This window comes from Loxodonta africana, chromosome 6, assembly GCF_030014295.1.
Source record: "Loxodonta africana isolate mLoxAfr1 chromosome 6, mLoxAfr1.hap2, whole genome shotgun sequence".
Lineage (NCBI taxonomy): Eukaryota > Metazoa > Chordata > Mammalia > Proboscidea > Elephantidae > Loxodonta > Loxodonta africana.
This window is the reverse complement of record NC_087347.1, coordinates 74,811,885-74,927,130: the sequence shown is the minus strand read 5'-3', so window position 1 is coordinate 74,927,130 and position 115,246 is coordinate 74,811,885. Positions and strand designations below refer to the sequence as shown.

Genomic DNA, 115,246 nt, shown 5'->3' with positions numbered 1-115,246 from the left:
CCTAAGAATTAGTATTGAAATCAACCGATTTTAGCATCAGAGGAAAGAACTATGATCAGATCTTGATTTTATCCACTGAAAGTTGTCCATTTCCTTTACCCCAACCTTTATCCTTCTAAAGTTTAACTTCCTCTTTATTAAACAAAACATCAATTAGCAAAGAAGATTAGAAATCAGAATTTGAACATTTTTGTTTTGTTTTTGTTATTAATCCTAACAGATTTGATGGGAAAGAAGTCTCTAAGTAATATCCACACTTCTTAACTATGATTGTTATATAGCATAAAGAATAATTGACCTGGAATACTAGACCCAAGCTCTAATTCCAGCTCTGGCCATCCTGAGATGTGTGATTCTAGCCACATCTTTATGCCTCGTTCTCCTTACCCAGGAATTAAGTTTGGATTAGATGATTTCTAAATTTTCTTATAGGTCTAAAATAATTCATTCTAATTACTTCAGGCAGCTCTCCACTTTTGTATATTTTTCATAAATTGACACCCCATAATTGTCTATTATCTACCAAAGATGAACTTTTAATGTTAGCTGGTAAACATCTGAATTTATCTCATGTTAGCAGTGTCTGTGAATCAAAAGTTCAATTTTGCAGGGTCACACTGTATAGAAAAATTCATGTAATCATTGTAATGTTTTTTTGTATTTTCCCTTAGTTTGTAAAAATCACTAGAAAAAGGAAAACTGTGTTAAAACATAGTTGTGACTAAGGTTGGAAATCAAGAGAGATGGCTCCCTGGATGCTCATTGACTCAAGCCGATCAGTTTAGCTGTGAAAGAAAATAATAAAATTGATAAGTATTTACAAAATACTTACTACCAAAGGAGTTTTTGCTTTTTGCAAATCACTCCAATCCCTCCTCCCCTCAAAAAATAGTGATTTGGACCCTTGCCCATTCAACATTAGTCTGCATTTTTAGGAACAGATGAATATAATTGCCTTTAAAGGTTGACTGAAATAGCAAAAGACGAGAAGTATTGAGACTGTTGTTACAGGTATAAAATCTCCTGACAAGATTAAGCTGAGTAGAAGAGTGTATCACAGTTCTTTACACTTTTAGAAATGAAAACCTTATAATTCTGGAAAATATTCAACTACAGAAACTACCTTATTTGTTATTATCAGTTACACGTCTTTTCTGAGTGGAAAACAAGCCGTAGCTTTCTGGCTAATTCTTCATTTTTTGTTGTTTGGTTTTTCTCTTTTTGAATGAGAGGTGAAAGGTTATTTGTTACCCTGTTTGTGTTGAGGAAGAATACTCAGTTTTGCAGGTAATAGTTAACTTGTAATAAGTCTTTGAAATGATCATTTTGACATAATTATGGACTCTTGCCTATTAAGATTGTGGTATCTATACCATTTAGACCAAAAATTCATTGGTAGAAGCTGTGTTCCTGTTTACAGATTGAGTTCCCTAGAAGGTTTAGAAACTCATATAAAATGCTTTTGCAATAATACTGAGATTCCGCATCTCGGAGGAAAAGGATGACTTAGAACTTTGGGGGAGGAACTAAATGAAAGTAGCATCGGAGATGGTCCTGGTCTTGCAGTGTTGTGAGCATATTGATTCATTCTGCTTTACGCTAGTACTAATACGCTGTAACCTCTACCACTTTAACCACGTGGAGGAGGACAGACTTGAATGAAAATCTGTTATGAAGCATAAGATTTTTCCTCTTTCTATTGGATAATGCATTTTGGTATATACCTTTTCCGCTGTTGAACCCCAGTATTTCAACCTATTGGCATTGCGATTTTTCTAAATGTAAAAAGCTGTAATAATTAGGCGTGTGCTGCTGAACAGAATGAAACACTAAAATACAGCTTTAAAATGTATTTTTAAAATGGCTTTGAAAGGTGACATGGCATCCAGTTGGTGCGTGTGCCTGAATTTTACATCTGTTGATGATTTAGTGATAGAGTTCTGTTTTTTTTTTTCCTTTCATCCAAGAGGAAAGAAGTTTTTGCTTTCCTGCTACCATCTTGCTAATTGCTAGGCATTCAGGATGTTACAGGTTTGGGGAAAATATACCCAAGCAGAACCTTATTTTTGACTCATTAAAAAGTGCCAGGAAATTATTAGAGACCTGGGTTACAGATTTTGGGGGCTTCCTACCAAAGTATTGGAAAGTTAGTTTCACAGGGCAAGACTAAAACAATATCTATGTTCAATATTTTCTTTTGAAGTGGCGGGTTATGATAAAAAACAGTGTTTTAACCAATTTCTTCAGTCTTACACTGCTCCAGAAAGGTAATAACTTTCTTGTACTGAGTGTATTATATTTTTCAAGTCCTTTTCACATATAAGAAACACCTTATGGAGTCCATTTTGGAAAAAGATCCTACAATCCTAACCAGAATGCCAACTGGAAGGCTTTGGATAATTGTCACATTATAATGATTTCCATAGTAGGCCAATCCTCTCAGGCTTCTTGTTGGGCTTCAGTCGTATAGACTCTCTGTCTGCCATGTTCACAATCCCCCAACTTCTGAAAGTTTGAATGGATTTCAGGTATTTAAGTTTTCAGTATGTAGCTTCTAGCGACTGATAATTTCAACGTAGCCAATCAGCAACCTTTTACAAACTTTTATAAAATTACAGTATTTTGTGTTGTTAGTTTCATAGCAGGAATCTCCGTTTTGGCTTCTTAATATTCCATTACCAGTTTCCAGTCAGAGGATGGAACAGCTTGCACTCCGGTAGGCTTTTGGAAAGGTCTGTTTCACTTTGTGAGGTCACTTATTCAGGTCTCTGGTAATGTATTATCCTGCTTCTCTTATAATGTACTTGATTTGGTCAGAAAGCTGTGGGGCAGTGATTGTATGGGGTGTAGAACACACCTATGTTGCATTGAACATGCAGAGTCCTGACACTGTGACTCCAGAAATCAGGTATACCACCAGTAAGTCTTTGATGGCAAGTAATTTTATCTTTCGTGGATTTTTTGTACTAGGCATAAAGGACAAAAAAAACTTTTTCTGAACAAAGTAATGGAAATGCTTTGGAACAAAATTTCTTACACTTAAGGACAGTCTGGTATATGGGAGAGAACACTGGGCTCAAAAGACCCAAGCTCTATTCCTGATTTCTCCCCCCTTCTCCCCCATTACCAGTAAGGTATCCTGGGACAAGCATCAGTTTTCTCATCTGTGAAGTGAGGAAAGTATCTGCTTTCTGTGAATGTTACATGAAATAATGTGTGTGTGAAGACCTTTCTAAATTATAGAGTTCTACACAAATAAGGGATTATAAGGGATTTCTCTTTGTATTTTTGTTTTTGTGGTTGTTTCTTGTTTTTAAGAGTATGAGAATGGAGAGAGACTATTCTATGTAACTACCTGCAATGTAACAAGAGCTCGTCTTCTAAGGATTAAGTAGCTTGGTGTGCAAGAAACTATGTTTTTAATTCTAAGAACCAAACAAACCAAACCCTTTGCCATCTAGTCGATTCTGACTCATGGCAACCCTTAATGGGCTGCATAGAACTGCCCCCCAGTTTCTGAGGCTGTAAATCTTTACAGAAGAGGAATGCCACATCTTTCTCTTGTGGAGCAGCTGGTGGTTTTGAACCACCAACCTTTAAAGTTAGCAGCCAAGTGCTTAACCACTGCACCACCGGGGTGCCTCGTAATTCCGAGAAATCACATGACAAACCCTCAGATGTTTAGAAGTAGCAGTGAACTGAAGGAAAAATGTTCATTGCCCTAATCAATGATACTTTTTCTAAAGAAGTTTTATTACAATATATAGTAAAATTACAAATTACATTCAGTGGAAAAAAATGACCCACTCTGAATTTCCAACCTATATGCAGCTGTTGCTCTTATCTATTACTTATAAAACATGGACTGTGATATCTGCAACCTTTTTTTGAATCAAAGACAAAACAAACTTGGTTCAAGATTACACAGCTATATAGTAGCAGAACCAGAATTAGTCACTATCATAAAATCTGGTGAATAACAACTGTTCAACTGTTATAACTATGCAGTACTTCTCCTTCTTTCCTAGAGTACCCCCGTAAATAACATGTCTCATTGTGGGAAGATGTTCAATAGAAGGAGGAGTTTTGGTGCGTGCGGACTTGTGTGTACCAGTTAGAGGAAGGTGTGAGATCAGTCCTGCAGAAAACAGCTTTTGTCTAGCTCAGATCTGGATTGAGATCCCTGCTTTTTCACTCTCTCTAAAATACTTATTCCAGAAACAAGTCAAAACATGAAAATAATGACTTCCAATTAAGAAACTTGGTAAAATGACTAGGCCCTTACTAATGGGCATCATTTCCAATAATGTCTGATGCAATCATGAGTTTGTTGTATATCGAGGTTCATTAGATGGATTTGGAGGACTCTCATCTTCCAATAGCAAAATAATTGGCCTTACTCCTCCTGAAATTCAGGTCTACTAAAGTAGTAGTTGTATCAGATGAGAAAAAGGACTTTTGTATTCTGAGCTGAAAGTCAGGTAAGGAGTATAGTGTGATACAAAGACGACTGCCTCTGGGTTTTTCTGCCCTCGTCTTGGATGATGCCTTCTTCTCACTAGACCTTTCTTCCCTTTGCTGTAAAATGAATGGTGGAATTATCAGTGTTTCAGAAGCTTAACTGGAACCATACAGCCACATAGATCAAAAGCCATAAAAGGCTAAGCAGATGTTCAGAGTTTGTACTTCAGTATAAATTATATCAACTGACTACTAAATGTTAATTAATGTTGGGTTCGTGGATAACACTTTAAAAACATCATAGTCCTGTGATATTCTAGCTCTGTAAGAGTGTTGGGCTTAAAGTTAACTTGTGTGGAAACCCAGTTAACTGTGTCTTTGGGCGAATGGCTTTACCTCTCTAAGACCTTCCCCATCTACCACTTACCAGGACATTTACAAGAGTTAAACCAAGATACCTGTGAAAATACTTGTTAAACTATAAAGCCCCACACAAATGAGGCATTGCTGTTACGAGAGGTGCTGAGTAAATAACCTTCAGGTAAATGAAAAATCTACAAGTTTATAGGCTCTATGTTCTGGCTGTGACAGGTTAAAAATTCAGAGATCTCTGCTGACACCCCTGCTTTGCCACGCAGGGCTTTCTGGCTTGACCAGTTAGAATTCCCTTAGAATCCTTATTTTAGCTTTTTTATTCTGCTGCTACTGAGACAGACCAGAAAACGAGTATGAAATAAATTTCAAAGAAATAGAATTAGGAATGATGTGAGAACCTACACAGAGGTCTTGCACCAACACCTTAAAACTCTACTTAATGAAAACATCTGTTTCTATTTCCAAAGTCATGATTTCCTCTGCCACATAAAGAACTGGCCTTATACATTCTGAGCATGTAGTGTGAGTACACACACACACACACGTTCTCATTTAATCTCCTAGAACCCCTAATGGTGGGGGAACTATTGCGATTACTAATCCTGTTTACAAAAGAGGAAAGTGATTTGAACCAGTTTCTGTGGACCTGATTTGTAGCCAATTGCCATGGTATAAATACTCCTGTCATGACCAATTGCAAGCTACCAATGTGATGTAACTGACTCTGGAGTTGTGTGCTCGATGAGAGCACATAGTAAGCTTCATTGAGCTGGTGCAAGCCTGATCTAGCATACCACTGGGCTTGGGGATATGAAGTGACTCACAATCTAGGAACTAAACCCAGGTAGTCTGATTTCAGAGCTGTGTTCTTGACCACTGTCTCCTACACTGCCTTTATGATCTTAGTCAGCCAACAAGTCAGTTTTTTAATCAGATGAGCCTACACACTGTGCCATATGCTTAAAAGACCACAGAGCAACTCCGTAAGACAGGGTGGAGTTAGAATTAGTCTTACGGCTTCTAGGAACCTACAAAGTGATTTTAGAACTTTTTATTGCTTTTCTGCTTTTTTCTACTGCTTTTGACCCAGACTGCTGGAAGAACAGGTTAGATATGGAAATACACATTTCCATTGACTGGAGATGGCAGTAGCCTTATCTACAAACTGAGCAGGACTCCCTTATGCCATCTCTCTTAGGCATCACATTGCCTGAACCCACTTAGGATTTATCACTACCTTTCTCCTTCCTAGGCTATCCCCTAACATTTGCAGGCCCTGAGGCAGTAAGTCTAATATTTGGATGTTATAAATCAAGCTACTAAATGATGTTCTAGCTGCCTACCTTCACAACAACATACAAGTCCAGCTTGGAATTTAGAATTCTCAGAATTCTGTACCAAAAGGTGGCAGCCAGGGGAGAAGCAGTCCAGAACCCCTTTCCTCCCTTCTCTTCCACCAGCTCCTTCTGCACTATAACAGGCATCACAGGAATACTTGGGCCTACGTGCCTGAATTTTGTCTACAACCCTTGCAATTAGCTGCCCCTTGGCCACCCTTTGGAGCCCTGGTGGCACCGTGGTTATGAATTTGGCTGCTAACAGAAAGGTCACCAGTTGGAATCCACCAGCTGCTCCTTGGAAACCCCTATGGGGCAGTTCCTACTCTGTCTTACAGGGTCGCTGTGAGTCAGAATTGAATCAATACCAAGGGGTTTGGTTTTTTTTTTTTTTTGGCCACCGTTTAGATCTAAGGGTGTTCCTTCAGGAAGATAGATCCAGGAAAGAGGTCTGCACAGCCGAGCTGTTTGGGCAGGAAATTTCAGGATCTAAGGGACCTGGAACATGGTTCTATAAGGGAATATACCCCTGTGGGTATATTCCTTTTGGTTCCATAGACACCGTGCCCCTTGAGGAGGAGCCCAGCTAGATGGGAACTCGGATTAGAATTTTTGGTTCAAGGGCCTCTGAGGTGGCTAAGGGCAGTACTGGACCCTCCTTTTCTTCTAAAGTCAATTAAATCATTTTTTCAGATAGTCCTATTGTCACTAAAAAAAAAAAGTGTTTTTTTTTTTTTTAGTGACACTATTATTTTTCAATTCAAATAAAATTGGTTATCACTGAATAGCACTACTTCATGGCTTCAATTCCACAGCTAGGAATTGCTTTTTAATATTGATAGGTTTATCACAAAATTTTCCAGATTAAGAAGCAGAGAAAAGATCTGATATGATGATAAAACCTTGTATACTTTTCTGTAAATGGCAGTAGTACAATGCATTTTGCAACTACATGACCAAATCAGGAGCCACTCCAACACTAGTCCTTTTAAAGAGAATTAAAGGGAACAGAAGAATGACTGCGAAAGAGTTTTTGTTTGCTTGCTTAAAGTGGTATTAGTGAGATTGGATCAAGATGGAAGAAAAAAACAGAAACGTCTACGAGCCCTCCCAAGTCTAAAACAAAGTGCTAAAGCAGAAGAATAAGAAAATCTGTAACAGCAGTGAAAAGCAAGAAGGCTAGCAATGGAATAGAAGTTTTGAGGAATGCCAGAAAGAAAACAGATGGGATCAGAGTTATAACCAAATAAGGGAATATCACAACCCGAAACAGGTAAAAGACCACTGCAAAGGTAGGAATGGGTTTGAATCCAGAGTCAACGCATACAAAGAGCAGGAGGGTGTCACTGGGGCCCTGGGCAGGATGATTCATTAGCGAGTTGATTCAGAACCAGAGAATAAAAAAAATCCCATCCCCCAAACATGGGCCAAATGGCAGGCAGAGGGATGGCTATGTCCAACCTAAAACAATAGTGAGTAAAGCCGCAATTGCTGTAGAAGTAGGGAATGTTCCCCGCTATTTGCTTAACCTCAAGAGGAGAAAGGAGGCCTGTATCCAGGGCAAAATACAGGCATATCCAAACCTGATTCAAACAAATTCTTTGCGCGCGCGCGCGTGCATGCGTGCGTGCGTCAACTGAGGAAATAGTGTGGCTATGCTTTTCAGAAAAAGACCCCCTACCACTTAGAGATACATATGGGAATGTTTCTGGGTAATATGACATCTTACGTTTGTCTCAAAATAATCTGGCGAGGGTGGGAGAGAAGTGGGTGAAGTATAGTTGAAACAGGATTGGCCATGAGCCACTGAAGCTGAGCAATGGATGAATGGTTGTTTATTATACTATTCTACTTTTTATGTTTGAATTTTCCAGAAGTAGTTTTTTAAAAAAAAGTCAGTAGAGTATGTACCTTTGTCGAAAACAGTGGTGAGAAGAATCAATGAAACCCAAAGTCAGTTCTTCGAAAAGATCATTTTATGAGACTGCAAACTTTAGCTAGACTAATAGAGAAGATGCAAATTACCAAAATCAGGAATAAAAGAGGGGATGTCACTACCAACCTTAGAAAAATTAAAAGAATCATAAGGAAATACTATGAACTTTATGAGACAACTTAGATGAGGTGAACAAATTCCTAAAAACACAAATTACCAAAACTGAGTACCAAAATTACCAAATTACCAAAAAAATCAAAAGTCCAAATAGACTTCTAACAAGTAATTTAATTAGTAATTAAAAATCTTATCACAAATAAAAATCCAGGCCTAGATGGCTTCACTGGTGAATTCTATAAAATATTCAAAGAAAAAATTACTAATCCTTTACAAACTCTTCCACAAACAGGAGAGGAGGGAGACTTTCCACTCTTTCTACAAGGACAGTATTATTAGCCTTATATCAAAGCCAGACAAAGATATCACAAGAAAAAAAAAAATTACAGACCACTACTCCTTGTGAATATAGATACAAAAATTCTCAACATGTAAACTGAACCCAGCTACATATAAAAAGGATTACACACCATGACCAAGTGAGATTTACCCCTGGAATGCAGGTTGGTTTAACATGTGAAAAACAAGTAATGTAATACAGCATATTAGTAAAATAAAGGACAAAACCCAACAGACACTGAAAAAGCATTTGAGAAAAAAGACAATACTAAGGTGTTGATGCAGACAGATGTGGAGAAACTGCAGCACTCAGATTACTGATGGGAATGTTAAATGACACATTTCACATTTGGGGGGAGGAGGGATAGAACTGTACTAAAATTGGATGGGGTAAAGAATACCTCAATAAATCTGTTAATAAACAATTGCACCATTAGATTACTTTCACTTTATATTGCAACAGTTAGACGCCACCACAAAGAAACAATCAGATGAAGAATTTGGGACTTCCTACAAGTGGCTTACACCCTTCCAAAAAGACAACGTAATAAAAAGACAAAAAGGCACTATAATAATAGAGGGACCATTCCAAAATTAAAGAGACTGAACATGCACAAAATGTTTTGCACCAATCTTGATTAGACCCTGGATCTGCAAATCAAAGCTTTTTGGAGCAGTTGGGGCAGTTTGAATTTAGACTGAATAGTAGATGATACAAAGAAGTTCTGCTTAATTTTTTAAATGTGTGATGGTATTGTTCAGGTAGAAAAACATCCTTATTCTTCAGAGACATATGCTAACATATTCAGGGATGAAGTACCATGATATCTGCAACTTTCAGTTGATTCAGTAAAAAATAAATATGTATTTATAAAGATAAATGTGGAAAAACATAAATAAGTGAGCCTACGTCCAAGGTATTCAGGGGTTCATTTTACCTCTTTAAACTTTTCTGTAAGTTTGAAATTTTTGAAAAGTGGAGAAAAAACTCAATTATATTCCTGCGTAGCAGAAATGATGTTTAAAAAAGACAACATAAAACATCATCCAAATATATGAGATACCTAGGAATCTATATAATAAAAGATGTACAAGGTCTCTTTGGTGATTATAAAATTTTATTAAGACATTAAAAGACTTAATAGAGATATATCATGTTTGTGGATTGGAAGGCCCAATATTATAAGAACGTAAATTGTCCCAAAATGGCTTATAGATTCATCGCAACTCAAATCAAAATCCAAATGTGATCTCTTTTTTGGATGGAACTTGACAAGCTGATTCTAAATTTTATATAGAAGAGCAAGGAACCCAGAAGAGCCACACACTCTTGACCAAGGTGAAGGACTTGCTATACTAGATATCAAAACTTTTAAAAGAGTAGTTAAGAGAGAGCATATTGGTACAGGAAATGATCGATACAACAAAGTAGAGAGTCCAGAAATAGACACTTGACTATATCGTCACTAAATATGACAGAGAAGGCAGTGCAAAACAATAGGGAAAGAAGGTCTTTTAAATACACAGTGCTAGGACAACAGACTAGCCATATAAAGAAGAAACAAAACAAAAAGACTTCATGCTATATGCCAAAGACAGTTCCAAGTGGGATGAAACCTAAATATGATAGGCAAAACTACAAAGGATGTAAAAAGAAAATATAGACTATCTTCATGACTTAGGAGAAAATAATTTTTAAAGAACAAAACACAAAAAGTGCTAAGCTTAAAGGAAAAATTGATACATTTAAAATTATTAAAATTAAAATTTTAACATCTCAAAAACATTGTGAAAAGCAAGCCACAGTGTGTGAAAGATTTTTCAACATAAATAACTCAGAAAATTATCCAGAATATATACAGAACCCTTGCAAATCAATAAGAGAAAAAATGGACAAAAGACTTTTACCAGATATTTCATTCACCAAAGATGAAATCCAAATGGCCAATAAATAAATGAAAGGTGCTGTTAAAAGGAAAAAGCTAATTAAAATCACAATACCATTATACACCCACTAATTTGGCAAAAATTTAAAAGCCTGACAACACATCCTGGGGAAAACAGTTCGACATGATCTAGTAAAGTTGAATGTAACATACTCTGTGATTCCATAACTCTACACATAGATGTATATCCTCCAAAAAAAAAGCATACTCTGGAATACAGGTACAAAATATCCATAGCAGCACTCTTTGTAATACACTCAAATTGGAAACAACCCAAATGTCCATCAAGAGTAAAATGGAAAAAATTGTAGTATATTCATACAATGAAATAAACTATAGTTACATAACAATAATATGGATATACCTTATAATGTTTAGCAAAACAAAAACTCTTAAAAGAATATATATTTGATTTATATAAATTTCAAAAACAGGAACTCAATATAGCCATTAGGGGTGTGTGAGTACATGTGTGTGAGTGTGTGTGTGCGCACGTGCATGTGGTCAAACTACAACAGAAAGCAAAGAAATGAAGAGCAGGAGGCAGGAGGGGACAGGAACGGGATGAACAGACACAGGGAACCCAGGGTGGAAAGGGAAAGCATGCTGTCACATTGTGGGGATTGCAATCAATGTCACAAAACAATATGTGCATGAATTTTTGAAGGAGTAATTAACTTGAGCTGTACACTTCCACCCAAAACACAAAAAAGAAGAAGAAAAAAAAGAAATGAAGAGTACACTGGTATTGAGGAGAGAAAGAGGAGGCTATGATGGGGAGGAGCATGTGAGAAACCCTTGAGGTGCTGACAAGGCTCTATTTCTTGACTTGAGTGGTAACATTAGTGTTCACTTTGTTTAAAAATATGTCTACATATACAAACATATATGTCAGTATATATGTAGGTTTCATGTACTTTATATTCCTTTATAAAAGGAAAATATACAAATGGCTAGTAAATATGAAAAAACATTCAACCTGACTGGTAATTAGGAAAAAGAAAATTAAAACAACAGTGATCCCCTATCATGACCTGCCTCAAATGTAAGAGATTGATAACATTCATTTCTGGTAAAGTTGCAAAGAAATAGGTATTCTCATATGCTGTTAGGAGGAAAGTAAATTAGTAAAGCCTTTTTGAATAACAATGTAGTAATATCTATCAAAATGTAAAAACCATATATCCTGTGAATTATCAATTTCAATTTAAAACTTCTGTCCTAATGAAATGCTACCACATGTACTCAAGATGTATGTACAAGGATGTTTACCATTCCTATAAAATTAAAAAAAAACCAAACCGGGTACCATCAAGTCAATTCTGATTTATAACGACCCTGTAGAACAGAGCAGAACTGCCCCACAGTTTCCAAGAAACAGCTAGTGGATTTGAACTGCCGACCTTTTGGTTAGCAGCCAAGCTCTCTACCACTGTGCCACCTATAGCATTGTTTCTACTGGTGAAATAAATGAATAAATGTCAATAAAGGAGTACTTATGAAAAGTATAATTTAAAAAATAAATCTTTATGAACTGACATGCAAAGATCTCCAAGACATACTAAGTGAACAAAAACAAGTCACAGAACATATACATAGCATAATACTGCTTTTACAATATAAATATGTACATATGTTTCTATGTACTTTGGACATGTTACTAGAAGAGACCAGTCCCTGGAGGAGGACATCACGCTCGGTAAAGTAAGAGGCTTGGTGAAAAAGAGGAAGACCCTCAGTGAGATGGACTGACACAGCAGCTGCCAACAACAGGCTCAAACAAAGCAACGATTGTGAGGATGGCACAGGACTGGGCAGTGTTTTATTCTGTTGTATATAAGGTCGCAATGAGTCAGAACCAGCTTGACAGCACCTAGCAACAACAACCTGTTTATGCAGACAGAGGAAAAACAGTACAAATTTATACTCTAAATTGAATTTAGTTTTAGCAGTGATAACCTCTGAGTGGTGGGGGGGGGGGGGAGGAGAAGAGGACACTTCCACATCTTACTCTCTGTACATATTATGTGAATCTTGTGTAAGAATGTATCAATGTACTACTTGTGTATTTTCAACAAGCAGCAGTAGCTTAACAACTGTATTATTTGTCCCATTCTAATAAGAACAACCTTATACATTTGGAAATAACTTGCTTTTGAAGCAAATTCTTTTGTTCCTGGAGAGCCTTGAGACAGCCTATAACTGTGGCTATCGATGCTGTCAGGCATCAACTGATGAGCACTGTGTTGGATACTAAGTGACTTGGTCTCTCTCCAGGCTCGCCCCTTAAAGATATTTGCATACATTCTCATACCCTGGCTTACTGCAAATAGCAATAGTGGCTCCCCAAAGCACTTTGCTAAAGTAAATAAACTCTGATGCTACCCATCAAATCAGAACCATAGCAATATGTGGATGTGGCTGTCAAGATGCATGTTTAGATCCAAATTAGTAATCACACCGGGGTGAGAGACTTTTGGAATAAGTAGTTTGCACTCGGACTCATAAGTAAGAATCCAGATCCAACTAAATCACATGATGGAGCTTCCTTCTCTCTCTCCTTCTCTCCCTTCTCTCCACCGTAGCCCTTCCAAACCAAACTGTCTGTTTCCTATAAAGGTGACAGCAAGGGCAAACCTGATCACGAGATATTTGGAATCAGTACTGAATCTAAAGAAAAAATACTTTCAGTGTATTTATGAAGGAAAATCCAACTCCGTGCATACATTTTGGTGTTCAATTTATTTTTGATTGGAATCATATCCATATGAAGGGAAATCGTCCAAGTATTCTTTACTCTTTCCAAAGCTTGGCCCTCACCCTTGCTGTGTCAGAGGAAGGCAAAACTAAGCCAGTACCACTGGAGACATGCCTGCTTCCATATGCACACTGACAGGAGAGGAGCTGCCTAGGAAATGCCTTTTGATGGATGAACAGAGGATTATCTACACACACGTTAAATACAAATGAAAACACATCAGCACACACAAGTCGTCAGTCTGGTCCTCCTGCATCCACTGGCATGCATCTTTCCAAAGTACCTCCTACTCAATGGTGTCAGTACTAGGTCTCGTTATGCCTTTTATCAGCAAATACCTTTTTATTCCAGAATGGAAAACAAACTGTGAATTAAATACATCCAATATTGATGCTTTATTTCTATAAGTCACCAATAAGAGAATGAATTTAATTTTAATACATTTATTTTCATGTGATCCTTAATAAAACACTTTCGAAACATTCTGTACATTTCAAGCCACTCAGAACTGCATTACATTTCCATAAATGTGATTCGTTGGGATGAGGTGCCAAGATGTCTCTGTACAAAGATGTACAATATGTACAGTCACTGTTTAAGTGCAAGCTGTGCAAAGCAGAGTCTAGAACACTAAAATTCATGCCAAGACTTAGAAAAACATTTCAACACATAAGACTAAAGCTTGAAACTGCGTTGTGTTCCCCCCGCCCCCGCCCCCAGCCAATGATTACTTTATAAACAAATATATGTATATGTCATATAGAAAGAGTAGTTTGACTCCTCAGCTCAGCCAGCACCATGCAGCTGACTGGATACATTACAGGGCTGCTCTCCTAGGCCTCTCTCTTCAGGGCACCACTCGGCCACATGCAACTGTCGTCACATCACTGAGCTGTTGCCGCTGCTGCCTTTGGCTGAACTACAGCAACACCAGGAGGCTTAAATTTGGGAAGATAAAGGCCAAACGTGTTTTCAATGCCAGCAAAAGTGGCTGTGGCGAGTCTGTATCCACCGATGTGATCAGGATTGGCAGGAGGAAGGTCTGCAATGCGAGACTTAGGTATCGGTTCTGAGCCAGAGGGTTTGCTGTTGATTGGAAAAAGCAAATGGTTAGTGAGCTCAAGACTGATGAGAGTGGTTTACAACTGACCATTTTCAATCTGATCCATGTACCAAAAAGAAGAGGGTTTGTTTCAATCATGCCCATGTCATATATGCTGTATTAGTCAGTCATGATTTATATAGTTGCTTTGAAAGCAATACAGTCACATAATGGATACAGAAGAAAAATGGCCTCAGTTTCAATGCTTACAAACATTTAAACAGATTCATAGAAAAAATACACTCAAATATTAATACTCTGTAGGAAGTTGGATTATGGATGATATTCTTTATATTTTTTGTATTTTCAAAAGTTTCTGTACTGAGCACATATTAAATCGATCTTAAAAAAAGGTTACATTTTTTCTTTTAATGCTTTATTTTGACATAATTTTAAACTTTTTAAATAGCAGACTCATAGATTTTTACTACAATCATTTAAAGAGAAATAGATTTAATTCTTCCATTTACAGAATGCAAAAGCACCGAAAAGCCTGAACCTCAACAGTTCTCATTGGAATTGTAAGGCTGCTGTTCTTTCTTTGGATAGGTTTCTCCACTTCAGGGTTCAACAGCTAATTCCCTACTTGGCCTCTGAGCAGATTTATGAAGTGAAGACTCAGATATGGGACTTGGTCCTCTACTGAAAACTGTTAATTGCTTACTCTTGGTACAACATTTCCCACCCCGCAAATTCAGCAAGTAATTCCTCTACTGCCCAGCACTTGCTTCAAGCCATTAGGCTGTGCCCAAGAAGTCCCAGTTTTGGCCTAGGCCTTCCCAGTGACTATGTGCATGGGCACACCCTCTCTTTGAACTCATTGTTTTGTTTTTCCAATAAATTATATCTAAGAACATCTTTTAAAAAAAAAACAAACTCATTGCCATCAAGTCAATTCCAACTCACAGCAACCCTATATAGCACAGAGTAGAACTTCACCATAGGGTTTCCAAGGACCAGCTGGTGGATTCGAACTGCTGACCTTTTGGTTAGCAGCCATAGCTCTTAACCATCTGCCATCAGCGCTTCAAGAACATCTATACCTGCCTAATAATTTGAAAAATGAAATATCAGAGGTGAGAAAGGGCAAACGAAAATTCACAAAAATATTACTAATACAAATTTACATTACTACTGGTGAGAAGGCCATAAAGGAAAGGCCCTTTAAAATCCACACAATAAGGACCTAAATCCATATAGCTCAGTATTTGCTTTCATTAAAAGCAGACATTTTAATTTGCTGCCACCTTATACTTCCCCCAATACTATGTATGATGTCACCCTGTCAAGACACCACTTCCTCAAAATTGAAGCCTCTCAAGACCACCATTTGTTTCAAATGCATTGGTCCTAAAGGATTCTCCATCCTATTAGTAATCCAAGAATTCCAAAAACATAGTAAACCGAACAAAGATTTGTGTTGGTTTTGGTGCTGTCTTTATGTAAGATCTGCGCAGCTGCACTTACAGGCCTCCAAAATCAATGTAAAACCACCGCTGGAGAAGTTCATAGGTGACCAAGGTCACACCAAACTGGGGAGAGGATCGAAACACTCGAGCTGAAAAAGACAGATGGGGATAGTGGGTAGAATTAAGACCAGGATGACTGTGACATCAACAACCATTGAGTTACAGAGGAGCAGGTCATGAAAGCCAGTCAGCCAGCCAGCCGTGCATATGGATCCAGCCTCTACCTGCTGTTCCCTTCCAAAATGCTGACAGCCCTTCTTCCCGGAGTATCTTCCTAAAACAGTCAATAACACCACTGTAGGTCGTCTGGCCAGCACGGGCAGCCACTTGCAGTCTTGTCTTGATGACATCAGCAGGGGTCACCAGAGAAGCAGCAGGCACACCTTTCAGGAGAAAACTACATTTAATTTATCCGAAGTACCTTATCAAGGATAGACATACTGCTAACATCCAACAACACCAAAAAAAAATCAAACCAAAGCCATTGCCACTGAGTCCATTCTGACCCATAGTGACCCTATTGCAACTCTGACCACTTGACGTGATCCCGAAGTTCCTTAAATTGATGCCTGGGCTCTAACAGAAAGGAGGACATAGAAGCCTATTAGCTGTTTCAGTAGTCAGTACAAAATCTGTTCTTCTTTCTGAATTAAGAAAATGTCTCTACACTGCATGATCTAAAGAACTGTGAAAGAAAAAAAATGAAGTGATATTAGTAGGACAGTTCCCAAATGTCCCCCTTTATCAATTATTTTACCTCCTTTTGATTTTTCCCTTAAATATAAATATTTTCACGTATAATAAGAAACAAGAGGATAATGTCAATTTAAGGAGCTGCTAAACGTATCTAATACCAAACTCTACTGTTTTTTATCAATTCTTGTCAACCTCAATAAGCTCTGGTGGTGCAGTGGCTAAGTGCTCAGCTGCTAACCAAAAGGTCAGCAGTTTGAATACACTAGCTGCTCCACAGGAGAAAGATGTGGCAATCTGCTTCTGTAAACCCTATAGCCTTGCAAACCCTGTGAGGTAGTTCTACCCTGTCCTATGAGTTGGAATTGACTCATGGCAACAGATCTGGTTTTTTGTTTGTTTGTTTGTCAATCTCATTGTGCGAGATAAATACTAACACTCAGAACCACTCACCTGTTTGAGGGCTAACTTGTGAGTTGACTATGACTCCTTTCAGACATGCTACATGACAGAAGTCATTACAACTGGGGTGAGAAAAGGCCAGGCAACCAGTTAAGGAACAATAGGTGAGCTGATCATGGAAAGGCCTTATCATCTATCCCCTGTGCCTGAGCTCCCTGGGGCCATGTTGAGATTGGTCAGCAGCAGGACACAGAAAATAGATTTCACAACCACACCTTTTACTTATAAAACAAAACAGGGAACAAAGGAGCAACAGAGCCTTCCCTAGGGGGAAGAAATTCAATTTGGCCTATCACTGTATTATCACCAGGCAGATGAAGCTGGGGGACTGGTGGGAGGCACGGCTAGAAAACGAAGCAAATACCTCCCCGCAGCTCGTCCCTGCACCCCATTCAGAGGAAACTACGTAAATTGCCTGCCTTTAGAGGCAGGATTCTGAATGTTCTCATTCAGTACCTGCCAGCAAAGCTTTACTGGTAAAAATTAGAAAAACTCATCTCTCATTCTGAAAACTGACATCAAATGTCTGTGGGCAAGATGCTAGTGCTGACAGTTTCATGGTAATGTTTATTTGGTTCAGTCAGCCACTGGCAAAAGACCTGTCTACGACGGTTCTCTGGCTGCTTCCAGCTGCTGATCGGAAAGCATAGGGAAAAGCCTGAAAGGAAATGTTGCCTCTTTAAACTGGGAGACTTTGACGGGCACCAGAGAGGGGCTGGGCAAGCACTCACTCAGTACCAAGGACTGAGGAGATAACATTTGCCCAGGGCGGTGCAAATGTTTGAAGTGCTTGGCAGTTAGCTGAAAGGTTAGAGGTCAAGTCTACCCGGAGGCACCTCAAAAGAAAGCCCTGGAGATCTACTTCCAAAAAATCTGCCACTGAAAACCCTATGGAGCACAGTTCTACTCTGACACACTTGGGGTCGCTATGGGTTGGAATAGGCTCAACAGCAATTAGAGACGCAGAGGATGCAGGATAAGTGATCAAAGCCTCCTAGGATAGTTTCTTAATCATCACAAGTCATTCCTTGTCCCCTCAGGTTCACTGTCCAAGCAAGAAAGACAACACGGTCCTCCCCAACACCACCACAACCACACATGTAGTTTACATACCACCACACACCACACTTCAGGAAGTACTCAGGCTGGCCTGCTGGGTTTAGCCAGGGCCACCAGAGGAGAGAGAGCTCAGCAAGTTACAGCCATATGGTGAACAGAAGCCTAGCTGGTCGGAGCTGTGGGGGCATCTAGGGACCAGCCTTCAAGCATCATTCTCGTCCTTCACATTTCATCCCTGACTGGCAGTAAGGGAAAGCAAACACATGCTCCTTCCTTCCTCTGTCACTTCTGAGGGCTGGTCTGGCCAAGGTCACCTGGTTCTCCTATTCTATTCCAGGTTAGCTCCTTCATGACTCAAGACTAAGGCCATCTCCATAGGATCAAAGGAAGCATCTTAGTACCCCCTGCATTTGTTAGGTTCTTCTTTCAAGGAATGTTTTTGGTTAGGAATCTTTTCTGTGCATAATTTGGTATCTTAGTCTAGATGAAAGTTTTCATTTATTCCATTGGCATTTACTTGAGCACCTATTGTTGCTATGTCCCTGGGTGGTGCAAACAGTTTGTGCTCGACTACTAACTGAAAGGCTGGTGGTTTGAGCCTACCCAGTGGCATCATGGAAGACAGCCCTATGGAGTTCAGTTCTACTCTGTAACACAGGGGGTTGCCATGAGCTGGAATCGACTCCATGGCAGCAGGTTTAGTTTGGGTTATTATTGCTATACTGGCCAGGGTAGGGAAGGCAAGGATAAACCTAATGAGCTTCCAGCCTAATACAGAGGATACACCTTATGCAAACCACCTTTACACAAAGCATTAGGGTCAGAAGAGATGCAAATCGAGTTCAGGGTGGTTTGATGAGGGGCGGGCTGTTACTTTGGCCTAATTGAGCGCATGGTAGGAGGAACGCATGGTAGGGGGAACAGGAACAGCTCTGAGAAGAAAGCTCAGTTTTGAGCTGAATCATGTAGATTCCAATAGACAGAGATAGAGAGGGAGGTACGCTAGACCTCTGCTTCAGCATGAGGTACAAAAAAGCGACTGATGTGATGAAGACCTCTTCCACCTTAACGCTTGGTTTGGCTTCACCCAAGGTTTCAGGGGCACAGGAGGCTAAGAAACAAGTTAATGCTGAAAGCCCAATTTGGATAGGCAGATCTAATTTGGCTCGAAGTTGCTAAGCTGCATTAAGCTGTTTATCCACATTATGCAAATGTAATTAACTCTCATCAGAATTACAGCACATCCCACAAAGGAGAAAAAGTGATCACATTTAAACTAAGTCAGATACAAACAATAATCCTTCCAGAAATAAAGGGGAAAAGTACATGCAGATTCTATGCTTTTTAAGGAGAATGGGGTAGGGTTCTTTTTGTTTAAAAAAAAAAAATGTAGTTACCTGCCATAGCTCCAGCTGCAAGGAGATTTAAACCTCCCACGTGTCCATTTTCATCAGCCAAAAGTAGTTTGCAATGAGCATAAACAGGAAAATAGATTGCAGAGAAGGGAATGTCTCGGAGGAAACACGCTTTGGCACCCTGTCACACAATGAGGAAATAGTGCAAAACAGTTGTGTAAACAGAATAAATGCCCAAGTGGGATCCAGGGGCTCTGGGTGACAAGCCAGGCATCCCTCAAACAGTATAGAGACTGCTGTGGAACGGAAATGGGGGCTTAGCGGGGAGTAGGAAAATATGTGCGGCCCAAGGTTTGAGAGAGGATGGTCGATCCTGGAGTCCTAAAGTTAATAATTACGTAATGCTATTAATCTTACAACTAACCCTTTTCTGGAAATTCCATTATAGATTTGACTTTTAAGGTAAATAAAAACTCACTTCTCAAACCTAGTAGGTTGTTTGTGCTGTTTGGCTTTAGTGGTGGCCTCGAATACCATTGAAATCCCAAGATTAATAGCTTGATTCCCAAACAACTAGTAAAGTCAGCCAGAAAAGACTAATGAATGACCAATTCAACCCATGTCAAGTTAGAGTCCTCCCAGTGCCAGGGAAGAAGCTACAGGCAGTTGTGGTGGAGAGAGAGGGTGACTATTTTGAGAAGGGAAAACCACAAACCTTCTCTCCTCATTCCCTGTGTCCTAAATAGGACAGGGTAGGAAAAAAACAGACAAAATATTTCAGCAGAAGGTTCCCATGGAGGAGAAAACCACCAGGGACAGCTGTCTCAGTGACTGAGGTCTCACAAACACTCTCCTCAGCTTTGTCAGTAACCCAAGCTAGTCCACTGCCCAGGGCTCTGCTGAGCAGAATAGGCCACCTTTGGCACTTGCTTCCCTTAACAGCTCTATTTTTAAAAGGCAAACTCGTATATCAAAAAAAAAAAAAAAAAAATCCAGGGACTCTCTAACAGATGATAGAGAGAGAAACAATATTATTAAATTCAGCTCTCAAAGGAAATTCCAAAAAGGATAGAAGTTGAGGGAGGGGGTCAAAACCATGTATAAAACTCTCTGGAGTGAGACATCATCAGTTTGCTGGTTTCCAAAGAGCCCTATAGCCGGGAGATTCCAATCTACAGAATTTCTAATTTGTAGCTATAGAAGCAAATTTACATATTACTGCTGTGATACATCTATAGAGAAATCGGATGCTTTGGAAACACAGTTGCCTATAGTGGCTGCATTTAGGTATTCCCCCCCTTATACCAAGCAAAGGAATGGAAAGAAACACTCTTCCTTGTTTAAGAAAAATAATACCTTCTGCTCCATTACATCTGATCTGTAATGATGGGAGTAAGCGTACCTGCAGGGAAGGAATCTGTTGACTGGCATTTTGCTAAAATACAGTACAGTCTTTTTTTTTTTTTTAATGGAATTCATTATTGACAAATCCCACCACTTAACTTCTTAAAGACCTAAATCCTACCAAACTCTACTACTGTTTCACTGTGGTCAAATTATTAAGACAAAGAAAAGCTCCCACTGGGAAGATAACAAGAGAGATAACTCAAACTCAAAATAAACATAAGACTATTTTGAAGTCCCAAACCAGCCCAAATAGAACACCAAAGAAACCTCATGAACTCCCATCAAATGAAAAAGGCAGCGAGCCTGAGGCCAGCATGGCTGTAGGGTTGGCCTCCCTGCCGGCCCTTCGTGACAGTCAAAAAACAAAAAGAAAGAGTTTTTGTGCCTTGGTTTTTCCTTTTTGTTTGATTTTCTACTCCAGGAAATACCCTGCTAGACAAGACTGCTTTTCAATTCAGGAGTTAGGCTCTGGTTTCTGCATCCTTTCACATTTACATCGAGAGGTGACAAGCTCTCTACTGAGAAAGCCCATGGAATCTACCCACCTTATACAGACCAAAAAGGCCCAGGTCTCGGAGCACATTCACAGCACTGACTCTGGGTCCTGTGGTGATCTCTCCAGCCACCTGCAGGCGAATCTTCACTATCTCCAGTGGGTTAGTAAAGATGACCTGGGAGCCTCCAGCCTGCAGACAAGGGAGGAGAGACAGAGGCACTACTCCACATCGGAGCCAACTAACAGCTTCAACAAGAAAAATGTAGTAAAGCCTCCACATTTTACCACCTAAACACCTCCCTCCTTTACAGGGAACGACAGTTGGATGCTCTGGTGGACACTCTCACAGGCCAATCTGCGTCTGGGTTTGTTTGTATTTGAAATGTCAAGAGTTTTTCTGAGACTAGTCTTTTGAGGACCACCCCAACCACATCAAAATAGCTAAACTAATAAACTCATTTGGAAAACAAAAGCGAAGCCAGATGTTGCAGCGGGGAGCTCCCCCAACGAAAAGGAGAGACGTGGTGCAAGAAAAGTATAAAGCTGAAACCTAAAATTCCTACCTACAAGTGTTTCTCCTTAGCTCAGCCACTTGCTTCCCCCTTGTTGGGCTGGAGGTTTGGTCCCACAGAGGTACCTGAAGTCAGAGGGGTAAAGTCTCTGGCTCAAATCCTAAAACATATTATCCTGAGCAGAGCACTGAGACAGGTACATAGCTACGCCCATAAAAAAGGAGAGAACTTAGAAAGGCAAATTCCAGTATCATTTCAAGACAAAACCAGATAAAGCTTGGAAACAGAGCCTCTAGTTACCACGAATACAACACCCTCCAATCAAAGCCACAGTCCACACTCTCCAGTGGTGAGTGACAGATCTGAGTGTAGATAACGAGAACATATTTGCATCTGAAATTTGTTAACTAGTAGAGAGAGAAAAAAAACACAGTATTCAACAAAACTGCTACTCTTTTTTTGTTTGTTTGTTTCGGTAAGAAAAAATATGCGTATGTATGTGTGTATGTGTGACTATTAAAAATATACATATATATATATTCATTCATTTGTAAAGTGGAAAGTTCCCACTGGCACATCTTCATCTCAAACTGTAGCTGTTTACATTCTATAACCATAACCACATTCACATAAAGAATTTTTAGAAAAAATAAAGATCACTATTTGACTAGAACTTTAAATATTTATAACACTTAAAAGGAAACTTAGATGGCAAATGTGTACTGCCCTTTTTTAAGCTCTGAGGTTGAGTACTACCTCATACATAAAATCTGAAATTAGTTCATATATTAATATTAGTTCATATGTACATAAACACATTATATAATAACTGCATATCACATGCATATCACATATGTGAAAGGTATGCCTCTTTGGAACACTGGAAATCCAAACGTAGAGAAAGACCATCAAGAATACCCAGAAAGCCGTGTGCAGCATTCCACGGCACTTGAATACTCTGCTTCACCCACATTCACTCTTCTAAAACCAACAACCCTCCCAGATCCCCTTCCAAAAGGATGGCGACAACACCCATCTCAGCCCATTCTCCCAACAGTCCTAGCGCTATAAGCCCCCCCAACTACTCCTGTTCCAATCCTGACCCCAACTCCTATCAACATCCAGGGTCGCCAACACTGACACTAGATTCCTTTCCTCTTCATGAGAAGCCTACTGTCCCAGGTTCCCCAGGGCCGCAATCCCTTTTTGTCCACAGAGCAGGGAGATAGAGAGTTTGCTGTCTCCCTCTTAGTTGCCTGCAACTCCCCAACTTGATACAAACCAGACCACTGGTACACAGGTCCCCGAACAACGCACTGAACCAATTTTACAGGTTGATTTGCTTTCATTTCTCTCTCTCTTAATCTGCTGCACTGCAGGCAGGAGGAAGCATTTCAATGTTTCAATCTAAGCAAACAATACTTTCAAAAGGATTGTCAGGTGACAAATTATGTTAAAATGATAATCCAAGTAATTGCTCCTGTAGCTTGTATTAAAGACCAAAACCAATTGATAAAGTTTAAGGCTTCCCTGAAATCTCTTGTTTAAATAATGGTTGCAAAGGCCATCTTTGGGAAAAATGCGCTTTATGTTCTAAAGCAGATTAAAAAAAGAACAAAACCACAAATTTTTATTATAATTTTGAAAACTTGCCACCACCAGACGACATCAGTCCCTGGGTCCAACTCATTAAATGTGCACATTATGTTTAAACAAATACGAAGTTCTTTCATGTTGTTAATCCTGAGTGAACTGTGACATCCTGCAGAGCAGACAGCACTCCAACCTGCCTGCCCCCCACCCCCCACCCCACAGCCCCTTCTCCCTCCTACTCCCATGGACCCTTTGGAAATAATTGCCATTTTATTGAGATTTGTACTCTTCTAACAATTCTTCAGGTTTCTTTCTGAGTATACAAGCAATAGGTTTTCTACTAAAATTCAATACTGAAATGGTACAATTAAGGAAACGACTATATTTTAAAACATACATACGTTAATTGCTCCCCATAATATTAAGTCCCAACAAAGCACTGGACATAACCACAGAACTAGATACATACTCATGACTTTTAAATACATACTGTAGCGTGTGTGTGTGTGTGTGTGTGTGTGTGTGTGTGTGTGTGATCTGCCAGGTGGGGCAAACAACGACACTGTAGCCAGTCACATCTATGAGTGTGTTTCATGCCTACGTGCTCCACTATATTTGAAGGAGGAAAACCTCTAGCAATTACAGAGTTTGTAGATGCTTTAAAAATCAGTATACGTATTTTAAAATCTTATAACAGACCTAGGAATATGTAAGCAAATGTTATCCAGAACACTGGATAATTTTAGAAAAATAAAGTCTGCTATTTGTCTAGGACTTTAGATGTTCATAACACTTAAAGAGAAACATACATGCCAAAGGTGTACCGCCCTTTTTTAAACTCTGAAGTTATTATCTCATCTATATTAAACTGGAGACAGGGAAAGGAAATAAAATCTGAAATTAGTTCAGTTATTCTGTTAAGAAATCTAGTGACGACAGAATGAGAATTATCATACCCTTTAACTGAATATTCCCCTCTAAGAAATCAATAGAGGACAATAACATATTTCCTTTATTCCAAGACTATCAAATAGGAGTTCCTGGGTGGCACAAATGGTTAAGCACTAGACTACTAACTGAAGGTTGGCAGTTCAAACCCACCCACAGGCATCTCAGAAGTAAGGCCTGTCAGTCTGCTTCCAAAAGGTCACAGCCTTAAAAACCCTGCGGAACACAGCTCTACTCTGCATACATGGGGTCATCACGAGTCAGAACTTACTTGATGGCAACTAATAGCAACAACAAGACTATTGACTATGTTGTTGTCGTTAGTTGCCTTTGTGGCTAGTCCAACTCACGGTGATTCCATGAGTGCAGAGTAGAACTGCTCCATAAGGTTTTCAAGGCTGTGACCTTTTAGAAGGAGATCACCAGGCCTATGTTCCAAGGCATTTCTTTGTGGGCAGAAAAAAAATCACTTACAGTAAATAATCATTTAATACATGGAATTTCAAAAGTGGTAAATTATAAAGTTAAAGTGTGGTAACTTTTCAATGAAAAAATAGTACCTACCATATTTTTACTCAAATAACATGTGTCTTCTGCATTGGTTTGCTGGCCACATCCTCCCCCAGCAAGGTATTTTTTAAGTGTGCTATGCTAACTTTTTTTTTTACAGCCACACATGGAAAAGAATTGGCATGGCAGTGCTTGTGAGGGTGCCTCATGGAGGGAGGGCATGGCCAGTAAACCAACGCAGAAGGCATGTGTTATTTGCGTAAAAATATGGTATATTTGTACTAGTATGTTAATGTTTTCTATTTCTAATAGCAATAAAATTAAACAGAAAAAATTCAAGTGCCCAGTAGGAAATGGTTAAATAGAAACCATAATATGTCCTTAATCAAACAATATAATTAGGTAATAAAATCATGCCAAGTGACATAAACAGAACAGAAAATGTTAGGTACACATTGATCATAAATCCATCAAAATATACCTAAATTTATCAAAATCAGGATGGTTTAAAGATGAAAACATTGGCTGCCTCATGGAAAGAGGAATTGAGTAGCTGGGAGAAAGAAGTTTCATAGCATACCCTACTGTACCTTTTAAATTCTGTATCATATGAATGTATTAACTGCCCGCCCAAAAAAGAGACAACTGGTCTTAGAAACAATGGCTTCTTTATAGACTAGGTTCTCTCTTTCACATATTCTTTACCATGGTAAATTTGGTAATTTATATATGTCAAATGCATTTAAAAAAAAAAAACCTAGTTCACACCAAATCTGTGGATCCAAAATTAAAAAAACAAAAAATTTATCTACCTTATGTATACATGAACATCAAGAAAACCTAACCAAATATAGCTACCGATCTGAAATAACAGTTACCAAAACATACACAATTTTAAATTAAGCCACAATGATACACTGCTACAGTCTTAAAAGGTCACTGTCTAATTTGACATCTTGCTGCTTCTTGTACTGATGCTTACATTAGATAACATACCATTCACCACGGAATTTTTCACCAAAATTAGCTTTTCACCCTCTAATTACTGTATTTCCCTCATCAAACTTGCTGCTTATTAAAGAGAGGCAAGCACTAATATTAAAACAGGCTTAGATACTTTTATTTTTCAGCATTAAGTTGATATTTCTTTGTTCTAGAAGTGAATTACAAAAGGGAACAAATTTCATTTTGAATGAGGGCTACCCCTATATGACAAAAATGGAAAAACTTCCATTTAACCTGTGTCACTTAAAATTTTTTTTTTAATGAGAAACAAACTAAAGCCGACAGCAAAAGTTAAGAAAAAAAGGAGGTAATACTGAGATGTCACCACACCTCCGGGGAGCCTGAGGCTGAGGGGCTGCACACAGGATTAGGCCTGTCCGACCTCCTGCCCTCACAATCCCACCCCAGGGGCAGAGTCCACAAAGAAGCTGGAGACCAAGCTCAGCTTGTGCCAAGTGCCCTGTTTACTTCCTTCTTTGATCTGCTGTCTCCTTTAGTTTGGAACTATTTCCCTCCAACCACTGTATGTCCAATCTGAGCAACTCATTATAACATCTTCCCTTATAGAGACAGATGAAAATCTAACTTCAATTTGTTGAAGGCCACACGGCTCCTTGAATAGATGGACAAAATACGTGCATTTAAAATAACCAGACAAACCAATCCAAGTCACAGAATTAGTTGTCACTACTAGGACTAGGACTGACTCAAGAGGAACAGGAACAGACAGTGACTCTGTCTTACACTGCCAACCAAACATCCTTCAATACCCTTGACAAGCAAAGGGAAATGCTACTTTTCTTTCTAAAATCGTCTAGAATAGTGATAGTTTAAAAGGAGTAAACTGCAGCATGTTCACTGCTGAGTGATGATATATGCCAGGGTGTTAAGGACATGAACAGGTACAACTACACATGTTCCTAAATACCGTAAGGAGAGAGTCAAGTTCCTGTGTACCTATCATAAGCTACTTTTCAAAAAATGTTTTTTGTGGTAAAAATATATAATAAAACTTCTGCCGATTCAATAGTTTTTACAGGTACAATGCAGTGACACTGATTACGTTCATCATGATTACCATGATGCCTTTCCAAATTGTTCCACCACCATTAACAGAAACACAGTGTCCCCTAAGCAGTGACTCCCTCTTCCCCGCCCCCCCCCGCCCCGCCCCTTGGTAACCACTAATAAACTCCGGTGTCTACATTCTTGTTTTCATATTCTAACGAGACTATTGATTACGTTGTTGTTGCTGCTAGTTGCTTTTGTGCCTATTCCGGATCATGGCAACCCCATGCCAATTCTGACTCACAGACAGCCTATACATTTGCCTATTCCATATAAGTGGGACCATATGATATTTTTCCTTTTGTAACTAATTTCACTCAGCATGTTTTTAAGGTTCATCCATGTACCAGGACTTCTCTTTATGGCTGAATAAATATATAGCACATTTTGTTTATCCATGCATTTGTTAATGGTCATAAGCCATTTTTGACATAAATATATATGGACTTTTAACTTGTGTGCATATGTATGTGTATTGTGTGTTCACATAAGAATGCAGGCATAAAGTTGGGACCGCATGCATTCTTGGGGATGGGAATTGGAGGAGCTGTTTCCAAATAACTTCCTGGAGATATGCAAGCTTAGGTTGCTGAGAAAGACACAGAGAGACTTCTTCAACATAGGGATCTATTCAAGAACCTATATATCTTGGACCCAGGATTATTAAATACTCTAAATAATAAGTGGGCCCCTTGCTGTAGCTGTAAGGTTTGAGTGCGTGTGTGTGCATGTGTCAGCCAAAGGGAGGAAGCATAGAAGAGTGGAAACACTAGGTTTGGAAGGCTGTCAACCTAGACTGTTGTTAACTTTGTAAACTTGGATAGATCATAACCATTCCATTCCTTGGTTTCTTAATATAAAATCAGGGATCCCAACAACTGCCCTACCTACTTCACAGAGCTCTGGTGCACTAATGTGAAAGCAGGATGCAGACTGGAAGCAAGACACAAAGGAAAGGTGTGCTTGTACAGGACTGAGAAAACCTGCCTGCAACATGAGGGGATTACATTAGCCCTTTGCTGAGCAATAAATAACTTCTGGGTTTTATGACTTCTATTTACTGATAAGTAAACATCTTCTGAAATAGGTAATGTAGTCAATCAGGTAAATGGAAAACTGACCACTTGTTACAGTTTAACAACATAAAAACTGGCACTTACCAGAGAGATGTTTAGAAAGCATCAGTCAGTCCATTTAGACATTAACATTTTCTGCTCGACTGACTTGCAAGACATCTAAATTCATTCCTACTTAAGTTTCTGGATATGCCCAAGAAAACTCTACATAATTTTTCTTTTAAAAAAAACCACCAGAGACACCATTAAGAAAATGAATAGACAAGCCACAGACTGGGGAAAAAAATTCATAACATATATGTCTGACAAAGGGCTACATCCAGAATCTATAAAAAACTCCTTACAATTAAAAAAAAAAAAAAAAAGAACAACCTAATAAAAAATAGATAGAAGACGTGAACAGATACTTAACACAAAAAGATATATATATAAATAGCCAGTAAACACATGAAAAGATACTCAACACATTCTGGTGTCAGGAAAATACAAATTAAAACCACGCTAAGATACCATTTCACATAGATGAGAATGAATAAAATCAAAAAGACTATCAAATGTTGGTGAGGATGTGAAGCCACTAGAATACGTCACTGCTGATGAGACTATAAAATGGTTCATCCACTTTGGAGAACTGATTGGCAATTTCTTATAAGTTAAATATGTATCTACAGATATGTATCACTTAACATGCATGATAAAAACCCACTGCCATGAAGTCGATTCTGACTCATAGCGACCCTACAGGACAGAGCAGAACTGCCCGACAGAGTTTCCAAGGAGCACCTGGCGGATTTGAACTGCTGACCTCTTGGTTAGCAGCTGTAGCACTTAACCACTACGTAACCAGGGTCTCTAACGTCCATGATAGGTTCTGTGAACTAGGACATTATGTGATTTGGATGTCGTGCAAACAGCTGGTTTACCTAAGATTTCAACAAATTCTGCTGCCTTCACAACAGCACTCACAGACACACCACTCACTTTCACACTTTGCAGTGAAAAACATTTGAAGTGTTTGAACAACCCAGAGCTAGCACTAAATTCAATATTGTAGTCTCACCCTGCTTTTTCTTTAAGCATCTCAAACAAGCTTCACATCTTAACAGTGATCGTCAACGTGCTGAGAGGGATTCGCTTTTGTGTTTGGTCCTCATTTCACATCATTAGCAATTTCTCACATTTTCCTTAGCCTTGTCGCTTTCAGTGGAGCCAATCCATTGGAGAATTTCTTCTCAGTTTTTGAAGTTATATACACTATGTCTTGTTCTCTGGTCGGGACTTCTGAACTCTTATTATGGGACCTTATGGAACCACAGATGTACATGTGGTCGGTCATTGCTCAAACAGACATTATGCAGCATGTGACTGTACTCAATATTTAACTCTTAGATATTCACCAAAGAAAAATGAAAGCATGTTGACAAAAATATTTTTATACAAATGTTTATAGCAGCCTTATTTATAATACTTGCCAAAAACTGGAAGTGGTTTAAGTCTCAACTTTGCCATTTATTAGCTGATGGATTGCACTGAGGTTTTAGCTTCTTCAGTTCCAACTGGGAATAATAGTGAGACAATGCCTATGAAGTGTTCAGTACAATGCAAGACACTCAAGAAATGGTAGCTACATGATGATTAATTATAATCATAAGCACACATTTTCTTTGGTGACGTGCAGAATGAAGCAAATCATGTTAAAGAACTCTACTTTCAAGTCACCACAGTGAAATATGATTAAAGTTTTATTTGATGAGAATTAATAGGAACTAACTTTTTTCTGTAAGATATAAACATATTCTAAGTCTGCTTCCCTGCACAGGAAGGAACAAACTCGAAATATTCTCTGTCTTGACAGTCAGCTTATTGAACGAGGCAGTGTTCCTGTTGCTCACTAGGAATCTAGCAGACTGTTTGTTGTTGTTGCTGTTGTCAGTTGCTGAGTCGATTCTGACTCAAGGCAACCCCACGTGTGTCAGAGTAGAACTGTGCTCCATAGAGTTGTCAACACTGTGACCTTTCAGAAGCAGATCGCCAGGCCTGTCTTCTGAGGTGCCTCTGGGTGGGTTCAAACCACCAACCTTTCTGCTTGTAATTGAGTGCTTAACCATTTGTACCACCCAGGCAGATGAGCTACATTAAAGGCAAAAAACCCTGTCAATGATAGCAGTGACATTTTAGTTAAGTTGGGATAGGTTCATGGATACTCATTACCCGTTGCTGTCAAGTTGATTCCAACTCATAGTGACCCTATAGGACAGAGAAGAACTGCCCCATAGCGTTTCCAAGGAGCAGCTGGTGGATTCCAACTGCTGACCTTTTGGTTAGCAGCCCAGTTCTTAACCACTATGCCACCAGGGTTCCAGGGATACCCACTATTACTTTTTGTATCTATACAAGCATGTATTCTTTTGCATGTATCAAATATTATACTTTAAAAAACAAATCATAAAACAAAACAAAAAAACTCAGATAATGCCCAAGGACCAGAGATTTTTATTTCTTGGCTACTTCATGATCTTGTCAATGAATACCATTTTTCCTAAAGGGTAACAAAATCACTTTCATAGAGTTGGGGCCCAGGATTTTTCCTCCCACATATAGAGAACTTAAGCACCCAGCCCTAGCTAATCTTTCTGCTAAGAACAAACCTATGAAGTCGATACTGACCACTCCGAAGTCTAAGCCATTTCTTCGTAATTAACCTGCATTAGGTTAATGCACTGGGTACATCTTTAGAAGTGGGTACTTTTTGGAAGAACAGCAGCACTGTTCTCATCTGGTGACACTAACAGCATCTCAGTCAAACACCCACAGGGACACTCACATTGTATCACCACCACCTCCAAGGACAGTAAGGATTCTGATATCAGAATCAAGGCAGCCACTCTTCCTGGTGTTGACCTGGTGGATGCTAACCAAGTATCATCCAGGAAAAAAAAAGTCCCTATATTCCACAGTGCCTGATAGTCTATAAATGGAGGCTCTTTCTTTTTGCTGAAATACATAAAAGACTTTTGGGACAGGTAACCAATTAAGTTTTAACAATCATTTACACTGCAGTGTGATTCAATTCATCAGCAGAAACTCAATAAATGTATATTTTCTTTCCTCTCTAAGAGATTTAGAGGGGCGGGGGAAGCAGAAAATCATTTTGCCCAACCTGACTATTTTTCATGCTGTCAATTTCCAGCTACACAATCCATCAAAGCTTCCAAAAATGAGTCATGATGAAAGAAGAGACTTAAGAGTGTCAGCACAACCCTCAAGGCACCTCAGACTTCAATAGAAATTCTCGAAGTTCAAACCTATAAACAGGGCCCATACCTAGGAAGAACAAAAGGACCAAATATCTGATGGTGTTTTAACCACTTAGGTCACATGTCAGACATGAGAATGGGTCAGTTTCATGGGCAACATCAGGATATCAGAAATGGAAACAGAAATAATGAGCATGAAACAGAAAGAGCATGACTGAGAAGATGTCTGGTAAACGTATGCATGTGCTGTGGTAAAAATGAGGTAGGAAGCTTCCCAGTCAAAGGGAAATTAAACCACTGAGAAAAATATTTTACATTGTCCAAAAGTTCTCTCATTACAAGAGAAACAACTGCAGCATCTAATTGGAGAGGAGCGAGAGAAGAAACTATATTTTTGGTGATCCACCTAAGCAAAGGTCTAATTCTATATCCATTATTTGTCCTTCATGAAGCAAAATATTCAACCAAAAAGGTGAGTTTTCCTCCTAAGAATCTGCATGTGCACACACACACCCCAAGCCACCTCTTCCACAAGAACTTTGGTTGCAGACAGGTGAAGACTCAGGTATGTGCCATGCTGACAAATCACATCACCCAAAACCTGAAGCAGCCTCTCTCTGACCTCCAGGGGATCTTCCCTGAATTAAAAGCTGAAGAGGTCATCAACCTCATCACCTCAGGTTCCACAACCTACAGAGAAGATTTTAGCCAAGCCTGTCAGCCAATTCAACTGGAAGTTATCAATGTTTTCAGGAACAAAATAGACTAAATTGGTCTTAAACAAATTGTATATTACCAAATGTGAAATGAATTCCACAAATAAAATTAGTTGAGCTGGAAACTTAGATTTGAAATTTGATCTAAATCCAATATTATGCTCACACTTTTAAGACAGAAACCATGTGTTCTCTCTAAGTAAATATAATCAAATATCTGGGTTCAGGATTTTTGTCAATGGCCTCAATATAGTTAAGGTTGTTTGCCACACCCTCCTGTCCCTGAGGAAGGAAAGCATAATAACACCACAATGTCTTACTTGGTCCTACACCTGAAACATAAGAGCTTAATTCATCAGTCATCTCACAGTTGTTTTAAAGTTCCAGTCAATATAAATGTATGGTAACTCCATGTACAGTGCTCTATTTTCTGTGATATTTAAAAGGAATCAGAATGAGAACTTAAAAAAAGAAATCAGGAAGATTAATGCTTCAGAAGCAGCAAAAAAACAGACTGTTGAAGATAGTACCTCTTCTCTGCACTCCAAACCAGTCAGACTATGCAACGACATTAAAATGCTCATTTCATATGAGCAGATTTCCCTACATAGAATCCCTGGAGTTTAGGGTAATGTCACTCACATATCATATCCAATGTGCAGAAAGGTTAGAGGAATCTATTTGCCTTTTCATAGGTGAGAAAGGGCCCAGGATTCATACTTACACAACCTCCAGCCAGGATTTCTGCCAAAAGTGGAATGGATCCATCTCTTCTAATAAACTTGTCCCGAACAAAATCGTTAACCTAATTAAAAAGAAAACATTGGTTAACCAGAGTTGCCAGCCATTTCCTCTACTGCATGTTTTTGGTTTTCGAAGCCAATAAAACATCTGCCTCACAAAAAAATTAAGAATGGCAATGTCTACGTACAAACTTTAAGGTTTACAAAGCTTTGATAGTGTGCCAGTCTCAGCTGCATCAGCTTTATTTTTTTTTAGATTAATGAGAATCTAAACCAATGATGTAATTTGAGAAAGAAACTTACGGTCAGTTTAATGGCCTTTTCTGGAGCAACCCCTATCAGCTGTGGTATCAGACCTAGGTAAACAAAAACAATCATGAGCAAAACAGAGGTACTGGACATGCATACACAAGCCCAACAAGGAATTGTTTTCCCCCTTATTTTTTTACTCCTCAAACATTTTAGGGTTTTCATTAAAATAGGGAAAATTGGATTATCCTAAAAACTCTGTATACGTATGTAAATAACTATTTATGAGTTAAGTATAATATCATGTTTTCTTGGGACTATAAACCCTTTTCTTAAGGATGCTTCCTGTAAAGCCTAGTTATCTAATGCCTCCCAAAAAGCACAAGAGGAAGAAATGGAGCCTTGGGTCTTCTCTACCCAGGAACACTGCCAATAACAACGTAAAAAATTCCCTCCTTTGTTACAACCAACAACATACATAACACACACTGGCACTTCAGAGAAGCTAACGCTGTAGGCATGGAAAAGCTCTGGAAAGTGTACTGTTGAAGAGACCCAGACTTCACTGCAAATGACATGACCTATATAACAGCATGCAATGGCTTGGTTATTACAGAATATCAACTCCCATTATTTTTTTCTCTTCAGAGAAACCCAGAATTCAGTACTCATTTTGTTAAAAGGAAGCCAAAATGACAAAGAAAAATGCAGTTTTAAGTATCATCTAATGAATATCTTCTACAAGCAAAAACACATGCTTATTGTATCCTTATTTACTAATAGATGTCAAACTTAAAGAGATTTCAAAGGAATCCCCTTATAACAAGAAAAATCATTATTCTTAGGAAGTTAAATTTCCCAGGCTGACTACAAACTGGAAAAGAAAAAAATATATATAAACAGTTCAACATCTGTAGATATTCATAGGGCTCAACTTTCTAAAACACATAGCTTATCCAAATTGTTAGCATACACTTTTTTAAAGATGCCAGCCTTAAATGTTTTGTATCCCTTAAATCACCCAGCCAAGGGGGAGTTACGTGTTTGCACGCTCAATGCTGGTCTTAACCCTACTTTGAGAATGCTGCCGAGTGATTTTCCATGAGTTGAAAGCCAACAAGTATACATACATACAAGCTACTGTCAGTCAAACTGAATTATCAATGACAAACACACAATCTGCACACACCTTTAAAGGGTAGCAGGCTGACTTAAAAGAATAAATCAGCAGATGGCAGTCTTAACTTTCTAACCTTCACGATTATCAGGCCCTACTTCCATACAACCATGTCAGCATGTGTATTTGTTTTACAACTTGCCTCAATAAAGCTCATAGAATTTTAATAAAGTACTGATTTGTGGCATTTTATCATCTTATTGTTGCCTACAAAGAAATTTAGGCTAATCTGTCAACAATTTTGTCAATCACCTGACAGAATAATAGACTGGTTCTAAGCAATATATGACACTCTCAATAATTACAGCGTTCACATACAGGACTCCTACAATCTTTTCCCTAATACAAAATACTCTCGTTTAAAGGACTGATTTTATTAGCAGCCCACAATCCTCCCCCCATTGTCTATATTGGGCCCATTTAATTAAAATGACATCTCTCCCCAGTGAAATTTTCTGTAAGCAGCCATTCACTAAGAAGGCTAAACTGTGTAGTATATATCGAGGTTCTTTCTAATAGATGACATGTTCTTTGCAATTTAAAAGCATACCAAGGAGGACAAAGGTCATTATGCAACAAAGAAAAACTGAAGATGTCAAAGAAAAAAAAAAAAACACCTCACTGCCACCCAAACCCTCAGATTCCCCATTAAACAGAATCTAGATATGCAAGGATTAATAGTTTAAGACAAGCATTTACACACACAGATCTGCATTCTGGACAATGCACACCTCATACTATGGAGCATATGTGTACAGCTAAATTCAGAGAGGCTAGCGTTTCAGATGTTTGAGCAAAATAAATTACATGAATTCTCAGGAGCAGGGTATCCAAGTTTTAGTTTGATTTCAGAACAACTCTCTTCTCTTATTCTATATATAATGCCAAAAATAAACATCCTAATGACCCTCTCATTCAAATATAAGTGTATCAGTATTACATTTTCCACTTGAATATCTGTACATAATGCTAACCAGAGGTGTTTTTTCTCCAGTCCAGGCGAACAGAGCTTTGTTCACACCCAGGCTTTCTTTCTTAGGAAGAGGTCCTAAGCTAAACAGTTCAACAGGGCTCAGAATGCGCTGGGATTAATGAGACTGTGTGCAAACAAACAAGTACAGTAAATTACATAAATGCCCTGGACTTGAGCACGTGGAGGGTATTTCTGAAGTGGCGCCCAAAGGGATTAAAAAAATTAATCTCCCTCCCGAAGGAAACCCTAAATTCTAATGTGAAAGCAAGTACATGAAAGTCATTCCCTCTCCAAAGAGAACAAGTTCCTACAAAGCCGACGGGGGCGGGAGAATTCTGCTAGGGACGCTGCCTCTGATGCTGACAGCACAGTGCTCGGTCTAGAGGTGGTGATAACATTCCCTGAAAAAGAAAATCTCTCTGCGTTGACTCTGTGCCTCTGAGCCAAGGGTATGAAGGGAACAAGAATGAGACCTGGAGCCAAATGGTTTTATTTTTTTTAAACTTCAGATGACTCACTGGAAAAGACTTATGAATGGTCTCCTTGGAAGAGACAAAAACATGTTTTGTTATCTCTTTCAGTTGTAAACTCACCTTCAGGTAGCAGCCTGGCTTGTATTTCACAAAGAAGGGGTGTATTTCTCCTCTCTAATTCTTTGGGAAAAGAAGCTTTCTATTTCTTAGCTGTGGTCCTTGCATTCTACCTGCAGACATGTACCTCAGTTTGAGAGAGCAGTGACTACAGACCCACGCTGGGACAAACAAGGGATTTGGGGTCCAAGAAACAGAAATAGCAGAAAGAGGAAATGAAGACCCTGTTTGAAGACTAATATTGCTAGTCACCAGCAAGAACGTAAAACAGGAAACGAGCAATGAGAGAAAAAAAAAAAAAGAGAAACAGCCCTAGTCTGACTGGGCAGGCTACACATTGGTTTCCATAACGAGTGGGTTAAAATCTGCTGATGGTGAGTTAAAATCACTTAATCTTGGCGGCTGAGATTTGCTTACTCACCTCGGTACAGTCCAAAGAAGCCCTCATAACGCAAGACTTTCTTAAAACAGTCAAAGCTGTTTTTGTACATCAGCTCACCCACGACAGAGCCAGAGCCACGCTGATTTTGCATGCGAGTCTTCACCAGATCTATGGGATACACTGCAGTGGCCCCCACAGCTACAAACAGAACAATTTTTAGGCTTCAGCAACAGTACAACTAAAGAGAGACCCACAAGGAAAACAAATCCCATCTGAAAGGACCAGAAAATAAAACACAGTATCTTTTCTCACAAAATAGACTTCATATTATTATTTTTCCTTCTCCCATACACAGTTGAGGGATGACAGGCTAGCAACCATTTGGACCCGTAAATACAGCTGCTTCAGAGAATAACTGTCAAGAATGCTTTTTAATATCTCAGGCTCATAAATCAGAGAGTAGATTATCAAGTAAGTCATCACCAACATCAAATAATCAACACTCGGTTTTCTATAACATCAAACTATTATCTACAACATACTTATATTTTCCATTAAATGACTAAATATTGTACCATTTACCTCTTAAAATGACTATAGATGTTAGCTTACTAAAGCAGTTGGTAAACTGCTTTTAGTTATAGCCATATTGGAAAAAAGTATCGATGTTACCCTATTCCTATGTACAGATTTTAATTAAAAAAAATTAACTAATCGAGCTTCAGGATTTCTCAGGGACTAAAAAATTTATTACATGAACTGGAGTATAATATTTTTCAACTGAAAATCAAAACATGCTTTGCAACTGCTAAAACTGAGACTGAAAAGGAAAAATGTCAGTCTCATCAGTTCAGGCTTGTTTTAGAAAAATCAGAAGTATTTTAATCTCACCTGGTAGATTCTTCTCAACAAAGCAACTTTAGATTCTACACATTTTCTATGTAGAGTATTTAAGAAAGAAAAAAAGTTTCTCAAATTTCGGCAGGGCAGGGGTTCTTCATTTTAGCAAATAAACATGCCTAAATATTCTTTTTCTTTTTTTCTTAAGCCAGTGAAAGGGGAAAGGAAAAAAATATAATCAGAAAAGCAAAGTTGACCCACTTTGAGAAGTTGTTCTATTTCATGAGGTTCTAAGATTTGTAGCCCAAATTTTTATGCTTCCCACACCCCACACCATAACCGCAGCCTTGTCCTCCATTTCTTCACAATGGCCAGCGCTGGTATAATTAAGGTGAGTGCAGCACTGCATCCGAGACGTTCATATCATTACAGAGGTTGTGTCCTGAAGACAGACTGGAGCCAGAGGGGCCACAGTCATGCTGTGACAAGTCCGCTGATCAGAGGTAAAAATAAAGAACACTTCAGAAAGCCCTGCAGTCATGACCCACAGGAACAATGAGGTGCACCTCTGCTGATCGGTCCTGGTCTCCTGAGATAATATTACACTAACACAAGCTTGAAACAGCACAAAGACATGTCACTTACCTCCAGCAACTGAGCCCAGAGTGAATCTGTAAGCAGACTCGGCAATCTGGAGCCAGATAGGCCTGCCTAACCCATAAGATTGCTGGGGGAAAGAAGAAAACACGTTAAAAAAAAAAAAAAAGGAAAACCATAAAGCACATTTAAAAAGGTATTTGGTTATTTTAAGATAACGGAAAACGAAACCTAAAAATGAGGTGGTTAATGAGGTAACATCTTTTCTGAAAGGAGAAAATAGGATATTCATGTAGTTAAAAAGGGAAGGAATGTATTTTAAAATAGGTATCTCCATCATTAGCAATTAAAACCATACCCAGTTGAACAGACATAGTAACTTTCTATTTTTTATGAGCCTATTAACACCTCATCTACCTGCCACTATTGGGGAATATACTGTTATTCTACAGAAGTGAATCTTTTACACAAATATTTCAGGTATAAAACCTTTTTCTTTACTTTAACCAACTTAAATTTAAAGATCCTTCTAAAATGAACACAAATTATCTTGATTCCTAAATCAGAGAATACTGATTATAATCTAGCATCTCTAATGACTTACGGTCAACATTATGCTCATCAGTTACTGTATCAAGAGCTAATGCAGCTGTTTTTGCTATCTTCCCTCATCCCACAGCTATTACTTCTTTTACCAGCAGCCCTCCTAGTTTGATTTTTGCCACCTCTTTTGTTTTTATCTTGGAAACCCTATGGGGCATTTCTACTCTTGTCCTATACAGACAGGAGTCGGAAACGACTCGATGGCAATGAATTTGTTTTTTATCTGTTTAAAAAAACAAAACCAAACCAGCTGCTGTCAAGTCACTTCCAACTCACGGTGACCCCATGTATGTCAGAGTAGAAACGCGTTCTGTAGGTTTTTCATGGCTGTGGCCTTTTGGAAGTAGATCGCCAGGCTTTTTTTCTACAGCATCTCTGGGTGGGTTTCAACCACCAACATTTTAGTTAGTAGCTGTCATGCACTGAATTGTGTACCCCCAAAATGTCTGTCAACCCGGCTAGGTCATGATTCCCTTAAATGATTGTCTACCATTTTATCTTCTGATGTGATTTCCCCATGTGTTGTAAATCCTACCACTGTGATGTAAAAAGATGGACTAGTGCCAGTTATACTGACAAGGTTTATAAGATTAGTGTCTTATGCCAATCTCTTTTGAGATATAAAAGAGAGAAGCACGCAGAGAGACAAGGGAACTTCTTATCACCAAGAAAGCAGCGCTGGGAGCAGAGCGCGTCCTTTGGACCTGAGTCCCCTGTGCTGAGATGCTCCCAGACCAAAGAAAGACTGATGACAAGGACCTTCTTCCAGGGCCGACAGAGAGAGAAAGCCTTCCCCTGAAGCTGGAGCCCTGAATTCAGACTTCTAGCCTACTGGGCTGGTGAGAGAATAAACTTCTCTTTGTTAAAGCCATTCACTTGTGGTATTTCTGTCATAGCAGCATTAGATGACTAAGATAGCAGCCCAGGGCTATTGTGCCACCCAGAGACTCCTCTCATCTATTAAGACAATAAAAAAAACAAACCCATTGCCGTTGTGTCGACAGAGTAGAATCGTCCCATAGGGTTTCCAAGTAGCAGTTTGGTAAGATTCAAACTGCTGATCTTTTGGTTAGCAGCTGAGCTCTTAACCACCATGCCACTAGCGCTTCTCATCTACTACCCAAACTTGTTGTCTTCGAGTTGATTCCAACTCATAGAGGCCCTATAGGACAGAGTAGAACTGTCCCATAGGGTTTCCAAGGAATAGCTAGTGGATTCGAACTGCTGACCTTCTGGTTAGCAGCCAAGTTCTTAACCACTGTGCCACCAGGGTTCCTCTCATCTATTAGAATCCAAGAAATCACATAACCAGTATTGTCAAAATTATACATAAAGTAAGTGCAAGGGCTTCTCTTTTGGGTAAAGTGAGAAATTTTAATAACTATGATTTCAAGAGTTCAGAGCCTTTTCGCCTTTATTGCTGGCTTTGCAGCGCAACCACGGAGGTTCCCTCTAATAAATACAGTGTTTCTGACCTATGCTACTGAGCATTTGATTTTCCAGAACTACATTCCACAAGAAGCCCTGGTGGTACAATGGTTAAGCCCTCAGCTGTTAACTGAAAGGTTGGCAGTTCAAACTCACCCAGTGGCTCCGCAGGGAAAAGACTCAGCAATCTACTCCCATAAACATTAAAGCCTGGAAAATCCCATGGGGCAGTTCTACCATCACATGGGGTCACTATGAGTTGAAAATCACTCAATGGCACCTAACAACTATGCATTCCTCAATTCAAGGGAAATCACCTACAGGGCTTTAAAAATTAAATCCCTGAGGCCCAGACTTTGGTATTTTTAAAAGATTTCACAAATCACTCTGATACATATTAAGAGTTGACAGCCACTGTCCTAGCCATATTCATAGTTCTAACATAAAATCTATGATAAAAATAAAGCAAAGGGAAAATCCTATTACGATTCAGAATGCTATTTCACAGGTATCCCATAAAGAGGGGACCTGAAATAATAATTTATCTACATTAGTATATCTGTCTTGTCCTTCACTATTTTCATCATGAAAATGTTATACTATGTAAATGGTCTGAAACAAAAGAATAATAAATATTTGCTTTATCATAAAGAAAACTTAAAAAATACTGACTTGAAATGAGCTTTTAAAAAACCAAACACCTTGAGTGGCATCTGGGGTCTTAAACGCTAGCAAGTGGCCATCTAAGATGCATCAGTTGGTCTCAATCCACCTGGAGCAAAGGAGAATGCAGAACAGGAGAATGAAGAACACCAAAGACATAAGGTAAAGATGAGCCCAAGAGACAGAAAGGGCCACATAAACCAGAGACTACATCAGCCTGAGACTGGAAGAACTAGATGGTGCCTGGCTACCGACGATGACTGCCCTGACAGGGAACACAACAGAGAATTCCTGATGGAGTGGGAGAACAGTGGGATGCAGACCTCAAATTCTCAAAAAAGACCAGACTTAATGGTCTGACTGAGACTGGAGGGACCCCAGACGTCATGGTCTCCAGATCTTTTGATGGCCCAAGACTGGAACCATTCCTGAAGCCAACTCTTCAGACAGGGATGGGACTGGACGATAAGACAGAAAATGATACTGGTGAGGAGTGAGCTTCTCGGATCAAGTAGACACAGGAGACTACGTGGGCAACTCCTGTCTGGAGGCGAGATGAGACGGAAGAGGGGGACAGGAGCTGGTTGAATGGACATGGGGAATACAGGGTGGAGAGGAGGAGTGTGCTGTCTCATTAGGGGGAGAGCAGCTAGGAGTACATAGCAAGGTGTGTATAACTTTTTGTATGAGAGACTGACTTGATTTGTAAACTTTCACTTAAAGCACAATAAATTAAAAAAAAAGAAAGAAAGAAAACAAACACCTTAATGGAAAGCTCAGATACACTCATCGGAATAAATAATTTAATGGAGAGGGAATCCATGCACAAAATCTAAAAGGAGGATGAAAGTGAGTGAGTCCACTCTGATTTGCTTTAATGTGACACAACCTCTTCAAACTTCAATTAACTGAGCTACATATGACAAAGCCAGATATTTCAAACAATTTGGAAAGCAGCCTATAGGAAGGTTATATCTGCTTCTTGTTTTGTAAATTTTGCACCACAAGAAGTAGCATTTCTGTTTTAACAAAAGCATCTGATATTTAAATATTTAATATTCATTGTCATCTCTGCAGACAGTTCTTTAAAAAGCTATTACGTTTACCATAGTGTTGTTTCAATAAATTCTACAGTAAATAAATGTTTGATGAAAAGAAAAGATGAAACCCTTGGAAAATTGGACAGTTAGTGAAACAATATCAGTACATACTTCAAACAGTATCAGTACATATTTTATAAATCTCAGCTATCCTAATATACCAATTTTATAATAATCCACTTATGTGAAAACCCAGATCTATTGCTCCAAAACTGAATTTAAGACATGGAAAAAATCATTTAAAAAAGTAAAAATTACACATAGTAGGCCATAATCACAATGATCTTGTAGGAAATACATTTTTCCTATCCAGTTAACCCATGCAACTGCATGGCCATATAAGTGTTTGATTTATATGCAGTAACAAAAGAGAGCCATTAAGGATTTGAAATTGATACTTTTATTTGAAATCTAGTAAGAGAAAGAGTAGCATAGTTTAACAGAACCTTTACTATAAGTCTAATTTTGATTCATTCACAAAGTAGCAGAAAATATGCTATCCAAAATGATAGTAAACACTTTTGTTCTATTACTATAATTATAATAACTTTAGACTGTTTAGAGATTTACTATCTCCCAAATGGTGAACGTAATTTACCAAGTATTCAGGATCTGTGCCATAATGCAGCTCTCAGGGGTCAGATATTTTTCAATCTTCTGTAAATAAACTCCCTTGTGAGGACTTCAGGAGGACCTGACTCTCAGCAATTTCTACCCACAGTGGGACCACACTGTGCTGTTCTGTGGTCCACTGTGCATCAAAGGTAAGGTGGCCATGCTTCCTACAGGTCAGGTCACTTGCCAAGGTCTTATTGTAGATAGGAAATAAACTGAGTGGTAGCCCTAATCTCCCCACATCATTCTCCGCCATTCTTTTAGGTCAATGGGCTCTAACAATTGTTTATGATCAAACACTCCTAGCAGTCAAATTTTTAAACGCCTAACCCCAATATATGATTTCATTTATAAACTATATGTATATTCTATCCTACTACTTATATATATATATATGCACACATATATAAATCTAAATAATATACATTATAAAACTTTTTAAACATATGCAAAAATAGAAATCATGAAAGAACAGGACAAAAATGAAATACTTTATAATTTTATTTTTCATTTATTAATACAAAAACCTTTTTGATATCACTTTAAAGTATTATATTGACCAAATATGCTTCAGTTAGTTTTTAAATGTTGACTGAACACTGTGTAATACAGTGATGGCTAGCTTTAGTTAATTCTGGTACTTTGTTTCAAAGACAACATAGCTAAAAACACAAACACAACCTGTTCCTTCAAGGCAAAGATGATGTTTAAAATCATCATTTTGAAAGAAATTCAAGTTATAGCATTTTGACTTAAATTAAAAATCCTTATAAGTCAATGTAGCTGTTTTGTTACCTATTAAACATATATTTATATGGCAAGAACATACATACAAAACTTTTTTCCAAAACTGGAACTTCTCAATCACAAATTTAGGTGAAAATAAACCTCATTCTCATAGATATTAATTATTTTCAATCATGTGTCCTCTCAAAAGAATATGTTGAGTTAAAACTCATAGAATAAAAAGGACTATGATCCCCAATAAGCATCAAAGAACCACTAATTCCCTTCTTCATATTAAAGGGTTCTCCTGGGTTCAGTTACAGACATTTTCCTTTATACTCTCTTCCTTTAATGAATGCTTATAAGCTCTACAAAATCCTATGAAAACTGACGGATTATATCGTGCTTTAATTCTTAGCTAAAAACATCTCTTACCCATAAATACCCAAATGCCTTCTGAAAGAAATGTCACCTCCACCCTATTAAATAGCATCTATAAGAAAACATATAATATATGATTACCAAGATTTTTCTTTTCTTTTCTTTTCTTTTTTCCTTAGGTTTAGTTAGTTATCACTATAACTTATGGTTCACTTGTATTCAGGTATGTAAATTAATGTAATTAATGCTATGGATTTCATTTCATGAATATTCATAAATACAATGCTTCTGTAGCTGTCACCCCTATTAATGACTGTGTACTGAAATTTTAGCATTTAGGCTGAAAGAAAATACTCAGCACTAAGACGATCACCTACCGTGAGCAAATAGGCTAAAGGAAAAGGCACCCTTTCTCTTAAGGGTATGATTATGATCAAGAAGGTTGATATTTAACAAGATTAATTGTTTTTCAAAGCAAAACAAGGTTGGGCTTATTAAATGATCTTTAACCTGCTCCCTGAGTGTACGTATATGGTAGGAAATGAGTTGAAACATCATTTGGAAAGAAGAGGCTTCTTTGCTTTTTTTCTTGGTTTAATGCACCTCATCTTAAAAATGAGAATTAGATGTTGGTTAACAAGTCAAACAACCTGCCCAAAAGCAGATGCTTCATGTAGCATGTCAGCTCAATAAAGAGAACTGCCTCTTCCAAATATTACACTATTAATGGGTAGAAGAAAAGGAAGGAAAAGTTCAAGTCTTTTATGCTGAGCATAAAACAAAAAAGAACCAAATTTGTTGCCGTCAAGTTGAATCTAATTCATAACGGCCCTATAGGACAGAGCAGAATGGCCCCATAGGGTTTCCAAGGAGCGGCTGATGGATTTGAACTGCTCACCTTTTGGTTAGCAGCTGAACTCTTAACCACTGGGCCATCAGGGCTCCTAACTGAGGACAGGAGGGAATAAAAAAAAAAGCTAGATTGAATACCAACTAGACTTATGATTGAAATGGCAAAAGAAACCTAGGGAAAACAAAACAAAATTCTTCTGACTGCAAACCAAAACTCTGAATTCAATAGTTTTAGATTTGAATTCAATATTCTTAGCCTTACAAAGCAAGATTAAAATCTAAAGCTGTGATAGTACAGGAGATGGAGGTGAAGATGTAAGATCTACCTACCTACCTACCTATGTATAGAGAGATCTCTATCTCCTTGAATGCTGAACAATATATACTTTTTTCTCAATAAGAGGGGAGTCAAAATGTGTTAAAAACTGTAATAAGACTTGAAATCTAATAATTTAAATGAGTTAAAAGGCTAGTAAGTAATACCTAATATATAAACCCAATTTCCTTCTTTTCGAGAGCAGACTTCTATTTATGGTAAAACTATCACAGATGACAGGCAGAGGTAAGAAGTTCCAAAAAAGTAACGAGTAAATAGGCTGTCACCTAACAACAAGTGGAGTGTGATGCTTTCTCTGTGTGCTCACGAGTCCAAAGTTCAAAGAAGGTCCCTGAGAATGCAGGCTATACAAAAGAGACAAAGTTCTATGTCTAAGGAATGCCGTACGTGAAATAGAGATAAAAATCACTCCAACAATGTTTTGGCAGAACACAACCCAGCTTATAAATTTTTTTGAGTGAGTAGCTTGAAAACGACTTCCAATAAAAACAACACCTTTTTTTAAAAAGTACATATATGCCCAAGCTGGTTCATCAAAGATCATTTACCCCACATAGTTGAAAAATTATTCAATTTTTTTGTAGAAAATGTAAAGAAAAATAAATTTATTTTCACAAAGGGCCAAAATTGGTCTTTAACCTGATTTTAACCTCCAAATTGCTCCATGCTCCAAAACAATGTACACTTCTTCTCCTCTCTATAACCCATCCCTCATTATTTAACTCACTTGCCCCAGATCAAAATTTCCCTTTTCTTCACTGCAGGCTATCTCTATACCGCAACATATGTTATCCATGTCAAAGGGCTATTGGGATTGTTTCCAATTATTTGCTATTGCAAATCATGCTGCTGTAAACATTTTTGCACATGTCTTTTAATGCACAATTGTACTTATTTCTCACCAAAGAGAGGAACTGTGAGATCACAGGGTATGTGTCTCTTCAATTGTACTTGATTCTGCCACACAGATCCCAAAAGTTGTAATGCCAGAGGTTTATGAGAGTTACCATTTCTCTACCCCCTGAACAACACTTGCCATTGTTCCTCCTCCCCTCTCTCTTGTTGTTATTGTTGCTAGGTTCCATTGAGTCAGTTCCAACCCACAGCAACCCTATGTACAACAGAACAAAACACTGCCCGGTCCCATGCCACATTCATGATTGTTGTTATACTTGAGCCCAGTCATGCAGACACTGTGTCCATCCACCTTGCTTAGGGTCTTCCTCTTTTCTGCTGACCCTACACTTTAGCAAGCATGATGTTCTTCTACAGGACCTGGTCCCTCCTGATAATACGTCCAAAGTATGGGAGAGGAAGTCTCATCATCCTCGCTTCTAATGAGCATTCTGGCTGTACTTCTTCCAAGACAGATTTGTTCTTTTGGCAGTTCATGTAATATTCTTTGCCAACACCACAACTCAAAGCCATCAGTTCTTCTTTGGTTCCTTATTCACTGTCCAGCTTTTGCATACATAAGAGGTGACTGAAAACGTCATGGCTTGGGTCAGGTGCACCTTAGTCTTCAAAGTGACATCCTTGCTTTTGAACGCTTTAAAGAGGTCTTTTGCAGCAGATTTGTCCAATGCAATGTGTCTTTTGATTTCTTTTTCTGGCTGTGATCTTTTTTTTTTTTTTTTTTAATTGCACTTTAAATGAAGGCTTACAGAACAAACTAGCTTCCGTGTCACTTGATTTCTTGACTTCTATGGGTGTTGACCGTGGATTCAAGTAAAATGAAATCCTTGATGATTTCAATCTTTTCCCTGTTTATCATGGTGTTGCTTATTGGTCCAGTTGTGAGGATTTTTGTTTTCTTTATGCTGAGGCGTAATCCATACTGAAGACTGTAGTCTTTGATGTTCATCTGTAAGTGCTTCAAGTCCTCTTCACTTTCAGCAAGCAAGGCTGTGTCATCCACATAACCCAGGCTGTTCATGAGTCTTCCTCTAATCCTGATGCCACAGTCTTCTTCATATAGTTCAGCTTCTTGGATTGTTTGCTTAGCATACAGATTGAATAAACATGGTGAAGAGATACAACCCTGAGAGACACCTTTCCTGACTTTAAACCACAAAGTATCCCCTTGTTCTATTCAAATGACCGCCTCTTGATCTATGTACAGGTTCCTTATGCGCACAATTAAGTGTTCTGGAATCCCCATTCTTCACAATGTTATCCATAATTTGTTATGATCCACACGGTCAAATGCCCTTGCATTGTCAATAAAACATCTTCCTAGTATTCTTTGCTTTCAGCCAAGATTCATGTGACTTCAGCAATGATAACCCTCATTTCACATCCGAATCTGGCTTGAATTTCTGGCAGTTCCCGGTGATGTACTGCTGCGGCCGCTTTTGAACAATCTTCAGCAAAATTTTGCTTGTGTGTGATAATAATGATATTATTCAATAATTTCCACATTTGGTTGGATCGCCTTTCTTGGGACTGGGCATAAATATGGATCTCTTCCAGTCAGTTGGCCAGGTAGTTGTCTCCCAAATTTCTTGGCATAGATACGTGAGCACTTCCAGCACTGCACCATTATTTGAAACATCTCAGTTGGTATTCTGTCAGTTCCTAGAGCCTTGTTTTTCACCAAGGTCTTCAGTACAGCTTGGACTTCTTCCTTCAGTACCATCGGTTTTTGATTATATGCTACCACCTGAAATGACTGAACACCAACCAATTCTTTTTGGCACAGTGACTTGGCATGTTCCTTCCACCTTCTTTTGATGCTTCCTACATCATTCTCTCTTACCACTTCAAAATCCTCTTTTGTGAGATTTCTATTCAAGTCTTTTGCTCATTTCTCCATTGGACTGTCTGTCTTTTACTAATAAATTTGCAGTTCTTTATATATTCTGGATACAAATTCTCTGTTACTCAAATATATTGTAAATATCTCCCCCTATTCCATAGCTTGTCTTTTCACCCTCTTAATGGTATCTTTTAATGAACAAAAGTTATTAAATTTAATGAAGTTCAACTTACTAATCTTTTCCTTTATGACTGCATATTCATGAAATTTTTGCTCATCTCAAGATCATAAATATACTCTGTGTGTTATCTTCTATACACTCTTATCTTTCACATATAGAACATACCATCCGAGATAGTTTTTTGTGTATGATGTGGGGTAGGGATTTTTTTCTATATGGATATCCATCTGTGGAAGGGGGGTAGTCAAGTGAAGGCAGCTGCGTTTCCCTGTGACCCACAAGTGAACGCCGTGTTTAGGACCAGGTGCGTCAGCCTGGCCTTTTGAATGGGATGAGACTGAGGGCTGATTCCCTTTCCCAGAGTTTCTTGACCTAAAACACATTCCACAGCAGCTGGTGGACTATAGGCACATCTCACCCCTCTTGCCCTGAGCACATGTCAACATTCCCAGGAACTGTTTAGCCAAGTGAGTGTGTTATATGGCACCTGGCCAACCCCATTTCTACATCTGTTCCCAGCAGGAGAGAATGAAGTCTCCTGGCTGCAGCATGAAAGAGGGGTGCATGCAGACCATCAGTCCTGTGTTGGCCATCAAGAGCGACTCACTGACCACAGGGGACCGATGCCCACTCCTGAAGATGACCCTACTTTATCTAAGTGCTATGCCATCCAATGCCTATACGTGAGTCATGTCTTTCTTGGTGATCTCAGACCTTGGCTTGACAGTAAGCAGGGTCAACACCATCATTAATTAATTTTTTTTTTTTTTAATGTAACTGGTAGAATTTTAGCCAGTGTACAAAACAAAATAAAACAAAAAAACATTTCACGCAATACAGAACGAAATACAAAGATACAATTCCTCCCTTCCTTCCCATTCTGTTCTACCTACAGGAAGCAGGTGTGGGTAGATGAACCACTTGTGTCATATACACGTTTGAGTCCATTTTGGGATTTGCTCAGATAGGCTTCTTATATTCAATAATAGTAACAGCCACAACAGTAACAGTTAACATTTGTTGCATGCTTAGTAGGTGCCAGGACAAACGTAAGTGCATTATCTCGTATAATTCTCACAATAACTTTACTAGCTGGATACTACTGTTCCCATTTAACAAATGAGGAAACAGAATGGAGAGATGTTATATAATTGGAGCCCAAGCTCTTTTTTTTTTTGGTGCTTTAGGTGAAAATTTACAGAGCAAATTAGTTTCTCATTCAATAACTTACACATAAATTGTTTTGTGGCATTGGTAGAGTCCAAGCTCTTAACCACTGCCTCTCTCATAACTTCTATTTCTGTGCTAACAAATTCTCTACCATGCATGAGTGTTCACATAATGACTTTCACTGGGTGAAAACAACTAACATTGCAATAATAACAAGACATGTTCTTCATCCTACTTTATATTTAAGGTTCAAGTAGATTCCTACAGGGGAACACTCTAAAAACTAAATGTAAAGAATTATGTTTTCCTAGTTTGGCAATCTAGGAAAAATTACAAGAGAATCAAATAAAGACATCTTTTGGAAGCGAAATAAGAATAGTAATGTTTGGCATTACTGGAATTATGTACGCTAAAGAAATTTAAAACTGAGTCACTAAACTTGCAGTCTATACCGCTGTCTTAGAATGCTTCATAATCCTGAAACATGTTAACTGGAAAAAGTTTTTCAGGACCGAAAACTGCAGAATATTTAGCCTATTACTTGGGTTGCTGAAAGAACTTAAGCATATTTTCATATTATTCTACTTGCGTCCTAGTCTGTACTCCTTACAAAATTTTAAATGCTAAAAAGGAAAAAGGAGGTTAAAGTTAGAATTTTTAAAATAAAATCCATTGATTTATACCATTTTACAGAATGCAAGAGCTTGAAGGGATTTTGAAAATATCTGAAGGTTCTCACTTTACTAAAGAGAAAACTGAAGCCCACAGAAACTTGCATCAAACCCCAAGGATAATAAGGGTCAGGTTTCACAATGGACATAACTAGGGACATTAGTTTAAATTTCTCTTAAATAATCCTCATAAATCTGTTTCTGTCAGATTCTAAAAATCACTTATGGCTTCTACTGAATTTTATTTTCTCAGTTATTGCTTTTACAATAATTTACAAAAAAGAATGCATTTAAAATACGAATTACTTCTCTATACCTATCTCACAGTAGTAAGACTACCCAATCTATCTGATATGTAAGAGTAAAAAATAAAAAGATGTAGGCACTGAGGTTCTTCCTTTAGGGATGGTACAGGAACATCCAAAGCCTCTGCCTATTCTCCAGAAGCTCCAAATCCCTGTGCCATCCCACTGGCTGGGGGAAAAAGCAGGAGAAGGCACTCCACCACCACTCTGGATACCAATCAGAGACCCAAGGAAGGAGAAGAAAGTAGTGATTTTTATCACTGTCCATTCCCTAAGCATCTGACAAGACCTTTGAGGTGATCCATGCTAGCACTGCCACTGAAAGCAGGCAAATCATCTCCTAGTCTGTCTTAAAGGGAATTCACACCAGTAGCCAAATTGTATCACTTTTCTAAGGACTAAGAAATATGAGGGATGTAGATTTCTGGCACCAAAGATTATAAAACAAGTTTCAGACCTGACCCCTAGGAAAGTTGCTAGGGGCAAAAGAGGTGAGTAAAGAGGAAACTGAAAACAGAAAAGCCGAGAAAGGAGAGAATGAGACTTTTAAATTCAATTTACATTATTTTTAATAAGCTAAATGAAATATTCCCCATGTACATATATTAAGGATGTCCCCAGGCAGGACTTTATTAATAGAGACATGTAACACTAAAAAATATCTCTTTAAAACGTAATTTTTCTAAATTCAAAAGCAAATTTCACAAATGTAAACTACAAAATATAAAATTAAATTCAATAAGGGTTCTTTAAATATTTCAACATGTCTCCAATTTTAATAAGTTTATAAAATTGTATTAAGATTCACTGAACTAAAATAAATCCATCTATTTTTAAAAGATCTGAGAACTTATAATGGAAGTAAACTGTGATAGGAGCAGAGAGAGGTTTGTTTTTGTTTTTGCTACAAAAGAAGCTAAATTGCAATGGTTTGCAGATATATTTTAATTTCCAGGAAGCTTTAAAAAAATAAAAAAAGAAATATTTTTCTTTTTTTATTACTCATCAAGCAAACAATTAAAATATTAAGATAAAATATAGATATAAAAGCAGTATTTTCCATTTTCAATTAACTTCAACCTGACTACAAAAGATCTTGTTTGTGATTATATAAAGCAGAATTGGAAATTCTGATTAACTTCAGGGGCAGAATCATTATTCCATGGAACTCAAGTAGAAAACAAAAGTGTCCCACCAAATCTTCCTAAATGGACCACACTAACACACCTTGATTTTTCACTAACACATTTGGTAAAGGTGAACACCAGCTGGCCCATCCCTGGCTACTCACCAATATAGCAACAATGAAAAAAAAGCAGACTTGGGCTCTTTCTGGGGCACGCCCATTTAACTTTTTCTCTTTCCTTGTCTCCTGTCTTCTTCTTTCTCCCACCATATTCCTCCAACCCCCATGTCTCCTAGACTACTATAGGATCGAAGTCTCCCAAAGAATTATGAAGGACACAGAGCCCATGTCTATTAGGGCAGGAAAATACAAGGCGGTCAAGGACTTGCCCTCCTGACCCTCACCTCCACACAAAGCCATGTGACCATCTGCTACAACGGAAGCAACTTCCAGGTGCTATAGAAGTAGAGGATTTCTGTTTAAAACAGGATTTTAAAAAAAATGTTCTATTCTACTATTCAAGGTAATTTCACGTTTTTTTGTAAAATCAGAAGCAGACTGTATTAATATTACAGAATTCAGAAGCTAATGTCTTAATCATCTAAAATTAATATTTTGTCAAAAATGGAATAATAGTCAAAGTTTTCTTTGTGATTCATTAATTAGATACTGCTTTCCTTTTTTACTGTTGTAAAAAAAAAAAAATTTTTTTTTTTTTTTTTAATCTAAACACCTGGCTGTTTATCGAAAGATTGGAGTTTTACATCTACCTGGAGGTGCCCCAAAAGAAAGGTATGGTGATCTACTTCCCAAAAATCAGTCATTGAAAACCCTGTGGAATACTGTTCTACTCTGACACACAGTCACCATGAGCTGGGAGTCGACTCGATTGAAAACCCTGTGGAATACTGTTCTACTCTGACACTCAGTCGCCACAAGCTGGGAGTCGACTCAACAGCAGCTGGTTTGGTTATAAGGCACAATCCCAAGTGAAAGATTTGTTTTCTTAGAAGAATGTTTTGTATTTTTAAAAACCTATTAGTTTAATTATACAAAATGAACCTTAACACTAACCTTTAAATGTGACTAGACAAATGAAAGGAAAGGACTACTAATTTCAGGGTAAGGGGCCAAGCCTATGATAAACAAAAGGAAAAAAACACAAACATAAATCTAGTTACCCCACAGAAATACTCTACAAGGGTGGGGTAAAAATATTTCTATAAATTTAATATTTGAGCTAAGCAAAGTCTTTGTCTAGGAAGTAGTTTTTAATTTTCAGAGTATTCAGAAGCTTTAGGCAGTCATGTACATACTACTTCAGCATTTTTGAAGGTGATTATATTTATGAGACTCCTCCTACCTGCCTCTGAAGTTCTGCCAGGTTGTAAGGTAAGGCACCCTCAGCCAGCGGGGCTATTCTCTCAATATCTGCCAAAGTCAAACGCCTTCAGGCAGAAATACGGGTAGAAAGAATGGTTAGACATCAACAAACTCCTCACGCCAAGATCATCTTTCTTCAGGGAAGATAAAAAAAAGAACTATAGTTTAAAAGTATTATTTCCCTATCACACAGATTTTAGAGAGAAAAAAATTCTTTAGACTCTGCTTGCCACAACAAAAAGCAAGACTTCAGAGAAATGATGTGAAGTGCATGAATTTAATATGATTCCAGTGTTAGATGTTAAAAGTGAAGAAATAATTCTTGCCAGAAGTACAGATACTGACGGTCTATGCATACTAAATATATCCCGTAAGCAAACATATTAATCACATAGGCAGAAAGTATCTTGGGAAGGTTACACAAAAAGCTGATCAATATCGGTTGCCTTCAAGGAAGGGCTCAAAAATTGACAGAAAAATTTTTTTACAGTGTATTCTTTTAAACCCTTTGAGTTGTGAACTGGTGAATGAACTACCGTTTCAAAAAAATTTTCTTAAAAATAAGTACATTAGATGAACCAGCTAGAAGGTCGTTTCAGACCAAACTTTGAGATATGCTTTCTGAATGCATTTATTATCATAAAGCTAGCTCAAAAATTTTGTCTGAAAATGTGAATTTTAGATAGATGAGACACGGCCATGTACTTCATGTCATTCACCAAAGACCAGCTGATACATTTAGTATCATCTCCAGTCCAACGATTTATAATATACCATACTAACCATAAAGGCAATAAACGGCCCATGTATAGTCAACTTTTATTAGGCCTCAGTTCTAGGGTTAAAACTCATTTTTCAGATTATTCCTACGCTTAAAAATCTACTAGAAGTAACTAAAAAGATTCTGATCTCTTAATAGACCCCACAGGCACTGTTGGATATCCACAGATAAGGATTTTTCTTTTGGATTTGCATGAGTCTTTGCAAATTATACACCTTCTATGAGCTTTGGTTTCTTTTATCTACAAAATAGAAGCATAAAACATCTTACCTACCCTGTCTGTGATGGTAACTATGATGATAATATCACAGGCATATCTCAAGAAAATGATACACTCCAGCACAAAATGGTATATACACTCTTTAGTTAAATGACCATTTATCAAAAACCAAAATGACCGTAAGAGTCCTGAACATGTACCTCAGTCCTATAAATTTAGACAAATTTCCACAAATCTTTTGAAATTCATAATGCCTCTAAAGAACCAAAATTAAATTGATCTTTTCCTCTCTTTTACTTCTTCTTCTTACTTCCCTCTCCTTCTTTCTCATTTTTCTGTCTCCTCCGACTTCCTTCTCTCATCCCTCCTCCCTCTTATTTTCTTCTCTCACCTCTACCCCTCCATCCTTTCCTTCTTTTTTCCTCCTTTCTTTCTTCCCCACTTCTTCTCTCTCTCTCTCTCTCTCTGTCCCTCCTCCTGTCTCTCCCTACCCTCTGTCTGTCTCCATTTGTCTGTCTCTCCCTCCTCCCCTGTTTTTCATATCTCCCTGTCTCTATTTCTTGGATTTTAGTAAACTGAAAAACTATTGTTGAAATTAACTGAAAGCACATCACTTTTCCACATTTTAAAAGAACTGCCCTGTAAAAACATCATGAGTAATTACTGCAATAGTTACCCTGTAGCATTATATAAGTCTGCAAGCTGGTATAGGATGTCAATTTCCAGTGGGGTGACTTGTCCATAGCGTATGGCATTCTGGGCAAATTCCTCTGGAAGAAAAGGACACCAAATTTTAAAATCTTTATAGATTCTTAAAATACAATAAAGTTCTATTTAGATCAACTAAAATCTGAAGGCTAAAGGTATTCTGGTATTATTTTAAAAATTCAGAGCTGAATTTAAAAACCTAACTTCAACTACCTAAGAATAACTACTTATTTATAAAAGATAGCAAACGATAAAATGTTAAGATGATGAAACAGCAAAAGGAGAAAAATCAACTTTGAAGATAAGCAATCTCTTTAGAATGCCCTCTCTTATCTTGTTTATTTACTTTGATCTCTAGAGTTACAAGGCAAAGAATCGGCTGTTCCCCAGTCACTCAAGACATCTTCCACAACTCACTGAAAGGAGTAGGCTTGCCCATCTTTCTGTGGCAACTCCTTCCCAGTACAAACAAGCTGCTGCCACAGTGCCACTGACCTGCTTGACAGATTGGGCCAAGGTTCTTTTCAAACTGTCACAGCCATTTTTTTATTCTTGACTTCAGCATCCCATCAAATCCATCCAGATTTCTGGAGACCATTATGGCCCAGGTGAAGCATACACACATGCTAACATACTTTCTAGATCTAGCTTTAGAGCAGTAAACGGAGCTCAGTCTCATGCCCCAGATAAACAAAAGTGAAAATGCTGAGAGACAAATGAATATATTTTTAAAAATCTTACCCTTTGTGACTTCAACATCTTTCCTTGTGCCAGCTAGAGTGCTATATATCTTACGAACAAGTTCCATGTTATTCAGTAAGGAGTTAAATGCATTGAAGTAGGAGAAGCTAACCTGGTGTGAGATACTTCCTCCAGCTGCCTAGGAAATGACATCACAAAAAATTAAAACAAAACAAAAACATAGTTATAGACATTGTACTTTTCTCGAAGATAATTTAAAGGACTCTTCATTATTAAAATGATTAACAACCAGTTGGTAAATACAAAGAAAGTATCGTACTGAAACACTCAGCGCATTTCATACCCTAAGGAAAGTCTATGTAATTTAGGTTTTAAGGAAGAAAACAACATCTGGAAGTTGGACTTCAAGGTTCATCTACCTATAAGGTCAGAAGTAACAAATATAATTATCACACATCAAAAACAATGGTTATTTAAACATGTTTTTTATGACCCTTAACTATGGAACTCCTGCAAGTCCTGGATAAACCAAACATCAATATACAACATAAGGAGCATTTTAGAAACTCGTTTTTTCTCCACCAAAACAGAAACAAACTATAAGTGGTAAGTTTAAACTTAAGACTACTGTGCTATATTAAATCTCCCTGACTTTTTTTTTTTAAGCTCATTGTTATAATTAAGATAATTAAATGTCTTCAGTCTGTGCTGGGTCCTGAATCTGTATTATGAAGGGTACAACTACCAAGAAATCCAAAAAATGCACAGAAGATCAGGAGGACGTATTCACCTTAAGTTATGGAACAGGGCTGGAGAGGGTCTCTTGCGCCTAAAGGGATTTGGGGTGGGAATCTGGCCTTCATTATCTCTGCTGGATGAGTAGATACTTCCTCCCTCTGTCTGCCACTTAGACATAAACTCAAAAGAGAATATTTTCATAATTTACAAAAAAGCCTAATTTCCAAGCCAGGAGTCAGAAGAACTCATATGATTAAAAACATTTTCTATTAAAAACTAAAAGAAATGCTTATGGAAATAGTAATGTGACAATCTTAATCATAAAAGTCTACTAAAAATAGTATAGGTAGTGATGAGCAAATGTACCCACCTTACCACCCCTCACACACATACCAGTATGCCTTAATCCAAATATAGGTAATATCCAAATATAGGTAGTACAGATAGGTAATATCTGTACTAACCTGAATTCAGATATTAGTGTCCCCAAAATAGGACTCACATTATTTAATACATTCCTCCAAGGATTGGAAATGGCTTTTGGTAAAATGAGGCTATATAATAGGTCTATCCAATCCAGTTGGAAAAGATTAAATGGGTCCCCTCACCCCAAGGCACTCAATCCTCTCCTCTAGGATTTTCTTTCCTTCTTCCCTCCTTCCCTTCTTCCCTCTCTCCCTCTCTCCTTTCACTTTTTTTGTTGGAGCATGAGGTGAGGGTAGGGGGTGGGGGATGGGTGTCAAGGAGGTGAAATATGAAGAAGAAAGTGACATGCCCCATGTTCAAATTCACTGAAGAGAAAGAACAGAAGTTGATCTTTCTACCCCAGTCTAAATCAGGGATAATGATCTTCAGCTGAAACAACAGAGTGCTCATTGGCTTCCCTCCATTTAAAACAAGCAGCAGTCAAAAACTTATACGTAAGTATAACCCATGAACAACAAAACGGGTAAGTGAGGGAGTTTTACCCTCTTTGAAAGGAAGTAGATGACAACAGTTGGCTCTTGGCCCAGATGATTATTTTGTAGGGACTAGGAGTTCAACAGAACAAAAAACTGTGTCTGGTCCATGCAGACTGAATGCACAGGTGAAGGGGCAGAGAGAGGAGTGAGCCACAGAGGCGGATGCCCACATATTTCCTCCATACCTTCTGCCATGGCCATGGTTATTAAAACAGTGCAGAGGCCAGTGACGATCCCTCTAGCGGACAGGACCCTGCAGGCAACTAAGGAAAGACCTATCCTTACAGCAAGAGCCTGGGAGCCTGTTGGGGCAGGAAGAGGCCAAGGTGAAGGCAGTAGTGTCTGGGAGAGGTACTCCCCAGTGGTAAAAGTAATTGCTCACCCTTGTCTACAAACTCCCTTATTTCTCTTGAATTGGATTCTGTAAATAGAAATAAACAATTTGGAAGCATATGAGAGCAAAAGGGTGGCTCTGGATGAAGCGATGACCTGGGGAAGACCATTCACCATCACTCCCATCTCCGGTACACACATATCCTGTTTGCCTTTTATCTGTGAAGCTTAAGGTTACAAGAGCTGAGAATTGGATGGGTCTGGGTGGCAATCCAGGACCCAACGGTTGAAAAGGTTTGAAGAATGAGCATCACGCATGAGACTACATTTAAGTACTGGTGAAACTCAGAGCAAGTTCCATGTATCCTATTCTGAAGCAGAATTTCCTATGGCAAAAACATTCAGATTCTAGGAGCCTATTTTTTTATTTCCTTTCAGTGGATGACAACAGTCCGCTATCAGCCCAGATGATTACTTTGCTGAGATCAGCAGCTTGACAGGACAAAAAACTGCCTGGTCCACAGTGAAGGGGCAAGGCGAGGACTCAGCCACAGAGGGCAGTTGGACATATCACCACTAATCATGCAACCTTCAACATAACTTTTATCCGGGTTCACAAAATTCATACGTTCAGAATCTTTACATTAAATACAGCTCTCCATGGACAAGCAGGTCTGTGACATAAATTTCCATTTTCTACACAAGTGATTTATCAAAAAATCAGACAAGCCTGTTTGCCAGAATTGCTGATCAAGAAGCTAAAACCTAGAGATGTGAAAAATAAGTCTGAACCACACCTCCATCCGTAGAAAGTAAAAACATTTGCTTTTTACTTACTGAAACTAAGTTCTCCTCCACGAAAGGCGTAAGCATGTGAGACCGAATAGTAACCATGATGTCACTGAAATCCAGCCCAGAAATCAGGCCACTTTTGCTCTTATCTTTCAGCGCAAAGGCTTGTCTTGCATGTTCTAATTGTAGCTCCTGGAGAAAAGAATTAGAAATAGGCCATTAAATTGCTTAAAGCACATCTCAAGTGTATATTTTGGAAAAGAAGAAAAGACACACTCCACCCCCACCCCCACCCACCATGCACTTGCTACAGAAATGAATAACACACAGCCCTGAATTTATAACAAAGCTTTTGATTTCTTCTAAGGTGTACCTGTTTTCTTAAAAATATACTACATATCACTCCTCAGAAAACAGAATGAATCACAGCATAGAAATAAAGAAAAGGGGAGAAAAAGGCACCCACAGATTTTATTTGAAAAGTTTTCCTTACTGAAAACAAACAGTATAATGTTTTCAGTGCCTTATTTCAGCCTTTAAAATATGTAGTAATTTATTCACTCCTGATTGAAAGCATCCTTGTCATCTAAGAATACTTCTTGAATTAATAGTTGAGATTCATCTTCAGTTTTTCAATTTTAAATGTTGCAACCAAAGTCTCTCTCTCTCTCTAAATGAATTAGTGATCATTTTTCAAACACTTTTTAAAAACAAACAGTGAGAAATCTTAGCAACTGGTAAGTGTAATACTTAGTAATTCTAATGGGAAAGTTATGAATAACAAACTGCATAACTAGTGTTCAGCTATCACTTTCTCTGGTTTTAGGCATAGCTAATCATAAACTAGAAACCCTGGTGGCATAATGGTTAAGGGCTACAGCTGCTAACCAAAAGGTCAGCAGTTTGAATTCACCAGGCTCTCCTTGGAAACTCTATGGGGCAGTTCTACTCTGTACTATAGGGTTGCTATGAGTTGGTAGGGGATGGATGTCAAGGAGGTGAATTGAAATATGTAAGAGAAAATGACATGCCCCATGTTCCTATTCACTGAAGAGGAAGAGAAAAAGCCAAACCCAATGCTGTCCATGGCATTGGGTTTGCCTTTTGTTGTTGTTGTTAATCATAAACTAAGGCATCCCATTGGTGTAATTGTTAAGATTTGGGTGCTAACAAAAAGATTACAGTCTAGGAAACCCTATGGGGCAGTTCTACTCTGCCATATAGGGTCTTGATGACTCAGAATCAACTTGATGGCACACAACAACAAAAACAATCATAAGCTATAAAAAAATGCAGAATATTTTTGAACTTAGAACTACTGGGAAGCCAAACAACAAACAACAAAGTGGTATCAATATAAATAACAAAATATGCCAATAATACCCTAGGTACCTTTTTTTTTATCATAAAAAATTTCAAAATTAGAGCACTTCTGTCCTGGGGACTCATGACATAATCCAAACAAACCTATTAACACAACACAATAATGATGCATTTGGGTGCCATTTTCACACTATTTGCAACTCTAGAAACGGTAGTCACATTTAAACATATAAATATTATTCAAGGATAAGATTAAATATAGAAATTTTCATTATCACTTACTTATCATAACTTAGAAATCTATGATGCTCTACTTTGTTCTGACATTTAAAAGATTCCTTCAAACAACAGAAAGAATCAAGAAGACAAAGAGTTGGTTCTTTGAAAAGATCAACAAAATCAACACTGGCCTAACTAACAAAAGAAAAACAGAAGAGGAAGCCAATAATCCACATAAGAAATGAGACTGGGGGGATTACAAAGAGACCCAATTGAAATAAAAGGGATCATAACAGAATATTATGAAAAACTGTACTCCAACAAATTTGAGAACCTAGAGGAAATGGACAAATTTCTAGAGACATGCTACCTACCTAAACTGACACAAACTGAGATAGAAATTCGAACAAACCCATAATAAGAGAAGAGATTGAGAAGTAGCAAAAAAAAAAAAAAAAAAAAAAAAACTTCTAACAAAAAAAAGCCCTGGCCTAGACAGCTTCACTGGAAATTTCTACCATTCAGAGAAGAGCTCACACCAGTTATTACTCAAATTATTTCAGAGCACAGGCAAGGAAGGAATACTCTCGAATTCATTCTTTGATGCCAGCATAACCCTGACACCAAAGCCAGGCAAAGACACCACAAAAAAAAGAAAACTACAGACCAATATCTCTTGTGAATATAGAGACAAAAATTCTCAAAATTCTAGCCAACAGAATTCAACACTAAAAAAAAAAATACACCACGACCATGGTGCAAGGATTGTTCAACACTAGAAAATCAGCGTAATCCACCATACAACAGAACAAAAGAAAAGACTCATATGATCATCTTAATCAACTCAGAAAAAAACATTTGATAAAGTCCAACACTGATTCCTGATAAAAACTCTCAATAAAGTAGGAATAGAAAGGAAATTCCTCAACATAATAAAGGACATCTATACAAAACCAATGTGAAGCCCCGGTGGCATAATGGTTAAGAGCTTGGCTGCTAACCAAAAGCTCAGCAGTTTGAATCCACCAGCTGCTCCTTGGAAATACTATGGGGCAGTTCTACTCTGTCCTATAGGGATATGAGTCAGAATCAACCTAACAGCAACAGGTTTGGTTTTGTGGTATACAAAACCAACAGCCAACATCATTCTCAATGAAAAGAGGCTGAAAGCATTACCTCTGAGAACAAGAACAAGACAAGGATGCTCTTTATCACCACTCCTACTTAACATTGTACTGGAAGTCCTAGCTAGAACAATGAGGCAAGAAAAAGCAATAAAGTGCATCCAAATTGGAAAGGAAGAAGTAAAACTATCCCTATTCGCAGACGATATGACACTACACATTGTGAACACCAAAGATTCCATAAGATAACTACTGGAACTAATAGAAAGATTCTGGAGAGTAGCAAGATATAAGATCAACATACAAAAATCAGCTGGATTCCTAGACACCAACAACGAGAACTTTGAAAGCAAATCAAGAAAACAATACCATTTATACTAGCCCCTAAAACGATAAAATACTTAAGAATAAATCTAACCACGGATGTAAAAGACCTATATAAAGAAAACTATAAAACGCTATTGCAAGAAACCAAAAGAGACCTACATAAATGGAAAAACATACCATTCTCATGGATAGGAAGACTCAACATTATAAAAATGTCAATCCTACCCAAAGCAATCTACAGATATAATACAATCCCAATCCAAATACCAACAGCATTCTTTAACAAGATGAAAAACCTAATCACCAACTTTATATGGAAAAGAAAGAGGCCCTGGATAAGCAAAGCATTATTGAAGAAAAATAACAAAGTAGGAGGCTTCACACTAATCTCAGAACCTACTATACAGCCGTGCTAGTCAAAACAGCCTGGTAGTGGTACAACAACAGACACATAGACCAATGCAACAGAATCAAGAACCCAGACATAAATCCATCCACCCATGGTCAGCTGATCTTTGACAAAGGACCAAAGTCCATTAAATGGGGAAAATACACTCTTTTTAAATAGATGGTGCTGGCAAAACTGGATGTCTATCTGTAAAAAAATAAAACAGGACCCATACCTCATATCATACACAAAAACTAACTCAAAAATGGATCAAAGACCTAAATATAAAACTTAAAATGAGACAGATCATGTAAGAAAAAATAGACAATGCTAGGGGCCCTCATACATGGCATAAACTCAATACAAACCATAACTGACAATGCACAAACACCAGAAGATAAACTAGAAAACTGGGAGCACCTAAAAATTAAACACTTACGCTCATCAAAAGACTCTACCAAAAGAATAAAGAGAGAACCTATAGACTGGGAAAAAAAATTTGGCTACGACATAGCCGACAAGGGTCTAGTCTCTAAAATCTATAGAACACTTCAACATGTCAATAACATAAAGACAAATAATTCAATTAAAAAATAGGCAAAGATGATGAACAGACACTTCACCAAAGAAGACATTCAGGCAGCTAACAGGCACACGAGGAAATGCTCAATATCATTAGCCTCAATATCATTAGCCATTAAAGAAATGTAAATCAAAACTGCAAAGAGATACCATCTCACCTTGACATTACTGGCATGAATCAAAAAAACAGAAAATAACAAATGTTGGAGAGGCTGCGGGGAGATTGGAACTCTTATGCACTGCTGGTGGGAATGAACAATGGTACAACCATTTTCAAAAATGATATGGCGCTTCCTTGATAAGCTAGAAATAGAAATACCATATGATTCAGCAATTCCACTCCCAGAGATATGAGTCATTATATGAACAGACATATGCACATCCGTGTTCACTGCAGCATTATTGACAATAGCAAAAAGACAGAAACAACCTAAATACCCATCAACAGATGAATGGATAAACAAACTATGGTACCTATACACAATGGATACTACACAACAATAAAGAACAATGATGAATCCGCAAAATATCTCACAACATGGATGAATCTGGAGGACGTTATGCTGAGTGAAATAAATCAATCACAAAGACAAATATTGTATGAGACCACTATTATAAAAACTCAAGAAAAGGTTTACACACACAAAAAAACAATCTTTGATGGTTATGGGTGGGGGGGAGGTAGACAGGAGAAATCACTAATTAAAAAAAAAAAAAAATTGCCGTTGACTAAATTCTGACTCACAGTGACCCTACAGGACAGAGTAGAACTGTCCCATAGGGTTGCCAACCTTTTGGTTAGCACTCATAGCTCTCAACCACTATGCCACCAGGGATTCTTTTTTACTAGACAAGTGTTAATTTTGGTAAAAGGGAAGACAACACACAATATAGGAGAAGTTAGCAAAACTTGACCAAGGCAAAGTCATAGAACACCTTGTGGGACCAAGTTACTGGGGCTGAGTTCTGGGGACCATGGTCTTAGGGGACATCTAGGTCAATTGGCATAGCATAGTTCATAAAGAAAATGTTCTACATCCTACTTTGGTGAGTAGCAACTGGGGTCTTAAAAGTTTGCAAGCAGCCATCTAAACCGCATCTATTGGTCCCATCATGTTTGGAACAAAGGAGAATGAAGAAAACCAAAGACACAAGCAAAATTACATGAACCACAGCCTCCAGCAGCCTGAACCCAGAAAAACTAGATGGTGCCTGGCTTGTCAGACCACTCTGACAAGGATTACAATAGATGGTTCCAGACAGAGTGGGAAAAAATACAGAACAAAATTTAAATTCACAAAAAAAGACCAGACTTACTGGTCTGACCAGAGTGGTAGAACCCCTGAGACAATGGCCTCCAGATACCCTGCTAACTCAGAACTGAAGCCACTCCACTGAGTTTCAGCCAAAGACTAGACAGGCCTATAAAACAAACAATAACACACATGAGGAACATGCTTCTTAGTTCAATCAAGTATACAAGACCAAATGAGCAATACCTGCCCAAATGCAAACATGAGCAGGCAGGAAGGGACAGGAAACCTGGGTGAACGGACACATGGAATCCAGGGTATAAAGGGAAAGGGGGAGAGTGCTGACACGTTGCTGAGATTGCAACCAATGTCACAAAACAATTTGTACATAAATTTTTGAATGAGAATAAAAAAGGCAGCAGCTAGGGAACTATATGATGTCACTATTTTATAATTTAGATTAAATCAAAGGGACCCACTTCAATTTTATGTAGAATATTCACTTATAGAATATCACTTTCCCCATACGTGCTAGACAAATTAGGTTATGCAACATAATGTATTTATACCTCTTTACTGTATCAAAAACTAAACCATTCAACATTAAAAAAAAAAAATTAAACATAGAACTATACATGACCCAACAATTTCACTTCTAGGTGTATTCCCAAAAGAATTTAAAACAAATATTGACACAAATACATGTATACAAATGTTCGTAACAACACTGTTCACAATAGTCAAAATGCAGAAACAACCCAAATGTCCATCAGCTGACAAACGGATAAACAAAATGTGGCATATCCACATAATGGAAAATTATTGAATAATAAAAAGGAATGAAGTACTGATACATGCTACAACTTGGATGAACCTCAAAAACACTATGCTCAGTGAAAGAAACCAGACACAAAAGGTCACATATTGTATGATTCCATTTCTATGAAATATACAGAATAGGTAAATCCATAGAGACAGGAACCAGATTATTGGTTGCCAGGGGCTGGGAGGAAGAAGAAACGGTGACTGACTGCTTACTGGGTATGGAGTTTTCTTGTGGGGTAATGAAAATGCTTTGAAACTAGACAGAGGTGGTGGTTGCTCAACATTGTGAATATACTAAATGCCACTAAACTGTGTACTTTAGAATGGTTAATTTTATGTGAATCTTACTATAATTAAAAAAAAAAAAAGAGCACCAGGAGAGCTTCAAGAAGATGAAATTAACAGAATACATAACGTGTTTTAAACATGTTAAAAAGAGATTTTGATAAATGGGGGAAAGTTTGAGAACAAATTAGAATTAATACATAGAAAACTGAACAAATAAGAAAAACCAGAAACTCTAAGAAACCATTTGCTATACGGCTTAGTCATGAATAGTGTTTACATAATGATAGTAATGTAATTACGATTATTGATCTAAACAGAATCATGACAATTATAAGGAGGTGGGGGAGACAGGTAATGTCTAGGTATGTGGTAGGGAGAAGGAGATGAAAGAACTAGCTACAAATCTTCATAGTTAGAGTGCAATCAAAAATACTTAACAGCGAAAAATCAAGAAGAAATGCCAGCACAAGTTTACTATTTAGAGATACGGAAGTAAACACACTGAAAGAAGCAGCTATGAGAGCTTTAAAGAAGTTGCCTCTAGTTAGGTGAGAAATGAGAAATGCGGTGAAATGCCACAGGGGACTGCTATTTTCTGTTTAATATAAATAAAGCCAAAAAGGAAGGAGAAAGAGAAAGAGGGGATAATGTGGGAGAAAGGAAGAATATTTATTTACATCAGTTATAAAAACTAAGCCCTATAGCTATTGGTCTCTATTTGTTTGAAGCAAAATAGAAAGAAGGAAACTAAAGACTCAAAGAAGAAACTCATCTACAGGACTACTTGCCTGCATGAACCACAGCCTCATCTATCCTGAGACCAGAAGAATTAGATGGTGCCTGGCTACTACCAGCCGTTATGACCAGGAGCACAACAGAGATGGTTCCAAATAAAATGGATGAAAATTATAGAATAAAACTCAAATTCTTAAAAAAAAAAAAAAGGCCAGTCTTACTGGACTGGTAGAAACTAGAAGAATCCTCAAGGCTATTGTTCTGAAATGTCCTTTAAACTCTGAACTGAAACTACTCCCAGAGCTCATCTTTCAGCTAAATAACAGATTGGCTCATAAAATAAACAATATTGCCTGTGAGTACTGTGCTCCTTTGAAAAAAAAAAAAAATCCTCTATATGAGACAAAATGGTCAATGAAGCAAAACAAAGATGAGAAGGTCAGGGAGGCACAGGGAAGCTAGAAAATAGAAACAGACCAGCCAGATGGGAAATCATAAAAATGCTGACATAATGTGGAAAATGTAACCAATGTCACCAGACAGTATGTACAAAAATTGTTAACTGGTAACCTAACTTGCTGTGTAAATTTTCACCAAAAACACAATACTTAAAGAAAAAAACTAAGCTCACCTGAAGAAATTGTGTGAATTCTGTGTAGTTAAGGTGCTTCTTGCGATTATGCCCAAAATGCAGTCGGATAAATTCACAGTCCCAGTTAAAAGGGATATGATGATGAATAGTAGTCTGTCCAAAAATTTCTTTGACATTTTCTTAAAAGGGAAAAGAAAAATAAATCTATTATATCAGAATAAGTAGTTTAATCCACTGCAATGTTCCTACAGAAGGAAATTAAGAGAAGTTTTAAAAGTCAATATCATCTGCTTCTATTAAGATTAACTGCAATTTTTTGTGTGTGCCTAGAAACACATGCACAGGAACACAACTGATACAAAATATAATTTTACACTTAAGATGGTGTACCATTACATTTAAGGCCACGAGATTCTTAATTTCTCTCGATTTAATTTTAATTAGGAAGTGATTTATATCTTGCACTATAAATGGCTGCTACTTTGCATTCCACTATAAAATCAATAGTGTTTTCCCGGTTCCTCAAGGAGTCGAATTAAGCCTTTATCAGAAGCATGAATACCTAAATTACAGTATAATGCAATATTTGTCATACTAAGTATGGCTTGATTGAGGCTTGATTATTACATTCACACTAGCCTGAATATGTCTATTGAAGATAGGTATAAGAAATATCCCCAAAAGCATATCATTAGCTCAGCAGCAAGCACCTTATTAAAAGCTTCTGATATTGTCAAAAAATATGGTCTTGACACAAAGCTTCAAAATTCCCGTAAAAACCATGATTATTAGTCTCAATTATGAAAATATTCTAAGCTAGTGATTCACTTTTAAATAAAGGACTAAACACCGTACACTAACTTTTAGATAGGGACTAGTCACACTGGATAATATACAACCAAAGCCCTGAGGTCTCCTCTGACAGCTTCTCTTCATGCACTAACATAACAATGTCATTCACTTTCTTACACGCTTCAACACTTACTATAAAAGTCAATTCACAAATGACTGGTACTTTAACAAGCATAGACTGAATAGACTAATTTAGAAGCTCATGCCAAAAAAAAAAAGAAAGAAAGAAAAAATCATTAACAAAGTTAAGAAAGCAGGAAGCCTCTTTTACTGATGTCTTAAGGACAAATTATTTTCAAATAAGCCAATTTTATTAGTGAAAGCTATCATCAATAGCTATTAATTATACTAGAGAATTAGTAAATACAAGTCGAATGTTATAATCTCCATCTATGCTATTTTCTCTAATATCTGCAAATTCTTTGAATATGATACTAATCTCATATGGTAAATGGTTTAATGGATTCCCTTTATATACCTTTTTTATTGAGGAAAGCATCACTGTTGGGGTAGGGTAAAAATCCTGAATTGGAAATCCTACTAGTTCGGACTTAATATTATAGCTCTGAATAGGTCATTGCAATCAGCAAAGTTGGAAGAAGGCATTGGATGTCACTGGGGAGATGGGATTCTCTTCTTTCAAATGGAATGCAGCATTCATTCCTTGCCTAAATAGCTACAGCATTTGAGCACTTTTAAATCATGTCAAATTATTTTTACCTTCCATAAACACAAAGTAAATATATGGGTTTTTGTTACCAAAAGAAAAGAATTAACTCAACAGCAATTCATGGACTTCTAACCAACACAAAAGATCATCCTTAAATTTTCTGTGAAATTTCAGCAAATTACAAAATATGTTGAAGTTTATCATAAGGGTTGTAAATAACATTTATAGCTAAAATTATTATGACAGATTAGGAAAGTTTTTGTAGGACCATTCTAATTAATTAACTGTTTCTACTCCCAAACTAATTTATTATTTTTAAGGTGTAACGAAAAAGTTTTGGACGAAAGAAATTAATGGAAAGCAAAATAGGGTAACAAATTACTGCATTAATTTAAGTAATTTTACAGTTTATTATTAAATGGAATAAGTTATTTCATGGTAACCTTTATTTTAAAGGTCAGAACCCCCAAGATTCAGTTATTTGATAAGAAATGTATATATTGTTGCCTATATAATTTTTATATAATGGTAGAATAAAAAACTGAATCCCTTTTATACCAGAAAATATCAGAATCTCAAGTATGAAACTATACCAAATAAAGTCAAAGATTCAAAGGCTTTCAAAATCAGAAAATTTAATTATAAAAAATTTCTACTATCACAAAAAGGATATTTACAAACCAAAATTACAATGTTTAATTTACATTTGGAAAGATCTCTTTATAGTAAAAACTTTAATTAGAAATGCTATTTCATAAACTTCCTAGTGATCTCTAAATAAAATCTTGGAATGTTTTTGAACCAATTAAAAGTGATGGCCTAAGTTACTCAGAATAACCTTTCCAAATACAGAAGTATTTTGTTTTCCATTGGTATTTGTTTGGACATTTCCTACTTCTCCCAAAGTGGCTACCTGATAGCTTTGTATATAGCTTTATGATAACCATTATTATATGCTGTAGTTTATTAACTACCCTCAGACACTTTTATTTTAGCCTAGTCACAGGCTGTAACTGTAGTTACTAGGACTAACAATTTCAAACATACTTTGGCATCACTTCCCTTCTGTTATGATTTCCAATGCCAACTGCCTAAAGCTGATTCAGGAACTAATAGAAATAATTAATCCAACCATTGTTTTGAAGTCCAATTCATAATCACCATTTAGCCTTTACCAGCATGTGCTTATCAAAATATATATGTATTTTATATACAAAATATATAAAACAAACGCTCCAGAACTGGAGATGCCTCTTGAGTCTCTTTCTACTCCTTTCTTTTCTTGCCAAGCTTGTACTTTTGAGAGGCAATAGCTCCAACATCTGATGTTCTTATCTTACCTAGTTTTACTAAGTCCTGCATTACATGAAAGAGAATACCAATAATCTCAAATATGCCCAATACATCTAACTAAAATTGCATGGCAAGTTTTCCCAACCCCCAGAGAGAATCCCGTCTTTCCAGTGGCAAACAAGGGTCTATTGCTCTAAACAGCACTCCCGAGAATGCTTTTTCATTGGCCACAGTTCTGGTCTAGATGAATAGGATATGACAGTCACATCTTATTGGCAGCAAGATCATGATCTAGTGTTTTATACTAGGTTGGCAATGCTAAGAGAAACAGGAATCCATTCGTTTTCTGATATACAGAAAACAATAGACCACTTTTTCACTTCCTGCAGAGCATGGGCTTATGAGAGAAATGGTTTATAATTCCTTTGAAAAGGGAGTTTGGGCCAGATACCAAAGTAGCCTGTCATTATGTTCTCTTTGCTCAAAGGAGAGGAGCACAATGATTTGTCAGGAGGAGGGCAGGTAATGGTGACAACTGTGATTAAGTAAAAACGTTCACAGATGTGTAACATTAGTCAGTTTACCGTATCAGTCACTTATGATGATTGGTCTAGAAGAAATACACATTGAAGCACATATATTATATAAATATGTCTTAACAGAGGTTTTAATTTCCCAAGCAGCCCACACTGTGTCTCCCCATCTCGTCCACCCTCATCCCTCCCCTGGTCCTTATGGGTGCTTCCTACTGATCTTGTTCACCTTTCTGCAGTACAAAATTACCTCTGACCGGGGCTGGCACTCTTCTCCAAGACTGCCGCCATGCCTGTTCCATGAATGAGCCTGGAAGGAGCTGCTGTACCAACGGTGTGGCCAGAGAACTCCTCCTGTAGGTATACAAGCCATCAGCCCTGTGACACAGCCCACCTACCATCAGCCCAACGACATCCTGATTTCAAGGATTCCAGCCCAGCAGGAGCCACTGCTTCCAACTGACAGCCTTGAGACCAAACATTTTTATTGTCGGGGGGGAGGGGAAAATACCTCAATAGCTGAGTTTCTGCACCGTTCTTAAAGTGAAGTCAGAGAGGCTTTTAGAAGGACTCCCACCATAGGTAAGAACAATGAATATCCTTGTGTGTAACTGAACAAAAACAATGGTGAGACTTGTGGAAGTGAATAGTTTTTTCAGTGAAGGAAAGATTCAGAGAAAAGAGGAGGAACAACTAGATCAAAAAAGAAAACAAAGGGAAACAACAACAAAAAGACCAACAACAGGAACTTGGAGAGGAAGCCTCAACCAATATAGCATGTACACTCAGTCCCAGACTTCTGGGTTCTATTTCCAGTTGCATCATTAGTTTCCTTGGCGACCTCCTCTGTTTCTCTGGGGGAAAGTATTTCTATTAGCCTTATGTATTCCTTAGAAGGGACTACTGTACAGTTCACCAATAGAGCAGTCCTGCTGCCAAATATACATAAAGGTCCATTTCTCCAGAAATATGAGTTTACATTTAAAGAACATCTGTTACTAAATAAACTAGATGCTTCAACAGTCTATGGCCAAATAGTATAAAAACTAATAATGCCATGTCTTTTTTTACCTCAAACTCTAAGCTACTCTAACAGCCTTGAGTGTGAATACAGCCTTATCTGTGATGTCTAAAAGCCATACAAAGAAAGGAGTCCCAACAATTCTTGCTGATTTAACTTGAACACGTAGGTGAAGCTCTAGTTCTTACCAGATTAAGCCAGGTATTTATTACCATTTGAATTTCATATTATTCCCTGTCTACAGCTTTGTTTCCATTGAGAAAGGGTACAGCATTTTTCATATCTATACTGCCATCTCCAGAACCTTTAAATAATATGGGGTATGCCTAAACCATTCCATTGTGTTTTTCCCTTTAGAGAAAAAGCATATTTTAGAGGCACAAATGAAATAAATTTTTATTTACTATACAAATTGATGATCAACCACAACCTGAATCAAAAGGAATTCTTGCTTTTTGAGGATTCTACAGTTAAAGGGTAAAGAGAAGACCCTGAAAAAGTTTACTTTGGAGAGTTCCCATTCCTAGGCAAGCACTTTGAAACACAATGTTGACGAGTTTTTAATAGGAAACTTAGAACATACTAGATGTTTATATTTATTTATTAGTCAACAGATAAGAGGGCTTTTTTTAGAATGCTTGCATTTTTGTTAAAGTAACAGGCTTCTTTTTTTTTTTTTTAATTTGAGACAAATGCATGGCAGCTACTAACAACACTATGCAGCATAACTGATCATTTCGGTTACCTCAAGCAGAATATCCAGCACGCTAGTGGATAACAGTAAGACCAAGGTAAATTTCCACTGCATCTAGCACACACCAATCATGCAATGGCCTCTACAAGGCTCATGCTCCCAGGCAGAAACACACATATACAAGCCATTAAGTAAGTATCCACAGCATGCCTTAGAAGTTTTATTAAAGGAACATCAGAGAGGAAACAATTAACTAATGGTTTTATTTACTCTTTTAAAACTCCAGAATCCTCTCCTAAGCTTGCACATTCTGAAATGGATTACCAAGACCTCAAATGTAAATCCTCTCTCCCAGAGTGAGAGCACCTCTAACAATAAAAAACCTTGTTAAGCACTCAAGTAAATGTTGTTTGGTATTGCTTTTTATAGAAGTACTTGCAAAGATGCACACAATTTAAGTATATAGCTTGATGTGTATAAAAAGCATATCTAAAAAATAAAAGCATAGATGAGAACAATATGTATAAGTACACAGATAACATTATCATCATAATCCATAAGAGACACTAAACTGATGGCCTAATACCTTTCCCTACTGCACTGTACCTTACATTCAATATGCTCTCCCACCTTTCTCTTCTCATGAGCACAAGAGAAAATCATACCTTAAATAAGCCCCAAAGTAGAAAACATAAGGCCAGTTGGTGAAAAGCATTTAGAGTTAGAATGGATTTAAATTTTCCTTTTACCTAAACATGTCTACAAATATATAAGCACAATTCATTTTATTAAGTGGGTACAAACATGGAAACTGACCTTCATCACAGATCCAAAATCCTATTAAAATAAACTCCAAGTTAATTATTTCCTTATGCAGAAATTCTGTAGTCTTGAATACAGCCTGAAATAAGTGGGCCTTAGAAATCTTGTTAAATGACATGTGTTACAACCGTTTCAATGCTTTTCCTCTTTTCTTAAGGATATAAAATTAAACATTCTCTCATTCAATATGATCCACTTCATTTTAGTTAAGAAAATTTGTCTCGAAATGGATTCTCAAAACCAAGGTGGCAGGTCCTCATCAAGAGGACCATTCAGCTGCTAGAGACCCCAAAAGCAACATTGAAATGGGGTGTAGCTCTCCTCTGTTCTGTAGGAATCTTCCTGTCTCTAGGTTATGGAGCAGGAGAATGAAAGCAGGACTCCGGAGGATTTGTATGTTCTCCAGTTCATACTAGTTGCCATTAAAACTAAAACGAATTTGTTTTGTTTTTAATTATTACATTTTCTTGACTTCTTAACACATAACTCATTGTCTGAGGGGAAAACAAAAGATTCGTAAGATGTTAAAGTTGGAATCTAGTAACCGTAACCTCCATTTGCACGAAATAATAAGGTGTATGTAAACCATTCAGCTACTTCCTACCCTCATATTAATCTGCTAACAAAGAATGGCATGGATCTCTATTAGTATGTTCGATGTACTCACTTGAATGACTTATTTTTTTAAATTAAAGCTGGGAAAAGCAGTAAAATGGAGGCACCACAAAGGACCATGAAACCAAGGTAGAAGGGACAAAATAAATTAGAATTTGGTTTTGGGAAGCCTAATTCTTAAACAATACACATGTACAGGTATAGTATCACTAACTCAGACATTTCCATTGTTATTTCCCAAGCATTTCTGCACCACATTTGGAAGTAAGACATGTGAGCATGTGTGGTATCTACTGAAGACAGCATTATTAGTAGTACAGGTTTAATGCTGAATGATGAGATGACAAAGGTTTTGTGTTTTAAACTACCCAATCTAGGTGTTTCTGAGGAAAGTCAACACTCTTTAGGAGAGAGAACAGCCAGAGCTTCAGCAGAGAGAATGCCAAGATATCCTCAGAAACCTAAAGATCCTTGCATAAGTTTTTGTTTGGAAAGTCTTCTCATACAGAAGACAATTAGGTCAACAAGCAGAAGGAAGGAAACAATCAATGCCGAACTAGAAAATGTGCCCACTAGATCACAGCAAAGGCATCCCTAGGCCTTCTGAGTACCTGTACTCTCTATCATCATTCTTACCACAGCACTGTTACCACCTCGTTTAGGTTTAACTAAAGGACTTTTGGTTTATAACTCAAACACCACAGTAAATAAATATTTAGCTGCTGTGGCTCAAGGAAAGCATGATTTTCAATGGTTTCTCTATGAACACTGGTGCCAATTCACACTAAACAAGGGACTCAAGGTCATAGAAAACACTACATTGTTTTTACTGAAAAGCCTATTGTAGGAAAATTAACTAATGATCTTATTAAACATAAGCTAATTTGTGCAAGTATCTCTAAAAAAATGAACATATGGCTACAAATAGTAATCCTGCTTTGTATGCTTATGAGGCATCAACAATGTGTCACTCAGACAACAATTTTAATGTTCTAGCCTTGTTTCCTAAAACCAAAAATCTAAAATGGGGCTTCAGAGAATGCTAACTAATCCTGCATGAACCCCCTCCTTCAGCCTCATTCTTGTTGTTCAAAGTGACATTGCAGTAATTTTCCAAAGATGCTGCAAAGCAGCTCTGAATTCCCTACCCAGGAATCCCTTAAAGAATGAGATTACTCCTTGTTGTTCACGGTCTACTTCACAGAGAATTTTGCCTGGGCTGGCCCAGAACACGAAAATCCTATACCACCTATTTTAGGAATGTGAAAGTGACTCAATGGGCTGAAGAAACTGCATTCCTAGGTTCCTTGATCTTTCGCAATAGCCTAAATGCTCTGAAGACAATAAAAGGATTTTCATTTTATCTGTGTAAATCCTTTTAGGAAATTAATACATTACTTATTGACTAAGGTCCCAAATAAGCAGCAATCCGTACTCAGTTACTAGATTTAGCAGTTAAAGGCAGGACCAGCCTCATTGACTGTACTTATCACTTATAATCTTTTTTATTTCTTACCAAATGTCACCTCTCCATTTCCACTCTTGTCAAACAATTGGAAAGCCACTATGAACATGGAATCTGGAGCACACAAAACAGATTCAAATGCCAGAAACTCTTGATAGGAGATCAACCTGGAATACAACAGAAACAGTAATTGACTGGTAAATAAAGGGAAATCAGGCATTTAACCTCCCTCTACTGTATGAACTGTAGTTCAGAGTAACCAAATAATTGATGAAGGAAGTTTCTCTTCATATCAGTATTCCAACTAATAAGGAAATAAAGGAGGAATGATAAAATCTAGAATATCACCCTTTTTCAAACCCTAACAAATTAATGGACTTGGGTAATAATCAACCGTCTCTAGCATCATAAAAAGAGAGATAACCAGACCAAAAATAACCTGAATCTGATCAAACCTCTAGATTGGGGTTTCTCAGCCTTGCCATTATTAACATTTTGAGTCAAATAATTCTTTGTTATGGGGGCCTCCTGTGCTTTAAGTTTAGCAGCATCCCTGGCCTTTACCTTCTAGATGCCAACAGTACCCTGCCCGCCCACAAGTTGTGAGATCCAAAAATGTCTCCAGACATTGTCAAATGTCCCCCAAGGGGCAAAACCAACCTTGAGGAACATTTGACAATGAAGCATTGCTCTAGATCTAATTACCAATTTACAGAAAATACATGGTACAAACAAACATGTTAAACACCACCAAAGACCTCAACCACCAAAAATGCAGACTGGGGTAAACTGCAGGACAAATACCCTGCAGCTGTTTGCAAGGAAAAAAATTTTTTAAAGACACGGAAAAGAAACCTCAACTTAAACAGACCTAGGAGATGGAGCAATTCATTACAATAGAGAGATCTTATTCGGATTCTGATTCAAACAAACTGTGTAACAATTTTTAAAGATTTATAAGACACTCAGGGAAATGGAAATATTGATACAACACAAATAATTAAGAAATCACTGTAAACGTTTTGCAGAGGGTTTTTTTTTTTTTTGGTGGGGGAAAGAGCTCTTACCTTTCAGAGGCACATACTGAGATATTTACAGATGAAATAAGTCATCTGGGATTTGCTTCAAAACAATCAGAGGATTAGTGGAGTTATAAATGAAACAAGGTTACTAATATTTCGGTAATTATTAGAAATGAGTGATGAGTACATTGAATTCACTATACTATTCTACTTTTGTTTGAAATTTCAATAATAAAAAATATTTAAAGGAGAATTAAAATGGAAAAACGGGGGGGGGGCACAGCACATTACAGGTAGTCCCCGACTTATGACATATTCAAGTTATGATGAACCACACTTACGACTGTTTTGTTTTTCTGTGGTGTTTTTTGGTACACCTTATCATTACTGGAAACCCTGGTGGCATACTGGTTAAGAGATACAGCTGCTAACCAAAAAAGGTCAGCAGTTCCAATCCACCAGGCACTCCTTGGAAACCCTATGGGGCAGTTCTACTCTGTCCTATAGGGTTGCTATGAGTTGGAATCGACTCAACGGCAACAGGTTTGGTTTCTTATCATTAGTAATATGTACTACATACAGTGTTGCACCATTTGTGATTTGTAATTTCCTGATGTTATCATTCTCAGATGTTCAAAGATCGGATTTATAAAGGCACTGATAATAAAAGGCAATAATAATGAAAACCAAAACAAAGAGGTATTCAACTTACGTCAGAACTAACAAACAATGGAGACATCAGAACAGAACCCTGTTCTAAGTCAAGGACTACCTGTATTGGGTTTCTAGAACTTAACGAGTCCTGTAACACTTAAGATTAAAAAATTAACCAGTGGACAGAACTATCCTAAAATTGCCTTCAGTGATTTTATGGAGCTAGAATACGGTAGCATAGAGTCACCTCCCATAGCAAGCTTGCTGTAAAGATTCTATACCATGTTGTTGCTATTGGTAAGCTACTGGTGTCCAAGTAAAGGCATTATAAAAATCTGTTTTCTATGCACACATGTGTACACAGATCTGCATGTTAGCCAATTTTCTCTTCTTAAATATGAAAGATGTACTATAGCAGTTAACACATTTGAATGATATAATCAATATTTGACAATTAAGGAGGGATTAACTTCTTAGGAAAATTACCACATTGAAGAAAAAAAAATTCCCCAAAAATAAAAACACCCAGCATTGAAACTAAAATATTTACAAGTAAAAAAATATTAAAACTCCTCATCTCCCAAAATATGTCTCCTAGGGTCACTAAGTTTGGAAACTCCCTGGGCAATTCTACTCTGTCCTATAGGGTCGCTATGAGTCGGAATCGACTCAACAGCAGTGGGTTTTAGTGTCACTAAGAGTCGGAATCAACTCAACCTAGGCACATCCATTTTCAACAGCTACAACCTCCGACAGCTTCCTAACCAGTTTCCTGAATCCTTCTAATCCTATTACAATCCATTCTCCAAGCTGAGGCTAGAGGAATCTTTCTAAATGCAAATCTAACTTGGTCATGTCACTTCTCTACTTTAACCTTTAACCACTCAGTGGTCACCCTTAAGGCAGAGTGACCAGATGTCCTGCTTAGTTATTAGTAGTGCTTCATTTTAGTCTCAAGTGGCCTGGTTTAGAAAAACACATTTAGTTTTTTACCTAAAGGAAGAGACCTAATCCTTAATGTGGATTCTGCTGTTAGATGCTGTCAAGTCCATTCCAACTCACAGTGACCCCACGTGACAGAGCAGAACTGCTACATAGAGTTTCCTAGGCTATAATCTTTCCGGGAGCAGATTGCCAGGTCTTTCTCCCACAGACCTAATGGGTGTGTTCAAACTGCCAACCTTTCAGTTATCAGCCAAGCACTCTGCTACCCTCCCCCTTGCTCTCTACTCTCCAGCACACTCACTGGCTTGTCTCAGCTCCTATGCTCCTTCCACTCAGGGCCATTACTCAGGCTGTTCATTCTCCTTAGAATGACCCCACCACCTCCAAACTTTTCCCCATTTAATCTGCACCCAATCTTTATAGCTCAACTCAAATATCATTCCTCAAGGAATCATCTGAGTCCCAGATGACGTCACATTCCCTTTTCATAGTCCCTCATAGCAACACACTCAACTTTTTCAGTGCCCTTTGCACAATTCTTATTAAAAGAATTAATTGGTGTAATTCTTTGTTTAAAGTCCAATTCCCCAACAGAAGACAGGCTTGTCACAGAACCTTGTACAGGCTTGATTCAGGATACTAAAACCCAAAGCATACTCATCGTCGTGTAGATCCCAATTCATAACGACTCTATAGGACAGGGTAGAACTGCCCCATAGGGTTTCCAAGGAGCACCTGGTGGGTCTGAACTGCCAACCTTTTGGTTAGCAGTCAAACTCTTAACCACTATGCCGCCAGGGTTTCCTGATTCAGGGTAGGTACTCATAAATATTTGTGAATAAATTCAATTTAGAATTATGACTTTGTAGAGAGACATGTTTTCCAACATATTATTGGGAAAATGACTTTACATTTTGCATTTCGTTTTTGCCCCCATTTGTCTAAAACCTATTTGACAATCAAAGTTGCAGTTTCTGTTACTTAAAACACTTCAAAATATGTTTAAATTACACAAGTTACATTATATGCAAAGCAATGATGCATACATACTATGCCTTTGCTATTGACAGAAAGGCTTTGTGCTGTGTTATGCATGACATTGAACACGCTCGAGAATCCTTGGTCAAATTAGGCACTTGATGCCTAATAAATCTGGGAGGAAAGATCCAATCCTTAAAACTGTTCCTCAGGCTACATAATATACACTGAAACTGAAAAATACAGTACAACTAGAAAGTGTGGTTATCATCACACAAATTTTAGGGTAGTAAAAACAAATGAAAGGAACCCTGGCAGCACAATGGTTAAGGGCTCCGCTGCTAACTGAAAGGTTGGCAGTTCAAACCCACCCAGTGGCTCCACAAGAGAAAAGACCTGGCGATCTCCTGCCAAAAAGATTACAGCCGAGACAACCCTATAAGGCAGTTTTAATCTGCCACATGGGGTCACTATGACTCAAAAATTGACTTGCGGGGGGGGGGGGGCGCCGTGAGTGTGGGCCAAGAGCAAGCACTCGATGGGGGGTCATGCAAACGACTCGGAGGAAGGACAAGTTGTTGCACTGGGGAAATGCCCTCTGTGGCTGGGCTCTCCAGGAAGGTGAAAGGGCCTGTCCTGGACAACTTCCGGTCGGTGGAAGGCCAAATCGAAGGCCTCACAGATGAATCTGAAGAACTAGAGCTCTTAAGTATAATCAATGCAGGCTTCACCTCTGTGGCAAACTTACCGAAGTTAGATAAACATAAGAAGCTTGAACTAAGCAGTAAAAGAATCTCAGGGGGCCTGGAAGTATTGGCAGAAAAGTGCCTGAACCTCACACATTTAAATTTAAGTGGCAACAAAATTAAAGGCCTCAGTACAATAGAGCCACTGAAAAGTCAGAAAACCTCAAGAGCTTAGACCTGTTCAATCGTAAGCTAACCAACCTGAAGGACTACAGAGAAAACGTGCTCAGGCTCCTCCCACAACTCACGTATCTCGATGGCTTAAGACCTGACGGCCAGGAGGCCCCTGACTCGGATGCCTAGGGCGACGTGGAGGGCCTGGATGAGCAGGAGGAAGAATACGATGAAGATGCTCAGATAGTAGAAGAGGAGGAGGTGGAAAGTGAAGAGGAAGACGTGAGCAGAGAGGAGGAGGATGAAGAAGGTTATAATGACCAGGAAGTAGATGACGAGGAGGAAGATGATCTGGTGAAGAAGACAGGCGTCAAAAGCAAAAACAAGAACCTGAAGATGAGGGAGAAGATGATGACTAAATGGAAGAACCCATTTTGAAAAATTCCTATTGTGATTTGACAGTTTTTACCCATACCTCCTCCCCCTAATCCTGCCCCCCTCCCGAAAATTATTTTTTTCTGATTGTAATGTTGCTGTGGGAAGGAGAGGGGAAAAGTGTGCTGGCCGGGGCAGGAGAGAGGGAGCCAGTGGAATGAGATATTTTTACTTACAAAAAAAAAATATGGTTTTGGAATCCCTGGGTGGTGCAAATGCTTAACAAGCTCAGCAGCTAACCCTAAGGTTGGCGTCAACCCAGAGGCACCTCAGAGGTGGCTTGGCAATCTACTGCCCAAAAATCAGACATGAACAATTCAGAAAAGGGTAGTGAGAATGGTTGTACAATCGAAGAATGTAATCAATATCACTGAATAGTGCATGTCGAAACTGTTGAGTTGGTGTATGTTTTGCTGTGTATATTCTCAACAACAGCAGCAAAATCAATTTTTTTTTTAAATCAGTCATTGAAACCCCTATGGAGCACAGGTCTACTCTGACACACATGGGGGGCATCACTGAGTCAGAGGCGACTGGACAGCAATTGGGTAACATGTAGTTTTAAATGCTCAACAAAAACTAAAGAACATCAATGGTATATGGTCTTGTCTGTAAAAAAAAAAAAATGTATAACACAAACATAACAGTGACCTGGGGGAGGAGTTAAAGAAGACCCTCACTTTCTACATTATATATTTCTGAAATATTTAAATTTTCTATAACGAAGAATTATCTGCATTGTTTCTTCTGATTATCAAAGTAATTCTATAAATTAAAAAAAAATAGCTAGGCTGGTTATGGGTAAAATACCATAACAGCTTGGGTTTTTAAAAAAAGTCTCAGAAATTGAATATCAAAAATGCAACTACCCTGAAAATACAGAATAACCAAAACCAAACCCACTGCCGTCGAGTCGATTCTGACTCATAGCAACCCTATACGTCAGAGTAGAACTGCCCTAAAGAGTTTCCAAGGATTTGAACTGCTAGCCCCTTGGTTAGCAGTTGTAGCACTTAACCACTATACCACCAGGGTTTCCAATATACAGAATAAGTAGTTTTAAAACATATTCCATGCTCGGTAGTAAAACTCTCTGTATTTTTGAAAAGAGGCCAAAGACTTTTTCCTTAACTAGCAACCATCATAAACTGCTGGCTGCCAGATTGAACCTGGCCCACAGATATGTTTTCTTTGGCATAAAAAGTATTATGATTTTTTAAAAGTTGTCATTAGCTGCCAACATTAGGAAATGAGATGATTTCACATACATGTCCAGTTTTCTGGTTTCTCTTAATAAATTACAAACTTGAGTAATACTAGGTTTCTAGTCCCAAGTAGCATTAGCCACCTAGAGCCAACAGAAACTGTTTCCTTCAGACAGACCTGTGGATTTGAGACTCTTGTCACACAGGTTTCCAACTAAGTCACCATTTATTTATATTTAAAATGTAAAGTCTATGAACTTTACTAAATATCTACGTTTGGTCTATCAGCATATTCAAAAAAGGAAATCATACATTCATGCAACTTTAAGAGCTAGAATAACCCTTAGAAAGTCCAAAGATGTCAAGTAATCTAAAAAAAATTCAGCAAAGCAGTGGGGCTAGTCAAAAACTCCCAACTCTCATCTTCATTCAGTGTTTTCCCATTATTGTATACCTCCATGCCTCCCCAAATGTAAAGTTATCCCAAGAATGCTATAACTAAAAGAATTATAGTTGAAAATAGGGTATCTATTTTTTTTTTTATAATAAGTAGACAATTATTATAAGAAAGTATTAGGGCAAATACTCAGCTATCACATAAGAGTTACCTTCGTTACATGGGATAATTTAATTTAAAAAAGAAAAGGCCAATTAAGAAAGTGCACCAAAAAAGTCAGTAACTTGATTAATTAGTAGGTAAGAACTGCTTTAGGTGAAGGGAAGGACAATACTCAATACATGGAAGGTCAGCTCAACTGGACTGGACCAAAAGCAAAGAAGTTTCCGGGATAAAATGAATGCTTCAAAGGTCAGCGGAGCAAGGGCGGGGGTTTGGGGACCATGGTTTAAGGGGACTTCTAAGTCAATTGGCAAAATAATTCTATTATGAAAACATTCTGCATCCCACTTTGAAATGTGGCGTCTGGGGTCTTAAATGCTAATAAGCGGCCATCTAAGATGCATCAATTGGTCTCAACCCACCTGGATCAAAGGAGAATGAAGAACACCAAGGACACAAGGTAATTACTAGCCCAAGAGACAGAAAGGGCCACATGAACCAGAGACTACATCATCCTGAGACCAGAAGAACTAGATGGTGCCCAGCTACAACCGATGACTGCCCTGACAGGGAGCGCAACAGAGAACCCCTGAGGGAGCAGGAGAACAGTGGGATGCAGACCCCAAATTCTCATAAAAAGACCATACTTAATGGTCTGACTGAGACTAGAGGAATCCCGGCAGTCATGGTCCCCAAACCTTCTGCTGGCCCAGGACAGGAACCATTCCCGAAGACAACTCATCAGACATGAAAGGGACTGGACAGTGGGTAGGTGAGAGATGCTGATGAAGAGCGAGCTAATTATATCAAGTGGTCACTTGAGACTGTGTTGGCATCTCCTGTCTGGAGGGGGGATGGGAGGATAGAGAGAGTTGGAAGCTGGCAAAATTGTCACGAAAGGAGAGACTGGAACGGCTAACTCATTAGGGGGAGAGCAAGTGGGAGTACGGAGTAAGGTGTATATAAACTTATATGTGACAGTCTGACTTGATTTGTAAACGTTCACTTGAAGCTCAATAAAAGTTAATTTAAAAAAAAAAAAAAGTCAGTAACTTAAAAACAAGTCAACTGAGGTTACCCAGGTGGGCTCACCTGTCAAAACAGCAAACATAACCTTTAAGATATATGTTTTCCATTGTGTGAAAATTTTACGCCTAAAAAAACTGGAAACAAATATTGAACTCTAGTTAATAATATGCACGCTGCAATATCCAAAGAGAGATGTATCAATGGCTGCATTTTACTTTGAAGTGCAATAAAACAAGATGGCCTGATAGAAGGATGGAGGGAGAGATATGTGAAAAGCAAAGACACATGTTAATGGTAGAATCTATGTGGTAGGTATATGGCTGTTCACTGTAAAATTCTTTCAACTTGCTTATGTTTGAAAATTTTCCTAACAAAATGTTGGGATAAAATGGGAGGGGGGAAATAGACCACTTGACAATCTCTCTGATATGCTCCTTATCTATTTTTATGCCCATAGATATTATATCACATTATCAATGTAACAATATTTGTCAGAAAGTAAAGAAAGAGACTGCTGTTAACATAAAGCAAACATGTTCCAGAACAATTTCTAAAGCTCTTTTTCCCTTTATCCTGTCGTGGATTCCCCCTCAGTAAGAGGACCCAATCAAGTCTTTAGTGTAACAAATGCAAACCACAAGCCACTAACTGTGGAGTGAAGAAGCCATTGCTTAGTTCATACCTTAGTAGTTTCCTTTTTCTAAAAAATGAGGATAAGGAAAGAATTTTACCTTCTACCACATATTACCCTGCTGTTTAACTTTTCACAAAGAACATGTAATATAATTTTAAAATATGTACTCTTGAGTTTTTTTCCTACAAAGTCCCTTTTAAATTTAATGAATGGGAGCTAATAAAATTCCAAAATATTAATATGTTACTTTTGCAATTTTTAAAACCCAGGATTTTCGCACAAAAAGTTCTTCTACATGCATATAGAATATTAAAGAAAAACATTTGTGAAAAAGTAAAAGAGAGGAAAATACAGTTTTCCACATTATAGAAAGGGAATAGAGCTTCCAGATGAATTCTAACTAAAGCTAAATATAGAAACTATGGTTTTAGAAGTTACAGTTTCAAACAAGCAACTGTCTAAATATTTTAGAATCAGATCACAAAGTAACAGTCCCTTAATGCATAAGATCATTTTGCTTTTCATTATATAACCAGAACTTCAAAGTTTAAGCCACAACTCTACAAATAATACTTTGCTAATGGCTTTTACTTTTAGACAGCCCATCATGCTATTTATAACATACAATCCTACTTTTTCATGGCCCTTCACAGCAAGCACTTGTATCACAACACTCCTACTTATTTTACTATCTATAGGAAGAAAGAGGGTGTCAGGAGGCAAAGGGACAGTTTATATGCTTGACAACATGCGGTGGGGAGCACAAAAGGGAATAGTATTTCTACTCCTAAACCAGGTTCTCCCATACACTTAACCAAATCACTTAAAGTTGTCTATACTTACTTTGCTAATTCAGACCTGGTCTTTGGTAATTAAAAGAAATATTATGTGGTACTGTTTCAAGTTACATACCTATAGTACTCATCATCAAAAACTACAATAGAACCAAGGAATCCATCTTGGAGTTGGGGGAAAAAAAACTGCCAACTGAGCTATTCTAATCTTCCTTAAATGAGGGAGGCTAACCATTTGCAATAAGTTAAACATGATCAAAGCCTTTGATGGTGTTGAATTAAAATTATAAAAAGAACCTTTAACAACAATATTTAACATTTTTCAAGTCATAGAACTTTTTCTAAACCTGATGATTCTAGCCTGGGATATCTCCTCAGAAAAATGTACATACAGACCCACTCACTTTGCATCACACATCAGCAAGTTCAGGAACCTCTGAAGACCATTCAGGACAGGGGATTAAGAATCTTTATGTTTCTGGAGGAATCCCGAAGGCATTATACTGAGTGAAATTAGCCAGTTGCAAAAGGACAAATATTGTATGAGAACGCTATTATAAGAACTCAAGAAGTAGTTTAAACACAGAAGTAAATATTCTTTGATGGTTACAAGGGTGGGGAGGGAAGGAGGAAAGGGGTACTCACTAATTAGGTAGTAGACAAGAACTATTTTAGGTGAAGGGAAAGACAACACACAATACAGGAGAGGTCAGCACAACTGGACTAAACCAAAAACAAAGAAGTTTCCCAAATAAACCAAACACTTTGAAGGCCACAGTAGCAGGGGTGGGAGTCTGGGGACCATGCTTTCAGGGGACATCTAGGTCAACTAGCATAATAAAATCTATAAAGAAAACATTCTGCATCCCATTTGGTGATGGGACTAGCAAGCGGCCATCTAAGATGCATCAATTGGTCTCAACCCACCTGAAACAAAGGAAAATGAAGAACACCAAAGACACAGGGTAATTATGAGCCCAAGAGGCAGAAAGGGCCACATAAATCAGAGGCTACATCAGCCTGAGACCAGAAGAACTAGATGGTGTCCAGCTACAACTGATGACTGCCCTGACAGGGACCACAACAGAGAATCCCTCATGGAGCAGATGAGCAGTGAGATGCAGACCTCAAAATTCCCATAAAAAGACCAGACTAATGGTCTGACTGAGACTAGAAGGACTCCGGAGGTCATGGTCCCCAGACCTTCTGTTATCCCAAGACTGGAACCATTCCCAAAGCCAACTCTTCAGACAAGGATTGGACTGAACTGTAAGACAGAAAATGATACTGGTGAGGAGTGAGCTTCTTGGCTCAAGTAGACACATGAGACTAGGTTGGCATGTCCTGCCTGGAGGGGAGATGAGACGGCAGAGGGGGACAGAGGCTGGCTGAAATTGACACAGGGAATACAGGGTGGAGAGAAGGGCGTGCTGTCTCACTGAGGGAAGAGCAACCAGGAGTACATAGCAAGGTGTATGTAAGTTTTTGTATGAGAGACTGACTTGATTTGTAACCTTTCACTTAAAGCACAATAAAAAAAAAAGAATCCCTATGTTTCAGAAAGAAAGACCAGACTTGCTGGCCTGACAGAGACTGGAGAAACCCTGAGAGTATAGCTCCTGAGCACACTTTCAGCTCAGTAATGAAGCCACTCCTGAGGTTCACCCTTCAGCCAAAGATTGGACAGGCCCATAAAACAAAAAGAGAATAAAGGGGCACAAAAGCCCAGAGGCAAGAACTAGAGGGCAGGAGGTGACAGGAAAGCTGGTAATAGGGAACCAAAGGCTGAGAAGGGAGAGTGTTGACATGTTGTGGGGTTGTTAACCAATGTCATAAAACAATATGTGTACTGTTTAACGAGAAACCAGTTTGCTTTGTAAACCTTCATCTAAAGTACAATTAAAAAAAGAATCCCTGTTTCTAGAAAATTCCACTTTCCTTTGCTTTTAAAAATAATTTGTTTCATAAACTTACTTATAATTTTTATGACCTAGCCCTATGAATCAGATTTCCTACTCAATCCCAAATTAAATCACTCTAAAGAGAAAGAAAAAAAAAATGAAGGTCTAAGAAGTTTTAAAATTTGAAGCAGAAAAGATTTACCTTTTGAAAAGTAAAACAGGTTTTTTGGTTTTTTTGTGAGTAAATACTATTAACATTACTGGATTATTTACTAGCCAAAACCCATTTTTGACCTATTTTACTCCGGCAACTTAAACCTTGACCACATGAAAATGTCCCACTTTAACAATGCCACTCAGCCTGGAAGAACCACATGCAGCTTCAAAGAAGACGCACTATTCAGATGGAACTAGAACAGTTGGTCACGAAAGGAAGCATCTGAAAGGAAATATTCTGAAAGTGGGTCTCAGACCAAATTAATAATAACAAATAATTTAAGTTTCTAAGAGAATTACATATATGTTTTACCTTTAAAAATTCTGAAGAAAGAATTCTGATTAAATATAATTAATTTTCATATGCCTTACTATATAATCACTATTGACAGACCCAATGACTGAATGGTCCAGAATGACTTCTCAACTGATTTGATTTTTTAGAGATTAGATATAAAATGCACACAAGTCACCTAATATCAGTCATTTAGAAATTACATAAAATCTTTCATACAACAAACATTTGTTGAGCACATAGTAAATTTAATGCACTGTGCTAGGTTCAGTAGGAAAAATAAAAGCAAATATAGTACTAACCCTGGACTCAAAGAACTTAGATGCCAACATTTCTACTTTAATTACTACAACAGGCTCCTGGATTTCACTGCATTCAAGTCCTGTCCCACTCCTACCTATCATTTTTCTAAAATATGATCATATTTGTTGTTAATAGAAATAACTTTTTAAAAATAATTTTTATTGTGCTTTAAGTGAAAGTTTACAAATCAAGTCAGTCTCTCACACAAAAACCCTTATACACTTGCTACACACTCCCAATTACTCTCCCCCTAATTTTTATTTATTTTTTTTTTAATGAGACAGCCTGCTCTCTCCCTCCACTCTCTCTTTTCGTGTCCTTTTCGCCAGCTTCTAACCCCCTCCACCCTCTCGTCTCCCCTCCAGGCAGGAGATGCCAACATAGCCTCAAGTGTCCACCTGAATAGAAATAACTTTTAATGACTCCTCATTGCTTAGTTCTTCAAAGTTTTTCACATATGCACCTCTACAGGTAGAAGAGAAAGAATCTGAGCCTCTGGAAGCCCAAGGATATAGCTTGAATTCTGACAGCAAGTCAAAATTTCCTTTAAAATTCATGCAAATTTTTTAGGTTCTCCATAACACATCCATACTTGATTTTAATATAAAAATATCAGTGTGCTTTCCCCACTCAAATTGAGTAAACTGACACTCTAGTAAGCACACCTTGTTATTTTTGTGACTTCACACGCCCATCCACTGCCAGGCTAAAAATACCTTCAATACGGAGAGTCACGAGCCTACAGGATACAGTCAAAGCCTAGCACACAAGGTCCCCAGCTCCACTCCAGCCACATCTCCCACAGCAGCAAACCAACACCACAGCCACAGCAAAGTACCTGCAACATAATCTCCCCACTGCCACTTCCCCAACACACATGCACACACACACAGATGCATAAGCACCTCTTAGTATTTCATGACACTGTTGGGTCCCTTCCTGGAATTCTCCTCCCACTTATCCAATCACCTTCATATTCCTATTCATCTTGCCAGATTTCACTCAAACTTCAACTCTTCTATGATGCTGTCCTGATCACCCAAAACAGGCGGAACCATGCTCTCCTCTGTACAATGCCATTATGGCACCTTATCCCAGAAATATTGTTTGTTTGTTTTTTCTTTGTATACTCATCCCCTTTCCTCATTTGGCTATGAGCTTCTTAAGGGCAGGAACTCCATTTTATTTATGTTTGTACTTTCAAGGCCCAACAGCGCCTGGCAAAGGGTGATTATTCAATAAATGTTTGCAATAAATACAGACAGATATATTAATAAATGACATCCCCCAACCTCTTCCCTGATTTCTCTTCAGAGCACCTGTGACCTCCTAACATGCTACATGATTTAGTTTTATTTTGTTCATTGTCTTTGCGTAGTTTATTCACTGATGTAATTCTAGCACCTAAAACAGTGCCTGAAACATAGCAGGCACTCTGTATTTATTGAGTGAATGAGTGAAATACTTAGTTATCTGCAACCTGTTCTGCTTAGGTTATTTAATACAAAATGTGACTTTTCCCATGTAATTATAAAAACAGAAAAAGAAGAAATGCCAATATCCTTGATAATGGCAGTAAATAACACCATTTTTATAAACTTCTAAAAAATACGTAGTTTAATATTAAAATTCTAGACAATCCTAGTTAAGCTTATGGTTTTTCTCTGTTTTCAATAAGATATTCAGGAAATATTTTCAGAAAACGCATAAAGGTCCTTACCCATCCTTGGTTTGATCAGCTACTCCCGCCAAGAGTTGCACAATCATTGGATTGCTATTCGGATCATTATACAGTCCAAGATAGCGCTGAACAAAGTCTTCCGGGGTCATGTAATGCTCTCCACCGACCTCAGTACTGGCATACTAAAAAAATAAATAAGTAATGCATACTTAAAATTATTCATCATCATTTTGTAGCTGACAAATATTTTGTGAAAGGTAAACTGAAGGCCAGAATCAAAATCAAAATGAGAATAATAAATGCAGAATTCTTATCTGGTAGTGAAAAAACAAATACATTACATGTTACATCATGGATGAACCTTGAAAACATTAAGTAAAAGAAGCCAGACACAAAAGGCCACATATTGTATAATTCTCTTTACCTGAAATGCCCAGAATAGGTAAACCCATAAAAACAGAAAGTAGATTAGTGGCTGCCAAGGGCTGAGAGAAAGGGAGGATGAGGAATAGCTATTCGTGGGTACTAAGTTTCTGTTGGGATGATAAAAATGTTCTGGAATTAAGACAGCGGTGATGGTTGCATAACACTGCAAACATATTTTTAAAAAAACACTGAATTGTACACTTCAAAATGATTAAAATGGTGAGTTTTATGTTATGTGAATTTTATCTCAATTAAAAAAAACATACTGGTAAGATAGGAAAAAGACTTAAAAAGGTGAAAGGGCAGCCAAGATGGCTAGGATCTGAAAGCGAGAAGATAACATCTGTAGACTCCCGGAGGCTTCCTGCTTAGAAGAGTAGGGAAAAAACAAAACTGAACTAAACAAAAAACATAACCTGCCAAACCTTAAAAGTGAAATGAATGAGAAATCCTTAACAAATAAGACCTTCCATCACAGATATTTGTTCCAAGTTCCAGTAGCTGAAAAAATATTAAAATAATCCACATTTTAGGTCAATAATTTTTAATAAAATAATAATACTTGCCTATCAAAAAAAAACACTCATTATTCTAAGGGTTTTATGTATTATGGCATGACCAGACATGAACAATCAAAATCCCTCCATTTTTGATTGCAGCTAATCGGTTTAACTATTTAGTCAATTATCGAAGCAGTAAAATCAAAAACCTTCCCAGAACTAAATACAAGGGCCCCCCAAGTGCCAGCACAATAAATTTAAAAAAAAAAAAAAACAGGGTCCATCATCGTAAAATTTCAGAACAAAGAGAAAATTCTGAACGCTTCAGAGAGATAAAAAACAGGTCACGTATACAGAATCATGAATCATGGGCTTTGTGCTCTCCTTAACGGCAACATAAAAAGCTTAAAGGTAATGGACTACAGCCTTGAAAATTCTGAGAGAAATTATTTCCAACTTGGAATTCTAAACCGAACCAAACTTGTAATCAAAGGTAATAATAAGTTAAAAGTACTTTCAGATATCTATCTTCTCAAAACTTTTTTCTCCCTTCATGTGTCCTTTCTCTGGAAGCTACAGGAGAATTTGTTCTATGAAAAATAGAGAGTGAATCAACTAAGAGAAAGATGCAGGATCCAGGAGACAGGTGATCCAACCCAGAGAAGTGGCCAAGAGAAATACCAGGATAACTGTGCAGCCGGCCTCTAGAGTACCTGGGCCTGATTGGGGCAGAACGAACAGCTCCAGGAAGGACAGCCACTGGGGAAAACAGGATGTCAGTCTATCCAAGGCATTAGACTATACGGAAAATAACAATGTCTTTGCTCAAATGTCACCTTCTCAATGAGACCTACCCTTATCAGTCTATTTAGTATGACAACGCATGCCTGTCTCCGTGTTTCCAATTCCCCTTATTCTGCTTTTTCTTTTTTCCTTAGCATCTATCACCTTCTAATGTACTATATATTTTACTTATTTATAATGTATATTGTCTATTTCTCAACTACAGTGTAAGTGTCTCAAGGCAAGGAATCTTAGTCTGGTTTGTTCATTGATGTATCCTAAGCACTAAGAACAATGTCTGGCACCAAGTAGGTACTCAGTAAATATTTGTTAAATGAATGAGTTAGTAATGGGTGTGTTGTTGATGTTAGTTGCCATCAACTCTATTCTGACTCATGGTGCCCCCATGTGTGTAGAGTAGAACTGCTCCACAGGGTTTTCAAGGCTGTGGCCTTTCGGAAGGAGATCGCCAGGCCTGTCTTCCAAGGTGCCTCTGGATGGATTTAAACCACCAAACTTTCACCTAGCAGTTGAGCACTTAACTACTTGCACTGCCCAGGGACTCACAATGAAGCAAAGGAAAAATCAGATAATTTTTAACTTGATGGACAAATACGTGTTGTACAAAAAATAGAAAATATTATAATACACTTACTTAGCTCAAAATAAACAGGATTTAGAGTCATAATTATGTAAGTGTCAAATATTAATTTAACAAAAATTACAACTATATTGAGAGGAACGGAGGGAGAAAAAGGGGAGAAGTCATATAAGGAAGCTAAGCCCTCAACCGATGATGTTGTTGTTAGGGGCCATTGAGTCGATTCTGACTCACAGTGACACCCATGTGACAGAGTAAAACTGCCTCATTGGGTTTTCTCGGCTGTAATCTTTCCGGGAGTAAATTGTCAGGTCTTTCTCCCTCAAAGCGGCTGGGTGGGTTCAGTAGAAAGTCAATAACGTCTAGAAATAGCAGTATAAACACATGGAGGGAAATACTAAAATAAATAGCTAAAAGAGTTGCAAGTAGTTGCTTCTGGGAAGCAAGTCTGGGATAGGAAGGACCAAAGCAAAGGACTGTTGGTTTGCTTTTTTTGTTAATAATTTAAAATGTCCTTATTTATAAATCTGACCAAAACCAAGCCATTCGCTTTTTCAACAAGGAAAGAATTAAATCAGAAATGTTTCCTTTGTCCTCTTCTGAGAAATACCACAGCGTCTATCACAGCAATGCTGTATCAGTCTGCATAAGACGCAGCCCAAGGTAGATACACCTACACACCCACACACGCACACACATTTCGGTGGCTGGTGCTACCAAAAGCGTCTAACAAACATCACCCCAAAACAAAGTCATGCTCTCTCTACGTAACTCTCTACAAAAGCCATTTCTACAGGAGTCCTGGGTTTAAATCCTACCTCTAACTTGCTATGAGTCCTTAGACAAGTCCCTTCTCCTCCCAGGCCTCTGGATATTTCACACATCCATAAGATGAACACTAAATAATCTCTGATATCTCAAAACAAAGGTTATGCCAACATAGGATGAAGAAAAAACAGATTGCATAATGATCTTGATACTACCAGCAAGTGGATTCTACTGTCAGTTCCTATCAACAGCTTCTATGCTCCCTCATTCTTCAGTGTAAGTATGACATAATCTGACATGTTTTACCAAGATCTCAAAGCCACCAGAATTAAGAACAAACAGGCGTGTGGAAAGGCACAATGTCAGGGAGACTACTGCAATTGGAAAGAGGGGTCAATGCAAAGATATCTAAAAGTAGAATTTAAGGAGATCGATAGATCAACCACTGAGTAGAATATGAGTGCCACACAACGGTATGAGAAATATACTACGGAAACCAAAAAGGACTGATTGATTCTAAGAACAGATGAAGTGGGGTTGCAGGGAGAGAGAAGGAAATAATGTTCAGGCTGGGCCTTGAAAGTAAAAGCCAATTTCCACTGCAACTGAGGAGAAAGGGTTAAAAAAACCTTAATGCAAATAAGTGCAAAATTAAGAAAACACTTTTTTTTCCCCCTTTGGGGGGAAGGGTCAGTTGAAGAGAGAACTGGTAACAAGGAGAGGGTACATAAAGTTATATAGTAGGCGACAGTAGAAGTATGAAATAGAAGGCAGTACAAGGTGAAGCTGAAAAGGCAATTTGAGACCAGATGATGAAAGGCTTTAAGAGCTAAAATGAATAAGCTGAACTTTATTCCATGGCCTTGGGATGCCATTTAAAATCTTAGGGGAAAGGAGAGACATGATCTGATCTGTGGTATCCCTGGTGGCAATGTGAAAGATAAGCTGGAGAAGAGAGGAGCTGACTGGGGGCAGGGAGACCATGTAGTAGCTGATGCACAGACCCAAGTGAAAGGGGTCGAGACTTGAACCAAGGCACTGGGTGTGGAAATGAAAAGCAATGGGTGGGTACTTTCCCCCACTGCTCATGGCTTCCATGTTTATTTATTATTTTAATAGAATTCTTACACTCCAAGTTCAAAGGGTACAAAAGGATATACAATGAAAAGCCTCCCTCCTACCTCTATCCCCTAGTCACTCAATTCCCCATCCAAGAGGCAATCAATTCCTTGTACATATATCCTTCCAGATATGTCTTATGCATAAACAATACACACATATATCTGATTCTTATCTGTTTCTCTTTTTTACACAAAAAATAGCACCCTATTTATACTATTTGTTCTGTATATCTTGCCTTTTTTTCAAATTTAGTCCTTTTGAAAAGCAATTTAGCAATACATACACACACACACACACACGTATACGTACTCAAAAATCAATGCCCATGGAAGCAGCAGTCAAGAAATCAAACAACATATTGCATTGGGCTAATCTGTGGCAAAAGCCTCTTCAAAGTTCTGAAAAGCACTTTAGTCACTTTGACGACTAAGGTGCACCTGGCCCAAGCCATAGTCTTTTCAATCACCTCATATACGTTCAAAAACAAAACAATGAAAAAAGAAGACAGAGTAAAGAATTGATGCATTTGAATTATGGCATTGGCAAAGAATACTGAATACACCTAAACTGCCAGAAGAACAAACGAATCAGTCTTAGAAGAAATACAACAGAAATGTACTTAGAAACAAGAATAGCAAGACTCTGTCTTGCTTACTTTGGGCATATCATCAGGAAAGACCAATTGCTAGAAAAGGGCATCATGTTTGCTAAAGCAGAGGGTCACTGAAAACAAGGAAAACCATCAATGACAGAGTGACATACTAGCCTCAACAAAGATCATGCAGATGGTGCAGGACCAGGGAATGTTTTGCTTTGTTATACATAAGGAAACCCTGAGTTGGAGCCGACTCATATGTGCGTGCGCACGTGGGCGCGTGTGGGTGTCTGTGGCACAAATGGTTAAGCCCTGGACTACTAGCTGAAAGGTTGGTGGTTCAAACTCATCGAGAGGCACCATGGAAGACAGATCAGACAATCTGCTTCCAAAAGTCAGTCTTGAAAACCCTATGAAGCAGTTCTACTCTGACATACACAGGGTTACCGTGAGTCAGAACTGACACAACAACAACTAACAATATATACAGAGAGAGAAAGAGAACCATAAAAATGCTTACATCCTTTGCCAAGGAGTTCTGGGCCTAACTTTACTGAAAAATAAAAACTAAACACAAAATAGAAAATAAGAAAGTACTAGAAACGGGGTTATGGTGAACTCTGTTCCTTTTTTCACTACTGGTTACCTGTATGTATATAAAATAATATATATGTATATATATGGCAGATGACAATTTTTCAAAAGAGGGAAGAGATATGAAAACAGAGTTAGTGTGTTAGTATTAACAAAATTCAGCAAGTAATTGTCCATGCCCTTTTGCCATACAGCTGTCTATTCCCTAACACCTGAATGTGATTGCCAGGACTACCACCATTACATACACAGCACACACACACACACACACACACACACACACACACACACAATGAAAGTATACTGGACTTACCGAATGACCAGGATGTCACAACAAAACATTCTTAACTTTAAAAGTATCAGGAAATAGAGCAGCCTTAGCACAAACCACCAAGGGCACAGCAGCCAACAAGGAGAATAAATGGTTTTGTTAACACATACTGGAACAGGCTTTGCCAGTATCTGGAGTTATAAATGTTGCCAGAAAACCACTTCCCCTGAGGTATTTTGCTAGTGTTTTCCCTAGCTCTCCTAGTCTATTTTAGCTTGATTTTAACTGAAAGAGTGTATCACTCAGAGGGAAAAAACATAAGTCTCATCCCCAAGGAGTCAATACTTGACTTTTACGGAAGGCAGTTAACTAATTAACTCATTAAATTAGAGACAATTACTTGGCAATGTCAGTGAGCCTGTTGCCTGAACAGACAGAAGAGGAGTTTAGAGCTAAAACTAGAATCTATCCACAGTCAGTCCAGATGCTAAAACATGCTAGGTACTATGCTAACAGAGAAAAGCAGGTACCTCAAAAAGTGTGATATATTTAAGCCAAAAGTATTTTTAATACTTTTAAAATACAATAAACTCACTTATTTTAAACAACTTAATTACTTTTAATGCATCTTATTTTAATCAACTGGATAATAATGCATTAAACACATAAAAAGTAAACATGCCCTAGGGTAACAGATACACAGGCAGAAATTAAGAAAATGCTAAGTGGCCTTCCTGATGCCTCTTCTTTCTGCTAATGAAAGTGATGGGTATTTACACTATTTAAAGCAATTTAAAACCAAGTTTTTGGTTTTCCAGGCTACCACCTATGCTAAATATTTAGTATATCAAGTAATACAATAGTTTCATAATATCATTTCCACTTTGTCTATCATTTCAAAGGATGAACTAAAGAGCCTTTGAATGAAATTAACCAAATATGATATTCAGACTCCAAATAACTTCAGAGTTAATCATTTTCCATTTCAAAGATGTCTCTTAAGCAGCTATAAATCCCTCTTGGGCAAGGAGTCAAGAATACATGAAAGACAGTGACAAGAAGTAGCTAACTGACAGTATCTGAGCAAAAACAGGTGGTCCATTTTCTTGATTAAACTTTTTACAAACCCAACTCAAATATTTGAATATAAAAGTGCATACAGTTTTGACATTTCCAGAAATATTTACATTTACATTGGGTATAGTTCACATGTGCTTGAAACAGCCTTGACATTCTAAAGTCTGAGAAATAAAATGGATCTTATGAGAGGTTAGAATCTTTACACATTTAGTCAAAATCATTGCCTACACATGAGACTATGTGGGCAGCTCCTGTGGGGAGGCGAGATGAGAAGGCAGGGGGGACAGGAGCTGGAGAAGAGGAGTGTGCTGTCATATTATAGGAAGAGCAACTAGGGTCACATAACAATGTGCGTGTAAGTTTTTGTATGAAAAACTGACTTGATCTGTAAACTTTCACTTAAAGCACATTAAAAAAAAAAATCATTGCCTACAAAAGATGGCAGGGTTTCACATGCAGATATATGTAGTAATGACACTGAACTACCTCTAGCTCCATATGAGAACATCAAGTCATCTAGAATATCTAGAAATGTTCTGCCTATCAAGCCAACAGATCAGCATACCAAGGCTTCACTTGGCTGGAGTAAATTGGGTAGCAGTAACTCTTGCAATTTGCCAAACTTAACCTTAAGCGAAGGAGCCCTGGTGGCATAATCATTAAGCACTCCGCTGCTAACTGAAAGTCTGCAGGTTCAACCCACCAGAGGGAGATAAAGCCTGGCGATCTGCTCCCATGAAGATTACAGCCTAGGAAACCCTATGGGGCATTTCTGCTCTGTCATATAGAGTTGCTATGAGTCTGAATCAACTCAACAGCACACAACAATAACTTTAAGTGACGTTTAGAATGTATGCAATCTACATCACAAGTTAACTATTTTAACTAGACCTTGCCAAGAGCTTATGTTCACTAACTCCAAATCTCCATCAAATAAGAAAGAAAAAAAATGTTAACTTAAAATTCAATGACACGAATGGGTTAGAAAAAATAGTCTAAATGATACAAGCTGCCTTTGTTTAAATGGTTTAAGTTCAGAAACAGATTCTTTGATTTTCATATTTCTAAAAGATCTTCCAGAGACTATCTATAAAGTAAAATTCTGATCTGCTATGAAGACAAGGCTGGTTTGTTTGTTTGTTTTCAATTATACAGTGCATCAGGGTCAAGGATTTTCAAGTATGCACAGCAAAACTTAGGTAATATACCTAGAAGTACCACTTTTTAAGTCAATCTGCTGAAATCAAATCTCTCCAGTTATTTTGCACTCATTTAAAAACTATGTGCTGGGCACCATGCCTGGAATTGGGAATACAGAGATCAGTAAGGCATAGTTTCTGCCCTCAAGTAGCTCATAGACAATGGCATGGCGGACACAGAAACCAGGCACAAAAAACTGGACTAATTAATGCCCATTAACTAGTTGGACATTCTTGGGCAAAACATGAAGCTTCTCTGAGTCTCTTCTCTTACGAGGGGTTACAGGAAAATTGCTGTCCTGTTATGAGGGGAAAAATGAGATCTAGAACACCAAAGCACTTGGAAACTGTACAGCACATGCATATTGAAATAGTTACTGTAAAATGCTTAGAAACACAGAAAAGCATAGGATCCCAGTTTTCCCTCTTGCTTGCTCAAGTTTTCAGCTTTTGCCCAAACATGAAGGAGTCATTGTTCTAACTCTTCATCTCTCTCCAAGGTTTCTTTGGCTTCACTAACCCTGGCCTTACCAGATCAGTCCTGACTGGCCTAAGCTGCTTCATCTCTGCTTATCCAGCAAGGGGCTGTAATATGAGTCAAAACAAACTGTTCCTCCATGACTTTGTTCCAACTGAGATGAACTGACATTTTCAGATCTTAACATCCTTTCAATTTCAACAACTCAAACGACAATGGCACAAAATGTAGTAACTGTAGATATCACACAGAGCATTTCCAATAGAGAAAAATGAATTACACGAACAATGGATGAGGATGCTATGTGCCAAAGCGAGGAGCTGAGCATATGAAGCTAATCCTCTTGCTGTCCTTCACTATTCCTGCTCTTACTTCTAATGGAAGCCAAATTTAGTCAGGAATGCCTGCCCTTTTGCTGCACAAATGCTCGGCATAGAGCAGAGACCTCAGCAGATCTGACACACGGGCCCTGTTACAACACTGCAATGTGGAATTCATCTTCCTGGCTTGGTTATAATGAAAAGATAGTCTATCACAAAGAATATTTTAACAAGAAAAAATGTTAAGTAATATGGCCACATTAATTTTTTAAAGCAGAGATTTTAATTAGTAATATAAAAGTTTTCTGATATTTTCTAAAATTAACTACATGTACATTAGGGAAAGGCAGTTTTATATATCTAATTTTAATTAGCACTTTCAGTTGCATATTTCACATACATGATAAATAAAATTTTCTATTTGATTTTGCAAAAATAATTCTCTGGAAGCCTACCTTCCTAATTCAGGTTGTGTCCATGAAGTGTTATGTGCTTGCTTTTCTTTTTGGCTAATGTATGTATTTTTACTGTGTCCATTACAGCAGATCCCACTGTCAGCTCCTGAACACCAGGGAAGGCATGTCAAACCCTTGTTAATGACTGAAATCAACTGAAGCTACCATTATAAACTAGATCTGTCGTAACAATTTTCCTCTCAAAATGGCTAAGAATCATGGAAATAAAATAGTGGCCCTGGAAAACCCAGTAACTGGAACTAGCATGCTTCCCAGGGCATTAAGTTGAATAATTAATTTGCATTGCTCTTAAAGTAAATACTTCAATTTCTTGGTCTAAGTAACCACAGGAACATAAAAGGAGCATATATATTTATAAGCCTGCACAAATCAGGTCTCTTTGACAATCAGGGTGCAGCTCCTAGGGAGACAGAATGCCTCTGTATTGCTAAGCTTTGATTGACCACCAATATCTTTTGCTATAAAGAAAGAAGGATCTTTATCCTGGTGGGGAGTGGAAAATATTAAAATATCTAAGAGACAGATCAACCAAATGCAATGTATAAAGCAATTCAAAAAAAAAAAAAATGACACAGTCAAGGAAAGTTCAACACTGAATGGAAATTGATACTAAAGAAAAATTCTTAGGTATGATAATGGCATTGTAGTTTGGTTGGTTGGTTGGTTTTTCAGAGTCCTTATCTTTTAGAGACTCATATTTATGAGTTGGAATCGACTCGACGGCACTGGGTCATCTTTTAGAGATGAAGTATTCACAGATGTAGTAATATGATGTCTGGGATTTGCTTCAAAATAATCCAGTGCAGCTGTGATACAGATGAAGCAAGATTAGCCATGGTAATTGGTAGAAGGTGGGTGATGGATATGTGGCAATTCATTATAATATTCTCTCAAGTTTTATATGTTTGAAATTTTCCAAAATGGAAGATTTTTTAAAAGGCTACAGAAAAAGAACAACATGGTTATTAAGGTAAAAAGGCAAGTTGTATTAAAATACATAAAGTAAGGTTCCTCTATGTATTATATGACCTTGAGCAAGTTACTAACCTTTCTGGACAAGTTTCCCTTTCTGTAAAATGGGAACAATAATAGTACCTACCTTATACAGTTGCTCTGAAGGTTAAATATGATGCTTTGTATAAAGCACTTAAAATAATACCCGATATGTAACGATGACTCAGTAAGCATTAGCTATTACTACTGCTTACGCTTTTAAAAACCACAAAACAGCTTATTTTCTAAGTAAATGCATGGGAAAATATCTGGAAAGAAACACAACCAAGAACAGTGGTTACCTTTTAGGAGTCAAATGAGGATTCAAACCCAGGTTAAACTGCAAAGCCTATGCAGGCTCCAACCACACCATGCTGTCTCCCGGATGAATAGGTGCTAATTGAGGCCCAGCTCAAGATGTTCTAAGAAAGAACCCTTATGGACAAGAGGAAATTAAATTGGAAGAATCAGTCCACTTAGGTGGCAGGGAAATACCGGGGTTTGGGGTAGAGTTCAGAAAGGACTTCTGGACTTTGACCTTATCTAGAATTTTCTAATATTTAACAACAACAAAAAATCTTCATGTATGAATGTGTAACAAGTGCCTCTAGGCTATGAGTTTTTTAATGTCAGGGATAGCTTATCCATCTACATACCCCCATACCTGGTTCTTAGTAGGTCAATCAATATCAATCTGTGTGGAAGTGAACTGCTCAAAATAATAAACCATGGGATGAGAGGGGTACAGAAGAGGAAAGAAGATGAGGAGAGGTATCTGAAGAAAGAATAAAGTGAGGTTATCACACATTTCCTTTTCAGAAATCTTCATTTTGGTTTCTGCTATTTTCTGTCCTTTTAGTTAAGGTGCCTTTGCATACAGCATGAAAGTAATGCTAGAACCACACCCAGCAAATTTAACAGTGTTGATCTGGTGAAACTCTCTGAGACCCAGAATCTCTTTCCACCTCTGCCCTTCAGCTTCCCCGAGCCACCTCCAGGCTCCTAGGTTTCTCAATCGCTTTTATGATGTACATCCGTTGCTTTTTCCTGCCTAGCTTTCTTTCCTCCTTCATAGGCAACTACACCCTGATTTTCCTTTTAGGAACACCCTTTCACCACTCTCAGTTCATGCATGTGGGTCAAGTGGAGCTGACTTCACTCAACAGGTTGAGAGGTGAGCATGTGACTCAGGTCTGGCCAGTAAGAGAACTGCATCCCTCTGGTATACCGTGATTAATTGGGGGTGGGGGGAGGAATATGACCCAAGCTGGGCCAATCAGAGCATATGAACAATTGTTCTTAGATTTAAGTTAAAATTTGGGAAAACAGCCTCTTCTTTTGCCGAAAGTGTTATATTGATAGGACTTTAATCTGGGGCTGCCCCACATGGGAGAGCCTGTCTGAGAATGAAGGCAAAACTAAGAGACAAGAAGTGTGTGAACCCAAGTCATCAGTTAAGCACCTCTCTTCAGCCATGGGTAAAACCAGCACTCTGGGGCCCAGGCAAGTGTAACTGAATTTCTGTCACTTCAACTGAAATACTTTTGACTAACAAAGATCAGCAGTTCTAATCCACCAGGTGCTCCTTGGAAACCCTACGCGGCAGTCCTATAGGGTTGCTATGAGTCAGAATCAACACGATAGCAATGGGCTTGGTTTTGAACATACCTTCAAAATATGTGTTTCTTCTAGTTTTTGAAGAACAATGTTGGTCACAGTAATGGTTTCAGTGGAAGATGTTTCAGAAATTTCAGCAGGACTAATAAAAAAGAGCTGGACAGAGTAGGGAGATGGTGTTTCAGAAGAAAAAAGTTACACACGTAAGGAAGGAACTATTAGTCTCTCAGATCTGTCTTGGTATTTCAGAGCCTACAACAACTATTCTTCCTCCCCTAGTCTAGGCTAGTCCAGAAGGTTCAGAAGAAAACTCTACAAATATCTTCTCTCTTAGGTTCTCTCAGCTTTAGAACATGGTTATACCCCTTCTAGGATGAGGATCCTGGTTAAGCATTCAGCTACTACCTGAAAGAACCCAGCCAGAGGCTCACCTCTGGACCTGTTGAGTGGAGTCAGCTCCACCTGACACAGGCCTGGCGATCTGCTTCTAAAAGGTCACAGGCTTGAAAACCCTATGGAACAGTTCTACTCTGTACACATGGGGTTGCCATGAGCCAGAATTAACGCAACAGCAGCTAACAAGAACAACAAATACCGCTTCTTAGAACCTACAGACTTATGGGAAATTACTACCTATGGTGGTACTTCTGAATATGGGGGTTTGTGAAGATCACAGATATATGTTCCAAAAATGTAAGTAGTTAACTGATTAAATGTACATAATCATAAACACATATTAACATCCTAATCATTGTCTGGGTCCAGCACAATCATCTGGGGAAGATAAGGGACTTAGCCTATTCAGGAAAGAAAGCATTTATCTCATCCTAGGAGAGAAGGAAGGGGACAAGAAATTAAACTTTATTCAGTTCTTCACGTGTCAAGCATAGTTTACGTTATTTCACTTAATCTCTATAATATCCCTATGTGGTTGTGCAGTTATCCTTTCTCACACAGATGAGGAAACAGGCTCCAAAAGTAACATAAACACCTAAAATCACATAGCAAAAAGGGGTCAAATGAGACTTCAAACCCAGGTTAGGCTTCAAACTCCATATAGGTTTCAGCCACACCATCCTGTCTCCTGGATGAAAAGACATTAACTGAGGCCTAGCTCAAGATGTTCTAAGAATCCTGTGGACAAGAGGAAATTAAATTTGAAGAATCATAGTCTACTTAAAGCAGTTATTCATGAGAAAGCACAGAAATAGCTGAAAAATTGTTTAGCTAATAATATGATCTATTTAAAATATAAATTGAATCATTCCACTTCCAAGGTGAAAGATCTTCAATGGATTCCACACTGTTCTTAGGGGAAAAAAATCCAAGCTCTTCTCTATGGTCTACATAGCCCTTCTTATTTGACTCCTTCAATCTCATCTCTGACTGGCCATTTACCTCCTCCCTCACCAATGTTTCAGGCACACTGGTCTCCTTTCTGTTTCTCAGACATACCAAACCCTTCCACACATCTAGACCTTTCCACATATGCGCCCTCTGCCTGGAATTCTCTCCACCACCACACCCTTACTCACCTATTAGTGAGTAATATCTAATATAACTTTCTCAGAGGCCTTCACTGACTACCCTCTCTAAAATGACAAATGGCCTTTGTCATCATTCTATTTATTTTCTTATTGGACTTGTTATAATCTGTACTCTTTTTTTTTTTTTTTCAAATCGTCTATTTTACCCCTAGAATGGGAGGTCCTAACCTCAGTGAACTCCATTTATCTTCGAAAAGCTATAACCTGCAACATGCCTGTCTTGGCACAGAGTAGGCAATTAAAAATATATTGATTGGTGGTAGGACATAATATGGCACTCAACAACACTAATTTTCTTATCTTTTCAATTATTCTTCAATCCTTCTGATTGATTTAGGGACAAGGTCTCACTATGATGCTAATATGCCCTTAACTCCTAATCCTTTTTTTTTTTTTTTTAATGAGAAGTCTATCTAGTTTATGGTAAACACTTTACAAAATAAAGATAAAGGTTCTCATCTTCAATTCTTACATTGTGAAAAACTGACTAAAACCCTTAAGCAATGTGGTTAAGAAAACTATAGATTCTCTTTTGTGTTTCCCATAATGGGTTTATTCAACTCAATTTATGCTTTTATCTTCAGGTTCTGAATTGCAAAGTTCTTAATTTTTTAATTATTCATATCCTCAAAGTTTAATACATATACACTGAGACTTTGTTTTTACTTTTCTCTTTCTCCAACTAACCATCTAGTATGTATCTTTCCATACTTTTCCCAATGCTCATTAAATCATACACAAATATATATACATACGACTACATATATGAAGTTACTTTGTTTCCCCAAACTAAAACCCAAACACAGTGCTGTCGAGTCAATTCCCCAAACTAGAACTGTGCTACATACACTTCTTTACATCTTCCTTTTCTCACTTAATAGTATGTTGGAAATTCCTCTAAATCAACAGGTGCAGCCCTAAGTCATTTTCAGTATCTCCATAATTTTCCATGGTACGGTTATTCCATAATTTTTCCACCACCTCCTTTGACAGTACTTGTTTCCCTTTTTTTGAGGAATAACTGGCATTGCAATTAACCATCTTGTACATACATTCTTGAGTACTTTCATTCTCTGGGATAAGTATCCCAACAGTAGGATTGTTTGTTCAAATGATAGTTTCTTTTTATTTTAAACCACCACCCGATTGCTTTCCAAACAGTCTTTGTTTCCACAAATAGTGTAAGAGAGCACCCCTTCTCCAACATACAATACACTGACAAATAAGCAACGGAAATTCTATCAACTAAAAAATTTTAAATGAAAAAGATTCTAAAAGCTTATTAACTTAAGACAGTTTTTGACAAATCTACCTTGCCATAAAACACCAAAAAAAAAAAACCCTGTTGCCATTGAGTCTATTCCTACTCATAGCAACCCTACAGGAGAGAGTAGAACTGTCCCATAGGGTTTACAAGGAGCGGATAGTAGATTCGAAGTGCTAACCTTTTGGTTAGCAGCCACACTCTTAACTGCTGCACCACCAGGGCTCCCCACAAAGCACAGACCAGATTAACTCTTCATTTTGAAATTTGTCAGGCTTATAACGAATAGCATTTGACACTCCTGTTGTCCCAATCTCACCTCCCTCTTCGTTGGGTCAATGATAGTGAGTGGGTAAGAGGGGTAAAAGAAAAAGAAAAATCAAGAAATGACAGTTACAAAGGTAGTAATTGTGAAATCTTACCTTGACAACTGGTTGTAAAATTATAGCACAGTCTAACATATAAGAGCTCGTTTGTTGTGTTTCAATTTCAGGAACTTGAGGGGCAAAGGGAAAACAGAATCCTAGTGAATACCACTTTTTAAAAAAAAACCAATAGAAAATATAGCCCATCAAAATCTGAGAGGCAATGAAGAACATAAAAAAATAAATAAAACTATTTCCCTATACTCAAAATAACAATGCTTTACATTTTGTGTGTGTGTGCATGTGTGTGTGTGTGTGTGTGTGTGTGTGTGCTTTAGGTAAAGGTTTACAGGGCAAATTAGTTTCCCATTCAGTAGTTTATACACAAATTGTTCCACGACATTGGCTGCAATCCCCGCAACGTCAGCACTCTCCCCATTACCACCCTGAATCCCCCATTTCCATTAGTCAGGTTTTCTTGCCCATTCTGCCTTCTTTTGGAAACCCTGGTGGCGTAGTGGTTAAGAGTTTGGCTGCTAAACATAAGGTTGAAAGCTCAAATCTACCACGTGTTCTTTGGAAACCCTATGGGGCAGTTCTACTCTGTCCTATAGGGTCACTGTGACTCAGAATCAACTTGACAGCAACGGGTTTGACTTTTTGTTGTTGCTGTTTCCTGCCTTCTTATCTTTGCCTTTGGGCAGATATTGCCCTTTTGGTCACATACAGATGATTGTTCTAAGGAGCACTTTCTTCATGTGTGTTACTGTTTATGCGTACAAACCAAAAACCAAACCCAGTGCCATCAAGTCGATCCCGACTCATAGTGACCCTATAGGACAGAGTAGAACCGCCTCATAGAATTTCCAAGGAGCGCCTGGCGGATTCAAAATGCCTACTACCCTTTGGTTAGCAGCCGAAGCACTTAACCACTACACCACCAGGGTTTCCGTTTATGTATAGGCATGCCTATTATTTGAATGAAAAGTGATTTCCTGGAATGTCTTCAGTTCTAAGTCAGAAGGGTGTCTAAGGGCCACAGCCTTGGGGGTTGCTCTGGTCTCTCTCAGAACACTAAACGTGGCCTTTTTTATGAATTTGAATTTTGTTCTTCATTTTTTTTTTCTGTTCTAATCGAAACCTTCTACTGTGATCCCGGTCAGAGTGGTAGGCAATGGTAGCCAGGCATCATCTTGTTCTTCTGGTCTTGGGCTAGTGGAGGCTATAGTTCCTGTGGTTCATCAATCCTTTGGAGTAATTTTTTCCTTGAGTCTTTGGTTTTCTTCACTCTCCTTTGCTCCAGATGGAAAGAGACCAATAGTTGTATCTTACATGGCCAAGTGCAAGATTTTAAGACCTCAGATGTTACCACCAAAGTAGCATGTAGAGCATTATCTTCATGAACCATGTTATGCCAATTGACCTAGATGTCCCCTGAGACTATGGTCCTTAGATTTCAAGCCCAGTAACTCGTCCTGCGAGGTGTCTGGTTATGTCTAGGCTGTTTCCATGACTGTGCACCCTGTACGCTCTATTATATATATGAGTATACATGCAGCAAATGCATGTGAATAGAAATATCCAGAGTCAAACCTATATACGCATGTGGGTGTACTCCCAATGCTTTACTCTTATAAAGCCCTTCTCATGAAAGCCTGCACACATTAAATCCACTAAACACAGATACACTAACACTTCCAAATAGGAATATTTTGTTGTTTATAAGACAAATGATTTTCTAGCTATACTGACTACATATCAATTTAGATAGTTAATGCCACAGATCTAAGTTTTACAAAGAGGAGTTTTCCATTGTATTCTAAAATTTAAAATTAAATCTTCCCTCTGTAGTCTTTAAATAGCTCAAATGATGCTGGACTTAACTGACCCCAAAATCTTACCAAAACTAACTCATATTAATAACAGAATAATCTATATTTTAGCCTTCAACTATACCCTTTTCATTCTTTAAACTTTCATTCTCCATTGTTTACCTCCTTCTGTTTCCCGTTTCAATTGTGGATATCACTTATAAATCAGTCCCTGATCCTTTGCCCTATTTATTTTATATTTAATTCCCTTGACCCGTACAAATTTGTATCCGTCCAAACCTGACTTTAACTTATTGGGACACACTTATTTAGCAACCAAACTTAAAAAAAAACTCAATATAGAACCTTTATCAATTCGCCTCCATCCTAAAAATGCCACTATTCCTTCCTTTACTTTCATCTTTAATACCAAATTCAATACATTCTTCCCTTACAAAGTCCCTGGTATTGTCCTTCCTTTCTAATCCCCAGCTATTAGCCACTCCAGGTCATTATCTCCCATGTGTATTATTTCAATAGCCTCTTAGCTGACCACCTTCCTACTTCCAATTTTTCCACACTTTATCCAACATACACAAAGAGCTGCCAGAATTCACCACTTTGATTTACTCACTCAGAAACCCACAGCGCCTCCCCACTGTTTCAAATCCAAATGCCTTGGCCAACTGTTCTAGATAGCTACAATGTAAGGACACTTTTTTCCATCAAGACAACCAAATGACTAGATCTTTTTTTAGGTTTTTAACAAAACACAGCTGTCATTAGCCCCTTCCATACCTCTATCTTTCAAAAATCACCCCGTTTCAAGATCCTACAAACAGCATAGTACAAGGGTGAAGAATATGTGTTCTGGAGTTTGATTTGAATCTGGCCTCTGTCACTGATGGACTAACTAACATTAATCAAGTCATTTAATCTTATCCATGTAACAGGGATAATAAACCTACTTCATAAGGTTGTTATGAAAATCTACATAATGCACTTAAAGTATTAGACCAATTTCTGGCACACTTAATAATAAATGCTAGCTGCTGTCATTATTATACCATGTATTATTATTACCATGGACACGCAGATCTGGGCAAGCCAAGCTGCTTGCTGTACCATAGATCATGCATTTGCCCTCACTATCCTTGACCCCCTCAAACAGACCATTAGAGTTGGAAGGAGCCTCAGGTAGGAGCTAGTCTAATCACAAGTCCATCACCATTCAAATCTTGGCTCAATCATCCTCTCTCATTATTCAACTTGATATCTGCTTCAGATCCAAACACAAGCGCATGGCACAGAGCAAACAGTCCTCAGTAAATATGTGTTGGGAAAATATATTAAGTGCTAAATACATACATAAAAAAAGAAAGAAAATGTTGTTGTCGAGTCAATTCTGACTCATGTCGAGTCCATTCTGACCCTATAGGACAAAACAGAACTGCTCCATAGGGTTTCCAAGGAGTGGTTGGTGGAGTCAAACTGCCAACCTTTTGGTTAGCAGCCAAACTCTTAATCACTGCGCCATCAAGGCTCAAAGGCGTATATAATTAGTATATACGTTTATCTCCTATTATCTCTGAAGTATTAATACACCATACGCATCTATAATAAAATTTCAAGTAGCTATAATTTGAAGTAATCAAGGAAGGAATCAAAATCTAATATGTTACTTGGTAACCATTTTCAAGTTGATTTAACTAGCTATAGCGTATCTTTCTAGCTGCTTTACGTCTTCGTGAAGGTAGGTGTCTACGTTCTCTCTCTCAATAATGCCTGGGTCAATACTTTTACCATTAGTGCTGAATACTTAGTTATGAATTCCAAAAATTTTAAATATAAAAAGGGCACAAAATAATATGTAAAAAGAGAATGTGTAAAACATTAAATGAAAAGATAACATTTAAAAGTTTTCAGAGAGCTAGTCACAGCTTGGCCTTTCTCCCCAAGCTCTCCCATCCCCAAAAAACACACAAACCCATACAGAATCACAGATTTTTTTCACAGAACTTTTAAAGCTGGAAGGAGCTCAATTCCCACTTCTTTATACCCTGTCAAGTCACACATGAGGAGACAAAGCCCAGGAAGGTTAAATAATTAGCCTAAAAGTGCCACACCAGACAGCGGCAGGGCTGGGAACTGAACCCAGGGTTCCTGACACCTAGGTCGGTGCTCTTTTCACTACATCATGCAGCATGTCTATTTAATCTAGAAAATATAATTAACTATATCACAGGAACTCCTCACAAAACAATTGAGTATAATCATACGGTTTGGTTAATGCTGACATGTTTTTGGCTAGTCTCAAGAATACTAATGGGGAATAAAGGTTTCAAGCCATAATGGAGCATTTTTATTACAATTACTTTTGTCCTGGAAAAGATGCTTCCTGTATCAAATTTAAGATTACTATTTTCACTAATTCTTTTTCATGAATTACACATATGTATGGTCACCTATGCAGCCTCCCCTACAATAGCATAAGTACAACCACATGTCTCAGATTAAAAAAAAAGGCATCTATTCTAGGCTCATCAGCATATGTTAGAATCTGTTCCTAATATAGAATCATTGACTTTTGGAGTTGGAAGGAACCTTGAAGATCATCTCTCATTTTACAGAGGAAACTAAGGCCCAGCAGGGACCTGCCCAAGGTCAAAGTGCCTACACAAAAACCAGGTCGAGAACAGAAGGTTCTCAAAAGAAAATATCACAGAAAAAACAAGATTTTATGAAACACCTTAGCTTGTCTCCCTTTAAATCTACTTCTCAAGTACAACTTCCTAGGTAGGAAACTTTTGAAATTTAAGGAAGCGAAATGAAAACTAAACTAACTTTTTTGGTTTTATTTTTAAGCCTATGGCCAAGTCACTGATCCTTAAAGCTGAACGAAGTTAAGGTAGATAGGTGGAAGCATTTTAGAGAGTAACATTCTGTTAAAAAAACCCTTGGCCTATGGATTTAATCTAAGTAGAAGGGAAAAAGACACAAATTAAGAATAGTTATAATATTTTTATCTAACAAGTTACATGCAAGACCGCTTATAATTATGAAAACTTTACAAACATGCAACTTGCAAGGAAGAAAGAATTGTAGTCACCATACCTATCAATTATACAAGCATGTCAATACAGTTTGAAATTTTATATCGGTACAATGCTTAAGGAAAACAGAAAATTCTTTTTAGTCTTAGGACACATAAAGAAAGCAGTAATTAAGAAAAACCTTTCATCAAACCATAATAAAAAGGAAAACCTATAATCAAGCTTTAATAAGAGAATTATAAGCTATATTGTCTAGCCATGCTTTTCAGAATACATGAAAATAGTCCATTTCTTCAAAGTTAAGGCCAGAAAAAGGCTAAAGGTTTACAATCTTTTTTTTTTTTTTGCCAATGAAAAGCACACTACATAAGCCAATTTACCTGTAGGAATATGTTTCTTAACTCCTGAGGGTCACCTCGCTTGGTTGTCTGCACCTGTAAAGGGGAAAAAAAAAAGTCCAGTTAATGCTTCACTAGAGACTACACAATCTCTTCAGATAAGAGTTCACATCACTAACAATCAATGCTCTTATCTTTTATAAGGCCATTTAGTCTAAAACAAAGCAAAAGCACTAACTGTGATAAAAACAAATTGGAGATCTGTGACTAGAGGGTGGAAAGACAGGTGTGGAAAGCCTAAGGTAGCAAATCTATCAGACAGTGCTTCTTCTGGGCAGTAAGGGAAGATCATGACGATCAACCTTTTACTTCAGTCTCCACCTGCTAGCAACGCAGTAGCAACTACCCACCTTCAAATCAAGAGGCCAGCAAGAGTGAGACAAAAAAGTTAAGACACCCCGGATTAATCTCTTGGCCTAGCAGCCTTTCTTTCCAGTGAAAAGCAATCCTAGAGTATAATTATCTCCAAGCGCCCCTTTTTCCCACCCAAACTAAAATATGAAAACTACTGCAATGTTTCCACATGATTTCTACATCCTGCAACCTGCAGTGCAAATGCCAACCATGGCCCCCGGCCGCACAGCGGCCCCAAATTACTCAATGGCTCACCCCATCCCCCACCGCAACACACCGATGTCTTAGCTATTCGCTGCTTTACATGGCACTTCCTCATACCCACTTCCCGATGCCCTCTAACTCTGGGTTCACGATTCCATGCACCTAGGGCAGGACATGACTCTTGCCTTCCCGACCTGTGGTCCTCACCAACCCCTCAAACTCACAATCCCTCCTCCTTCCCCTCCCCCAGCCGGGCATCCTCTCCCTCCGGTCCAAACCCTCACAGCTTCCCCACCCGCGAGCTGGTGCCCAGGAGGCGCTATCTAAGAACGAGGCAAAGAAGGAAATGGGAAGAGGTGAGGGGTGGGAGGGAGGGCTCCCGGTGTCGCTTATGCAATAAAGGCAACAGCGGAGGGTTGGGAGTCACCTTGACCGCCATGCTGTGCTCGGAAGCCGGGGACGAGCGAGTGAGCGAGCAGGGCCGAGCTGTCAGGGCGCGCGCGCGCCTCCACCCCGGCCGCGCCCGCCCACCCGCTCGCCGGCGCCGTGCGCGTCCCTATGCAAATAAGCTCGGGGCTGACGGCGTGGACGGGGGCGAGGTCCCGGCGAGAGCGCCCAGGAAGGAGCTGGCCCGGCGATCCGCGGGCGGGACCGGCAGAGGGAGGGAACGCATTTCCCACGGGGAAGACTGGCGTGCGAGCCCGGGATTCCGACGCGCAGAGTTGCTGCCGACAGCCGAGTCGCCGCCAAGAAAGCCTGGGTTTCCTAAGGCCTCTGAGTGGGTGTGGTTTTGGGCGCCGGCTTCAGCCAAAGTCCTTTTCCCCAAGGCTTAAAGGACCACGTGGGGCCTACACTGAGCAAGATATTTAAGGATCAAAGAATACGTCTTAATAATAATAATAATAATAAATGACTTAATGACAACTAATGGCAGATACTGACAATACAAAAGATTGGGAACCACTCAATGAACTTGACAAATATGCCCTTTAACTGTCATGGGCAGCTACACTTAATACTTTTTTGCTGCATGTATTATCATAAAGCTTTATATAATAGACTTACTCCACACTTCCAATCACCTAATTCCCTAGTGCAATGAGGTGGTGTGCACAAATGAAGTCACTCCTGAGATTCACCCTTCAGCCAAAGATTGGACAGGCCCATAAAACAAAATGAACTAAAGGGGCACACCAGCCCAGGGGCAAGGACTAGAGGGCAGGAGGGGACAGGAAAGCTGGTAATAGGAAACCCAGGGTCAAGAAGGGAGAGTACTGACATGTCATGGGGTTGGTAACCAATGTCAAAAAACAATGTGTGTACTGTTCTGTAAACCTTCATTTAAAGTACAATAACAAAAAAAAAAAACTACCTATAAAAATTATATGTCAATGTAGTAATTTAAAACTGTCTTTACACTGCAAATGATATTTGCAAACAAGAAAAAATCTTAACATCGTGCAACAACAACTTTAAGTTGAAAACTTGATAATTAAGATAGCCTAGAAAGAATGGCATTTCAGAAAGCAAAATTGGAAGTTTAAAAGACTAGTTGCAGTTTTACTGTATTTCCTTGTTAACCTTCAACAGCAGATGTCATTAACAAATAGTCATTTTTTAGAGTTGGTTTCATAAAAGATTCAACATGAAGCTCCACTGAGCTGGGAATTTAAATTTGCTTATGAAGTTGTTGCCCACGGAAATAATATATTATTACCACCAGATGCTACACAAACTCACAGAAACAATTGTCCAACTCCAGGCAGCTTACATTATATTTAGTTTGAAACCATACAGGCACCTTGTAGGCGAAAGTAAGAATTATACTAATGCCTAGTACTCTAATAAATTAAAACAAGAGGCAATTTCCAATGAGCCTATTTTGCCACAAGTCCTGGCCCTCCTTCCATATCATTTCTGTATATCTTCCGGACTCTTTTGATTATTTTACTGACATAAATACATTTTTGTTCCTGTTCCCATATCGCACACAGCTACAATGGATCTCTTCTTGTAAGAAGTAAATCGAGGTGGGGCACAAACACTTGGTAGAGCATTAGAATGTCACTGACTATACCAAGAATGGAGCTCTTCCTAGGTTAAAGGTATGCACACTGTCACTATGATGAAGAACGAGCTGGATTTTACGTTTCTGTATCAAGATGAACCTCATTTAAAATACTTGCAATAAATAGCATGATTAGGTTTTGGCAGGAACACATAAAGGATATTCCAACATCTGGAACTTTTTAAGGGTAGATTGGTTTTGGCCTACACCTAGAATTATAAAATGATTCCATATATCATACTGAATCAGTGCAATCCTTACAAACTGTGCTTTCAATTCCTTTCTTGGTAAGGGTCTATATGGAGAAATCGGGTGGAGAAGGGGACTATAAGTGGGTTAAGTGTCCAACTTTGAGCAAATTAAGTTCTACTTGGTAGACGGACCTGGAAATCAATAAACGAGAAATTATTCACTTAGTCGATCTAAAAGCCACTTATAATTAGATACTAGATCAATGCCACAGTTAGGTCTTTCTCTATGCTGTACAAGTATTAGACTCCCTTGATAAATATTTGCCCTAATTGAAATAAGTTTTCATTTTGGTGGAGAAGGAAGAGAGATGTCAAAAATCAGATGAAATAGTTGTACTTCTGCAGTTACGTGTTTTCCTAAACTGCTTCCTCACAGTCTAGCTCTAAGTCCTGTAAATTATATAAAGAAGATGACAAGCATCTTTTTTTTTTTTCTTGGACCACAGATTTTACTCCCTCTACGTTGCTTTTTTTTTTTTTTTAGGAGAGAATAACAACCAGTTTTCTTTTCAATGGATTTTTTAAGGAATTCATAGAATGACTAGTCATGTACAAGCTCCTGTTTAATGGGAAATCGTATGATCAGAGTGAGGATTGAACTAGGTGAGCTTTAATTCTTCTTCCAATACACTAATTTCATGATTTGGAATGAGCCAAATTTTAGTTAATAAACAATTTTTGAGTGCCTTGTCTGCAGCCCACTGTCATAGCTATAGGAAATAAAAGAGAATTAAACAGCATGATTCCTGAAGTATGGAAAATATTCATTTTTTAATAAATAAAATTGTCATGTGCCAAAGGTCAAGGTAGCTATGGGAAATCCTGGGGTACTCTACGGTTTTTCACATATTCTCCTTACAAACCAAAAACAAGTAACTAGAAGAACAAGTCTTGCCCAGGCCCTCAGCCACCCACACCTACCCTACCCCTGGGAGTTCACTTGGGTCTGTTTTTTGCCTCCTTTCTACTTACAAGTGGATGAGGAAGGATGCTTTGGGTTTCATCCAAAGTAAAGAAAAAAGTTTATCTTTAAAAATTGTGCTGGGGCTTGACTTGGCAAATGTTTTGTTATATATATTTTATCATAATTAAAAAAAAAAAAAAACAGTTCTGGGGATAAGCAAAGGTTCCAGAATATCCAAAACAAATTTGAAAAAGATCAAACTTAGAAGGCCTACACTATCCAGCTTCAAGATTTACTCTAAAGGTAAAGAAATCAATAGAGTATAGTACTGGTTGGCATAAGAATTGATAAATAGATCAATGGAACAGAAAAGAGCCAAAAAATAGATTCAAAATTATAAAGTCATTTGATTTCTGACAAAGGTGCCAAACAACTCAGTGGGGCAAGGAGTGTTTTTAACAAATGATGCTGGAATAACTGGATGTCCATGTGGGAAAATAAATGAACCTCAACCCCTAACTCCCATCATGCACAAAAATTAATTTGGGATGAATCATAGACGTAAATGCAAAAGCTGAAACCATAAAGCTTTTAGTAGAAAACATAAAAGAATACCTTCTTGACTTGGAGGTAAGGTTCTTAGATTGGACATAAAAAGCAATAACTATGAAAGATAAAATTATAAATTAGATTGCACTAAGTTTTAAAATTTATGCTAATCGAGACACCACTAAGAAAGCGAATAGGCTAGCCACAAACTTGGAGAAAATGTTGAATAAATCTTATATAGAAATAGACATATATAAAAGAGCTGATAATCAGGACATAAAAACTCCCAAAATTCAATGATAAGCAAACAACCTTATTTAAAAATGGGCAAAAGAGTTGAACAATTAACAAAAGATGTACGAATAGCCAATAAGCACATAAAAAAGTATGTATCATCAGTAGTCATGGGAAATTGCAAATTAAAATCACAATGAGAATATAGTGCTACACTCCCCTGGAAACCGTGGGGGCATACTGTTTAAGTGCTACAGCTGCTAACCAAAAGGGCAGCAGTTCAAATCCACCAGGCCCTCCTTGGAAACCCTATGGGACTGTTCTACTCTGTTGTATAGGGTTGCTATGAGTTGGAGTCAACTCAACGGCAACAGGTTATATGGGAGTTTACTGTAAAATTCTTCCAATTTCCCTAAATATTTGAAAATTTTCGTAATAAAATGTTGGAAAAAGCTGAGCGGAGTCTTTGTGTTACCAAAGACGTCTAACCAGGCCGATAGTTCTGTTGTTTGGCTAGAGATTGTCATGGAACTTGTTTCTTAATCAATGCCAGGCCTCTGTGCATTGTTGGAGAGAAGGAAAAAGAAACTGAATCTGGTTGACCAATAATACATTTCCATTGTAGGCAGGGGAATCTGTGAAAATTACATTTCGCTGAGAAAAAAAATTGTTTTCCTTAATATAGATTCAGGAAGTAATTATATATTCTTTGGAATTGTGTACGTTTATGTGCATACGTTTGGTCTAATAGTTCGTGAACAAAAACTAAAGGAAGAATATGGACAAATACTTACATACCATACAGACATACATCTTGGAACAAACGAGACTTGAAATCTCAAGCCTACCCTAGAACTGTTTTGCTGAAGTGCCCCTAGGGTGTAATTCTAGATTAGTAACTCATACTTTGGTGGAAAATATTCCTGCAATGAATCGTTGTTTTCGATTGCCCTGTTAGGGGAAGGAGAACTGATCCTAGGATGAAACCAACCCGTGTGAGTAGAGGGCTTCCAAAACGGGGAGGGAAAATTTGTCCTGGGAGACCTGAAAAAGAGATTCATTAAGGAAGACAGGGCCACAAACCTCAAGACAAGGGTGTTAGGAACTGGGGTGTACCCAGGAAGAGACTACTCTGAAGAATTATTTTAAAGGAATAATTCTGAGAATTTAGATTTTATCCTGAAGTCAGTGGAAAGCCAATTTTTCCTTCAATCCAGATTTTGAGCTTTTGTGGTATTTCTTTTACTGGAAATATTTTACTCCACATCTACTTCAATTTGCCTATCCTTTAAGATTTGGTTCTAGAATTTCTATCTCCCTAAAGCCCTCTCTGGGGTAGGTACACCTCTGTGTACTCATTGTATCTTATGCATAATATTTATCACACTGTCTTATAATTACCTCTTTTCCACTAGTGGCTTTTAAACTTTATTGAACCAGACCTAGACCGTGAGAAATACATTTTTCATCACAACCCCAGTATACCGAAATTAAAATTTCACTAAGCAGTACTTAACTTTACTACATGCAACACACTCTGGTATTTACTATTCTGCACTATTCTATTTCTTTTTTTCTACTTCTTGTTTCAACATACTGAATTGATTACGTGACACACTAGTGAGTCATGACCTGTAGTTCAAAAATATTGCAATAGACTCGCAGATTCCAGAACATAGTAGGAGTTCAACATAATTATTGAAGGAATATATGAAACAAAAATCTCTGTATCCCTAGCAATTGACACAGGGCCAGGCATATAGCAGCGGTCAATAAAAATGTTTGATAAAAGAATAAATAAAGACTTTCTGAGCAGATCATCTTCATGAGTCATCTTTTCCCCCTTATCGCCTTAAGAACAAGGGTTTCTTACAGGATATTAAGACGAAAGTGCAGACATATAAATGCAGAAACATAGACAGCTGAGATTGGTGAAGGGACTTTAAAAACTGTTGAAGAGTATGATGAGATCTAAAAACAAAAAAAAACCAAGGAGCATTATTGCTGAAGACCAGGTGTTAGGTCTCCCAAAAAAGGCCTCATGTGAAGTCACCAAGGTCCAAAGTCTGGCCATCAGCTCTATACGTCAGAAACTATCTTGTAAATGGCCCAGAGATAACCAAATGCACAAGAGGGTGATGAATAACCAATGTTAAAAAAAAAAAACACATCGCCATCAAGTCAAATCCGACTCATAGTGACTCTATAGTAGCTAACATTTATTGAGTACTCTGTGTCAGACACTATTCTAAGGACTTAAATGAATTATTCACTTATTCTCAAAACAACCCTATGAAGTAAAGATGTCTCAAATTATTATTTGCATCTTAAAGATGAGGAAACTGAGACTGAGAGATTAAGCAACTTGCTCAAGTGTACACAGCTAGTAAGCAGTAATAAAAAGTAAGTAAAAAGGTAGTGTATTAGTTTCCTGGGGCTATCGTAACAAAATACCACAAATTTGGTAGCTTATAAAAACAGAAATGTATCGCCTTACACTTCTGAAGGCTAGGCGTCTGAAAGCAGGATGTTGGCCACGTCACTTCCTTCTGTGGCTTTGAGGGAGAATATGTTCCTTACCTAATCCCCCAGCTTCTGATAATGACTGTCAATCCTTGGCATTCCTTCTCTTGCAGCTCCAATCTCTGTCTGCACCCTCACATGGCCAGCTTTCCCCTGTTTGTCTCTCTCTATCTCTTCCCCTCTTCTATAAAGATGTCACATTGCAGTAGGGCCCACCCTGCTCCATTATGACCTCATGTTAACATCTTCAAAGGCCCTATCTGCAGGCAAGTTCACATTCACAGGGACTGGGGATTAGGACTTCAACATATTTTTTCAGGGGTGCACAATTCAATTCATAATAGTTAGGAATAAAAAAGTTGAAAAAAAAATCTCAGAAAGTAATAAAGCAATAAACAAAGAAAGGTGGGAAAAAGTTAAAAAATAGAGAACCAATCAAGAAGCCTCAATAATTGACTACTAGGAGTTCCAGAGGACATAGACATTTTAAAAGATGGGGAAGAAATCATCAAAGGAATAACATAAGAGAATTTTCCATACTCAACAGGTGAGCTTTGAGTTTGAAAGTGTCCTCTCAGTATCCAGAAAAATGAATGAAAAAAGTTCCACACTAAGGCACATCATGAAATTTCAGAACATTCAAGATTAAAACAAAAAGGATCTCCTATAGCCAGACGCACCCACCCATGAACCAAGAGGAACTGAAGAAACTGTTTTCCTTCCCCACAACCTTGCACTTATAGATTTTGAGATTCTAGTGCTATGAGTCAGAACTGACTCAACGGCAACGATTTTTTGGTAGTGTCCGAGGGAGGAATGTTTCCACCAGGGAACACCATCGTGGTTCAGATGAATTGGAAGCTGAGACTACCCCCTTGAACTGTAGAATTAAAGGCAGAAAAGGGTCATCATAGCAGTGTGATGATTAATCCCAAACACCAAGGGGAAACCGAGTTGCTGCTATACAATGGAGACAAGGAGGACTATGTCTGAAACCCAACTGAGACAACGATAAAAACAGCCAACCCAACAAAGAAGACGAAAGAGGACTCAGATTATTTGGTAATTAAGATTTGGGCACTGCACGAAAGAAAGAATCCGTCTCAGTCAAGATGCTTAGAGGGGGTAGTAAAAAACCCAAACCCGTTGCTGTCGAGTTGATTCCAACTCATAGTGACCCTATAGGACAGAGTAGAACTGCCCCATAGAGTTTCCAAGGAGGGGCTGGTAGATTTGAACTGCCAACCTTTTGGTTAATAGCCATAGCTTGCCATAGTTCTTAACTACTGCACCACCAGGGCTCCAAAGGAGGCAATAGGGGTTGGAAAAAGGAAGATGTAATTATCAACTTGTATCTCATGACCACCTACAGAAGTTGGGTTTGATAGCAACCATGTTTTATGTTATTCTCATTCCCCACTCCATTCCTAACTTATATGAAGAGCATTGGCATTGGTTAACATTTTAAATTGCAGGTGCAAGCCTGACTGAATTGACATCATCTTGTGATGATAAGATCGTTGATAGGACTATACATGACCCTTGTGTTAAGGACACTAACTCATACACAAGGGATGATGCACAAATTTCTTATAGCTCAAGTGACATCAGGGAGATATTGGTACTTGAACTGCCTCTTCAGTGTTCTATCCAAGAGGCAGGCCTACTTACGAAAGAGACCAC

At 38.1% G+C, this 115,246-nt stretch overlaps 1 protein-coding gene and 1 pseudogene across 5 annotated transcripts; one reads left to right on the top strand and one right to left on the bottom strand.

Moving 5' to 3' along the window:
- Positions 1–13,696: 13,696 nt before the first annotated feature.
- On the bottom strand, positions 13,697–107,546 carry SLC25A12 (solute carrier family 25 member 12). 5 transcript variants are annotated; one of them, XM_023542849.2, is made up of 20 exons: positions 107,462–107,517; positions 106,459–106,512; positions 101,272–101,345; positions 98,090–98,194; positions 86,255–86,397; positions 72,756–72,871; positions 64,779–64,918; positions 57,129–57,275; positions 54,298–54,436; positions 53,525–53,618; positions 51,828–51,912; positions 37,597–37,678; positions 36,151–36,309; positions 33,044–33,096; positions 32,722–32,802; positions 21,362–21,502; positions 19,452–19,590; positions 16,065–16,223; positions 15,839–15,929; positions 13,697–14,355 (listed from the first exon to the last, which is right to left on the bottom strand). In XM_023542849.2, the coding sequence occupies exons 3-20, from the start codon at positions 101,308–101,310 to the stop codon at positions 14,154–14,156; spliced, it is 2,115 nt and encodes a 704-aa protein (XP_023398617.1). In that variant the 5' UTR covers positions 101,311–101,345; positions 106,459–106,512; positions 107,462–107,517; the 3' UTR covers positions 13,697–14,153. The 5 variants fall into 5 exon arrangements, with proteins under 5 accessions (XP_023398617.1, XP_023398616.1, XP_010601132.1 ...); XM_023542848.2 differs by lacking the exon at positions 101,272–101,345 and having other exon boundaries at positions 107,462–107,546; XM_010602830.3 differs by lacking the exon at positions 98,090–98,194 and having other exon boundaries at positions 107,462–107,516.
- Positions 76,764–78,224, top strand: LOC104845476 (acidic leucine-rich nuclear phosphoprotein 32 family member A-like; annotated as a pseudogene).
- Positions 107,547–115,246: the final 7,700 nt, after the last annotated feature.

Coding starts and splice junctions, on each gene's coding strand:
- SLC25A12 (XM_023542848.2), bottom strand. Junction 37,679..51,827: donor TGGCAGAACTTCAGAGGCAG/GTAGGAGGAGTC, acceptor TCTTTCCCCCAG/CAATCTTATGGGTTAGGCAG. Junction 36,310..37,596: donor TCTGGGCTCAGTTGCTGGAG/GTAAGTGACATG, acceptor TTCTGTTTGTAG/CTGTGGGGGCCACTGCAGTG.